General features: G+C 42.6%; 1 protein-coding gene across 1 annotated transcript; it reads right to left on the minus strand.

The window, feature by feature from the left end:
• Positions 1 to 49036: 49036 nt before the first annotated feature.
• On the minus strand, positions 49037 to 110082 carry TGFB2 (transforming growth factor beta 2). The gene is made up of 7 exons (XM_010393585.2): positions 109164 to 110082; positions 72149 to 72312; positions 57293 to 57425; positions 57064 to 57174; positions 55115 to 55289; positions 54404 to 54557; positions 49037 to 52573 (listed from the first exon to the last, which is right to left on the minus strand). The coding sequence occupies exons 1-7, from the start codon at positions 109504 to 109506 to the stop codon at positions 52415 to 52417; spliced, it is 1239 nt and encodes a 412-aa protein (XP_010391887.1). The 5' UTR covers positions 109507 to 110082; the 3' UTR covers positions 49037 to 52414.
• Between the last annotated feature and the right edge of the window lie 5160 nt (positions 110083 to 115242).

Here is a 115242-nt window from a genome sequence, read left to right on the forward strand (position 1 = left end):
CCTGTGGAGGAGGTGATACACCTCCTCAGCCTCAAAGCAGACAGAGCCTGGGCTGCATGATGGCTGTTTTACTGGGTGTGCACATCAAACCTCCCCCAATGATACTTTGTTCCTTGGTAACATGGTTAGGCTGGCCTTTCGGTGTTGACATTTATCAGGTTTTGCATCTCCTCAGCTCAGGGAAAGGTTGTTTTATCTAAGAACTGTGCTGATTTTGAATCAGGTCACTTAGTTTTATGCCAAGATGAAAAGACGAGGAGACTGTCTAGCAAATGCAAGGAATGTTGCTCATACCATTCTGTGGTGTTACGCATATTGGTGAGGCAGTTTCTGTTTTACACAGTCATAGAGCAGGAGTGAGGGGGAAAATGAAGAAGCAGAGCTGTAGGCCAAAAAAAACTTTAATACTCTTCAACATATATGATCTGAAATACGTCATCATCATCTGTGTCATTAAGTGCTTGTGGGAGATTGCAAATCTTCAGGCAAGTGCTAAATGCTGTTTTCTATTTTCCTCTAAGTCAGTTATAAGTATTCTCCAAAGTGTGGGAAATATAAATCTCATTTACGTATGGTAGGAAAATTTGTATTGGCTTCTGTTTCACAGAGCCATGGAATCGCTGGGGCTGGAAGAAACCTCCGAGGTCATCTAACTCATCCCCAGCTCCAGCAGGGTCAGCTGGAACAGGTGGCCCATGCACACATCCACTCAGGTTTTGAGTATCTCCATGGAGATACTCATTTAAATAGGCTCAGCTATAAAATAAAACAAGCTTAGAGCAGTGGAAAGCAAGACACCTGGCAGGAAATAGGGTGAACCAACAAAAGAGGGAAAACTACTGTGTGCAGAAAAAACACATATCCTATTGTTGTCTGCAAGGACAAGGGCAGGCAAGTGCCTGAGAACTGCATCTGTTTCTGTGTGGAAAATCTGCCAGAGAAATATCCTTGGTCTCTGAGGTGCTTTTGAGATCCTCATGGAATGGAGTACGGCATTTGAATGTAAGCCCCAGACAGAAAGCCTGGAAATGCCCAAGATCGTAGAGAAGGCAGGAATGCTCTCATTGGTGTTTCTCATTAGGATGGCACATTGCTCTCAAGAGCACTTGTGCCGTGTCTGCCCTCTCCCCAAAGATGTTTCCTTTTGCTTATCTTGGGCCACCAGCATGGACCTCTCACAAGCACAGAGCAGGGCAGTTGGCAGAACAGGGGACTGCAGCTGAGCAGAAGATAGGGTGGTGTTGACAAGGTCTGCAAGGTCTGTGCTGCAGCACGAGATTGGGACATTGTCCATTGCTCCCTGCATGAGGATTTGGCTATGCAGCAGCCTAGCTCTGGAAATGTGCATCCCTGCAATGTCCTTTGTAAGCAGCAATCACAGAAATCCCACTGTGCCCTGAACAGGTCCTTCAAACAGGAGTAACCCTGTATTTGAGAGTTTTGGAGGGTTTTTTTTGATCTAAATGCTAAGACCTTTTAGAAGTAATTCTATGTGAAGGGCCTGTTCTTAGGAGAAAATTCTTCCTGTATTTTACTAGAATAGAAATCATCTAAAAGTACATTATTCCATATTTCTGCAGAAATAGAATCTAATGTTACAAATAACTTTATGGAAGCAAGACTTTTGAGAGCAAAGTCTGCATGAGGACACGCAAAGCGCTACGAGGACGGATCCTGAGACACGAGTGAATAGGTTGTGACATTTGACTGTAAAAATGTCAGCTGACTAAATACCTAAATACTTTCATTGATTAAAGTCAATAAAATTATTGACTTTCAAATTGTACAGGCTGGCAGTTGACATTTAAGGGCAATCCCAGGATCCCATTATGTCTGAAGAATATCTTCCAGCTGGAGAGGTGGCATCCATGATGCGATGCTTTCTAACTGAAAGAAAAGAAAGAATTATGAAAGGGGAAATAGAAAGGTCCTTTCTGTCAAAGTCATGAAAGAAGGGCAGTGTTTCAATGGAAAATAATATCAAAATGGTTAAAAAAGCACTAATTTTTTTCCATCACACAGATTTCAGTAATCATGAATCATACTATTGTGCAAACACACATCTGGCATTATTTCTTTCAGTACTGAGTGCCCACATATGTTTGAGCATGACACTGTGCTTGTCAAAGGTCCTCAAAATTTTTCTAACACATCAGTTCAGTGACAGCACAATTGTCTAAAGAATAAGCATAATTAACACTGGCATGTTTAATATTGTTTTGTGATTGCCTTCTATTAAAATAAGATCTTAAGAAATCATGACAACATTAACAATCATAATTACCAGCTTAGCTGGACATACTACAATTGTTGGACCAGAAAGAGAGATCACTTCCAGGTGGGACAGGGGATTGCATTTCTTGCTGACTCTGGGTGAAGAAAATTGAGGTTGCATGTGTTTCAGAAACACTGCATACAAAACTATAGCGAATTTTCTGAAATAATGCTGAAACCCAAATGTCCTTGCAAGGCTATGTTTTTAACAAGTCCAGGAAGGCATCAGGGGTAATTTCTGCAAGTATATTGTGTTACTTACTCTCTACACAATGACACCATAAAAAGATGGAACAGCTCTACCCTCAGCAGAGGCAATATGCAATACTTCACTAAACTGGTTCCCTGGAATTGTTCCAGAAACTTCTTAATTATCGACAAGGACAAGGGTAACTAAAGGACTTACAGACCATTTGAAGGATAGTGCCCAGTTCCTATATGGTTTTACAGTTAGCACAAGACTTCTGGGAAAGTAGGACTGAGGGGAAAATATAAACCTCATGGCCACAAGTCATAGCAAGTAAAATTAGATTAGAGGGTGAAGGAGCAGGATAGAAATTATGAAGTCCTTTTCATAATATTTTTTATAAATGTATGTCTATCAAATACAAATTATGAGACCAGTAAGGATGACTGGAGGCTTCTCAGTGCATGAAGACATTTGGATTTTTGTTGGTGGCCCAGGCAGGAGATGGAAGGGAGTGAGGATACAGGAGAGACCTGTTCACAGAAGCACGTGGGGATGGGGTTGTGGGAGAGCTCTCTTTTTCTCAGATTTTCTCTTTTTTCTCCTTTTATCTGGAGCACAGGCCTTTCAGTCTCGGCCTTCCACTGTGCAGGGCCCCTTCCTTATCTTGTGGCCTACCACCATCCCTGCCATACTGTCCTTTCCTGCATGTTACCTTCTGCCTGGGCTGCTATCCAGCCCAGAGGGCAAAGAGACAAACAGGAAAAGGAGGAGAAATGGTGCTGTACTATCATGATGACTGAACACCATTTGGATGGAGGAAAGGTGAAGGAGTGTGGGTACAAAGAAAAGGGGAAAGAGGAGGCAGCAGAACCAACCATTGGGGGTAGAAGTGACAAGCCACCCTCCCTGTCCTATTGCAGCAGCCGCTGCTGTCCTCCACCCCTGTCCATGCCCCTCCTCGTGTGCAGAAGCAGCAGAATTCGAAGGAAACACACACACAGACACACGGGTTCAGCATAACCCTGTCTTCTTGGGCAGGCTACATCATGGTGCCACCCTTGGCAGCCACTTCCTTCTGTGCTACACAACAGCATCACCTGGTGAGTTCGTGCTGCCTGGGAGTCCTTCAGGAGTGTTGCACCGTCCTGTACCCAAAGAGCAGCAATCCAAAAATCGTGTTCCTTTACCTGTCAAGGAGTATGGATATGAGCTGTAGATTGTTTGCAGGGCAAGACCCTTTTATCTTCTGTTTCTTGTCTTGGTTTTCTTCTGCCAAGTCTATTCAGATTGCTGTGCTTCTGAGTCAGGGGCTGAGTGCTGGCTCGTTCAGGATTGGATAGCCTGGGAAGAAAAAGGCATTAGAGAGCCTGAATAAAATACAGACATAGCGTGAAAACCTGGTGGCCCCCTCCCTGTCACCAGTCAGAACAGGGGTCTGTCAGCTGGAGTTTAGCAGATGTAGGTAGGAGTTAGTCAGTCACTGAGATAACAGGCATTTAGCCCCTGTAAGAAGACGAAAAAGCCTCTTGAAGTGGATCCTGATTGCCACAGCAGGGCAATAATGGGGTGGGGAGAACAATTGTGTGTGATGAGTTCCCATCACAGGCTCTGCATCGACCCTCATGGCTGCATTTTGAAGGCAGGATTGATTGGGGGGGTGTATGTTACACATTAATTCAATACAAGAACAGTCTGTGCCGTGTTCCAATACCTCAGGAAATAAATGATTACTGCTGCCAGATAATCAGATAAAGCAGGATGCCTTAAGTCAGAAAAGTTAATTGTGAGGCAGTAAATCATGCATACACAAATCACTTAAAATTAGATACCCGTTAACAAGTGTATTTGGCATCAATTAGCCAATTTTATTGTTAAGATACAATGACAACTTTAATTTATATCCATAAAGTCTTACTTTCTTAACCACTATTTTTATGCTGTCTGAGGTTTACTGACTTGACCAAGGAGATGAACACATAAACTTGTGCCTGGTAAGCTACTGTGCATTGTCCCAAGAAAGTTTTAACCCCACTTCATTTTCTTTTTCTTATAGTCACAAATTGTGAAAACTCTGTACTGCTGGAAATTCCTCACTTGGAAAACTTTCAAAAGTACACCTATTCACACTGGAAATCCTTCTGGGCTGAGGAGGATGGATTTCCCTGGAGGCTACCAATGCTGGGCCAAAGTCTAATTCTAACAAAGAGAGGTCACATTAACACAAGTCTTTCAGACATTCTTAAATGAAGGAACATACCTGATGTGTTATGTTGCGAAATTTGCACTAAAAATAATTAAATTTGAAGACTTTTATAACTCTATAAAAAGAAATGTCCAAAGAGGAAATTATGGTGTTGCAGGAAGGGATATATTGTGCACCAGCTCCACTTTGCAGGACACAACCAGGAAAGCTCCAGACCCATATTGTCAGAGGTTCCTGAAAGTTCCCAGTTAGTGCTTTCATTTTTGGAGCAGAAGAATTCAAATTTTGTTGCTTATATTACCATGAAATGTCTCTTGTGTACAGTGCAGTAATAACACCCCCTGCAGAGCCACAGCTTTATTAATTGGCTGCAGAATTTTAGGTTTTATTTGTATGGTTTTTTAAATGTTTTTAATACACCTGGAGGTCTGATTCTCATTGCTGTAACAGCTCTGGTATTAAGCAACACAAGACATGTCTGTGTACCTGCTACAGAGCCAGGGGCAATGACCATGGCTACCCAGGTCTGAATTGTGGCCATGCTACTACACCAGTGCATGTATTCTGTCTACCTCTACCTCCACCTCTACCTCTATTTCTGTTGACTTTATATTTCTCTGGATCTCTGTATCTACCTATCTATGTCATCTGTATCTATATCTACTCTATCATATCTGTGAGTACACTACTATGGTAATGGTAAAAAACTGGTTTGCAAAAACAAATGTGACTGTGCCACTGCAGTGCTGAGCTCAGGTCTGTTAGGCGTCAGGAAAGGTCTGGACAAAGAGGTCAAGCAAAAATGTGTAATTCCAACAGCTCCTTAGACATCTCTATCCCTGAATGTTGTTTCACAGGCCAAAGAAGTGGTTTTGGACAGGCTAATTTTAGATAGACAAATGTAAACACATGAAACGTAGCACAGCCAGGCCACTTATTTTCCCCCAAAAAAGCAAGGGGTATGTATGAATGGTTACTGCTCAGGATCCAGTTTTCCACACCGTGAGCATGAGTCCCTAACCCTGTTCTGGGTGCCCTAATGCCACTCTGGCACTGGTTCTCTGGGAGGTGAATGCCAAGGGCTGAGTCACCAGCAGACAGGGCTTCCTCCTGTACCTTCCCTGCAGCCTCCCAGCCCTGCCCTGACCCAGCTGCTCCACCCCAGCTCCCCAGCTGCTCTGGCTGCCTGCCACCCCCTTCCCTGCAAAATGCAGGTTTGTTTTACGGGAGGTAGACAGCTGTCAGTCACTTCACAACTTTAAATAGCCTCTTTAATACCTTAAACATGGTATAAATGCAAAATAATTGGAGGACACCAAACTTTATGACAAACTATGCATACATTACCTTGTAGAGGAACCTATATGAACCATTAGCCTACATAGTTTAAACAACCAATGTATAAAGGGTTAAAAGAACAAGGCATTTGCAAATTCTTTTCTCTTCATCAAGAATTCCAATTCTTCAGTTGCTTGGCAGAGACCAGACAGAGTTCCTTGTATATATTGTTTTGTATTACAAATTAACTGTTAGGTGTTTAGAACTTGCAAAGCAATCTATTTGCATGAGAGTCTGGCAATGTGAAATAAGATTGGAGGGGGGGAGTGGGAAGTTATGAATATTATGTTTTTAAACTGGAATCTTGCTGGCTTTTCTTTGAAGTCAGATAGTCATAAATGACTTGACTGAAAGGATAAATAATATTTGTACTGCACATTTGGATTCAGAATGCCACCCACAGATCAAAGATGCACTCACACACTTTGGCAAGCCTAAATATTAACCGATATTATGGTCTGAGAAGACATTCTACTCACATATGTGTTGTCCATATTTTGTAGGTATCTAACATCAGATAGGAAATTTTTTGATGAAACCTTAAAAAAAAAAGCTAAAACTCTGTGACTGCAATGAGTAGCGATGCTGAGTTCTGGTCATTGTTCAGGGACAGGACATTGCAAGAACTTGAAACTACAGGACAAAAGAGTCCCTGTGCTGGGAGAGGTTTTGCCTCTGGCAAGCTTTGAGTGTATGAGCAGATCCTGCGTTCAACAAGCGGGACGCAACTGAGCTGGAAATAAAGACGGGATGACAGCTTGCTATGCAGCCCTTAATAATCAGAGGCGGATAAAATTTAGCCTTCCATATTATTCACAAATTAGTTGAAATGCATTTGTACTGAATGTTGAATTCTCACCACATATTCTTCCAGTGTGGAAACATGTAAGTGCCAGTGGTTCATGAAACCTAGAGATACACAAACACCAAAAGTAAAAAGGGTTGATGTCCCAAAGACTGTGCAGGGATGTCTGAGAAAAGAAAAAAAACAACCCGAGGATATGGGATTCCCTTTCACATACAGTATGGATTCTTGAAGTGCTCCCAAGCTGTCCAACTGGCTGAAGATTAAAGAAGGCTGGGTGGAAGCTCAGTCTCTGCAGACTTTGCCTTGGGTATTGTTTACTTCTATCTGTGGGAGCTAAAGCCACAGCAGACACAGACACAACAGTGTCCAGTTCACTGGCGCCCATCAGATGGAATGTAATATGAAGGTGCGTACTACTGCTTGTCAGTTTGAGATTTGGATAAACCACATGATGTGTGATGGCAGCAGGGAGTCTGTGTATATTTAACATATATATATATTTAGAGCATTGCAACCAGAACCAAGACTCCTTCTGAAACTCCTTCTGGAACTGGCACAAGAATAGTATAAGATGATTCGCCCAAAACTCAAAAATCACTGATTTTTTTTTTTTTTTGCAACACTACCCAAAACTAGAGGAGATTTTTTTCCAGTAATTTGAATCTTTTCTTTTGTAAATAAAACCCTAAAAACATTCAATAATTCTTAATATAGATGAACCCCCAATATTTCTTGGACTTGCAAAATTAAGGTGGAATTTTCTTAAGAACAGTAAGGAAGTTGGCTTTTCTTATGAAATTTCAGTAACTGTTCAATAGGACTGTTAACCCCAGCTAGAAACAGAGTTAGATGCTTCAGAATAGAATGATAAATGGTTTCAGGGAAAAGTGTTCAATCATGCTTTAAATTTCTTGGAGGATAAAGGTGGGACATATTAATACAGGATAAGAGTGATCTATGTGGTCTTCCATAATATCTATGCATTAAAAATCAGTGCAAGAGTCTGCTGAGGGGCTGCATTGTGGCACTGCATAGCCAACATCATTGCTGTGCATATCTATTTACCTACACTAAACACAAACTTGCTTCCACTCAAAAAGTAAAGTATGAGGATATTTAGTGCATAGTGGAAAAATTGCCATGCTTTTCTAACCATGGTATTTACCACTTACTTGATTTTTTTACATCCTTTTATTTATCCAGCATGAAAAAAATCATCTTCAGTCTCTTTCTTGTGAGCTACTATCTCTTTACCTATTACTCTTGCAAAGGTTTGCACCACAACCAAGTCACTGTACCTGCCAGGTATTGTTCTGCTTTTTTTTTTCCCTTTATCTTTTGGCTCTTGGGCAAAAATCATGATCCAGCCATAAGCCATTCAAATAACAATTTTAATTTATTTTCAACAGAGCTAGCTGCTTCCCCATATAGCTCCTAGGTTTCTTCACTCATAATAAGAGCCTGATTAAGTCTCATTTTTTCATGGAGGTGGGAGCTGGAACATAAAGGGTTGGAGTTCCTGAAAAGTTGCTCAGTTGAAAAGGACCAGGGGTGTTGGTTGACAGCTGACTGAACATGAGCCGGTGTGTGCCCAGGGGGCCGAGAAGGCCAGTGGCATCCTGGCCTGTATCAGCAATAGTGTGGCCAGCAGGACCAGGGCAGGGATTATCCCTCTGTACTGGGCACTGGTGAGGCCACCCCTTGAATCCTGTGTCCAGTTCTGGGCCCCTCACTGCAAGAAAGGCATTGAGAGGCTGGAGCAAGTTCGGAGAAGGGCAGCAGAGCTGGGGAAAGGTCTGGAGCACAAGTCTGATGAGGAGCAGCTGAGGGAGCTGGGGTATTTAGCCTGGAGAAAAGGAGGCTCAGGGGAGGAGACCTTATCACTCTCTACAACTGCCTGAAAGGAGGGTGCAGCCAGGTGGGGATTAGTCTCTTCTCACAGGCAACAAGTGACAGGATGAAAGGAAATGGTCTTAAGGTGTTCCAGGGGAGGTTCAGATTAGATATTAGGAAAAATTTCTTCACTGGAAGAGAGGAGGCATTGGAACAGGCTGCCCATGGAAGTGGTGGAGTCACTATCCCTGGAAGCATTCAAAAAAGTGTGTTGAAGTGACACTTGCTGATATGGTTTAGTGATGAACATGGCAGTGTGGGGTTAATTGTTGGACTCAATCTTAGACCTTAATGATTCTATGATTCTATATTAGGCATAATGATGAGAAAACCCAACATTCCAGCTTTTGTTTTGGAGACACACAAGGTCTAAACAAGAGGAGGAGGCTGAGCAGAGACCTCATTGCAGTCTTCAACATGCTCATGAGAGGAAGCGGAGGGGCAAGTACGGATCTCTTCACTCTCATGACCAGTGACAGGACCCAAGAGAATGGCCTGGAGCTCAGTCAGGGGAGGTTTATGCTGGATTTCAGGAAAAGGCTTTTCACCCAAAGGGTGGCTGGGCACTGGAACAGGCTCCCAGGGCAGTGGTCACAACGCCAGGCAGCCTGACAGAGTTCAAGAAGCACTTGGACAACACTCTCAGGCACATGGTGTGACTCTTGCGTACTGTGCAGAGCTGGGAGCTAAACTCGATGATCCTTGTGGGCCCTTCTAACTCAGCTTATTCTATGATTCTATGATAAGTTATGTTCCATGAACCTAAAAAAACCCCTAATTTCTTTTGTTGTGTGGCCTTTCCAAATTCTACCCAAGAGTAAGCACAAGCCAGCATGGAGCTATTTCCAAATTACTTAATTGAGTAATTGCACAGTGCTTTCCTTTTTGAGTACTTATTTCTTAATTACTGGATCCAGAACAGCCTGGGAAAAAAGCCACCAATACATGGAGTAACATGGAATTGTGCTTACTTCTCTTGGGTCTGAGTTTAGCTCGCACACAGCAACAATAAGGAGTTCAAAATTTTGCTTATATGTTACCAAAAGATAACACATCAATGAATAGTAAAATACACTATCCCATCAATATGGGCACGTGAAAATAAGTAGAGAATGAGGAAGGCAATGTTTTATGAGTACAGCAAATTCCAGAATTTTAAATACATATTGTATGAGCAGCAGAAAAGCTGAGACCTAAACATTTTCCTTGTTGTTACTAAGAGATGGAAATTAGACTGTGCATAGCCAAATAAATAAATAAATAAATATCTTTTCACTGTGGTTCCTGACAAAATTAATGGCTCCTCCTATGTGCTCTGACAATCTGGTGCAGTGCCTCTAATGAGTCACTGGTATTAGCCCCACATTTGGAGAGTATCCCCACTGTCTGCACCAAGGGACCTGCTCTGCACATCTGGGAAGCGTAGCGTGCCTCCCATTAGCATGGTTTTAATTGGCAATTGAAAGCACACAGCTCCTCGCAGAACCAGACCCGAACAAGTGTTCATAATATAAAACATGGGAAAGCAATTTGCCTCCAAAGCACTAGTATGAATTGCTAAGTAATCTATTACAGCAAAAAACACAGAACATTAGCACATGTTGGGAGGAGCAAGCCAAGCACACCGTACCTTTTAAATCAAAGCGATAGGTTCCCGAGGAATGGTGTGCACATGCAACAAGGCTCATCACTTAGACCTGTCATCTCCCCAGACACATGGCTGTCCATGGAATGCATGGTTCAGGCTGTAACTTGTTATATAGTAGTATTTTTTGTGACTGCCTTTTTTTTTTTTCCAGGTTACTGGACATGCTAAGCCACTGGGGTGAAGCTGTAATGCAATAAGGGGTAAAAAGTTTGAGGGAAAATATGGTGTTCATAAACTGCTGACAGGCACTACAGATAGACCAGTCCATTTTTTGTGGTTGTTGTTATTGCTGCTTCTAACCATCAGCAAGGAATCAAAGTAGTGTTGGTCTAACACTGGCATGTGTTTGATGGGCTGGTGGCATTACTCCATCCCTGCTCCAGTCATGACCCTGAAGAAGAAAGGCTCAAATGTAAGGCCGGTCCTGGTCAAATTGTTAATGAGCAGTTCATACTTTCACTAGCTCCTCTTTCTCTCTTTTCTGGTCTGTATTTGAAAGCTTGGTACTGTATTCAGTGTATTGGATTTGTTTTTGTACAAGCCCCCAGGGGAGAAAATGTCAGGGTACATAATGAAAGAATATATACTGTCTGCTTTAAAAAACCTGAAAATTATGAGTCAAGCCCAAAAAAATCATGAGATCAGTGTGGAAATTACAAGGGCTTTTGTCAGTATGTCAATAATATGTTTGGGCTCATTGCTTGTGATACCTTATTTTTGACATTTTAAAATTACTTTTTCAGACAATTTCTCTCCCCATGCCTCCAACAAATGCTCAGCTCAACATGTTTTTCTGTCTCATTACATTCATGAAGCAGAGCTCCAAATGACAAGTATGTTGGTGAGGGGAAAAGGCTATTCTTGCAGTAAATCTTAACTGAAGCAGGCTGCTCCAGCGTGCACTCCAGCACAGCAGCCTCTGCTTCCCACCCACGGATCCTGCAGCACTATTGCTGGAGATCAGACACCCATTGCACACAATTCTCCCCGGCAGGTACTGAGTTTGCTAGAATGCTGGGAAGTGGGATTTCAAAGCATGGATGAAAAGACAGATTCCTGTCTGCTTCAGCAGCTGGACAAGTGTTTAGAAGAGCTCCCAAAGAAGATGAGAGAAACTGAGGCTTATTCTACAAATGTTTATGTTGCAAGAGATGCTTCTAAAAGCCTGCCCTTGAGATACTTCATGTTTGTGATCCACACCCTCATTCAATGGCACAGTTCCTGGTACAGGCTATTCAAATGAATATGGCAAAGTGCTTGAAATGAAAGCAAAGGTCCTCACAATTCCTCCATGATTCCAGAACCTGGAATGAGAGTCAGTATCATGAGACTCCAAAAAAACAAACCTGAGAGTAGGACACAAAGCAATACAGGTGGGGATTGATCTTCATCAATATTCAGACGGGGACAGAACAAGTCCTTTAGCACTACATCGTGACAGCTAAGACTGCAGCAATTGTGTTCTGCAGTCCCTAGGGATGAATGCAAAGGGTTTCTCTGAGGTGCCACAGGCATGTGCTCTTCTTTTCCTTCCCTCTAAGGGTGACCCTTTAAAATCAACATATACTGGTAGTTCTTGACCTTTCTAGGATTGGCCATGATGGCCAGAGGCTGGGAGGGGGCCAAGCCTACACCCATACCCTGAACCTTGCACATCTGCTGTAAGGAGACGTCCTCTCCCAGCAATCAGTGTCCAAGGACTGTTTAGCACACACAGTGTAATAAGGACATTTCCTGATTTTTCTTACTCCTGCAGTCTTTCAATCCAAGTCACAATCGAGTCCCAAGAGTTATGTTATTAGAAACCTGAACTTATTACTGGCATTCCTTTCATTTTAAAAGTTTAATTCATATAGTCTCCTCTACAAAAGGTAGGTTTTCTCCCTTCAGTGTAAAAATGATATGATGTGCTGCAGAACAAATTTCACTAAATTAAACATAAGCAAAGACTCAACCATGTGACTTCTGCATAATCCTGTACATCAGCATCTCCTGATAAGCTAAACTGTGATCTCAGGTTTTAAACCCATTCATTTTAAAGAGTAAGCATTTTATTCCTTCTCACTGAGCTCTGTGAAGAGATAACTGACATCAGTTTTCTTTGCATCTTTGCAGTTGCTGCAACCTCATTATTCTTTGAATTATCTTGGCATTTAGTCATTTTTTAGGTTTAGTTGGTGCCATCTCGTCTGTGGAGTACTACTGTGGGAAGTACAACACAAAGAAAAGTCACAGCATAAAAGCAAGTCAGTCTCCTTTTTCTAGCATTTGTAGGACTCCTTTTATTTCATAATTATTCATTTTCAACTACTTGCTTTTGTTCCTTGGCAGTTGCATGATTTCATCCTGCCCATGCAGCTCATGTGAATGTCCTGTGAATGCTAGAAAAGTCCCCTTTCTTCCTTCATGCTGCCTGTTTTTACCATTTCTGCTGGAGTTCTGTAATTGGGGTGAGGTAACCCACCCTCATGACTTAAAACAGCTAATCTCCAAAAGCACAATAACCAAGAAGCCTAGCATACATTGCCTTGTCTCTAGAAGCTGATATTCAGCAATGAACTATGAGAGGATTTAAGTAAAAGATTTTGCCCTCCTCCCCCCACCCTGTCTTCCTTTAGAAAATAAATGTCTGATTCATGCAAAAATAATGTATGAACCATTTGCACTGCATTAAAAAAAATCTGCTTGTTATTCTGAGACAATTCTGCCTTCTTCTGCCTGGAATCACACTGCTCTGCTTCAGATAACTCAGGGGTGAGCCAAAAATACATGGTGGTATTTGCCAAAATGTAGAAGCTAAAATTACACGAATGTCAGGATAAAAATGGGAAAACGCAGTTTCTAACAGGCTTTAGAGCAACTGCAAGAGCAGGAGCAACATTCCTGCAACAACTGCTTCCCAGTGGCCAGTAGCACCTCTATACATGCACTAATTGTCATTAAACGCTACGCCAGCACTTGCCAGCAGCGTCTGCCGAGCGGTATCAGCGTGACCGCAGCATTCCACTGCACTTAAAATAGAAATCAGCAGCGGTGGGTTCATTCTTATGGCCTGAGGGTGGGTAACAATTGCTGGCCATTGCAAGGTCATTGGACGTGAGATGGCTCCTTCGTTCCGTGTCCGCTGGAGCCGGAAAGAGGTGGCTGCACTTGGGCTCTTCTCGGAGATTTGCACCCCACTTGTCCTGTCCAAGCTCTGAGTCCTGTCGGATGGAAACTGCATTGGTTGGCCACCAATATTTGTGAAAAGCCTTTTTCTCATGAGATACAAGGATCTCCAGAAATATAAAGCATTAGTAATGCAAACTACTGAGTGGACATGCTTGACCTCCTCTTGTTTTCTGTGTTTAATTTCCAGTTGAATTCAGTGGGTTTCCAACACGTGCTTAAAGTTCAACAGGCTTAAAGGCCATTTCTGAATTGTGATGCATTCTAAATTAGGAGCCCCATTAACTGCTCATCTTGTAGAATGAAATTTAATTTATTTGGCATATTCTAAATCACTTTCCAGGAACAAGTTAAATTCTGATTACATGCATTCCCAACTTCTATAAAACTCTTTTAGCACAGATTGCTTTCTTCTTTGTAAACCCATACTGGATTAATGAGCTCTTATTTCATTTCACTTCTCTTCATATATTTTTAAGCCTAAGTTCACTTCTGAAGTCAAACGGGTGAAATGCTGTTGACTTTCTGGCAATTCTGAAAGTGACAATTTTCTCTATCACATAAATTACCATATTTCCTGTTATTTATTTTATGATACTGGTATTTCACTCACATAATTTTTTCTGTACCCATAAAATTTTGCAGCTGGGATATAATTTTCTAATCCTTCTGTAAGCCCATGTATTTTGTTTCACCTCTTAAAGAAATTTAATATCGTCAATCTGCTGTATTCTCTCTTGGAGACAGATGATCTAAAGTTTTCTTCTTGGTAAAGAAATCATTGGCATACAAGCCATTTGCACACATAACACCTGAGAATGAGGAAGGTGCTATGGTTTAAGTTATTTTCATATGAAATCATCATGTGTGAACTTCTTGTGGTTGAAAATAGAGTCTTCTTTTCCATGCAAGAAAGGAAAGTGTGGGTATCTCCAGGGCTCTTCTGCAGGGCTAGGAACAGAAGCCAGTCATGGTCTCACTGAGTGAAAAAAAAAAAAAAGTCAAGAATTTTATTTTCTAATAGCTGAGAAAGTACAAAGCGCTTTTCCCCCCCATTTTTTCCCAGGGGAGCAGTGAAGTATATATAGTCAGAGGCCATGCAAGAACAAAACCAGAGGCATCATGTGGATAAGGTTACATGCTGATAGTAATTCATGTGATGCTATTTTACTATTGGCAGATCAAATGAGAATCATTTCTCTTTGCTAGGTCAGTATTTCTCATGGCTTTATGATATAGGCCTTATTTGTTCATGAAACAACTTTGCAGTCCAATTTGTTCTGCATGGGGTAGGAGTTTATCTGAAATATTAATACTTTTTTCCACTAAGAAGAAATTCCTTAAATTCCTAAATTAATTTATCTTTATTTTTGCCTCAGAAAATACTAGCTATTTTGTCACTCATCCTCAAGGCTTTTATATAATCCTGAGAAAAGCTGGTTTGGAAAAGTCTCTTAGTTGTGGCAAACTTATTAGCCTGATACTATAAAATTATTTGAGAGCATTCAGCTAAAAATGATCCAAACATGTTCCTGGTCAAGGCTACAACTCACTCAAATTGCTGAGGCAATGGAGAGGGAAGGCAGGGAGAGTCAGGATTACAGATGCTCTATTTTCTTGAAAGGGCTGCCTACCTCCGCTGCCTCCTGGCATATTATAATAGGGAGCTGTGACCGAAGCGCCAAGTGCTCCAGCAGGGATATATTTGCATTTCACCAAATAATATTAGATACATATGGTGCCCTTCCCTTTGAGACTTTACCCAAATGTTTCAGAAACCTTGGGACAGGTTTTTTTTTTCTCCCTCAGAGAAGACACTTCACACTAGTTTTACTGTATTAATTCAGGGGAAGAATCTCCGATTGTTCCAGGAGTAAGAGAAGAGGATTAGGTCTCAGCTTGCTCCTCAAATAATTTTGCTTGATGGATTATAGAGATACTCAAGGCTGCTTTAAATGAATTATTTCAGGTACCAGAAGCAATCTAGCCAGAACAACATGCAGTACAATACAGGCTAATTTACATTTGCAAGAAGCAAAAGTTATTCATTTTTCTTTAGCATTTTGTATCTAGCACTGTAGAACATTTTGCAATTCCAATTAAATGTAGCAGTTTAAGATTATAATAAACATTTTGTTCACTTAGAACCTTGAAAATGTGTTCCAGCTTTCAGCAGCTTATCTCAAGGCAGCAGTGTGCAAAACGTAAAGGTAATAAAATATTCCGTTTCAGGGGATTGAAAATTCCCTTCAAGTTCATGTCCCTGTTGGTAAAAAATTTTAACAAAATAAACTGGGAGTGGAATTTTAAAGAAACAAAAACCACTTAATTCTGGATTGTTTTCTACTGATTATTTATTTATTTGTTTATCTATTTATGATTCATGTGTCTGATCATTGACTGGGCCGCTGAATTTCAAGCTACATAAAGTATTTCCAATGGACTGAAAACACATTTCTTTGTCTTATTTTTGTGTGCGATTCACACATCATCAAAATACATCATCAGTAACACCGAGCTGCTATCGCGGAGCCGCCCAGCTCAATCCAAAGCCTCTCTCACCTCCAGCAGCTCCTTGAAGCCAAAAAAAGACTCAGAGGGATTTTACGGGAGCGTGGGAGGGAAGCTTGTGGGACAGCACAGGGTAGAGGTTTTGGAAGAGGAAGGTCAGGAAAAGCAGGACAGGGAGGGTGTTTCACCAGATGGAAATGGGGACCATCCTGCTGCTCTCACTAATTCCTTAACAGAAGTGCTACGTACACAGTACTGAACATAACAAATGAATAACCACAGACACTGCTCTCTTCAACGCCTCAGAAGAGTCACTGGGTCAGTGCCATGGCTTAGCATAGTTTGGGTTTTTAGTTAAAGAGGGCTCCATCAGCCACGGAAGTGGTTCTTTTGCAAAGAGATGCTTACAGCTTCCTCAAGACCTGACAGAACCAATCAACTGGCTAGTTTGAATATTGGCAACTTTTTTAAGCCACTTAAGAAGCTTGACACGCCTCTGTGATCCACATTTAAGAGTGAACAAACCCCAGGAAAGCTCTCTTGTTTCTGGCTTTTGGACATGTACCTGGGGGCTGCAGCGTGGCCCAGCGTGGCCGGGCCAGGCCCTGCTCGGTGCAGCCCGGCCGGGTTGGCCATGGTGTGGCTTGGCTGAGATCTCAGCCGCTTCTGCTGGCTGGACACCTGGCCCAGCCCCTCAGTGCAGCCTGGGCTGGCCAGGAGACAGCCATGCCAGAGCCATGTGGCCCTGTTCCATCCATGGCCCTGCTCCGTGTGGGCAGCCCCACGGCTCGGCCAGCCCCTCCCAGTGCGGCTGCTGACATAAAATGCTGCACCAAAACGAGCTCCGGCCGCCACCCGGCAGAAATTAGGGGACCAACAGCAAACGGCGAATTCCAACTGCAAGGCCTGGGTGAGATTAACTCTCTTAGTGCTGTAAGTTTCCTCCAGAACAGATGATGCCTGCAGACATCAATCCTCTCCCGAGTCAGAGGAAGAGGAAAGGTGAAGGCGCGTGAAGAAAACACCATGAAGACACCAAAGTCAGCGAAGAAGGGAGAGCTGAAACCCCAAGAGAGGAGAAAGAGGAGATGCTTCAAACCTAGAAGCTGAAATTCTGTTGTAAGGCTATGGTGATAGACTATGATACATCAGAGTACCCGCTGTAATTTCATGAAAGCATGGGGGGTGGAGCGTTCAAATTGTAGTTGTGAGCAAAAGTATCTGTGCTGAAATGAGCAATTGCTGAAGTAGCTGTGATCTGGTGAGAAGCTCGAACAGAGAGAGACAAAAGTGATTAAGACCCTTTGCTCCCAGGGAAGAAGACCTATGTTCCTAGAGATGAAGATGCTCCCAGAGATAGGTGAAGAGAACCTTTGTTTCTGAACAGCTCATCCTTAAAATGGTACCCCATTAGGTCAAGATTGAACCCTTGAAAGCAGTTGTGGGAGAAGCTGTAAGTCAAGGACGGAACTTTCACATGTGAGCAGAGAAGCAACCCAGCTGGCTGTCTTGCCATGAAGCCATGGCAAGACATTCAAGACATTGAAGCCATGAGAGAACTGTTTCTTGTCTCCATAGAGGGACATATGGAGATGTCTCCATAGCATGAGCAAGAGAGACTCCTCTCCCTAAGTGAACTGAAAAAGAGATTATTATAGAGGTGGTAAACTGACTGAAAATCTCAAGGGTTGTCTTTTATGTTGTCAGTGGGAGAAGGGAGAAAGGTGGGGGGAAGAGAAGTGTTCTGAAGGTTTAGTCTGATTTTTTTTTCTTTCTTTTAGGTCTGTTAATAAACTTCTTTATATTCTTTTAAGTTTTGTGCCTGCTTTGCTTTTTCCTAATTCTTATCTCACAGAAGGAAAATAAGTAAGTAATGAATATTTTGAACCAAGCCACTACAGTCCGTTCAGCTGAGAAATGAAAAAAGCCTTCTGAACCTGCAGCAAAGAAGCTAAATTCAGGAAATCTTCCCAAAATCTGTCCTTTATGGCATGACTGTAGAAATATACATTTTCTCCTCTGAGGCATTAAATTGTCCTCTGAAGAATACTGTTCACAGAAGGAAATCATCTGTTAAATGCCTTGTAACAAAGCAGTATTTGGCTTGTGCAGTATTCTCAAAGACATGTAGACTTTTTATTGTAGTCAGAATATTAATATATGAAATTGTAATAATGATTTATTAATTAACTCAGACTGTCATCACAATTTTCTGTAGCTAATTTAAATAGCAACCACACTGGAGTCTGTTTTGTCTCATGTTATCCCTTTCAGTAAAATCAAGCAGAGACACTTTGTTGGCCATCTGAGATACTTTTATCTTTGCCTTCAAGGGCCCTGGGGGAATGGAAGCAGGGAAAGAATATGGAAAGAGGATTTGTACCTCATGACTTTGAGACTTTCCTTCAAGCCCTGCATTTTTTCCCCCTCCCTTTTCCTGTTCAATAAGACATCAAGAGAGAAAGTGAGCAAGAGGGTGGAAGGGAGAGAGAGAGAGCATTGATTTAGACATTTTCCAGTATCCAAAGACTCAAAATAATTATCTTCTAAGAGTTTCTGAGCCAGAATTAGAGATGGATTTTTCAAACTATAAAATTAAGAAAGTGACTCAGGTTTTCATGCATTTATATCAATCATCTCCAATCAGTAATTAAAGTAAAACAGGGGGAGAAAGAAACTTCAGTACACAGGGAAGCAGTGTCCTTAAAAACATCCAACTGTATAGCAAAAAGTATTTGCAGAAACAGATGCTAAGTCAATTAATTCAATTTCCTTCAAAATACTTATCGTGCTTGCCAAGGCAGAAAACAAGGAGAGAACTTACAATGTCACAGTTCATACCTAAAATATATTCTTAAAATTTTCAAAGTTTTCCTTGGAGACCCAATAGTGACTCTTGCTCTTTAAAAGTTACTGAAGATATATAGAGGCAATGAATGTTGAATTATCAAATAGGATCTACTGGTCTTTATAGTCTTCATTTAAGTCCAAGTTCTTCTTTAATTTAACTCTGATAAGGTTTAGCAGAGACCTGGAGAATGAAGCAGGTAGATGAGAGTAGATGAGTGGGCTGAGCAGGGAAAACACACATACACTCATGAGTTGCACCCATAGGCTCCTGCCTGCAAAGAAAGCAGCAGCTGGGCTACTGGAGCTTGTTTTCAGTGCTTCATCTAACCAAGGAGCAGAAAAGTCAAATATTCATTTTGGAAGAAGGTACCCAGTGTATTTTTCCCCACAACATTCAAAGATATGTTTACTTAGGATTAAAATGAGAAACTCCACACAGTAAATGAGCTAACCAAAAGCATTCTTAAATATGTGTATAGTTACTTTGCATTAATGAAATATCCTGAAGTGTCAGGGAATTAATGGCACTGCACCATTCCATCTTTCCCCTTTAGGAGCTATGGTGCTCAAGATTGTCTCTTTTCTATTACATGGTCTAACAAACAAAATCATAGATGGTTAAAGCATCCCATAGATTTGTACTTTGTCCATAACCTCTTCCCACATTGTAACAATTTGTTACTCGAGTGTAAATCTGATACTTTTGGCTTGAAAACAAAGTGTTAGGCAATCTGCAAACATGAGCTCATTACTTTGGGCAAGGTGAAAAGGGTCTCTGATGTGGTATACTCATTGTTGGCCCCCAGATATTAGTCAAAACTCTGAGAGGAAACCAGTGTTTAACATGGTTTCTATTTTCCTTTTTGTTAGCCTTTTTTCTATCTCTGACTCTTTCACACTTTGGTATGTGCCACTTTTTTTTTTTTTTTTTTTTTTGTGTGTGTGTGTGTGTCTTATGATTCAGACTTCTAGCAAATTTGAGTGAGGAGGGGTTCTATTTCACCATTTCCCATACTCTACCCTTGCCTTCCCCTATCTTGAGTAGTCTCCTCTAGGAGCAAACATTTACAGACACAATTCAAAAACCCAAAAACAACCAATGGGTAGAAGTGGGAAGAAGGTGGGCTGTACTGAATATCCTACACCTGTATGGAGGCAGGCTGAGAGCGCAGGGCACTCCTAGTCCTTGTGGCTGTCAAGTGCAGCTCTGGAGGCGATAGGAAGACAACCCACAGTCCTTTTGTTTTTCAGGCTTTCCCTTTGGCAGGCACAAAATCTTAGCTCTTCATTATCCGTGTAGTCTGTGCAGCTCCTGCTCTCCGTATGGCTCCCATCAGTTAGCACAGAGCTCGCTGCCACTGGCAGGAGGGAGGGAGCTGCTATTTCAGTGCTTTGCTTTTGCTCTGCACGTTTTAACTCTGAAACAGTGGTGTTACTCACCAACAAACTTTTTCCTGAAAAAGGATGAAAAACTCACCAAAGCTAAAATTCATACCAGCTGCGAGAAAAATAACATTTCCTGAACACAAAAGTATTGGTGAAGCCTGTTCAAATTCTCCTCAGGTCACCTACTAGCACTCAAGGGGTTTTTTACATATCAGACAATGCAAAGCACAATATATTTTGAGGCACAGGCAGAGGTTGCCCAGAGAATTTGTGGATACCCCATCCCTGGCAGTGTTCAAGGCCAGTCTGGATGGGGCATTGAGAAACCTGGTCTAGTGGAAGGTGTCCCTGCCCATGGCACGGGGTTGGAACCAGATGATCTTGAAAGTGTCTTTCAATACAAAGCATTCTATGATTCATTCTATGATTCTATATTCCACCTCCAAATATAAATAGCACAAACTTTCTTAAATCCTCCCAAGGATACACACAGAGACACAAAATTCATGCATCCAGATTTAGCTTGAGGATATTGATCAAACTCCTGGAGCAAAGAAGTCTCTTCTTTATTCATGGTTTCACTTGGCTCTCAGTTCTGGTTTGGAGGTTTTTTGTTTGTGTTGTTGTTGTTTTAAGAAACAAGCATGCAAACTAATGAAACCTTGACATGAACGTTGAGTTTATTTTTTTGAAGTTTAACTCATCTATTTAATTTTTCCCCTCCCTTGTAACTTTTTGCAACCAAGTCTAAAAACTAAGACACCTGAGGATATTCTTTTTTCCTCACAATATAAATGGGAGAACAAAGTCTAAACTCATTACTGGAATCCTGCTAAGCAGGACTACTGCCTCTGCAGACTTGTTACACACAGGTTCTTTCTCACGGGATCCCAGGGTTATCAGATAGTGAGGACAGCTGGCCAGCCTTAGGTAAGCCAGTTAGCAAGACATCTTTTTGACTGACCTCCAAGTTCTTCAAGCTCAGAATGAAGTCATCATTCTGGCAAACTGGGAGAGAGAGGACCCCAGTGTCAAAATCGCTCAACTCTTACTATGATTGGAAAAGTCTGAGATGAACTGAAAGTCAGCAAAGCCTCAGATGTCTTCCATGGAGACCGCTCAGTGAGGGAGATTTCTGAGACAGAACTACTGCATGAGACATGACTTTTCCTAAACGGTTAACTGAGAGTCAGTGAACTTGGATCAGATGCTGGCAGTAGACACCCTCATACATTAATCATTTTCCAGCACCTTGAAGTACAAAAGCATGTCACTAATAGCACACATGCCCAATGTTTAGAATATTAAAAATAGGAAACACCTGTGGTAACTCTGTGGGACTTGGCTCCTGGATGTGGACTGCTGCAACCAAGAGCGTTGCAAGAGTATAGGGGCTCTTTTTGAAGCCTGTGGGTTCCAGAGGCCTGCCATCTCTCCTCTGACTATCTCCTGCTTAAAAGTGTATAGTCCTGGCGAGGATGGAAGGGTAAGATAAAAGAGGTAGGAGGACAGGAGCTTGAACTCTACAGCCCCCTATTAGAGGAGTATTAAATAAATGGCCTTTGCTCTGGTAAAGGAGTGTCTGAGATACAGTGCAGACTATGACGAGTGGGAGTATTTCAAATCCAAGAACAGCTTCAAGAAGAGTGTGGAGACTCTGTGGCTATACAGGTAGGAAATGGCCCAAGAGTTCAGGCTAGAAAGAGATTTGGAGAGAGGTCATTTCTGTCAGTCTCGGGTTCCAGATTGGGAATAGTTTGGACTCCTAAATACTGGGGAAACAAAGAGAAAAACAGAGTTTAAATGAAGGTCTAGACACAGGGAAAATACGGCAAATTATAGAAAGGAATAATCAAAGAAAGGGTATTTTTTTTTTCTCCCAGTGAGACCTTTATGAAAGCACATTGTTTTACAGCTGCTGAATCTGCAGAGGAGCTGAGGGATGGTCGCAGTGCAGCACCACACCACAAGATGGCAAGAATCAGAAGCTGACCTCAAAACGGAATTCAGATAGAAAAATGCAATTACATTTAAACTTGAGGATCCAAGCTACCAAAAATGTAATGTTAATGAAACTTGGGGTTGCTACAGAAGTTGAGTGTTTCAGGTTTTTCTTTGCTCTTTGGCCTGTGGTTCTTCAGATGAAATCTCACCCTTATGACACCTCATACACAGAAGTGACAAATACCTCCTGCAGTACAATCCCCTCTGTCCTCCTAATCATCTCTTCTTGTTTGAAGAAACATGAGGAAAATCGTTTTTCTGTCACTACTTGCCATCTTAGTTTCTTTCACTTACGATTTTCCTCTTTCTTTGTTTGTTTGTTTTCTTGTCATACCTTTTCTAGCACTCACCAGAAATACAAATTTAATAAATTCTCATCTTTTTTAACAGCCTTCTCAAGTCCCTGAACTTATTTACTTGCTCTGTCCCAACACCTTCCTTTTTCTCTCCAAACCCAAGTGAAAGACTCCTCCTTTGGTCTTTAGGGGGATGCTGAGTCCAAGCTAAGAGCAATCACTTGTCAGATTGATACCTGAGCTATGAAAGTTCCAGGGGATTTTATAAACATCCACAGCACATGGTTTCAGTTTAGGTCTTTGGGGACAAATGCCTACACTGCAAACACAGCAAGCCCACACAGCATTGAGATTCTTCGTCCTGCCTCCATACAGCAGTTGCATTAGATCATCTCTTGCAGTCTTCTTCCAGTGGTACAGTCGGTCCTCTGGTGATTAGCAACTGTGCTGACAGAGTCCACACAGAGCCCAAACCACAGGGGAGCTGCTCTCCTCCCCAAGGGTTGGACTAGGGCTGAAATGAATTGACAGGTCCGTGTTAAACAGTTTGCACAGTTGTATGCGTTCTACAGTAAACAAAGACAGGAGATACTATGCAGCCAGCAGGTTTTGCCAGCCCCACATTTACATGCAAAATACTTTTCTTAATGAGGTTGGACTATATGGCCTTCCCAGGTGTTTTCCAGCCCCATTTATTCTATAAGTCTATGACAATTACATTAAAATTACATTAATAAAAACAAGGATTCCATAGACAGTTTTCATTTCATCCACACTACTTGATTTCTTCTTAATTACCTCACTGGGGAATTTCTGAAAACATTGGGAGCGAAACTTTCCCCACCTCTGCTTCCACAGGTGTCAACAACCCTCGAGTAGGACCAGGCTCCAGCAGTCCCTGAGCCTGACTTTGCAACCCTGAGCTCACGCTGGGCAGCGCAGGCTCCGCGGAGGCGTCCCGTGGGATGCAGCGCCAGTCCAAGGAACACTGCCCACGCTGCGGGTCGGGGCTGCGCGCTGTGTGTAAGGGCTGAGGAATCCGGCGCTCGGCGCACTCCGGCCGCCCCACGGCCGGTCCCCAGCCCAAAACAAATACAATTGGTGCACTTCAAACACCTCGCCCCCTTTGTCAGCATCGAGCGACTGCAGGCTTTATTTGTGTGCCAGCCTTTTCACATCGCCTGAAAGTTTCAAACAACTTCACAGCCGTGGGAGTGCTAATTAAAACATTCAGCAGTTTTACTGTCTGAGCAGTGTAAATATGATGTAAAAAGAAAATTAAAGAGCATTTACACAGATGCATACTTGTTCATTGTAGCTATAAAATCTAGCTGCAGGGACCTGGCAAGAGCAGGAGTTTCTTATTCTTCAAAACAAGTTATTCAGCAAAAAATTAGACACCAGGCTTTAGCTTGGAAGAGTTATTCTTTGTTAGCTTCATTTTTTATTCATTCCACCAAAGCCACACTTCCCTACTTTTTTCTTGGTTTATAATACTGGTCACCCAATTTGCTGCTGAAATGGGTTAAGGAATGATTGGAAACAAAATATTTGTTTCACACTCCTGAGGTCACAATCCACACACAAAACTTTTTTCCCTTCTACTCATGCAACAGCCACTTTTAGACAGTGAATCCCAGTCAAAGGGAATAAAATCCCCTGAAACATCAGCCACAGGTTATGCCTAGGATAGGGAAGGCATTCTGGGGAATCTTATTTTCCAGCTTTGGTTGATGTTTCAGTCTGGGATTTCAAAAACACCGACTACAGTTGTTTACACTGCAAAGAAAGGAGCTTTTTGATCAGGGGAAGCTGAGTCACAACTCCCTGTTAGTTTTATCATTTTGCAGAGAGCGAGAGCTGATGCCTGATCTTTCTCTGACCTTTTATTCAAACTTTCTTTTCTACATTCCCAGGCTGTTATATTCTGTTTAATCATGTCTCTTTGATTTTCAGAAGAATCAGATACTTTTTCGTTTGGTGTTACATGATGTCATAGACAAAAGCAGCATTAATCCCATGAGGTTACCCTCCGGTCAGAAGGGTTCACTGAGAGGATGAAACTCAGTCCTAGAGCTTTTTTCTGGGTCCTGAGCTATTTTCAGGACTGGGGAGAGGGAAGGAGGGAGCAACTGGTTTTTGTTTTGTTTTGTTTTGTTTTCCCACAGACATCATAAGACAAACAGACCATGGGTCAGGTAATGTAAGCAACAGACTGCAAAACCATTGCCAAAAATTGTAACCACCCAATCATCTCTGAAGGAAAAAAATGCATTTAAGTGACACATGTTAATAGTATTGCATTCAAAACACTTGCTCTGACATCCAGATGTTGTAAAGTGCCATATCCTGATTAACAAAAATATTTTCTGGTCTTTCAGATCTTCCTTCCTTATTTTGATCACAAATCAAGTTTTGGAGAAAATTTTTCCCACTACTGTCCACTGATCACATCACTGAAGTATTTCAAAATTTTAGCTTGCTTCCTATAAGGAAAAAATGGGAAGCTTAACCACAAATATTTATGTTAGTGTCAGTGCTTATTATTGGAAGCCTAGTCCAGTCTTCTGCAGTGCCACTGTGAGAACATACCATCAGATATGGCATCCAGCTCCGCCAGGCGCTTCAGAACAACATCAGCACACACAATCTTTATAACCTGGAAAAGGCAGAGTATCCCAAAAGGGAAGGTGTGGGCGACATGCAGAAATGTCCCCACTTGCAATTGCTTCTGATGTGAAAGCCTTGGAAAGGCATGGCAGTATTAGCAACAGGCATGAGCTGGCTCTGGAGCACCTTGCTCATGGAAAAAATGAGAGCCCCAGATTTTGGTGTTAATTCCTTTGGAGCAGGCACTGCCACCACTGATGCTGTGCAGCATCTAGGTGTTTGCTTAACTGTCTGCTGTCTGATACTGTACCAGGACCCAGAATTTTCCTGTAAGATGGTGGGGAGGGAGAGGGCAATTTCAGGGAGAAGGGATTTAGGCCACCATACCATAAAGCCTGTTTGGCTTCCACTACTTTCTAAGGATAGAAGGGGCAGGTGGTGAAATTACCAAGTGTATAAAATTTTATTAACTGATAAGATGAGGGCTCTCTTTTTGGGGGGAAGGAGTCCACAGTAATCATGATACCAGTGCAGAGCTCCCTTTCCATTGCAGGCAACCTGTGTTTCCCTAGCTGAGTTCTGTGTGCTCTTCTTGTGGTTGTCCTTCCCTGTGGGGCTCACATTTCTCATAATAGTGATAAGAAATGAAAGGGTGCAACACTACTAAGTTCTACTAATAGATAGTAGATAATAATAATAGTTAGTACTAATGGGAAATGAAATTATCTAAGAGAAATAGGTTTGGGATAGAAGGCTCAGTAATGTTTCCACTAGCCTGCCCACTTTTTTCCTTTAAATATGTCAGCCTAGATCCTGATGCTATTTCTGTGACAAAAGATCCTCATTATAACTTTACTGCTGTCATTGTAGTCCCACTGCTAACTGTATTTAATAAATAAAGCCTTACAACAATAGCGAGGGTTTATTCACTGTCACAGGCTGCTTTATAACAAAGACACCCAGTATACAGGAAAGCCTCCCATTTCTCCTGCCCAGGTGGATAACCTCTTCTCAGCAGGGAAAATAAAAGCCCTTCTATTGTAAAAGTTCTTGAATTTAACAACAAAGGGAGCTAACTACCACAAAATTATTGAAATATACGGGCAATAACAACAACAAAGACAGACAGCGTCACAGCCTAATCAAAAAGCCAAGTGAGTCTGAGGTGTGGTCAAGAAGAGAATTCAAGCCCTCCCCATTCCCAGATGAGAGCTGTAACCACAACTATATTCAAATTCCTTGTTTATTGTATTTTGCTACATTTTCACCTATCAATGAAGCAGCTTCATTTTCTGGAATTTTAAGGTTTATGACGCATTTCAGTTTCTTCCTTTATGGGAAAGACACATTGCAAACATTGGGCAACGTCTTGCAAAGTCTTGTCCTAACCTAACACGACTGAGCAGTGTGGGAGGAGGAAGTAATGACTTCCCCCTGACCTGAGTAGCTGACATGAAGTCTGCCAAGAATCACAGCCTCTTTGCTCCAGGGAACACAGGAGCAACTCTTCAGAGAGGAGGCAGGGAAGGGGGGGGGACAAAAAGGGGGCTCAGAATGATATCTCTGCCCCCTCCTGTGCTCCATGTGGCAGAAGAGAGTGGCTACAACACTTAAAAAGAAGTAATAAATTCCTCCCCACCTTTTTCCCCCACCAGGAGTTTGCTTGAGAAGGGTTGGGCAGTGCAGCCTTCTCGGGTTAGTACCTTTTTGCAGTGCCCACAATGTGGGGTAGCATATAAAATGCAGAGTCCAGCCCATTTGGAAAAGAAAATGGGTTTCCTGTGTGGACAGAAAGACAGAGCTGTAAGGATGGAATTTCACAACAGAACAAAAATAAAGCATAGCACTGTTCCAGAATTTCTCGATTCTTATTCTAAACAGCAATAAACCCACCTCCCAAACCCCAGTCCGGACAAAATATTAGCATTCCCTCCACTCTGGTTACAGCTCACATCCCTCTTAATACCTCTTGCTCTGCCATGAACTATTTGTATAAGAAAGGCTTATGTTTGAACTGGAATTGGCACAAATAATTACCCATTGGATATTCCTTTTCTGCAGAAATCTGATCTCTTTCAGTGCTTCACAAATCACAGAATCCACCGAGGACAGAAGCCTGTGTTTTCTTCTTCTCCAAAGAGAATAAAAAATCGGCAGCAACCCTGACAGCTTCCTGTAGTGTGGCTCTCATAGCTTATTCCAGATGAGTTGAACATTAAACTTGCCATAAAAATGTTATGATGGGAGGATGTGTCTCCCACAGCACTCAGAAATTATGTAGTGAGTTTTACCATCATCACCCCCAGGTTGTAACCATTTCCCAGCTCTTCTGAAATGTGAAAACACTAAGAACAAACTTAAAAAACCCAGACCATAACGACGACAAGTAATAGCAATAATTATCATAGGCAGCCTAAATGACCTAAGCAGAGGCCAGAAACGGGCACTGCTTCTGTGTGCTTGGTGAACGACTTGACCTCAGGCACTGGGGCGCGGGGCAGCCGCGGCCAGCGGGTTGCAGGCACTCCGCGGAGCCCGTGCGCCGGCCGGCAGGACGGAGCGGCGGCGGGGAGGCTGGCCCTGGGCTGCCCGCAGGAGGGAGGATGTGTGTGTGTTATCCCTGCCTGCACCACACGCTGCCTGTGCTGTGGGATCCCGGTGAGTCAGCTGGCCCCGAGCTCCTCTCCGCGTAAGGGGAGGTGCGCTCCCTCTGCCCGCTCCCGGTTCGCTTTGCAGCGGCGGGGACACAATGCCCAGCAGAAAAACCAGCCTTCACAGCCTTTATTGATCGCTGGGAACACTCAGCTGCTGACATCTGTCAGGCTGCCTCTAATTTCGCCAGCCATTGCCAGCAGAGGATCTGCCCCCTACGGTTTTCTTCTCACTGAGCAGCTGCTGCTCCTTTATAGTCGATTTGGTTATGTCATCATTAGCTTTTTAAATACGGGTAAGGAACCTTAAAAATGCTTTATGCTCTCAAGAGATCTGGAATTTCTCAAAAAAAGAAAAAAAAGATCTGATGTTTCTCAAGCCTCCCTCCCTTTCCCCTTCTGAAAAGGCTTAAAAATGTGGAATGTTGTGGGAAATTACTCAGAATGTAATAAAAAATGTACATGTAAAAAAAAAAAAAAAATCTAACTCACAGCTTCCTTGGCTGGAATGATGTCCCAGGGCTGGATCCAGCTCAGCAATGCTCTTTGGCCTTTCCCTAGTTTTCTCTTTCCAGGACCACATCCCTCATTTAGTTTCTGCTTCCAGGACCCTCTCTCTCACCCACACACACCACATAAATACACAGACACATACAGCTCTGACACACATTTCTTCCTATGGCACAGGATACCCCCAAAGCTTCTTTTCCCTTTTACAAAGTTCAAGCAGTCCCTGTGCAGAGCACCTCCCTTCTCTGCTCTTTGGTCTCCAGCGAGATACAAACAGTCCAAAACAGGGTTTATTTACTGGGTCTGCTTTTTTAGCCATTTGGACACTGCAACACTAATTTTTCCTCCAAGCATATCTTACAAAAAGTAACAAAAACACTTCTGGAAAGTACCTGCTGTTCAGGTTGTTTTGTATTTTACGATGTTATTTTATTACTGCTCATTTTGAGTACACATGCTTATAGCTCACCACAATTTTTCTGACAGACAACAATTGAAAATAACTTTACAAAAGGTCTTGCTGAGGATTTAAAAACATTAAAATATATAAAAGGGAGTTACTTCAAAGGTTTTCAATATAACACCGGCCCTGAATTTTATTGTTTTGGTAACAATTTTAACTTTCCTATCCAGAAGTCACTTTGAAAATTATGGTGCTCAGAGCTATACATACATGAGTCATTCCCTCCATCTCTTTTATACCCCTAAATATTTCTGCTGTTAATATTCACCAAACTGCATGCTGTTTACACCTTTCCATTAAAAAAGCAGAATATTTTTATAATTGAAAGGTCTATAGAAGATGATAATCACTATTCATATGAATATTACAGACTTAAGCTTGCTGACTTGAGGCTCGGGCTGTATTGAATGACTCACATGCGATTCAGCGGTGCAGAGATGGGCTTTTCAAAGCCAGTTAAAAGCATGAATTGAGGAATGCATTTGATTACGAGACTCAATGCTGGCCATGTAATAGGAAGTTGATTAGAGTGCTTGCATGCTTAAATACAGGCTTTAGTACCTTGCTTGATCATGCCATAAACGAGTATAGCTTAGATACATAAACAGTTTAGAAAACACTCTGTGCTTAAAATAACGTTTTACCCTTTAAGCGTTCTTGTCCATTTTCAAATTTTCCATCTCAGATGGTATTGCCATTGAAGGACACAGAGCTGAGAACATTCTGTCCCTGGGCTGCCCAGCTGGGTCACTTCAGCTCCCGCAGTAACTCACCTCAAACCGGCCACTGTGCCCCTTCCCACCACGGCACATGGCCTGGGCTCGCTCTTGATGAGCCAGACTTTCACGCTGCTAAATTTCCACTCATCTGTGCTCTGGGTGATTTCAGGGCTGGTGAAGAGGGACCTCTGCAAAGATGGTTTGACCCACCATGTGCTTCTATTCTGCCATGGCTGCTGCAAAGGCCATCTTACTGTCCCACATGGCCTGAAGCCTGGGAAAGGGGCCACAGCCGAACACAGCAGGAAAGGCAGAAGTCTTGTAACTCTTATTTTTGCATCGTTTATCCAAATTTTGAAGGTACTTCTTTAGATAACACACACACTTCTGGATGCCCCCATAAGGCTTCACAAGCTGATAGGAATCCTGAAAAAGGATTGCAGTTTCTCTGTACTGAACTGTCTTTTCTGCGTCAATATCCTGGCACCATCCTGTTTTCCTGCATAGATGTTCAGATAAACATCTCCCCAGCAATGCTATGAAAAGAGTGGCAAGGAGAAAAAGCTACAGTATATCTCTGCTGTTCTATCTCTTTTTGCAATGGTATCTTTACAAAAGTATGGTGCTAGACACAAGCCCAAACTGCTATAGACATGCTACCAGCTTGGAATGAATTATCTGCACACAAAAGGGAGCCAGCACCTCCATGGCATGGTTTTGGCAGAAACCCTCTCCTTGACACATGGGAGCTGTGTGCAGTCCAGAGCCAGGGACAGCTTGGGGATGAGGTGATCCAGGGTGTCACGCTGTCAGTTCTGCATACAGAAGTACATGCCAGAGTTTAAAAGAGAGGGATGTAAATGGTATTTTCCAGTCCCCACTTCTTGAACCACCCTTCACAAACCTTGATCTGGGTAACTGCTGCAGCAGTAGAGGTCACCAAGGTAATTAGAAACCCTCTATTTTTGCACTTTCTTTCAAAAAATTCCTCCAGGAGAGGTGATCTTCCCAGAACCAGAGCCATATAGGCTATAGTAGAGGTAGAAAAAGCAAGAGAAAATCACAAAACCAGGTGTCCCAATATCAGAGGAGTCATTTCAGATCTACCCATACATCTGATAACAGAGTTTCACCCATGGCTTCCTGACTAAAAATACTTCCATCATCTCCTGGAAAGCTGCAGTTCCCTTAAAAGTTCCAGCCACAAAAGTCCTTTGCTCATTCTTGCTGCCAGAGCATTTGCAAAACACGTTTTAGGCACCCAGCTCCTACTGGCCTCTAGGGACCCTTGGAAGCCAAACTCCCTGAGATATTTCTTCTCTAAGACACCGAAGAGTTTCAATATTGAGTAGGAGTGGATCAAACTCCGACATCTCTGCTTGTTGTTGCAAGAGCCCCCTCCTGAGTGCTGATGGGCACTCTGACTTCTGGAGTACCAAACTACCAGTGTCATCTTCTAGGAAGGTGTCTTTTCTAAGAACTCTCCCTGAAGCTCCTTGCAGGCTGAGAATATTCACTAGGGCCTCATCTGCACCAGAAGCAGTTGGCTGGTTATGCATATTAAAAATATAGGCTATTTCTGCCCCAAAACAGTTATGGTCTGAGTTGCTTACAAAACCTGTTTGCACTGATCAGCTTTTGTATTTGTGCAGCAAAATGATTCTCCAGGAAATTGTGTCAGGTTTGACTGCACCTGATGGTTTAAATTTAATTTAAATAATATTTGCAGATGAGAACACATGAAAGTATGCAAAGAGGTACCAACAGTCTGCTACAGAGAGTTCTCAGAGCAGTGGCCCAAACCTATCTTGGTATGCTGGCAACACCAAGCACAGTTTTGTACTGCAAGTCTAAAAAGGATATTGATGGGCATTATTCATCTGCCACAGCTTGTCACAACCATGATACACTTAAATCAAAACAACAGCTCTGTATTAGCATCCAAAAATCTCAGTGCTTTCTACAAATACCAGCTACATCTCAGCTATATAAAATCCTCAAGGTCTCCCTGAGAAGAGCCAGGAGTGGAGGGCAGCTGTGCTTGCCTTTTTCAACATTCCAAGTTTGGGTTTTGGAGTTCATCTGAAGGAATGACAGTAAGCAATCAAAGAAAAAGATGGGTAATTCTATAGCTGATTGTACTGGAATGTCTTGGAAAAAGAGACTCGTGGAATCCCTGAAATGTCATTTTAGCGCCAGTGCGAAAATTACATCCAGATTACTCCGCTTCAACATTAATGACACTGGAGAGACAGGCAACATTAATTGCAGTTTGTGCTGTAACCTAAGAAATTAGTGATTGCACCTGCCTTTCATAAATGGCAGCACTCTGCCTGCTATGAAATTGCCGCTAAAACAAACACAGACAAAATTTACTGAGGCTGCTTGCATGTCAGAGAGAGCTGCTCCACATGGAGCAGAGAATTGAGCAGCACAGGGTGGCTAAATACTGCAGCATTTGAACTTTATAGTGGATGGCAGACAATCTAATGGGTAATTAAGCAAAGGGCTGTTCTACTACTCAGCTTTAACGAGAACCGTATTTCCAAAGTATGGAAAAGTATTTAGGTACGATTTGCTGAAAGAATTACAAGGAATCTCAGTGCACACATGAGGACTGTGCTGAGATGGAAGAATAGCTGACCATTCCGTCTGAGTAAACTATTACATAACAGCTAAGCTATAATAAAACCCCGATTCCAAATCAAATAAGTCTCCCAGACTGCTTAAAATGAGTCACCAACAGCTTTATAAACATACAAAATACTTGACAAGGAAGTCTCTGATAATTTTTTAGTAATTATGTCTGTGAATTGTTCTCTGTTGACATCACTATTAGAAATGGTTTCCCATAAGCTTGCACTGCCTGTTAACATCTGCTCATTAATCACTGAAGCTTTGAATATTTCTTTCATTACAATTTTATTAGAGGGTTTACACCATTTGTTCAAAGAGATGTTTAATTAGCACACAAACAATAGCTGAAGACAATACAGTTTTGTTTTGTATGGAATTTCATGGTTTCAAAACACTCTTAACAAGACATGATTTCACAAGATGATCACAGATGAAGAAATACCTGTGCATCTCAGAAATTTGCAAGGAATAGAAAATCATTTTTCAAGGGCCAAAAGGACACTTTCAAACCCTGTCTGTCATCTGAAGAAAACACTGAAGTATGATTTGGAAGCAAATGCAGAGCCAAGCAATATTTAAGACAGTACTGCAGGGCTGATACAGTGAACAGACAAAATTGGCCCAAAAATGACCATGAAAAAGGAAGGATATAATCAGGTCCCAAGGAAAGAAAATCATCCCCAGGAATATGATTTTTGATGAGAGAGGAGAGTCTGACAGTTACAATACAGTGTTTTGGAGGCAGGAAGGTCCTAAGTTCAGTGGCAGCTAAAGTATCACCACAGGCAGTTCTCTTGACCTCTGTGGTACCTCAGTCAGCTAAGCTGTAAGACTGGCTTCCATGGAAATCCAGATGTTGCCTCTGAATTAAACTGTCCTGAGTAAATAAGTTACCAGAAGAACTGCATATCTGAAAAATGCCTCAGCCAGAGGTTACTAAAGGGTATTACTAATGACAGACAAATGAGGAACATCAGAGAATGCCGTATTTGTAGATACTTTAGCCAGGGGTGTTTTCTATGTAACACTTTGAGGAAAATAAATAATGAGTTTTTTACACTTTTAAGAATGAAAAAAAAAGTCACAGTACAAATACAGATGCTACTGTTTAATGAAAGCTAAAATGCTTTCAGGAGGAGCAAACCTACAGCAACAACTCTCAGTCATTTTAATAGGTTACTAAAGTACAAATGAAATCCCATGCAGTCTATCCTGCAAGACACAAACCTAGGGACACTCATGGGCAATGTTTATGGAAAAAAAAAAAATTCAGATGGCCAGTAAAATCTTGTTCTGCCCGGGGTGGGTGCCAGACTGCTCTCACACAGACAGAGAAAAGGAATCAGTGGAAGAGCCTGTGAGGGGCAGACTGGATACGGTGGTGGCTGTCCAAGGCCCTGACCCCAGCCTAGTGCAGCCAGGACAGGCTGTGTGGAGATCACCCCATTCAGTTTGCCTTTCATAGCCCACCTAGCATTTCAGCCTAGAAATTATTGGATGGCAGCAGCTATCTTTTGTCCAGTCCTGCAGAAAAACACATAGAAGGTTTCAAGCAAGCAGGAAATTGATGCTCTGTTTTCCTTCCTTACCTGTAACCTGCTGGGCGGAACCAAACATAGATTATGGCACAGGGGATGCACTGCTCTCCTCATTAGCACAAATACCAAGCTGAAATAGATTCCTAAATAAACATAAGAAACACAAGCTGCAGGACAGCAATGAGGGCTGTCAGCAGGAAATGTTCCTAGTGGTGAGTTCTTTGTCCTGATGTGGACAAACTTGTTTGTGGCTCTGGTAATGGAATGGGGAAGGGGGCTACCTGCTGATTTGCTTCCTCTGAAGAACAGTTTTGGGGGAAAGAGTGGCAGTAGAGGGGAAGAGGTGATGCAAGGAATAACTGCTATGACAGTCACATTTATCCGCAGCTGAGCACTCTATGTAATGTCATAGCACGGCCATATATGAGACCTGCATCCTGGACCAAACCACAGAAGGAAGAAACACAGTTCATGGTGATCATAATCTTTGGTTTCAAAGATCACTATGTTTTTCAAGTCCTCCTTCTTGCACAATTTTTATTCTCATTTTTACATTTTTTTTCTTCTTGTATCTCCTTCCTTCAAAAATCAGAGCGGCAAGAGCTTCACCTAGGATGGGTTGCTATACTGAAGTGGGATGGACTTTGGTCTTTACTCTTTTCTTTGATACAAGCAGCTTTGGTTTGAAAATAGTGTCTAGAAATGAACAGGGATTTTGCCATTTTTTTATTATGTGCAAAATGCTTGGAATGTTTAAAAGTAACAGTAACCAAAGTAACAGGGAATAGGAAATAGGAGAGACATTTATCCCCTTAGAAACAGCTTTATTCCCCTTGCATTTCTACAGGAGCATAGACGTTTTCTGTCTGCTTTGGCACCAAAAGCAACTTTTTCAAACATCAGGAATTTTTCTGTCTTTTACAAGGGCTGCATATACTGGATGTGAGAGTAAGAAAATGGACTTCAATTTTAAAACACTTTATCACTGCTACCAGCAGGACAGTGTAACAAATACAACGTTCTCCTGAACAAGACAGGCTGTTGAAGAAACCTATGATTTCACAGCAGTACAAAGTGATTTTTTAATTTTGTTTTGCAACTAGTTCCTGCTTGGTCAATCCACTCATAAAAGCAGCCGAAAAATGTGGAGTAAGTTAAGATGAATATATGTGTCACTTGTACTCCCCTGGCTGGAAGATAAGTACAGTTCAGCATGAGAAAAGAGGCCTTTTTATTGCAACAGCGATCCAGCAAAATCAGTCACAAAGGACCTGATCTAAAGTCCATTAACATCCAGTTTTTCCACTGATTTAATAGGCTTTTAATCCGACCTACTGCCTCTTCTACAATATCCATCTCCTCTGATCTTAGAGAAGATTAGTACAAAGCAAAAGATACGCACGCTGCCATGAAGGTCATGCGCACTGATCAGCTAAAGCATATGCCATAGGCAGGATTTCATGTACCTCGAGCTGACATCAGGAGCAATTTAGAGTTAGAGAAGAGTATTGAATAACAGCCTTTTAAATACAGTAATTATAAGGTCTTTGAAACAAATACTGGCGTTGTGATTTGGGGAGCCTGAGGAATTTAATCAGCCATTCTTGATCTAATTGCCAGTGTGATTTTCACTCTATCAGATGTGAGTTGTAATTGGTTTTGAAAAGTTTGACATATGATAGGCTTCTGTGTTCTCCTTACTTAAATGCTTTATTTATTTTATCAAACAACTTTCTAAGCAGAATATGTACCCTGGTCTGAAACTCTCACCCTTTTTTCTAGGACACAGAGAAGTAGATGCTGAAATGCCTGGAAGAATAGCTCTGGAAAGCTATCACAGCTAGTAAGGTCTGAGGTTTTGATGTTTAAAAAGAGCCAGAAACCACTTTCTGCTAGCATCCAGTATTTTAATTTTAATGGAAAGAAAAATGAATCTTTGTCTTAAATCCCACAGTAGAAAGACAACTTCAGGAAAATGAAAGGAAATGCTTCTTCCCAGAGTGGAATTCATTGCTGCAGGAAACACTGGAGTCAAATACTATGTCTGGATTTCTGCAGAACTGCAGTGGCACTACTAATAACAACTGTAATTTCACTTTATGAGCTCAATCCTGTACCAGTCGAGTCCTTGCAGGATCTGGGCTTAGGTCTGCAGATTTGCTGAAGCAGGAACCTGTGTTCAGAATTATGTGCAGACAGTGAAAAGAGAAAAGGAGGGCTGAGCTGCCACAGGTGTTGTGGGAGGCTCCAGCAAAAGCTGGTGCCCTCCATTGAAATATCAATGGGTTTTGATACCTGTCTCATGTAAAAGTACTCCTTTTTGAGGTTCAGAAATTGCAAACAAAATTTTGATTCAGGGGTAATGCATCTTACGGTCTTCCTCCTAAATTCAGCATGCTGCAGGGACTCTGGAAAGAGCAGCAAGCTGGTCCCATTATTTAGGTCTTATTATGGGGCTGAGCCTCTTCCTATATGGCAGAAAAAGGGCAAGTGCTTTCTGTCAACAGAGGAGTGCAGAGAGGGGAACGTAAGGAGGCTGTAAAGAAATGTGATGCAACACGACCTGGGCCTGATCCAGAGCTCAGCAGAGCCAATGGAAAGACTCGTAATGAGTCCTGGATCCCGCTCCAGAGGGATTGTAACAGTGCTCTGCCGAGAGCCCAGGACCCACCTTCACCAGCTGCACAGCAGGCCCTTGTCTTCACGCCAGGCAGAGCCGAACCCTGTCGAAAGGTTGTTTGTTATTGTTATTGTTATTGTTGTTGTTATTATTGAAAGAAGTATTTTCACAGCAGTGAAGGTCAGCTACAAATGATGACTCACTTGCACCGCAGATCTACACAAATAGCATGTGCTAAGATTACCATCTGGTATAACAATCTACATCACAAGACACCACATTTCCTGTTACCCAGGGTAAGTAAATTTCAAGCATGAGGGAAAATTTTAGCAAGTTTCCCCAAGTACCTTTGCAGAAAGAATAATGTGGCTTATACAGAGGGGGAAGAGAAAAGGAAATTATGAGGTAAATGCTATTCCCCTCCCTCCTGCCCCCTCATCTCCCAAGAAGAAAAACATATTAAGTTTGCAGTTCTCATTTCTATCGTATTTAAAAAGTCAAATCTATGTAATGAATACCTGTCTGGAGGGAGTCCAGCGGGATGCTGACAGCCAGGCTTTCTGGACACTGTGTGAAATGGAGGGTATACGTTTCACTCTCTCTCGCTCCCTGTCTCTCTTTTTTTACTATTTATTTAATGTCAGGACAGTGCTGTGTGTGCAGCCGCAATGAAGGGCTTTGGGTCTCGGCGGTTCTGACGATGCCCTTCCCCTCACCCTGAGGCTCTGAGCCTGTGATGGGAGCACAGCTGGGCCTGAGCCGCCCCAGAAAGGGAGGAAGGGTCAGCTCCTTCCCCAGTGCAGTCTGACTGCCGGGCGTGTGCCAGCCATCAGCCCCTTTCCTTGGAGATGCCAGTTGGGCCCTTCCCAAGCAAGTCACAGGTGAAAATACAAAGATGAACCAAACTGGTGTGTTTCCATGGGTGACAGTGGCCTGGCTGTGACTGGCCTGGCCTGGCCTTGCCCGCTGGGAAGGGCGAAAGAGGCTTTCTGTGGCAGTGCTAAGCCTACACAGCCCAGGTGCTAAGGGCCATATTCATAGCTTGGCAAACTTTGCCGGTGCCACTGAGCATCGCTTTTCCTCCTCTCTCCACCCTATTTGCCTTTCCCTGTGTGAGAGGGGGCTGTGTCCCTATTGGAAGCCCAGCCCAGGGCTAAAGCCAATCCCAGGGTGGTACTTCAGCCCCACAGCCTTTGCAGGTTGCCAAACACCACATCTCCTACCTGACACCTCTCCCTCCTGTTGTGGCACCACATCCCTCTCCTCGCAGGTCCTGGTCACCTCCCAGGAGCTGGCTGCTGGCCAGCCTAATAAGGGACGAGGGATGGCGCCTCCTCCAAAGAGGCTTGCAAAACACGTGGCCCTTGGATTTGGCAGGAGCTGAAAGAAAGACCTGAGCCACGGGAAGAGAAACAGATTAGTCTTTTCCAGACAAAACAGAAGTGAATAAAACAAATAAATAAATAAATCTGGGCAAGCCACTGGATGCCAGAGGCGCTGCACATGAGTGAGGTGGCTGGGAATCCCCTTTGTGATGCTGGCAAGTGTTTCTTTGGCTTCAGGGAGTTCAGGATGTCTTTTGCTGTGACTCAGTGCTGTTCAAAATCAGCTGCAGAGACAGGCCTCAGCAAGGATGAGGGAGATTTCATCTCCTGCACCTCCTGCTCACATTTCAGACAAAATCCAGGCACTTGGGAGGAGGCATCTTTCTTTCTGACTGTTTGTTTGCATGCTAAGGGCTGCAGCCTGTGCTGTGGTGGAAATACCAGGAGACAGGCAGACAACAGAGAAAAAAACCACAGAGATAAAGTGCCCATAAGTGCCCTTTTCTCCCAGCCATGGGCACCCTTCCTGCCTGCCCTGCCCTTCCCTTCCCTGCCCTACCCCAGCACATCCTTTCCAAATTTCCCATCCAAAACTCTTCTTTCTGTGACTCACACGTGTTTTAAGCCATCTCTGGGGTAGAGCTGATGCTTAGCCATGAGCACACCTCCAGACAGCAGAAACTGGTGCTGCTCTGTCAAAGAAGCCTGAGACCATAGTCATTTGGGAAGAAAATCCTTTAGAGTGATAAGATTTGTCTTGGTTTTCTCCACAGCTTTAGCTATCTATCCTCCAGTGAAAGGGCAAAGGTCAGGTCTTCCTCTTGCTCCGTGTAGGTCTAGGCCTGCTATCAATGCTGGCAATACAACTGCTGCTGTCTGAAATAAAAAAGCGGTAAGTAATGCAAAGATCGTAAGCTGAGACCTGCACATCCAGCTAGCTCACCATTTTAATCATCAGCATAACTCTGACAAAATTGGGATCTATATATATGATGTAAACTGGCAGACCTTTGTGTAGTATACCACCTTCCGAATCTCCATGAAAACTGCTGCCCAGTGGTTCCAAAAGGAGAGATCTTCCATTCTGCACTGGCCACGTCATCTAAACAGCCTGAAAATGGAGGGACTGCACCTCAAACCATGTAAGAAATCAGCCAGCAAACCTGAGAAAAGATTCAACTGTTATAGCTGGATTAGAACAGGCCATGTTTTTTCCACCCTGTGATCTAAGGAACTTTTAGAGAAATTTCAGACCAAAATACTCTCATGAGCTGATAGAATACATAAAGCACAGTAGTGTTCCCTGTGATATGCAGCATCTATTGAATACACAATGAAATACTCTGGTGCCCCAAACCTACAACCAGCCAAAGTCAGGCCAACAGCACTTTTGCTTCTCTTTCTGTTTTATCAAGGCATGTGCTGACATAAATCAGACCTCCCTTGAAATCACTGGACTGAACTAATGCAGCAAATGGAGACCCAGCATGAAAGCTCAGTGTGCATCAGGACAGCTTGAGATGTGACACAGTTGTGTGCAATTTCACATCTTAGTGAAACAAAAGCTCTACAACCCCAATTAGTTTTGTAATGTCTCTTTAAAGGATGTTGCACTGGACACCACAAATGGGGAAAATTTTAAATCAGGACAACTGCAGGTTACATTTGCCATGAGGCCAAAAACTGGGGGTGGAGGCTGCATTTTTAAAGGTATTTTCTTAGTTTGTAAAAACTTTGCTTGAACCCATCTCTAATACCTCAGCACCAAGAGTACAGATTCCATTAGTAACCCTGCAAGGATAAAACTGTGACTTCAGCATTTCTGAGTTATCCTTAACATATGAGCCATTTTCTGGAGAATCCAAACCTTTGATCAACTTTATGAGAAATACCTGTGACAGAAAGAAAACATTTAATGAGCCAGAGATGTCAATTATAAGCTTTCAAGCAATTTTATACCCTATATAATGCATATAAACCAATACAGTTTAAAGTGTATTTATCATTCTATAAATGTCCTAAACTATCCCTTTTAATGTTTCAACTTTTTTTTTTCATTTATTTGTTTCAAAGCATGAAAGATAAACCCTTTTCACATGTTCACAGTCTTTCATGGGATAAGGCAAAACAAACTGGGAACAAACCAGCAGAACAGCACAGAGATTGTAAATTTCAAACAAATGAAACACTTCTGCATTTTTTGTTTTAATCAAAATTTGTTCAGATGGATAAGTGGCTGATGTTGATTTTCTGGTTTTTATGATTTGCTTCTTTTTTAATACTCTCCTTTACTGACCATTATGTTCCAGGACCTGACCCTGAATCACCAATATTAAGGAGGAACTTACCTCTGACTTTAGAAAAAACATGTTTCTTTGCCAACATCTTTGAGAGATTTTAGACATCTTTATTGATTGTTGCTATCTGTTTTTAGGTGTCTTACAGTGCCTTGGTTTTTTTAAAGAACGCTGAATTTCAGTCTCCTGAACTGCACAACCATTATGTGACTCGAAGACAGACTTTCCAAATATCTGTTTGCTTTGGTAAATCTTGATCCTTAGACCTTGAGTTTTGCAAAACTGTTCCATCAGAATGCTAAGAATCTCTGATTATCAGTATAATAAGGAGTGGTAAAATAATGCTACTTTAGCCATTCAAAGCTCATGTAGACCAAATTCTACTTTTTATCATTATCAGTACACTTTGACTGAGAAAGAACAGGATGTTTCCCTTATGCAACTAGACAAATGTCCTGGACAGACAAAATGTTACAACTTCCAATTTAACTTAGGTACTCAAGCAGCAGACAGGCTAAATCCAGCTGCTTTAAAAGGGCTTTCATTCCTTTGCAGTCTCTGGGCCTATCTGTAATACCTTATGCTTCCATTTTGTGAGGTTTCTTGCAAAACATATTAGCCTCAGTAAGAAATCTTCAATTCCCACGGAGAATTACATTTCAAAATGATGCTCCGTGCTAGTAAGTAATATTTTTCCTGGGCTTCCACATATGGCAATATTTATCTTCAAAGTTTTCCTCTTTGGCTCGTAGGCTGGTTTGCAAACCAGATGGTCTTGTGTGGCCTAATTGTAAGATGATTTGTTGTGTGATTCAGTAGCATTGTTTATTTGTACAGTGGTTTGATGGAATTTGTAAACTGCATAATATTGTTTTACTGTGTTTTCTTTTATGACAGAGCCACATCTTGCTCTGGCATTTGTGGCAGTGATTATAATTAAATGTAGTTCTCAAGATACTTTGATCTCTGCTTGCTTGCTGCATTAAACCAGTAACATAAAAACACAGTATTTCTCATTTAAGCAGTTAAATAATGCTGGATTTGAAGGCTGAGTGAATGCACCAAATTTCATCTTGAACCCCCCAAAAATACACTAATCAAACAAATAAAATGTTAATTGAATGCTGGAAATCCAGAGGCTATTCAGCAGTGTCAGCTTCATGATTTACTGGGAGCTAATCATAGAATCACAAAATGGCTTGGCTTGGCAGGAACCTTAAAGATTGTTGAACTCCAACCTCCCCACCATGGGCAGGGATGCCACCCACTAGATCAAGTTGCCTTGGGCCCATCGAGCCTGGCCTTGAACACCTCTAGGGACATCCCCATTTTAACCAGCCCTTTTCACTATGGGTTCTGCAGAGAAGTCTCCTTTGCTTTTTTGAGACAAGAAGAATTTGGCTGTACTTGATCATTGCATATGGTTAGTTGTACTCATGTAACTATTCCTTATTTAGGAATATATTTAGAATTCCAAGCCTACAAACAGATTTAAAGAGCTTTCTGGCCTTCCTGTTCTGTTTCGATCATGAAAGGTACCTTCAGTGGTCTGTTTAGTTTCTGGAAGCAGACTTGCAGAGGGATGACTGTGATCCCAAAAAACACTTCGGAGTACTGGCTCCAAGATTAGAAATTTGGGAGGTTTCTTTCTCTTTTCACTTCAAGCCAACCCATTTTACTCAGTCCCATGTGTGTCTCCTAGCTATCAATGGTCTGTGTGGCAAACTGATGGACAAACTTCAATATCATACACTTTTTCAAGAGATGTCAACATCAGATACAAGAAAATCAACACCATGAGCTCATGGCATAGATACAGAGAAACTTCAGGACTCAGGCTGCAGAATGAAGAGACAGAAGAAACAGATTTGTCCTTTAGCCTCTGGAAGCAGTTGCCTTAAAGCAAATTGAAAATTTTTGGTATGGATTAAGAATTATTTTAGTACAAAGATGCTCAGCATGTAATCTCTAGTCAGTAATTTACAACAGATTTGGAATAAATCAAAAGAAGCACAGTGTTCTAAACAAATCTCCTAATTATTCCAGCAGGAAGTATGGGTGTAATGATGATTCACATAAAGAGTGTCTGATTGACCTTTATTTTTCATGTGAATATTTGCTACTTTCATCCCTTTATACAAACACATTCTGTGGCAGATTACCCTTGAAAGGATTTCAAAGGAATAAATCAAGATTCAGAGACAGACACATACCACCAAACAACCCAAGTGCATGAGGAAGCTGAAACTAGACTGTGATGAAGCTACTCCCACGCAGTGCCTGGCCAGCCTAGGGATGTGTCATCATTTTTTGCAGTGCCTTGAGAGAAGGAGTCACTGCTCTCCCACTTTCCTAAGCAGGTCTTTGGTATAAAACCTTCTCCTTCTGCCTGTTTGTCTCCGGAGATGCAGCGTGTGATTCTGGTTCTTTGTGGTCATTTTTTGCTAAATGAGATTCCTTCACGCTTACATTTTCTCTTAGGTCAGACAGTGGTTGAACATCAAGACGTGTCTGAACACAGTTTGTCTTCTCTGCATCTACCTTATTTCAAAGGGCCATCACAGCTTTATTCTCTTGTCAATTGCCACTACTCAGCAGTGAATCAAGGCCCAACTGCAAGAGAGAAGTGCAACTAAAAGCAGTTTTAAGAGGGATCTGTCATCCCTTTCCATTAGCTGGTGGAGAGTATTGGCACTGAGGTGTTTGCCCTCTTCATACAGATAGGAATGGGCAGGGCTCTTTCTGGAGAGGCTTCTCATTAGGACACTTACACAGGTGGACCAATTCATGCTGCAAATTCTTTTATTTTTTTTTCTGGAAAGAATATTGTCAAAGCTGAAAACAGTTTAGATGATTAGCTATTTCTTTTGCCTCATTTTTTTTTTCTCAACAAGAACCTGAAAGACATTTTCATTCTTGAATTCCAAAGAAAAAAGATGACAACTGTTTCACTTGTGAGATGTTGTTCCTGTATGCCAGAGGCATGGGGGAAAGAGTATTACTCTGAAAAGAGCATATTCTCCATTGAAAAGCTACAAAGAGCAAAACTTCACTCCGTGGTCTGCTTTGGTTATTCTGCAGACTCAAGTAGATGTTGCTGTCTTAATTCAACACAGCTCGTGGTTTCATGTATTTCTTTACAGTCAGGAACACTGGAAACCTGCTTTCATGTTTGAAATGAAGGCTGATATACTAATCTGACTGTGACCCCAACAAACTACAGTTCAAATGGCTGAATTCTGCTCTCAAGCTGAGCTGTGTGTTCATAGCCTTTCTGATCGAAAAGAGTAAGGCAAATATACTTACCTGTTCTCTCAGAAGTCAAAGATATCTCAGCAAAGTCTGATAAAACTGTGTAGACAAATTTATCTCTGGGCTGGATTCCAATATCAAAAGGTCAGCCTGAAAACTATTTGAGAGCACTATAAGCCACTGAAAAGGATAGTTTTCCCCAGGCTATAGTTATATATTACACCCATGCAATAAATACAGCCCAAGAATTGATTCCAGCATTAGAGAATGTTATTTTCAATACTGTTGGATGAGATAAAAACCTTGCAACACCTTGCAAAATATACCAATTAAAATGATAATAAGATCAATTTCCTTCTCTAGGATAGTGCCACGTTCATCATCTTTCTAGATTTCAAATATAAGCTCAAATGTGCAATAGAAATGCCTTCTTGCAGGCTACTGTGGCAATCGTTGTTCAAACACTTCACAAACACACGTGTTTTGTGAGAAGGCTCTAGTAAAGTAGCAAACTGAGCTTGACATTCTTAGAAAAATTATTTTAAGCCTGTTTTGTCCCCTGTTGAAATAGTTGTGCTGTAGTAAAGTTGGAGTAAGAGAGCTGGGAATAAGACCAGTCAGTTCAACTCTGTTGCCTCCAAAAGTAATTTCCTGAATCCAGCAATGCAAGTTACAAACCCAAACTGCTATCATGGAGTAACCCAGAAGAGAATCAGTCTCTGAAATTTCCTTTTTTTCCTCCCTGGGGCCATACAGTAAGACTGCTGAGAATACATGTAGTGAAACTGTCCAGAAAGTGCAAAGTTACTTAGCAAATAGAGGGAGAGGCTTATGAATACAGGAAAAAAAAATATAAACATTGCAACCCAATGTAAATTTTAAAGAGGTCTTTAAATTTATATTCACCACTTTAAACTATGTATCCACAGAAATGGATCAAGCATGACTTGATTCTTTCCTTTTTCTCTGTGTACATTCTTGCTAGCAAGTGTGTGGATGGGTGTTGTGGGTGTAAACCCAGCTGGAGATGAGGGACCACACGACTGCTCGCTCAACCCCCCTCGCCCTGGTGGAATGGGGAGGAGAATCCAAGTGACACTTGTATGTTGAGATGAGAACAGTTTAATGATTGAAAATAGAGTAAAATACAGTAATAATGGCAAATAATAATGCTGGCAATAAAAAGGGGAAAAAAGTGATGCATGATGCAATTGCTCATGACCTGCTGACCGGTGCCAGAACCCCTTCCCAAACCCAGACTGGCAACTCCTCCCAGTTTATATACTGGGAATTATGTTCTGTGGTGTGGAATATCCCTTTGGTCAGTTCAGGTTACCCGTCGCAGCTGTGCTCCCTCCTAGTTTCTTTCCTCACCTCCTCACTGGCAGAGCATGAGACAAGGGGGGAAAAGTCCTTGCCCTAGGATAAACACGACTTGTCAAAAAGCCCAAAGCATCAGTGAGTTATTAACACCATTCTCATTCTGAATCCAAAACACAGCACTGTAACAGCTACTGAGAAGAAATTTACTGTAGCTAAAACCCACGACAAGGGGGTTTTCCTCTCTGAAATCCATGACACATATTTTTGCATACACATATTAATCATCTCCTGAGGATAAATTTCCCCTGGCATGGGTGAGACTCACCAATTCCTCCTACACTGCTTACAGGGGGGGAGGAGGTCTGATCAGTGAGAGAGCAGTTTGAATGAGTCTGTGTGTATCTTGTGGAGATCAAAACAGAGTATTTTTGCATTTACATGGATAGCCTAGTGTTGAGAGAGCATTTGAGGTCCTGCTTTATGCACAGCCTGCAGATCATCTGGTGTGCTACAGCACTGCTTCAAGGGACCAGGAGCTAGAGAAACCCAGGAGTTTAATGCTTGAGATCTCCTCCTCACTCCTTGGGATACTTGCTGAGATTTCAACTATTTGATAGACACCATCTGTTACCACAAAGCTATGGAGGAACTTTAACACTAAAATAAGAGATAGGGGCCAGGAGAACAGCTAGGGGTGCTTAGCTACAGGAAAAGTTAACTAGGTCTTGTTAACAGTTCATTTAAATTATTTCTCCTGACTGATAATGATCTCAAAATTTATCTTTCTGTTATTCCTAGGTAAATTCCTACCTCCCTAAAGACGCCCCTTTTCTTAAAGCATGAGAAATGGGAATGGCCTGTTGTGCTGTGGAAGCAGTCCAAAGCAAAAAGTACAACAAAAACTAGTCCAGTTTTCCTGTGGAGTTATGTAGGGCCTATACTTATGCTGACAAAAACCTTCTGTTGCGTTCATCTTTCCTGCTCCTCTTTCTGTGACCCAACTTTGTGTACATCAGTTGGCTGTATCTGACACTCGGGATCTGCAGTGATTCACCTTCTGTGTTATACATCATAGCTGGGTAGCACAGTGAAAATGTCAGTTCATTTGCTTATTTGCAGTCTTCTGGCTTTTTTTTGCTCCTTTTTTTTTTTTTTTTTCTTTGTAATTGAGGGTTTCGTAGAAGAAGAAGAGGAAACAATATATTTCAGAGTATCTCCAAATGCAGCTTTCCCTCCCAAATGTTCACAAATTGATCCAGACCACCTCTTTGAGAACAGGTTACACACTGCAGAGGAATGCATAACTTGCCCATGAACTGCTGCATATTTTGTCTTGTATTTACATTTTTCCAAAGGGGGAAAAAAAAAAAAAGACCTTTTTTTCCAGATAAAGATATTTTCTGCTTTTGATGGATGAAATTAGTCTGCATATCCTTGGAGACTGCCAACAAGTTTACACTAGGAACTGGAATGAAGCCATCAATTCATTTCATGTGGGTTCCATCAGATGGCAAAAAACCATCACACAGTCCCATCATGTTGGTCCTTAAATCCCTGAAGAATGAGGTGACCCATAACACTCTGGGCTCTCTGGGAAACACCTTGATGCACAGGGACATTCTGACTGTTTCCAACTGTCATTCTTATGAGTGGCAATTATATTTATGTGCCTTTGTGCTCGGGAGAAAAAACAGAAGACTTGGCTGTGAGAATTGCATCTGGCACGCTCAGAGCAGCTCAGGTGCAAGAACTTTGGACATATTAAACTCAAAGCCTTACAAGCCCCAGCAACAGCTTGGGTGATTAAGGTTTGGTTACAAACCAGTTGCAGAGATTGAACCTAACTGAATTTCATAAATTGGTTCAGGTTTGAACACTACTTCAGAGTCCCAACCACTTGATTTTTGACTTTAGTAAAATGTGTACTCTCATGTTAACATTTTGGTTGCATCCATCTCTAATTAGCTGGATCAAATGGTATGTGAGAGCTCCTGGTGCACTTCACTGAACACAAAGAGACTCTGGTCCCCATTTGCCATTTTTGTCTTCCTTGTTCCCTTTCTTGTAGCAAATATTTCTGGAATGAGTTTGTGAATCAAAACCTGCCTATAGTATGCAAATATATGTGCATATATATAGTATGCCTATAGTATGTGCAAACAAGTGCTGAGACCCAAAGATCAATGATCACTGACCCTTCCTCCTGCCATCATCTTGGTTTGGCACTAAAACACACCATTTATAGGAAATATTTGTTTCTTGGACCACCATATGGTTGGAGAAAGGTTTATACCCCAGGGGTTGTGTATTAGATTCCAGCAAGTTACTTCATTAAATGAGCATATCAAATTTGATTGGAAGTTCTCATCAGCTTTCTGTTCCATTTAATTTTATTTTTATACAGATGAAGAAATTACTGTTACACCCATACCCACTGACAAGCCAACTACATTACTTCACATCTACTTTATAACCACATATAATTACATAACCTCTTGGTTTATTTTCTTCCAGAACTCATGGCTCCTCATAGAATCTGTTCTGTCTGAACTAAGAGGCAGATTTTGGCCTAAAAAATGGTTTTCAAGACATTTACATGGTTTGGGTTTTTTCCTATATTGAATATTCCACATTTATTAACCACAGTTTGATTCAAGCAGAGCAAGGGCTTCACTGATACAGTCTGGAGAGGCTGTGTTAACAAAAGGAAGACAAGACCAGCAGCAAAATACTCTGCATAAATCTCATTATCATGGGAGATCTTCCATCTTTTCAGCCCCATGCTATAAAATGTCTTTTAGCACACTGTGTTCCCTCCACTTTGTTCCTCTTTAGTTACAGACACCATGACCACTTTCTCATCTAGAATGTCCAATCAGCATTCCCCCTCAAACCCTCCTGTTCTTCAGTGATTTCATGAATACAGCAGACAGGGCTGCAAAGTATTCTCACCTCAAGGCAGTGTGAGGTCTTCTTTGGGTAAGAAGGAGGCTGGCAGATTACATTCATGTCAAAGAACATAGCTGGGTAGCTAAAAATAGATAGAATAAAAATTGGCATCTGGAAAATTTTGAAGGGCCATAGTTTTAAGCCTGTATAAGCTCACTGAAATCAATTAAGGCTGGAGCATAACTGTGGTGAAATCGCCCCTAAGACTGTTTTTAATGCTCATCCCAACTTACATTCTTAAACATATTGACAGACCACAGAGTCCATTTGTTATTATTTATCACAATAACCCTAAACAATCTGGCATAAACATGCTCTTTCATTCATGCCAAGAAATGCTATGCACTCCTTAGATGCCAGAGAAGGCACCAGGAAGAGCAGTCCCCAGTCTCCTCATCAGTCCCTGGTCTGGAAGCATTTTCATATATAATTTTATCAACTTTAAAAGGAATGATTCAATCCTGTAGTCCTTTCTCCCATCAGTTTTATTTATTTAAGAGCCTGATAAAGAAAAGCTGCAATTCCAAGCTCCTTAATTCTTATTTGCTTAGATAATGCAATTGCATATTGCAGAGTGCATAGAAATAGACAACAAACTAGGGAATCCTATTTTCTGTCGAAAAAAACGTTTCCATGTACCACATGGCTGCTCCTGGTAAACTGATACAACTGAGGCAGTTGAGCACCAGTGCTTCTTGAGCTCCTTTAGCCCATGACAAAAACAGTGGTTGTGTTGGACCACAACTGTTTGTAGATACATGGGGGTGGGCAGGGGTCTATGAGGTCTCCAGCCCAACCTCCTGCTCAGAGCAGGCACAGTCGGAGGAGCAGGCTGCAACCTTGCCCAGTTTCAAGCATCTCCAAGGATAGAGATGTCATGGCCTCTCTGGACAACCCATTCCATGGCTTAGCCACCTCTACTGCAAAAATATTTTCCTTTTATGAAGCCAGAATTTGCCATGTTCCAACTTGTGTTCATTGCCTCTCACCCATCTCATCTCATTGCGGGCTGCTTTGTACAACACACAGACCCAACAGTCTCACTGTGCTCTCCTGGGATGAGGTGGTGTGGGATCACAGTGTACAGGCATCAGAAAACACATCACACAGAACACCTTCTCACCTCCCACAGCACTACAGAAATGAGGAAGAAACTAATTTGAGATCCTCGACCAGAGAGGAAAGCCCCAAAAACTGGTGCCAGCAGTAACCAGCCTGACAGGATGGTTCTAGTGAAGGACAGAGCTCCTGCCCGGGGCAGTCCCTGTCCTGCACACACAGGGGACAGCGCTGCTGCCCAGAGCAGGTAACCAGAAGCTCCTTCTTGTCTACAGACCAAGACATCCACTACAGTGGCTGAGGAGAGAGCAATTCCCACAACAGATGTGATCCACCCTCACCCTGGATGGATGTTCTTCACCTCAGCCTGTGCTGGACCACATCAAGGTCACACATGCCAAAATCCCACACCAAATCAGGCTTCACAGGAATTAAACTGCAAAGACTTTAACATTCCAGAGCTGAGGAATTGCCTGTGCCAGAACAACACTGTCATATGAAAGCAACACCAGCATATAATTGAAATAATTTATTTACCACTAGAGCACCACAAAAACAGACATACAATGTGTTAAAATACAGAGTAATCAATCACCAAAGTACAACACAGCTGTCCTTTAAGTTCTTTTTTTTTCTCCTTTAAACCATGCCAACCATACAGTTGTATTAATGCTAAACACATAAGAAGTGCTGTCCTACCCCACCCAGCTAAGTGCTGTGATTCCCCCTCAGCCCCAGTCAGCCCCTTGGGTCTGATCTTTCAAGATGCTGAACATTTCCCATCAGTTCTCAGGTACTTTGCTCAGACAGTGGCAATCACCTCGCCAAAGTAAGGCCCTGTAGCACAAAGCACTTGACCTGTTGCAGACCCATCTAAAGATCATTTGAGGGGTTCTTACATCAGACCTGAGCGGTGCTTAGGACTCACTTTACCCCACTCTGTAGAGGGGAATTTCACCCATGAGTTCTGCATATTGTAGGATCTGGCCTAATACCCTTGGTAGTTGAAGGGAAATACATGCCTAATGAACAAGAAAAAAAAAATTGTAGGAGCGTTATAATAGAGAATTTAAAATATTATCAGTGCATTTTGAGGAACACTAGAAGTTTGCAAAAAAAAAATCAATCTTGGGGCATGATTTACAGAAGTAGTGTTTTATGCTTAGAGAAAAACTCCAAATCCAAGTCCAAATTTTCAGCTGCATCCAGGGCACAGTGAGTATAGTTGGACAACTATGCTGTCTCCTATTCCACTTTTTCAAAACTGGTTTTGAGCTGCATTCCTATATCAGAGAACTGCAAAAACATTTTTAAGTTTTGTAAAATGTGCTCACCCTTGTCTTCTCTCCCATCCAACAAAAATACAGCTCTCATACTGAGCCTGATAAAACTAATTTCGCTGTCATTATACAGCAAAATCCAGAGTATGTATTACCCTGAGGAGTTTCGCTGAGTTCAGTGCATCTTCTCACTGGAGTTAAGTCTGGCTCAAGCAAGTGTTAGCAGGACAGATTTTTCACCTGGTCCCCTCAGCTCACTAAATACATCAGAAGTCTAACATACCTCCTCCTCTGAGCTGAGCCAGTGGGTGGGATTAGATCATCTCTAGGGCTATGCTCCCATCTAGGCAGTAAGCACAGGCTCCACAGAAGCCCTGAGAAGCTGCAGGTGCGAGCCACCACGGCACCTCAGTTTTGCGTCAGCGTTCTGCTGAAGCCAAAGAAACTGCACTTCTTAAAACTGGAGCTGACAACACCAAGCTCAGGAGTGTTCTCCCAACACCGCTCAGGACAATGGCAGAAAATGTCCTTCTCATCCAAGCAGAATGCTTGTATTGCAGGTTTCCAGCTTTGCTCTGCAGAAGCATCCATCATGTGAAAAGAAATGATTGTTGCTTCTTCATGATTTTTTTTTTTTTAATTTAGGTTGGGGCTTTTTTTTAAATGAAGTATGTGATGTGATTTTTTTCTTTTTACTCCCTCTATAATATGAAAACGTATAACAACAGCAACAAAACTTTAGGACCCCCATGTTCCTTGTTTTTTTAAAAGAAGCTTTAACATGAACTCAATTGAGAAAAGAATTGGTAAACTTGCAAAAACTCAAGGGTCTGATCCTGCCAATCCTTACACACACCCCAACAGCCTAAAGGGGCCTGCTGAGCCACTGCAGAAGTCAAAGGCAAACCTCTGTGAGCTGCAGCAGGAGCAGCCCCACAGAGGAGCTGCAGGACCGGGTTCCCGCGTGCCAGGCCGACACATCCGAGTGCGCTCCGATCCCGCTCCTGCCCCGTGCGGGGCATGGCGCGGCAGACGCTCCCTACAGCCTCCTGCACAGTGGTGAATGTCATTCTCTTCAAGGGTTTGCCTTGCCTCAGCCAGGCTGGGACATCTCTTCACTCAACACCTTGCTCCCTGCCCATCTGTTTGAATGTCTACAGCCGAAAAGAAAATCGGAAGGCCCAGAAATCCGAACCGCATCGCGATCCAAGTGATATAAATGGGGACAACTGGAGAAGGAGGGGATGGGGGGGGGAGGGAGAGATTGCTTTAATCCATCCCTTTTTATAAAACAGAAAAACAAATGGAGTCAGGTAGCTTATGTCATAATGATGAACAATATACAAAGCACATGTATAGCAATTATTATAAAACATGTATTTGTAGTGCAAGTCAAAATATAGGGACTCTACTCATACTGGCCAGCTAGAGGGAAACACATGATTCTGAGTGATCAAAAAGAGCCCCAAATTCAAATTCAAAGTCATGAGAGCTGACAGTATTACAGAGTACAAAAATATGGTGAAAATTTACACATTACACATAAAGTACGTAATTTTTTAATAGTTTACAAATAGAGATCTACAGATATGTTTCCAATTAAGCTGGCTTCTACTACCCACCTATTGTAATGCTCTAGGTATGGTTACATATACCAAAAGAACAAAAAAATCCCATAGCATAGCTATACAGCAACATATTAAGGTCTGAAGATTAGACCAGTACATGTTAAATATTTCACTGGTTTACTAAACTGAAATTTTAAATCATTTACAGTAAAAAAAAAAAAAATCTTATAGACTTGTCTTTGAGACTGAAACAGAGTGTCCTTTATTAGTAAATTATTCAGTATTTAAAACAAGGGTTTGAGACCTTACAAGAAGTCTCTCTAGGCAGCTGGCATGAAAAATAAGGTATTTTAAAGGCAGAGTTTGTCAATAATGTAATAACTGATTTCTATTTTAATCGAACTAAACTAACCATTACTTTTCTGATTCTTTTGAGCTTGTGTTCCTTTAGGCTTTATATGTATTTCTGGCAGCTTATTTGGTCTCCACTTTGTCCACATTGGCTTTCGTTTTCGTTTTTCCAATGGCGATACAGAAATGTTCATTTGATAGTTTTTACACACAAATAAATAACGCACTGTTAACTCTACAGCTAAGAGGAATGGGTAGGATGCTTATTGCGTAACAATACAGAGAGATCAAGTAAGGCATGGGACACATACAGCAACTCCACTTCATGGGATTTTCCTGTTTTTTTCCTTTCACATAGTAACACTAACAAATTTCTTCCAGTGTTTATTTTTTAAAAGGTTTCTTTTTTCTTTAACTTTGCTTCTTGTCTATCTCACACTATGTGTAGGTGAAATGTAGGAAAAAGCCTTCAATGTTTTGCTTCAGATGCCAGTTTAAAAAGAAAAAACAAAACAAACTTTCAAACAGTTCAGACTAGTACCGCTTTTTTTTTCTTCTTTTTTTTTTCTTTTAACACTGATGAACCTGGGTTTTTATTTTTCTTTCTTTCCTTCCCGCTCTCTCTTTCTTTTTTTCCTTGGTTATTTTTGTTTTTTTTAATAAACACACGTCATGCTGTTTCAGGGATATCCTCTAGCTGCACTTGCAAGACTTTACAATCATGTTGGACAGCTGTTCGATTTTGGGTGTTTTTCCAATGTAATAGAGGATGGTGAGGGGTTCCAAATCCTGGGACACACAGCATGGAGAGGCAGAAGCTTCTGGATTTATGGTGTTATACAAGCTGAGTACCTAGGAGGAGAAACAAAAATAGACAGATTAAAGCAGCTACCTCTAACAAACAAACTGCTTTCTGCATCACTTCCTCCCACAGCACCTGAGAGAATGCCCATTGAAAGCAGTATGAAGATTCCTGGATTTTAGGGGTTTTTTATGCTTTTCCTCTTCAGTCTGGCATTCACAATATGCCTGAATTTCCTAAGGTTTTGTCTATACAGTCTTAAACCTCAAAGCTGGTACATACCTGGAATCTGCCTCTAAACTGTTGCCATTTGAATCAACAGGCACATTTTATTTATGAATACAGAGCAAATGGAAAGCTTTTTATCTGTTTCTTCAGGTTGTCATTTCCTGTTTACAGGATTTTGGATTTACAAGGGACCAAAGAGAAAAGGGACCTCTTCAGAATAGGCACTCCCCTTCTTTTACGCTCTGGCTATGTTAATTAAGTCCATTAATGCCACCCTGCGAGCACCAGGACTCAAGGTGCAGGTACTCCTGGTGAGAACCAGCTGCAGAGAAGTTATCACCAATGCCACCTTGGATTCCTATGCATGGTTCCCTGCAAGGGAAGCATGTAGGGTTAGCCACTGATGATGCATAGGTGCTCCTGCGGATGCCATTAATGCCTTAGCCAAACACCAAGTGACCTTTTCCTAGAACTTCCACACAACATTTGCAGCTTAGAGAGACAGAAGATCTGTTCAGGACAGCAACACTAACTACTTTATTAGGCAACTTCTGGCTCCTTGGGCATTTATCCAAACCACATATTTGTGACCATGACAGTTACTCTTCCTCTTTCCTTTAAAAACAAGTGCTGTTCCAAAACGCGTACACTGTTACTCCACACCAGCACAGAAACATACTCACCTTATTTATACCTCTGCCTGCTGACATTGCTAACAGTACAATGTCACAGCCAGTGACAGCTACAAAGGGGTCTGTAAGCTCAGGAAGAACATGGTATCATGGTTTCACCAACCAAAAGGAACTCAAGCTGTCCCTTGGACACAGAAGAGTTTTCCCTGCTGGCTGACATTGATCTGGTATTTTAAGGGAGGCTTGAAAAAGGGGAGACATCATTCTTAATATGGACCTGAGGGTGAAATTCTTACTTTATGACAACTATGATGCAAATGTCTGTCTCTTGCATTTACTGTCTAGACATCCTTATTGATAGTTGAGAGGAAATTAGCACTTCACAGCAGAATACTACTCATCCTAAGGCAGTTGGCTAAAATACCACATGTAATCCCTAAAATAAGAAGTCCCATCTCAGACAACTATGACTTGGTTCTTCAACGTCCCAGACACAAAGTCCCTCCTTCACATATAAATTTTCAAAGTGTAAGAATATATCTTTTGAAGTAAAAAAAGGACATCTATCAGTATATTTCCATGAAGTTCAGCATGGCAGGTGCTAACCTTGAAATGGCAGGTCATAAAAGTAGGTGATGACCAGGTGGTACCACACAGCCCTTTTGTTACTCTGAAAGTGCCTCCCTCAGTGCCTTTGCTGACCAAACTCATTGTGCCATCTTCCCCTCATGCTCTACAATGAAAGCCTTTTCCAGGCCACTTCCAAAAGCTACATGCTCACAAAAAGAATTCAATCCAACCATGTGTTCATATCAATGAACACACAAAAAAAAGGGAAATCTCTGGGGTCAGTACATTTCTCCTGCTTCAATACTAGCCTGAGGCCATGTGTGACTTCCTCTATAGGCCCACATTTCATCCTTAAGAGTTTGAGACTGACTTTGGGCATTGGTGCTGATATCAGTCCCAGAAACATAGCTCAACCTGCAGTTGCTGAAAATGAGTGAATCCATTACTTACTCTGCTGTGCTGAGTATCTGAGCTCCATAAATAGGGGCAGGCTCCTGCACAGAAATTAGCATGGTATCCTTTAGGTTCATGAATCCATTTCCAGCCAAGATCCCTCTTGAAGTCAATATAAAGTGGACGCAGACAGCAATTATCCTGCACATTCCTGGGAAACAAAATACAAACACATCGGTCATAACAAAGACAACATAGGGAATAAAGATAATCCAGTTGCTTGCTCCCTGAATGATCCTTTACAGGCAGGCAAGTCTGAGTCACAAAAGTTCTCAACTAAATCCAATAAATTGTAGCTTGTGCTGTAACTGAAACTGGATGCTTAGACATGGCAGGACTTGCTCATACAAAGCTAACGGCTTCCCTGGAGGATTAGTCAAGTGTTTTTCTCCAGGTCCTACAGAGGAGACTCTGAGTAGGTGAGCAAAGTGAAGGTGTTAATTTGGCTCTAACTATGGGGCTAATGCATCTGGGAATCATCCCAGATGGAACTGAGCTTCTGCTGTCGAAGGTCACAGCAATCTGTCCCTGTCTCTGTGGGATTGGAGACCGCCAGGCAGAGACCTGCTGCACACAGACCCCCTGGGTCTGAGAATGAGGGTCTGTGTTCTGTATAAATGCCAACTGTAAAGAAACATGATAAACAACTGCATGACACCTCAGGCTGGCAGGACTGTGTAAGAGTATTGGATGTGGAGGCATAGTTACCTAAAACAATAGGCAGCATCTAGAGCACGCTTCTTCCGCCGACTGGGCTGTTGCGACTCAAGTCTGTAGGAGGGTAACAACATTAGCAGAAGATGTGGGGTCTTCCCACTGTATTTTTTCCTATTGGACTTTAAAGCTTTCACATCACCACTGGAATATGTGTAGTCATCAATACCTTCAAAAAATACATTTTGGTGATAAACATTGTGTTGCTTTTTCTTCACAAATTAAATAAACCATCTCTTAAAAAAAATCTCTCAGAAACTGGGCCATGATGGTATCAGCTGGGCATGTTTACTGGGGAAGTGGGGGCAAATTTCAACCCAACATGCCTAAGACATTCACAGTTCTCATGTTATCTATTCTATCAGCCCTCCCACATTCACAGCTGTTTAATGGCATTTCAGCACATTCACTAGAAACGTTTAAATTAGTAACAGAAAGGTAATTTCAGTCACTGCATCTGCACTGCTTAGTTTCCAATGCCCTAAGCAGTGATTCTTTTGCTGCTTCAGTTAGAGCAGTTTTCCCAACTTTTAACAGCTACCTACCGTTTAAAACCTCTTAACACACTTAAAGCTGCTCTGGATACTTCATCTTCATCTCCCACTCTTATTTCTATCCCATTAGTTTTCTCCATCATAGTCACTCTTTTCTAACACTTGTAAATTCTCTTTCATTGCCAGTTTATTTAAATCTCCTAATTTTCCCCAGAAAATCAGCTATTCTAGCCTCTTCCTTTATATGGGCATGGCAAAGACACTGATCAAAGTATTTCTTCTTGAAATGTCAATCCATGGCCTCACATTTTGTATTCTCTTTGAACACTAACTGCCTTACTAGCTTCTTATCTTGGCAATAGCACAGGCAAGAAACTCAAGACACTGGCCTTTTATAGGAGTTGTGTTATGCCTTTTGTTAGGACCCTTTAGAAAATCACCCTCCCCAACCTGATACAACTATCTAAACAGTAAAAGATACACTATTCTTTTTTTAACATATGCAATTACAGTGATCAAACATCATACTAACAGTTTTTTTTAAATGCACACAATGGCTTTAATCATATGTACAGTACATGTATTTACTTACAGGAAAAAATTCCAAAGCAGTGAAACAATGGTTAGAAAAACTTAATGCTTGACAAGGAATATAGCCAAATACTCGAACCACAAGTGAACCAAATCATGATACACTTCAATAAATGAGAACTTCATTAGCAGAATTTAGGTTAAAATTGTATATAATACATATAATAATATAGTTATAGATTCATATGTACTGGTGGATGGTAACTATAGTACAGCCAATTAAATATAATTTCCCTTTGTAAAACTGGAAGTTTAATGACTTAAAAACACAAGAGAACTTATATGTCCTTGATATATTTACTCCATATCACCTTGCCTGATGTCCATAAAGAACACATATATCCATAACCCTCACTAGTTTTTTAGTGAGTTAGGTAAAAAACCCTGAATAGTTTTTTATTTTTTAATGCCCACTCATTCCAATCTTTCCTAATAAGTCTGACTCATTACAGTACTATGATGGAGAACAAAGGGTTTATTTTGAAACTACTGAGCTATTGTCTCACTACTATCCAGTAGTGGACGGCAAACTGTGCAACAGTCTTCACTAAATCCAAAATTGTGTGTATATCCTGTGTGCATGCTGCAAACTGTAACAGAGACTCTTAAAGAATCGAAGCTGCATGCGTGGAATGAGACAGCTTATTCATGACATCTGATTATAGAATTGGTCAGGTGATATAGTTCTACCCTTTGTGTCTCTAGTACCATTTCCTATCAGCTGAGAATCATGATTCTCAAATGAGCAAGTTTTCATCAGCTGAACGCCTTTTAGGAGGCAGAAACAGATTTTGTTTCCTTCCTCAATTAGTGGGTGCCACAACGTTTTTAAAAGTTGGGGTTTTTTTCTATTATTACCTGCAAATCTTGCTTCAAGCTCCTCACTTTTATTTGGGATGATATAATTATTGGAAGGCACGAAGGTACAGCACGGACAATGTAAGCTTATCTTAAATCCAAGATTCCTGTCTGCAAAACATAAAAGTGAGTGGAGTTGGTTTTTACATGTGGAATGACTCCGAAATACTCCTGAGTTAATGGAGGAGCAAGTGGGGCAGGAGGGAAGGCAAAGAGCACTTTTTGTCACCTCTGTGATGGAGCCACTCGTGTACAGCCTCAGTGACATCAAAAGACAGCCATTCTCCTTCAGCTCTTGTTTTAACTACTTTGCTGTCAATATAGCGCTGTCCTGGTGATGATAATTCTTTAGATTTTAAAACCTGCAAGAAACAACAAATAAGATTGCCTACAGGTTAATATTTACCTGGTTGCTTTTAAAATGGACCACTAACATTACAAAATAGCACAAAAAACTATTACAGCTGAAACCTCTGTGCAGCAGATGAACATTCATGCACATTTTCAGAAAGAAACTTCTTAAGGTGTGTAAGGAGAAGAACCATATACAAACACCCTAATGAAATCAGCTTGTGCTCCGAGTCAAAACACACCGTCACATATTCCTTCATGAGGGAAACCACACAAAAAGAACTGCCCTGAAAACTTATCCTGTAATACAAGGGGTCAAGACATCACAGTAATCATCAGAAGCAGCTATTTGACCTTCTTCAGTAATACTTACACTGGCTAAAGCATAAGATGCCAAAGTCCAGGCTGTACAGTGTAGTCTGTACACCGAAGATACCACACTGCTCCCCTATAACTAACCTGTATGGTATTGCCTTATTCCCGCTTCCAGCCTTCCCTCTCACTACAGGTGCTAATCACACATTAAACTGATGGCCACACACAGATTTGTACAACAGGTGAGGCTGCTTCCATCCAGACTTTGATGCCAGCTGTATTTGTATTTGTGTTGAACGCTTCAGCAAAGCTTCTACTGACCAAGCAATAAAAAATACCTGTAGAAAAGAAACCCAGGCCCTGCATGACTAGAATTTCAAGTGCCCACAGTCTTCCTCCCAGGCAAACAATTCAGTGAGTGCCATCCCACATACAAGCATAGCCTGCTATTATTTAGCCTAACTCTAGGACAAAAAAAAATTGGGACTTTTGGCTGTTAACAGGTGTCTGGTTTTCTGGTTATTACTCTGCTGATAGTTTTGTGATGCAGGGATCTGGAATGCCATGCAACATTAAGTCAACTCCAATCAAGATACCACACAATAACATCACTTTGTAACTTTTGGCATGCCAGCTGTGCAACTTCATATATTGTTTTGGGTTTTTCCTTTCTTTAAGCATCCAAGTCCATCTCCAAATGAGTAACTGACAACACCTCATTGTTTCCTCCTATTTTCTCAGCCCAGAACAACCTGACATCTAGCAAGCACTGCTGTAATAAAATCATGAAAACGCATAATACATGTAAAGAAAAATATTTCAAAAGAGGTGTGAAACTATGTCATCATGATAAAATCAGGCTTTTTGTAATTAAACAGGCTTGGAAAGCTCAGATTCTGTCCAGCATGTGGAGTCAGCATGTAGATTCTCCCTATTTATTGCAAGGCAATTCTGGATCTCTCAAAGGCCAACACCGTGTCTCCTACAGTAACATTTGTCATATGAAAAGAACAGCAACACGACAAGCTCCTTGTCTTCTTTCTGATCAACACATTTAGCAAAAAGCTGTGAGAAGATGCTGGTTCAAGTCCAGAAGATTACTAAGGGCCCCTAGTAGGCGATGCTGAGTTCCCCAGTAGAAACTAAGGGCACTCAAACAGTGAACATTGGGACTCCTTTTTATGAGGTAACCTTCAAACAAAGTGTCTGAACAACTGTTTACAGAGAGTCTGGCAGCAGCAAGGGGACTACCATTGCTCAGAAGTGCCAGAGGGATGAGAGAATCGGTAATCAATGCTGGGAAAGTCCCAGAGAAGTACAAATATAACTTTGCCTTCCCTTTGGTCTTTATCAGGTCAAGTGTTTCTGAGGATGTAATGCAGCTGTCATTCTGCAAAGATGTGTTAGGGCTGGGGGGGGGGGATGTGTGAGGCAAATGGGACACAAGAACTTGGCTCATTTGTCTTCCTTTCTGCACAGTCATATCTTTCCAAAGACTCCAGAAACTGCATACCTCAGTTTTGGCAGTGATGTAAGGACTAAAAGTAAGTGATGTGCCAAAAGCAATCTCCTGATGTTAACTATAATTGGTCTTAGACATATTCTGAATTCACAGCAGCGCCTTGGTATCAAAAATAACATGTATTTATCCCAGTCTTTACCCCATTTGCTACCAAAAGACACAGTCAAGGGCTGGCAGCATGTACCTGGAATGAAAGGCATTTGTAAAAGTACCAGAAATCATCACTGCACATATCCAACGGTACAAGGAAAATCCATCCTCACTGTTGAGCTGAACGACAAGGAAAGTGTTGGCAGGTTTCAGAACTGTATGGCACTATGGGACAGGATGGATGCTGTGGATTGAAAGAGCTGGATATCATCCATCCTGTGGTACCTACAATATCTGAAAGTAAAGTTTCTCTCTATGTTGTTTATGCAGCATGTTCAGGAAGAAAATTATGAATAATGAGGTAAAAAGTCACAAACTAAGTATGAGAGAATTTCCACAATTGACATCATGGGTTAAACAGGCACTGGCAGTTCTTAAGCAAAAGGCTGTTAAGTGAGATGAGTGTCACATTTAGTGAAATTAACTTCAATCTCCTTCTCTTGGGTTAAGTATCTTTATAGTGTGAGGGTGATGAATGATCTCAACAACCTGAGTACTTGTAAGCAAGAATGATCTTCTAGCCTCACCATTTCCATCTTCCCTGCTTTTTCTCTTACATTGTTGCAAGTGTGGAAAGCTAATGGAAGAGAAAATCTTAGGCTGGATCCTCAGAGTCCATTTTCTTCCACAAAATAATCTGATTTTTTTTCCTACACTGCATTCTATTTCCATCCACACTGAAGCAATTGCACTCTATACAGTGGTAAACAAAGCGGCCTTTTTGTAGGAATCTCTCAGAAATTTTTACAGCTACAATATATTCTTCAAATGAGTCTTCCAGAAATTACTACATGAAATAAGCATTTTAGGTTCTCTCTGCCATTTCCCCCCTTTGGTTTGCTTCTTTTTACTTTGCCCTACATTTCTGGTTTTAACCTTTCCCATCAGCAACAAACCTTTTACTTCCAATACACCCTCAAGCCTGTATCCTCAATGCAAAGCTTCTCTTTCAGTGTTTCCAGTCCTTTCTTCCTACTAGATCAACTAATTTAGTTTCAAAAAAGAATAAAAGCCTTTTCTGTGCCTTGCAGCTTTTGTGCTTGAGCTTGTCTACTTCTTCCAACCACACTGATTGGTCTTAGAAGAGGTACTACCTTCACCTATAAACATTGCCTTGCCTTACCTATAAACACCACCTCACCTTCATGCTTGGCCCATCACAACCACATCAAACACTGCTATCAGAACTGCTGCTGCACAGCTTGTACCTGCAGGAGCTAAAAGAAAGCCTTTGTGCACAAGTTTTCAGTGCACTAAAAATATTAACAGAAGGCAAGGGGGGGAAAAGAAAATCCACAGAAGAGAAAGTCAACTGAGTTAAACTTCCCCTTTAATCCTTTCTTATTTCCTTCTGGCAGCTTACCCAAACACTCCCTCATAAAGAGGTAGAAGGAGTTTGGTCTGACTACAGGCCATGACGTGGAAGGCTAGGGTTTTCCGGTGGGGGAATCCTGTGCATCACCCACTGCATGCAGAGACACACATCCCATCATTTGCATGAGCAGGAGACAGAGTTTCCACACAGGCAGCCCCACCTCCCTCACTGAGGAGCGACACATCCCAACACCTGCACGCACAAGCAGCTGCTGATGCACGACGGCTGCGCTCGTGCGGGTGTGAGCATGCACACCTTCACATGTGCCCCAGAGAGAGCTCAAAGCCAACAAACCCAGGTTCTGGATGTGGGGATGCCTGCCCAGGGATAGCTGCTTACTTGGTCTTGCTTCCCTCAGAGTGATAATGTAGCGCTGCTGTTTCAGTAAGTGATTACACAGGGAACAAATGCATATGACCACATGCCATCGGGATGAGCTGAACAGGGAGAAGTGTTACCAAAAGGTGATCCACCAAACTTCTAGACCAGTATGCAGAGTCATTTTCATTCAGTAGCAATGCTCTAAATTCTAAGAACAATTTCAGGTTTTTTCTACCCCGTTTTTGTACCTGATTCCTCCCTTCCACAGGAAAACAAACAACCAAAAATCTTGTTAATCTTCCCTCGACCAAGTGTCTCGCACACTGCCTTCTACCTACCATTTTCTATGCCTACTCCTAACCTACCCCTCATATACCTTTTTTCAATTCTGAAGCTTCTTGAAAACACCTGGGGAAAAAAAGTATCTTACAAATACCCATGAAGGGTCTCTAGATATCACATACATGCAGTTACTGCCAGCAGATCAAGGTGAAACAAACACATGAACAAATGAATAATGCAGTTAATTGCAGGAAATGGCTCATGAAGAAGCCAGATGCAAACAAAGCATTGCTCTTGTTTGTACAGCTCCATATGTTTAGGAAGCCCAGCTGGGGATCTTGGTGATGACAGCACTCACATGCCACCCTCATCAGGCCTGCCAGATTTCTGGTATTTTACAAATCCTGTTGAAATCTACTCTTTGTTCTGCTCAGTCTTCTGGGGGAGAACCTCTGCTTGGCCAGCAGGGACTTGTCTCTGCTCCTCTTCATCCATTAGAGGAGGCTGACCCATGATGTTATCTTGAAAGCATATCCCAAATCACCATGACCAGGGCATTCAGCAGTGAAAAATTTTAGTTTTGTCACAAACTGGTTTCAGAAGAATGAGGAGTTTCCAGAAAATACTGATTTCTAAATTACTTCTGTCACTTGCTATGCTTATTTTTCAGACTAACTGGAAAGCATTAACAGATATATTTTTAAAAAATTTAAGTATCAAGTAGCTGAAATCTTCATTAAAATACTGGAGGATGAAACTGTTTATTTATAGGCACAGATGTTTATACCCTCAAGAAACTATCACACAGTTCTGAGTGTAAAAATAAGGATAAGGATTATCCTCGTCTGTATTTTATAAACTGTAAAGCACACTGAGAACACTACATAATTCATGATAACAAACAAAGCACAATGTTTGAAAAATTAGCAGAAACATGACTTCTTTAAGGAATGGGGCATATCAGAAGCTGACATGAGCAGAGCAGCAGCACTCAGCATCAGTGTAACTGAACTGGTTCAAAAATAAAACCAAGAAAACTCCTAACCCCAAGACTCTGTTAAAAGAAACATAATTATTTTGCTCAAAGTTTCCTTCACCTACTCCCCCGCTCATATATTTAGGCAGCTAAAGCAGGGGATAACTGAATCAACACATTAGTGTATGTATTCTAGACAATAACCACTGACACCAGACGCCAGAACAGCCTGTCTTCATGACTCATTACAGGGCTAAAAGGAAAAAATTTGACATGAAGATACACTGGTTCTTTCAAGTAACTACAGCTCCAGAACAGCAACTTGCTTAGTTCATTTAAGATTTGGTGTACCAGCCAATAACTACTTCTAGTCTTCTACTGCCACCACAATCAGATGCAGAAGAATAGGAAAATTACAATTAAGTATAATTTACAGTGGAATAGTTTTGGCTAATAAATTCACCACCTCCTCAGCAAGCAAACAAAAAAAAGCCCTGAATGTGGTTCAGCAGTGATGATACACAGGCTGATGCATCAATGACATACATCTGCTGCAGCCAAGAAAACCCTGGGCACCCATCAGAGGCCAAGCTTCAGCAGCAAGAGGAGCATTTGATAGCTGGGTTTGAGAATTATGGTCACCAGCTCTCTGGAAATATTTTTGGTGACTTACAGTTTCTTTAAACAAGTTGATGAACTTTCCAAACATAGTCATATGGCCGTTTAAAAAATATCTATCCTGTCTCCTGCATTGCCCTGGAACTTGAAATGGGCACTGCTGTCAGTATGGGCTCTGCAGTCACTGAATAGCAGTAAATATGGCATTATCTTGTGAAAACCTGCTATTAATCTGTTTTTCCTCTCCATTCATTCTGGACTGTCTGATCTCCTACCTCCAGATGCTGTTGGCCCCCTGATAACTTCCTTCCTTCCCTTCCCTTCTCTGTCATTTCAGACTCATGTGATGTTCTTCTGTATTACAACATCTTGGCAGGCTCACTGCTCTTTCTCTTACTTATCAGTCATTATCCATGATTTCCACTGGAACTTCAGGGCCCTTTTACAAATAATGGAAATAACCTGACTTGTACTTGTAAGCTCAAAGTAAATAAGCCTGAACAATGAGATCCAGGGGTAAATTATGTGCTTATGCTGGTTAATATGAGAGCAGAGATAAGTTGAGCTATGCACACCATGGCTGAAAACTGTCATTTAGGATAACTTTTTCTGAACTAGAAGGAACTGCAGGGAACTCCAGCCTAACTCTCTACACTGGAATGATCAGATTCCCAAGGTCTGCATAGGCAGCTGCTTGTTGTTTCCAAATTCTTACATACTATTCACCCTACTGAAAGATTCACTCACTGTCTGGCTCCAGATTTCAAAGGTCTCCTCGAACAGCCCTCAGGGACTTCAGCCAGCTCTTTCTGAAACTTAAAAAATGACCATGCTAATTATCAATCCTTTCTCATTCCCTGGTTAAATCTGAGGCCTTTGATCCTATCTTGGACACAGGAAAAGCAAATCCTTGACTCTGTTGCGAACCTCTCCAGTTTCTTACTCATTATATGTGAAAACATATGGTGTAAAGTGCAAAGCTTCCATGTAGTACCTTTTGCCAGATAATTGGGAATCTACTGGCTATCAAAATCCTAGCTCCTTCTAAGTGCAAGAGACCAGCTGTGTATTTTTTAAAAAAATTGTCAGTGTGAGTTTTCAAGCTCTTCTTGTAGCCACTTGTGCAAGGGAGTGATTCAGACTCTGCCTTCAGTGCTATGGAGTTAAAAGGCCTTTACAGTCCCCCTGCATATCAATGAAGTCCTTCCATTACTTGCAGCGGTCTCCGAATCAGGCTCAAACTGAGGGCAGAATCTTCAAGAGACTAGTATATGAGATGCAGAGTTCCTGCCAAAATACAAAGAAAGGTATGGAGTACTTGCCAAAGTTTGTAAAAAACCCATAGCTCTGATCCATCTGCTCAGAACTTGCCAGACACGTTCTTCATGCAAACTTGCAAATAAAAAGAACATATTGCACACATAACCCAACCTCTTTTATATCTGGATGGGCTACAGCTGCAGAAGGATTCTCTTACAGTGTTGGCTGCTGCTCACTTAAAGGTAAAAGAAGGTGAAGTGTGAGGGGGGTAAAGAGATAAGCACTTAAGCAGGTCAGAAAGGGAGGGGAAGTCAAGTATGTCATGGAATCACTGTGACTGACTCATTGCATCACCCTGCGGTAAGGGGATGATCTCTGGGAAGAGAATGGATCCTGGGAAGGGATTTCCTCTTCATTTGTTCCCCAAGCAGGGCCTTCCTCCTGGTACTGAAGATACATGTGCAGTGTAAGTTGGGGACAGGGCCCCGAGGCCATCCAGCCTGATTTATGTTTAAGCAGGCAGGAAGACTGCATTGTATAAGCAATAAACAAGAACGGAGGGTCTGGGGTCCTTCTCCTGGAAGATTCTGAAATATTGAGGGCAATTTCCTGCCATTTGGGAGATTTTAAGATAGCTCCAAAGAAAGATTTTATATAAAATGAAGCAAAACAAAAAAATCCCGTAAACTTATCTAGCATTTAGCTTTAACTTGCCAAAGGCACGTTATGTTTTATTAAAATATCAACAAAGAGGAGCCAAAGTCAACAGAAACAGAGTGGGTTCTCCTGTCCTCTAGCCAAATCTCCTGGATCCTGCAGGGTACTCATGTGTTCATCTCCCCTTAATACACAGGTCTCCTAAGCCCGTTTCTCTTCCTCTGTCCTGTCCCTGACAGTCACATCTCATCTTCACGTGCATTTTACTACAACATTTTGGCATGCAGCTTTCTTGGCTAAATGAATATTTGGACATACTACTTCTTCCAAGATGTTGTCTTCTTCTGCAAGTCCCTCCTCTTTCTTCCCTTCCTCTTGCCTGCATTGCTCCCCATAACTCACAATTCTCATTGTGGTTTTCTCTTCCCACCACCTACAGGCTTCCACCCAAACCACTCCCATCCTCCTCCATTTTCTCCCATCATCTATTCTTCTTCACGTAGGCTTCTCTTCAACAAAGCTTCACATTGTTTCCTACACCTGCCCACAACAGGAACACCACCCTTCCCTCTCCAACAGGCTCCCTAGCACACGGCCATCAAGCCAACCTGATGTTCCTCAGCCCAGTAACTACCACGCTGAGCTGCTTGGTTCAAACTTGCTCGTGTCCCAGCATAACGTAGGCTTGGCTATCCCAACAAACCCTAGCCCAAAGAGCAGGAACCCAACCCTAGCAGTTGTTTTCTAACCCATGGCCTACACTGCCACGCCTCTGACTATGTACATACACCACAAATGGCAATACATCCATCCATGGCCCACATTTCTACATGTGGCAGAGTCCAGCTGGGAAGCACACACTGGCCCTTGCCAGGAGCTGATGGGGATATTATATATTTCTTCAAGTCATCTTCAGTAACTGCTCTGTTCCTGGCAAGAGGTGGCTGCATCCAAGATAGGGTCTCAAATTGCAGTGAAGGTGATGCAGCCATAAATACTTCCCCCTCATGCTCACAGAGTATTTTCTGAAGGTACTCTATACATGGTCTCCAATGTACTGACATCTTTTTGCAGGGCATACAGTATTTGGAACCGGAAAAAGGAATTCTGAAACAAGGAGAAAACAGCAATTCAACTGAAATGTACTGCAAATTAACTTCCTCTGACCCTGAGCAGTTTTCCCCCTTTGCTGAGGGAAAGAGAAGGAGGTTGGTAAAGTAGAAAGTTATTACGTCCACGCTTTATACTGAGTTTGGCACTTCAAAGAACACCGTATATTTGCCATTCAACAAAACCTGGTAACCTTTCAGAATGCAGGAGAATGGTTTCAGGACAGCAATACATAAACTGTGAGATCCAAATGCCCTACTTTAGATGCGGGTCACAGTGATGGCAGGCAATTATAACCAAATGCCCCAGGTGACATCTGTAATACAGACATGCTGCGCCAGCTCACAGCCACAAATCCTGCTTCATGGTATTTTCTTCCATGGCATTAGAGACAGCACTTTTTGGCAAGAAAAGAGAGCAAGGCCCCTCTGCTCCTGATTATACGGAGATCAGCCTGAAGGATCTTTGTTGCAGTCAGTGTAAATTGCCTCAGATTTGCACCACAGAGATTTGGCCCAAATCTATAGTAGCTCACTCTAAACGTATTCCCCAACTGAAAAACAAGACAAAACACTGTCTGAATTGAAAGTATTTGAACAACCGACTGTGGTTTAAATTTAAATCTGACTCATAATGGGGTAATATGTTCCACAGCATCTTCCTCCTCATACCTCCAAGCAGGGAGAGAGGCCCTGGAATAAGCAGGGGTTACCACTGCCTAGACCACAGACAGTTCTTTCTAGACCCCGAGCAAGCTCCACAGGAGCTCTTGACATGAACTGGAATCTCCATAACATGGAATGACCAAAGGTCTGCTCCTGTTTGCTTCAAATTCTTCACTGCAATCTGATGTGTCCCCCCCAGCTTTAACCTGGCACTGTTCATTTGCCCCAACCCTGTGCTCTGATACATCCTGTGGGACATCCCTCCCATCCAGTGTCTCTCAGGTACCCCCACCCAGAGCAGCCTCAGATAACAATGACAATAAAACACAGCACTTCAGCTGCATTTTTTGTGATGCTTTATGATGTGTTAACAAAACATGGCACTGCTTCCATAGGAAGTAATTATTACTTGTTATTGTTTGACTTCCTGTACGTAATAAAAATACCTTAAACCCAATACCACAATACTCTCTGAAGGGTGTCTTTTCACCCTGTAAGGGTGTCCACTAGTTCTGCTTTGCAGTGCTGCCTATTTATTTTTTGGAATGCTTATTCATAAAAGACAAGGGTTTTTTTTGAAGGGTGCAGGGACTTTATTCATAAATACAGAAGCACCTTAATAAAAGAAAGATGTGATGAAGTCTTCAAAGCAGGCAAGAAAACTGATGAACAAAGACATTCCCATAACAACTGAGCTTTATCTGATCAAATTCCAATAAAGCCTGCATTTGGCATAAATCTTTAAAAACATAGCAAGGGCCACCGGAGGATGCTTAAACTTGTTTATTTAATATTATTCCTCCTCCTTTCCCCAAAAGCACTTTATCCTCTTAATATTTTCTGAAGTCTTGGTGCACGTTGGGAAGCACATTGAGCGAGCATGGCGCAGTGGAAGGACGGGAGAAGCGCGGCTTGTCTGAGGTCACGCCGCTTCCTTCCTTCCCTCCGGCTTCCCACTCGCCAACGTGCTGATGATCAGCAGTATAACCATCAGATTAAGCCTCCCTTTCAGGCAGAAGAAACAACAGAAAAGATAGTGCCTTTAAAGAACTTAATTCTCTGCAGCTTCACTTAACCAGAGCCAAGAAGAGACAGGAGCTTTTATACCAGCCTTATAAAAGTAACTTAATTCCTACTTCGGTGAGTTTTATTATTTTCCATCCTAAGACTACTTAGTATGTGCACTGCACTTCCCATCTGTGCAGGAACACACAGATGTGGCTGACTAATCCTTAAATACCAAGAGAAGCATTCTGGGTGAAAACAGACTTTTTCTGCGCACAGGGATTACTACTTGCCCACTGGCTTTGTGGATGCATCCAGAGCACCTCCATGAGAATTAGTCTCTAGGACTCACTGCCTGGAGAAATCCAGATGGCAGAAAACCTGGCAAACAGATTCACAACCACTCACTCCCAGCATAAATACGATGGGGTGCTCTCTGCTCCAGCTCAGCCTGCGAGGTGGAACAGGGTCCTGCTGCTGCTGCTGTGCTAGGGGCCGGGAACAAGGGGCCACAGCCCTGGCTCACCATGCCAAGCAGCCCCAGACTGCCTTCCTGGAGTCAGTGCAAACAAGGGCTGTAGGAAAACACAAAGTCCCTTTCTGATGTGGTTTGGAAAAGGGAGCCAAGTACAGCCTGAGGAAAGCTTAGCTGAAAAGGTGAAGTTTTGCATTTCTTCTTTCATTTTTAAGGGGTAGATCTGTAAGGTCAGAGGACCACACAAAGAAAGAATCAGGCAGAGAAACAAAATATTTATATTCTGCTTGCTTATTTTTTCAATTTACCCTGCACATCTGTCTCTAGCTGTTCCTAAAATAGTCCTTTAGAGTACTGTTGTCCCTTCTGCTCCAGTGGTATATATGCTACTACTAAACTGCTGCTGGACTACATCAGAAAGCTCTCGGAGGGTAGTTAGGAGATGTGCACATGTTCAGGGACAGCTACCACCTCAGTGAACTGCAAGAGAGCTCCAATACTCTCCAGAAGACTTCTTCCCCTCTCCTCCTACTTGACTGAGAAAGACAAGGGGACAAAGGAATAACCATTCCTTGAAACTGCAGGTATGAGAGGAATTTCAAAAACCCGCATTAAGAAGAACTCCACAACAAAGCAAAAGACTAGGCAACCTGAAACTTGGTTGGAGGAGAAAAAAACCCCTAATAATTAAATGTTGCTTATGCAAGATGAAAAACCATACTGTTCCTTCTGGGCACAACAGCCCTGGCAAGCCCAGCATGTATGTCACAAGACAGGAAGCAAAGCTCATGCACAGAGGAGGAGCGGCAGCTGCTCATGCCAACTCCACTAGCAATCTCCTCTGCAAGGCTCACTCTCCGTGCATGGCTTTTCATGCTGGAGTCAGATATCTGTCTAAATCTTCAGTCCTTACAGAACATATTTGCCTCCCTCACTGAAAGGAGGATCTTCCTCTCCCCTTTTACCTCCCCTGTTCGTACCTTCATTCACCGCTAGACAACTCTATCTGCGTTTTCAATACATCAATACACAACTCTGAAGCTCCTCCAGCACCACTGGGGCACCAATGCCTCCCCCTCCCATCCTTCTTCACCTTCATCTGCATAGATTTTCATCTTTCTAATCTCCAGAATTCATATGTTAAGTTTTAGGATGCTTTCTATAGCACTGTTTTACAATACACCATAGAATCACAGAATCTCTCAAGCTGGAAGGGACCCAAAGCCTCTTCGGTCCCTTCTCTCCAGTTTTTCCCTGCTTTTGCTTTTCCTGTTAAACACTGCATCCTAACCTCACGTGCTGTGATGGAGATCAGTTGCAGCAACATCTGGGGACTCTCATGCTCCTGCAGAAGAGCTGCTGCCAAGCAACCCATGCAGTTCAGACTGCCCACCACAGAGCTGTAATACCCCCGTACAAGGTTTTAGGTTCTTGCATACAAGATTGCAAGAAATAAACATGACCAAAGGGAAATGATCCAGAGACAGCTTGCCTCTCTACAAGCAAAGGAGCAAAGTAACATGCCTAAAATATACCTGGCACAAACACACAGGGCATGCTGCCTCTGGCTTGCCTCTTACTTGGTGGAGAAAAGATCTAATCCTACAATAACCTGCACTCACTACTCACCTAACACTTCACTTCGTATGCTCCACCCAGCCTAAAAAAGAAACTGCCTTACTCACCAGCCATATATTTATCCAGGGTCCCAAGTACCTGCCCTGGATGCAGGTGTCAGTCATTTCCATGGGCACAGGCTTGCTGGAGTCAGGCTCTTTCAAGTAAACCCCAAGCTGTTTCTCATCACAAGGCAAAATCCCAGCCAAGCAAAGGCCCTTTCTTCCCTACCTCTGCTGAACCCTTTATGCCCCATGTTCCTCAAACACGGAAAGGCAATGAACTGAGCTCAGGCAATCACAGCCATACTCTTTTCAGGTGGCTGACTAACAGCTCTCAAAAGTAGAACAACAGAAAGCCCAGAGATGCCATCAACTCCTTTTAGGATGTCTGAACAGTGAGGTCAAGCCAGAACATACAATTGTTTCCAGCAGGCTGCTGTGGCAGCATCACTGGGACTCACAGTGTATTTCTCTGGGATGGCTGTTCTATACAGGCAACACCAGTGATTCTCAACAGACATTCCTAGCTTTCCCTTTTAACAAATAACACGTTATTTACTCAACTTTTCTGCCATCCTGTTCTTGGAAAGGAAGGCAGTCAGGTCGCAGCCCCCAGTGACCACCTGTGGACCTGAACCACATTCAAATGGGAATTAAGCTTTCCCTATGTTTAAACAACATCTAAACAGACCAATGCACTTTTCCTGCTATCAGCCTCCATGACTGGCTTTTACTGTCACTTCAGCAAGCACGTGAACCCAAACTGCCCCCTCTCTCTGCAGCACATTTGGCTTCCACTGGGCCAGTCCAGGCAGGAAAATGGTGAACATTCAACGTGAGGGAGAAATTTGCACCCACGCAAATTTGCACCCACTGGATCTGAGCAGGACTCTACAGTGCTGCAAGCCCAGGACAGTGCCCAAGCACAGCTAACACAGGCAGCAAGGACAGAGCTAAAGAGGGGCTCCATACCCTTTTACAAGGTGGTATCCTATCCATCAGGGTTTTCAGCAGAGCATGTCACAGGTTGCTGGAACAACCACGAGTTTTACTCAGTATAAAACCGCTAATAGCTGGGCCCCTTTTAGTTGCTGTGTTTCTCAGTGAACTGAACGATGCTTTAGATGAAATATGCTCTAGACAGTATTTGCACAAATGCACAGACTCTGTGTTAAGTGAGGTTAAAGGCTCTAAAATACTTAAAGATTAAATGATATAAATCTTGTCAACACTCAAGAGTGAAAGAGTCATGGGGCATTTTCTTACTCACTCCACAATCCCTGAATTGTCCACTCCCTTGCCTCAACCCCTGGACTACTATACAGAAGCCAGGTTTGAAACTGCTAAGCTTTAAGTTATAATGTCATTGCTACAAGGAAAGCTACAAAAGCTTCTCCTGAACACGGGCGAGAGAGAGGAATTTGACTTCCATGTAAACTACAGTTCAGATCAGGTGTTGGGAGACAGACATCCTGGGGACAACTTTTTTGATGTCCTGTTCTCTCACAGTTTTTTTATATGCTGAAACATAAAATCACAGAATCACAGAATCACTAAGGTTGGAAAAGACCTCCAAGATCACGGAGTCCAACCCTTGACCAAACACCACCATGTCAACTGATCCAGGGCACCAAGTGCCAGGTCCAGTCATTTCTTGAACTCTTCCAGGGGTGGTGACTCTACCACTTCCCTGGGCAGCCTGTTCCGACACTTGACAATCCTTTCAGTGAAGGAATTCTTCCTGATGTCCAACCTGAACCTCCCATGGTGCAGCTTGAGACCATTTCCTCTTGTCCTGTTGCTGGTTGCACAGGAGGAGAGGCCAATCCCCACCCAGCTGCACCCTTCTTTCAGGCAGTTGTAGAGAGCGAAAGGTCTGCCCTGAGCCTCCTTTTCTCCAGGTTAAACATCCCCAGCTCCCCCAGCTGCCCCTCATAGGACTCTCTCTCTAAACCCTTGCCCAGCTTTGCTGCCCTTCTCTGGACATGCTCCAGCACCTCAACTTTTTCCTTGCAGTGAGGGACTGGAATGGACTGAAAAACTGGACACAGGATTTGAGATGTGACCTCACCAGGGCTGAGTAGAGAGGGAAAATTACTGCCCTGGTCCTGCTGGCCACACTATTGCTGATACAAGCCAGCATGCCAGTGGCCCTCTTGGCCACCTGGGCACCGTACTGGCTCAAAACCCTGGAGTCCTGAGGCTCAACTGCAAGAGAAAGTTTGCACATTTCAGCTTCGTATGACTTTGAGTGAAGTCCTTTCTAGGGAAAGGCTGCTTTGGAGAGAGGGGACTCAGCTGCTTCTCCCCACCGTTTGTGCTGCCTGCTGGATGGGTTGGCAGCAGACAGGTGGGCAGCTGACAGGTCTGAGGTGCCGCCGTACCTGGTACAGCTCTATCCGCTGCTCCGAGACGCGCGCCTTGGAGTTCTGCAGGCGGAAGACCCTGAACTCAGCCTTCACCAAGTTGGAGGCGTTCTTCTCCATCGCTGAGACGTCAAATCTGACGATCCGGAAGTAAAGGCTGTAATAGCTCGGCGGGATGGCGTCTGCAAGAAATCAGGGTGGTTTTATCACTTGTTTTGATGATAAAATGATGTTGTTCCTTCAAACATTTTAATACAAGGCAGCCTCAATCAGGAAAATATCTGAACCATGATTCAGTTTCCAGTGGTCAATTTAGTACTATTAACAATTTAATAAAAATTCAAAAAAATCAACCCCATGTGTTTTTTGTAAGACTGCCATATTAATAGAGATTAACAACTACTTTCAACTCTATTTCAGGTCATGCATTTAAACCTCCCCTCTTTTAGCCAACTGGTAGAAAATCATGAATATTTATGAACTGAGAGAAAAATATAGCAGTTGGTATAAGGTAAATGCCTTCAGGCTTGCAGAGAGTTCACAGGGATCTGCTAAGACAACACATAACAGCAGCTCATCTGATCTATATGTTCTCTGAAACCCACTTCCCCCAGAATATGGAGCATGAATTAGCCAGCTTCAGATTTTGTTCCATACCTAGTTATTAAAGGATATTTTTGGAACAAAATAGGCATTCTGATTATAGTGATGAGGGCTGGAAGAGAAGAGGAAGGAAAAACAAAGGGAAAAGGCAAGCAGACAGTAGACATTATAAACAGGATTATATGAATTTTGACCATTTGGAAGCAGTAAAAGCCATAAACATAACCACCCCTTACTATATATTGGGGAAAAGCAGAAAAAAACCAGAAAAATGCACTCAAGTCTTCAATAGCAGTGTTAGATATCTCAGTTTAGGTTTCAAAACAATGTTTCTCCTTCTCGGCGGTAAACCCTGACTAAGCGTAAGCAGCAAGGCACTTTTACACAACCCAGGCAACCCTAAGGGCTTCAGTCATCACCTAAGGCCCTTCCACACTGTCCAGAGCAGCAGCACCAGGAGAAATTTGCCTGCAGCACCCCTGCCTGACACCCAAACTCCTCGGAGAGGAGATGAAATTACTTTAAGGCCTCATAAAAATCTTTGTTCAAACCAAGGGAATGGTTTCTTCTCTTACCATGTGAAAACTGAAGTGGATAAATTAAAAAAAAAAAAAGAGGAAAATTGTATTTGGGGGTTTGGGGAGGCATTTTCAGCTGAGGAAGCACAGGGGTTCTCACATTTACATATTTAATAACCCACCTGTAGCTCTTTGAGTAAGTTAAAACTGACTACTTAATAAAAATGAGAAAATCTTTGATGATAAAGAAATAATATCGGCCTCAACTGCAGAGGCATTGTAAGTGAGAGATGACAAGTTCTCAAAACACTTCAAAAAATCCTCTGAAAGAGTACTTCCCAAAGCAGACCCTCAGTATGATCAAACAGGTACAACTATGAACAGGAAGCCCCAGACTTCCTTATGATTCCTTTTAATTAAGAAAACGAAAAAAAAGGTTCTCAGATTTTCACATCTGCAGCGCTTGAAAATAACCCCCCAGGCATCATCATCACCATTCTTGGCTAACATGCTTATTGACAGGAAACAGCTACAATCTCACAGTGAGAACTCAAAGGCAAACAGATGCAAATTACTCCTACACCAAAGCTCCTCCTCTCTCCCATCAGCAACACATCAGTGCTAGAGTCTCTCAAAATACCAAATGAAGGGCTTCTGAGAGACGCTTTACTGTATAGCAACTATGAGCTTGATACATTCTGCAAATTCTTATAAAAGCTACTTGGTTCAGAGATTATATCCTCCTCTAAGAGAGAAACAGTATCTTCAATTTATTTTTCCTGCTGTAGGAAACTCCGAGACTACTACTTGTTCTGCAGCCAAACCTAATCCTACTAGGAATATAATTTGGCATCATAATATGTATATATAAGATTGATGCTTCCAGGATGAGTTGTAAGTTGTCCTTCCCTGTCATTTGTTTGAGGCATCAACCTACCATTTTGTTCACTGTGGACAAGCCAAACCAGCAGCATTCACTTGCCCTGGCACAAACAAACCCTGTCCATCCTGACTTTATTTTAGATTGAAAAGTCCTATTTAACTGTCAGTTTGTTTTATATTTAGCTTCTTATTCCTAGAACTTTCTTGTGCTATATTTGTAGGCCTTCTCTCCAGTTTCTTTATTTTAGATACTGTATATTACAAATCTCTGCTTATGTATCTGAGTGGATATTCCCAAGCCATTCCTGCATTTACATTTTTTCTCTCTTTCATATATAAGGAAGACAGAGAATGAATACTCTTTCAGTGTGCCCATTTTTGTCTTTGCATATGTGTATTTGCACACACTGTAAACAAGTATTAGTTTTCTACTGGAAGGCAGGGATGGGACACCCTCTATCTATGAGTAAGAAGAAATTCTTGTCTTACAGAAGCTTCGTCTCTCTTGTAAGATAGTTTTACATCTTTATATGCAAAAACCCACATAAGAAATTTGATTTCTTTACTCTATCATTCATGACAGTATCCACAGGAAGTCAACTGAGGAAAAGGCATTATTCATGGACAGATGAAAAAAAGAAGGAATGGCTGACTGCAGAATTGGGGTTTATGTGAAAATTAATCAACATTAAGACTGAGAAATGAGACTTGCAAGTCTCTTTAAAGGAATGGTAAGAACCCTATGGAGTCTACAAGGTTTTGGATCAGCCTTTAAGTGATCTCAGATGCTGCAATTCATCTTTCTTTGTGACTCCACCTTAACCTGACAGTTGTATCAATTCAGACTCAGCTGGATACCTCTGCACTTCCCTCTGGTTTTGGCCCCATGACTCCAGCAGACGCCAGGATGACTCTGACCAAGCTAGTCTGCAAACACAGTTACCCTGCTGCAGACTAGACTCCTGAAGTATTCTTTGAACTATTATCATTAATGAGTGGAATTAAATCAGTATGTTTCCTGGAGCTAGGAAAACACAGGTTTCTTTTGTTTTGGTGGGAGAGAGAATAGTAAATGCAATGAAAGGTTCCATTTTTATCATTTTTAAATTACTCATTAAATCAACCCTCCAAAAAAACCTGAAGACTTCCAGCTGTAATAATCACAATCACAATCATCACAGCTGAGACAAGAGTTACACAACACAGTTGGAGAAGGTGAAGGCAGCATCCATCCTCCTCCTCCCTTAAGGCTGCTAAACACTGAGCATCACAAGTTTACCCTTTTTTTTTTTTTTCTGCCTTGAACAAGCTGAAACTTCATCAGCTGCTTACACGGGGCAGTCTGAGCTGCCAGGTTCAAATGTACTCTGGTATGTGAGTGATTAAGTGCATAAGGACACTGTGGTTTCTGTGCCTCCTACTGACTTTGTTCGATGTCCAGCATCCTCCAGGCTTCTGTGCCAGCAATCTGGACAGAAAGCAGCCCTGCTCTGACAAACCAGAAAAGCACCAATGGGAGTGGTGCAGGAGACCTATCCCACCACAGTCTTCAGCATTGCTCCAGGCTGGAACACTGTCAACGGGAGAGACTGAACATATTCTCTGACCAAGCATCCAAAACAGCACGCAGGCCCCTAGGAGCATCGGGGAGGAGAGCAAGATGTAGTCAAGCACCCTGAAACTGAAAGGGGGATAGAAAGTTTGTTTCATGCTGAAGATATTCCCCAAATTGGGAACAACCTGCATAGAAGGATGACACTTCTGCCTTGTGCAGTTGTGTTTGATGAACTAAGCCCTGCATTTCCACAGCTTTCCTCCCAAGTACTGCATGTACTGACATTTCAGAAGAAACAAAACACTCTGTTTGACACAGCTCTTCTGAGAGTTGTGCTTTCGTTCTGGCGAGGAAAAAGACTTAAATTCAATTGTATCCAAATGAGGCTTTTTTTCTCCTCTGAATTTTCATTTCTGCTATTGAAACAAAAAGAAATCAATTACATGCACAGCCCAAGTTAGGAAATGTAAACAACTTTTCTTTTCTCATTGGAAGAGGCCAGACAGGCCGCCTTCACACATACACCCACACTGGAAAGGCTGAGAGCTTCAATCTAATCCTTCCATCAAGGGCTTGTAATAAATGCTCCAAAGATTTATTTTTATTCCCTTTTGTGTTTATTAAACTTTGGAGGGTTTCTTTTCCTTTTTCTTTTCTTTCTGGTGCTTTGCCCATTCTTTATTATGGCAGCTACAAAACACGGAGTGCCCTTTTCTTCTCGCTCTCTTTTATTTTTTCCCTCCTCATCTTTCTAACTGCAGTACATGAATGACCGTGTAGTAGGCTTTGAAGCAGCACATGCAAATATTTATAAGAGTAGCTTGATTGTTATTAAATGCAGTTGTTATGATTTCCACGCTCTGGCAAGCTTCCCTAACCTCTCTAACTATTAGGACCATTTAGGCTGTTTAGATTTCAGCTCACTGATAGCAAATTCTATGGGTTTTTTTCTAACAAGCAGCATAATGTGACATCGTTTCTCCCTCTGTGTGAATTTCTCTCCCTGCTCGGCTTTGGGGTCCCTGCCAGGAGCTGGGTCAGGCTGCCTCCAAGGACATGCAGACACGGTAAGTGAAGCAGCATGCGCTGGAAGGATGAACAGCTTGTCAGCTGTGACAGCACATCTTTCCAGCAGGATCCCATCCTTCCTGTCAGGCGCACTTGGGCCACAAATCCTCTCCTCTTTTCCAGGGAAAGTCTCTCCAATAAATTAAAAGCTTGTTTAATGCATCTGGGCTCCCAAAGCCCATAATAATCACTCTGCTCACCCCTCCTGACCCTGATGTGACTGCAAAATCCTGCTGGAAACAGCCTCTCTGCAATCAAAGGAGACCAAATAATGGAAGCCACAGGTCATATCCAGGAATTGGGACTGCCCCCTCAAGGATAAATCAGTCATACATCAGCTTGCCATTAGCTCTGAAACTCTGTCCACTATGACACTAAGCTATGAGCACAACCACTAGCTGCTCAGTGCTCTTGGACACAACACTTGTGCCGTTCTTCCCTCAGGCATCGCTTCCAGGCTCTTGCAGCAAGGCTTCAAAGTCAGACAGTGCAAAATTAGTGTAAGGGACTATACTCCAGTTTTTATCTACAAAGCTGCCTCTGAGGTATTACCTTTTATCTGTCATCAACCATTTGTTACTGAGGAGGGACAGTGCACTGAAAGCCAGAAAAAACCCAGTGGGAACACAGTGGGTTTAGAAAACAGTAACTACCTAATTAACAGATTTTGTGACATGTTTTCCACTGTGGAACGACTTGCTATTCCTCTTCTGAAACACACTTAAGATGTATGACAATATATGAAAAGTAAACAACCCCAGGACACTCCAGATTGAAAAGACAGGCACAGTGAGGCAAAGAGGGAATTTTCAGAAGCCACGTTTGTGAAAGTATGTGTTCCTTACTTAAAATCTGACAAGAGCGTTCTGGTTCTGCTGCTACTTCCTCACTGCTTCACCAAGCCTGAATCAAAAGATGACTAGCCAAAGCAATGACCTCAACAGCAAAGTGATGTGGTAGTCTGGTTTCCAGTTACCCAAATAATTCATTCCCTCAAGGTATTCCTATTGCTCTGGAGTTTGAAGGACTCTGACAACACTCTTACATAATTGTCTTTTGTACTTTCAAATTCTGTAATGGTGAAAAACATCCTGCAGTCATCTTTGGGTCAAAATGCAGCTGGCACAGTAAGGATTCTGAGACACTGTAATTATCCCCTGGAGAATCACAGGATTAAGTTTAAATTTAAGTTTAGGTTTAAAGTTCTCAAAGACAAGTAGTAAAATAAAACTCAAGTAATTGTTAGCAGGGTAGCAAAGCTGCTGCATAGGACTCTTGTACAAAACAGGTTTAAGTCCTGGCTTTGTGGGTCACCACAGAGATGCAAAGAGAAGGGCATCTTACTACATGCCCCTAATTAGTGTCACTTCATCCCTATTGGCACATTGGAGCACATTGGAGCTGGATGTGAGTCTTACAGAGGGCAACAAACCTTGCCTAGAAGAGGTACCATTGCTGTTTTCAGGCTGTAACAATACAACTCATTTTAATCTCTTTTTTTTTTTTTTTTTTTTTTTTTTTTTGTAGTTGTCCTCCCTGGGCTGGGTGAAATCATGTTGCAAGTTTAATCTCAAGTGTGTTTAAACGCTGCAGCTGAAACTGACTGCTTTAGATGTTAATTTGGTATGCAGACCATTGTAAGAAGGGCTGTAATTTTCCTGTATCACTGAATTGTCTGATTTAAGTGTTTCTTATCAGCCAGAAAGGCCTTATTGAGATCCTTTATTCCACTGGACTTTCTCTCTCTACCACCCTTTCACGATTATTTTCAAGCTACTAGTTTTTGTACACTCAGTCCAAAACAACATTTAGCATGAAAAAATCCATACTACTCACAGCAACCAGAAAGAAAGAAGAGAAAATATCTATCCTGAACAATCAGTGATGGCTTCTTCTCTCCTCCCTCTCTTACACGAAAATAAAAACCAGGCCAACATCACGTATGTTTGTTCACCTCCTATGAGGTGCAACACCAAGAGTCTGAGCAGATGCCCAAAATGAACCCCTTTTGAAAAAGGTTCCCAGCTATTCCATCACCCAAAAGGCAAATGAGAGTCAAATTTATTACCAAAGAGAAAAGCTGCAGGAGCATTCTGCTTTATCTGAGAAGATGACCAAAAGCATCGAAGTCCCCAGGATCATTCTCCTGCGAATGACAGGGAGGCACTGCTGCCTCACACACTCCTGCTGCAAGGGGATGGAGATGTATGGTGAGGTAAATCAGCACAGAGACTGCAAAAACTTTTAACTACTTTACCACCACAGGGCAGACATGAGGCAACTCTGAGACACAATCCTGGTCCTTTACAAATTCCCCTGTTCTGAGAGTGTGTTCTGTTGAGTGAAAGTGCACTTTAGGAAAGTGCACTTTTCTTCTGCAACTCTGAAGAAAGCAAAGGCTGCCCAGAAGACCACTTCTGCTATAAAACAAACTGAACATTAATGTATAGAAGAACCTGGCTAAACACTGAGCCTCAAATAAACTGCCTGAATCCAAACTTCTGAAGCTGGAGGAGAATCACAAGCCTGTTGAAATCACTGAAACCTCTGGCTAAGACGAAAGGGGAAACTGCCCAGCCCCTTTCAAGAACACAAGACCAGACCTCCAACCCAGGCATACTTGGTGTCACCACTGCCAAATACTGTTTCTTTAAAAGGAGCACAGCGTCCCTGCCCTGGACAGACCCTCTAGAGACAAAGTAGCACACACAGTACTGCCCCACACCTGGTATTTCCTTTCCCTATTTGCAAAAGCTGGAGTAGATGGAAACAGGGGTAAACCTCACATGACAATGCCTGCTCAACAGACACTTTCTGCCCCCGCCTTTATGACTGCTTGAATGTGAACTTCCTGAGGAAAAGTTCCACCATGTGAACTCACCAGACCCTCCTCCCTCTGCCTGCCTTCAAAGCTTTCCAGGCTGTTGGCTTGCTTTCCCGCGTCCACGCTGAAACACGGGCTGGGTAATGCGAACAGCACTGACGCATCACATGAGAGCTGGTCTCAGGTCTAAATTTTGAGCCATTTGAGCAATGCTTAATTGGGGTAACTTAATTATTTGGGATTATTCTGGAGAACAGCAAATGATGAATTTTCCCTTCCAGACCATCTTTCACATACACAAATCTCCGGGCATTTTAGGAAGTCTGAAAGGTCTGACCTCAATTCTCCTCTTCTCAAAGTCCTCTTTGAACATCACCTGTCATGCAGGGGAGCCAGAGAGGGAATGTAAACACAAACCCTATTGCTATCTTTGTTTCTCAACAAAGAAGTCTTAATCTTGTGGCAAGTTAAAACATATGGGGTAAAGGAACAGCACAACTGCTTGCTCTCTCACACATAAACCCCCTCTAATCTCACTGCCACATATACAACACTGCAATTTTAATAGTGAGAGAGAAAAACACATCTTCAGATGTGTCCCTCACTTCTGCACTGGATGCCATCACAGCAAGCCCATGACCGTGCATTCCCAAGAGAAGCTGACTGATCCTTTTCTGCAAGGAAGGTGTACGACAAGCTAACAGGAAAGCTGCTGTGTCTGTCAACAGGCATTAGAACAAGTTACAAAGATATCAAAGCCTCTCCAAAACCTGAGTAAAGTTTTGGTCCCACTGAAGCCACCGACCAAACATTCCCAACATTTTCAAAAGGGCCAGGAATTTACCCCCACAATTGCAAGCACAGAGGGGATTTTCAGCACAGGGAAACTGTCTCCAGCCTCTCTGTGAATTTATCTGCCAACAAAAGGCCCTTCAGCTTTCAGCAGTTATTTTGTGAACATTCAGGGAAGAAGAACTCCTTTCAAATCCCCATCAGGATCCTTTGAATGAAATCCCAGGTTATCATGTATCACCACTGAAATCAAATATGTAAATAGATGTGTGTTGTGTTTGGAAACGTCTCAGGTATGTACTTCGCTATTCTACTTACACTGGAATGTAAGAAAAATACTCCTAGTGTCTTTCATCTCTCTCCATGAAAGGCTGCTCCTCTTTCGGCTAGCAATCATAAGGAAGAATTGCAAGTACAATTGCCTATCTCATCATAAAAAAAAAAAAAAAAAGGCAAAAAGAAAAAGAAAGGTGGGGCAAAAGAAAAAGCTCACCAGGGAACACAAACCTTTCTCACAGGCAAAGTAAGACTTGACTTGCTGGCACAGTTCAGCTGAGGTTTTATGGCTGCAATGACCTCAGCGAGTGAACACAGAGCAAACCAACCTTCTGCCGTTCACAGGACTGACCAACAGTCTTCCCTGTAACAAAGACCTTTTTTCTCTCCCATTTCCCAATCTCCTTCTGCTTGGATGCCACTGAAGTGATACCTCCAGAAGCAACCTGTACCAAGAGACTTCTCTGCTGGCAGGCTGAAGAGACAGACGCGATCACAAGCCCAGCTGCACTGCTGTGCATCCCCCTGCTTTACACAGACACGGGGATGCTGACTGCAGTGCCCGAAACCCCCTACACAGCTATCAATACTCCACCCTTCCCCCAAACCCAAGTCACCTTGAATAATTTTTATCTAAGAAAAACATTTTATCTTCTCAACAGCAGATTAGGTGTAAGGTTAGATTTATGTATGTGTTTGAGACAGTCTATATATGTTTATTATTTTTTTTAAATCCTTCCTCTTCCTGGCACCTTTCTGATGAATTTCACTTGCACTCACGGCCCAGCCAGCGGGATTAAAGCTGGCTTCACAGTGTTATCACAGTGCCATTTTACTAATGAACTATATTTAAAAAATATGTTTTGTTTAGACATACTTTTATTGAATCCCTCAGATTCACACGAAAAATTACTTCTGTTATAAATCTATCTTCCCCGTCAGTCTACAAGAGGAGCTTGGCATGCCTGCACGCAGCTCTGCATGCTCTGCATCTCTCCCTCCTCCCAGCTCCAGGGTTTCCACAGGCACGAGGCCAAGGCAGCAGCATCCTGCTGCCCTGGGGGGACCTGCCATCCATGGTAAGGTAAGAAAGCTGCACTCCCACAGCAGTGCCCAAGGCAGAGAGGTCAACCAGCCCACAGGGTCAGGCTGCTGGCAAGAGCCACAGGACACTGGTCCTGCATGGCCAGCCCAGTCAGGCCCCCAGACCTGGGGACCAGGGTGGTCTTTTGGGGACCCCTGAAAGCAGCTCCAGTGAGGAGGGTTGTGGTTAAGCCTGATGCTTGGACAGAAGCACAGGCATATACTCTCAGTGCTAGAAACCAGGGTTTCCCAGACTAACCTCTCCAAGGAGATGGATTCAGTACTTCCTTTAAGGAGAGCTGTGGTTACCCAGTGTCTGTCTCTGTCTGTAAAATCAGGCTGCTGCACTCTGACAGCAAACACGCTCCTCACAGGCTCTGACCTGTGCCTTTAGTGCTGGATGACTTGAGCTGCCTTTTAAGCCTGTGAATGCCATCTCCATTTTAATCTTCAGTGTAGAAGGGCTTCTAATCAAACAAGCATTGTTACGAAATCCATGAGGATGGCTGGAAATCCCTTGGATATGTCCTAAGGATTATATTATGCCAGGGCAATGCAGCTATACAAAAATCTACTTTACAAAAAATGTACTGCTGCAGAACAAAGCTGCACTGGAGAGAAAAAAAACAGAACTGGAAAATATTCTGAATTATTTAAAGAACTAAGAAAACTTTCCCCAAATCCAATTTTCTCCAACAGTGTCACAACAACCACAAAGCCGTCATACATGACAAACTCAGTGGTGTTGAAATCAAGGAAATGGCAGCAAAAAGATATTCTCAGGCTATTTCACAATTCAGTTTAAGCTGCTGTGTTTATGTGCCTCTCTACCTTAGCACAGAATAATCCAAATATTGCTTCTCTTGTTCTCAAGTCCAGTGTTTTATTTGTCCTCATACATCTGTAGGGTGATTCAATCAGCTGGAATTGAATGTATGTGATAGAAGTGGTAAAACCAGTCTGAGTATTTAGCAGAGTAACAGGGCAAGAAGCCTACCACTCTGCTTCAGAGAAAGTACATAGGCATTGGCTTCCCTTTAAACACAGTCCTGTCAAAGTCATCCTATGAATTTTTCACGCAGCCATGTGCTTAAAGGATTTCCTGCCTCAGAGCCCATAGCAGTGAGGGAGCACAGGGTGAACCCAATCCTCGTGATGTTCTTCAGACTGAGGAGAGCCTACAGGACCAAATCCTCCATGCTGCTCACACCTGGAATGTGACTTTTGTTACTGCTTTCCCAACGTACCCAACCTGCATTTTGGAAAGGCCTTCCCTCAGCAGGAGCAGGACCAGGAGTAGGTGATAGCTTTCCTGCCTATGCTGTGGGTGGCCTTGCATTTCACACTCCTGGTGAGAGAGATGAAAATGAGTGTCAACCTTCTGCAGAGATTGCTCATTCCACTCTTCTCAAGATGGCCTGTGGACAGTCACCTCCTGCTAACACTCTCCAGGCCTCTCTAGCCTGGGTTACATTCCAGGCTAGATAGTCATCCAGTCTCCCCACATTTTTTTTTGTTTTCTCATGGGAAGAGAGTACAGTTTCAACTGACAGAAGTTGGTCAAGGCAGAGATTGAATTGCACGGAGATTAAGTTAAACAGTGCATCCCACAGAACCCAGCAGGGCAGCAGTCTTTGCTCCATCATGGATGACTACTGAGTAAGAATACACCATAAACCAAGCTGTCCTAAGCTGCTTTTCCTTTTAAGATGGACCTTGGAAGAGCAGTGTCCTACTGCCAAAGGTCTGGAGCACCCAGTCCTGCCTGCTACCTATGGCTGCAGGTTACTGCACGTAACGCAATGTACGTGCATTTGAACTTTGAACTGCTGTCTCCTGAACAAACTGTGAACTCTCCTTTTCCTCCTTCTATCCATGTATTTATGCAGCCCCACAACCACAGTTTTTAGGTGCACATCTGTCATTCATCACAACTGGTGGTAGTTTTTACTTCTGCTGCCTCATCTCACTTGGAGCTCTCCCACCATTTCATTCCTTTAAACCACTCAAGCATTTGCCCTCTTCAATTAGTCCCTTAAAACTTTCCTTCCTCTTTAATCTTCTGATTATTCTCTCATTAGTGCATTTTGGGGTGCTCTCAAAGGAGAGCAAAATGAAATAAACCTCTTTCTCTCCACAATTACACTGTCATGTTCTGGACAACTTGTAAGAAACCAAGCCAAGGCACAGACTCATAATGAAGGTAACACCATCAGGTTTCACCCTCTTCTAAAAGGGGAAGAGAGTAAAACTGAATATACAGCCATAAACCATAGGAAATTAAATAGGTCTCTGCAAATGAAAGTTGTCTGTGAAAAATAGTTTCCAGGTTTATGGTTTTAATTACTACATAAATGAATGGAAAACAGGATTAAGGAATTTGCACAATTGTTACACATCATATTTGGAATCACAGCCTTTTACTTCAGCTACAATACCATGAAGGCATAATCCAATAAAGTCCAAGTGAACTAGATCCAAGTTCTCCTTGATACTTAATTTGGTAGACAAAAATCTGAACTCATTCTCCAGCAGCACTCCCATGGGACTGAAACATGCAATATCAGGGTGATTTTGCAAAGCTTCCTCGCTTAGGCTTTGGATTTTATGATTTGCAGCCATTAAAAAAGTCTATGACTTTCAGTTTTTAAGCTTTGCTCATTCACTAACTCTGTTTGTAAACAAGATTTCAGGCACCAAGTGAACCATGGACCATGATCTCCTCTACAGGAGAAGTGCTCTGAGTTGATAAAGCCATCTAAGAATCAATCAAAGCGTGCAGAGGAGCAGAAGTGTTGGGACCACTCTTGTGCCCTTTCAAGAATCCATTCATGCTTGCAAACACAAAAGCTTGGTGCTTTTCATTCACAGCTAGAGTAAGCCTTTCTTTTTTCCCCTCCTTCTTTTTCTCGTTTTCCTCTTACTGCAATGCATGTTGATTTTAGCCTCAGCAAACTGCCCATGAGTGACTGTTCTTTACATGCCTTCATGTAAGTCAATTATGCAGGTAGAATTTAGCCTGCTGTACCAGCTCAGTCAAGCTCTTCTTCTGCAAGCTTAAAATTCCCCTGACTCCCTTCTCCTTCACAGGCTTGCTCTTCATCTCCAGCTGAAATGATATTCAGTAAATATTACACTTGCAAGGTAACAGGGCTGGAATGTGAAGCATCTAGAGCTCACTAGAGTCTCTTCTTGGCATCTCCTATGTACCCTGTTGCCTAGTGCCAAACAGTATTTGACTGGCTTTATTCAATTCAAATAAAGATACTGAATCCCAGGACTGTACAAACCTCTTAAAAATCAAAACCATAGTTAAGAGAAATGCATTCTAAAAAAATGCCTTCTAAGAAGTGCCACTAAGAGAAGATACAAGTGCTACACTCCCTTTTAGAGTCCCCAAAAAGAGCAGCATCTCAAATAGACCTTTCAGTCCGGACTACACACTTACATTTTTGTTATCATCCTTCACAAATTAAAGCCAAGAGAAAGAATATAATGGATGGTTTCTCATGCTTTGTCCTGTTATAGGATCCTTGCCTGTCACATTAGGAACTGCACGACAGCAAGGACCAACACGGGCAAACTTCTGTTCATCTATGCTCAGAATAGCACTGAGAGCCAGCTGATATTGAAGAATAAGAACAGTCATAAAGCAACAACTAAGTTCAAATTCTCTTTATAATCAAGCATTATTGATTGGCACCATGCAGCATAGCTTGGCAAGGATAAACTCCAAGCATTTCTCACCTTCTAACCTAGGGCTGTGTCCATACAGGCTCAGTCTTGACTAATGCTAACTTCCAAGTGCTCTGTTCAGAACTGCAAGAAGCCCTAAGGCTGGACAAGCTCTTCTGAATTTAACATTTGCTTCTACTAATTAACTGTATGGATTAGATGCTTTGTGTCAGCACAACAAGTCAGAAAGAGCATTCCCAGCTTCTCTCCCATGGGGATGCAATGGCTGGCCAACCCAAGAGGTACAAGCTCTGAAAGGTGTAACTTCACTGATTTACATGCAGGCTACAGGTCTGTTTGACCTTGGGACAGAAAGTTATGCCTTGACAACCTAATCCTCAGAAGCCTTGGACCAAAATGCAGATTCTACCTGTCAAAATTCAAAGTAGAAGCAAGCAAAATGCCTTTGAATCTGAAAAGGCACCAATACTCATCACAGACCTTTATCCAAGAACCTCTTGCTAGTAGCAAGGTGTGGGAAGACCATGGATTCTCAGACCCTGTTGCTCCAACTTGAACTTTTCTTTTAATCCAGTGCTGGAAATGTTCTAGATACTTATGACTAAAAATGTTTTATTTCAACAGTCTACTTTTTACTCAAAACCACCTTTTTCCAGTCTGATCTAAACTGTGGCCTCCAGTCTTTACTGGTCCAAGCACAGTAAGAGTGAGTAAACACTGGCCATTCTGAGCAAGCGAGAGCCTCCCCAGATCACACCAGAACAGTGATACAATTTAAAAAATTCTAAAAAATTAAGAATAATTATTGCCATAAAAACCTAGTCAAGAGTTTGAGCCTTTTGAGTTGTTGTATTTCTTGCTGCTATTACAAAAATTTGCTATTTCCAATGCACTTAAAAAAAAAAGAGAAAGAAAGGAGAAGGAAGAAAGAAGGAAGAAGAAGCAGAAAGAAGAAGCGAAAGAAGAAAACAAAGAGAAAAAAAGAAAAAAAGAAGGAAAAACAAGAAAAGAAATAAAAAAGAAGGAAAAATAAGGAGAAAAAAAAGAGATTGATTTTCTGAATAATTTCAAGTTAACATAGTAAGATGTCCTAGATGGTTTTCTGAGTCTTAAAACCATCCCATTTCAAATGTTGGTTTATGTAAATCTGGAAAGTTGCCTTGTCTGGAGTAAAATCATATACAGACTGAAAAAGGATTACGTTTTTTTTGTTACAATATATGCACTTTTTGTATTTTAACCTTCTAGTGTCTCAGGCAGAAGAGAATTGGGAGAGTTGGGAATAAGGAGAATGGGGAAGGCTCCGGTTCACTGCAAGGGCTGCTGCAGGTACGGACTCTCTTTTTGCATTGCACAAGGCAACTCGGGGCACTAGAGACACGAAAACGTCATTTTATAGCGCGGCCCCTCCTTGTGACAGGTTAACACATGAGGACATGGCAGAAGTTCGTATCATAGTGGGCACTCAGTTCTCCTCTGTGCTATTCATAGCTGAGTGTTCAGGTTTACAAGGCTAGACTAGCTTTCCTGTGTCCAAATAAAATAGCTGGATTGACCCAGTTGGATTTTCCAAGGGGAAGATCAACATCTTTCCCCAAAATACTACAAATATCAATCACTCTGCGTGCTGCCACCTGCCTGAGATTCATCTGCAGGGAACTGGCTTTTAGACAGACATCACCAAGACTGAGTTCCTGATTCCTTTTTCCTTGGTGAGCTTTATCACACTGCCGAGGAGACACCGTGATAACAGAACTGTGGTGCAGGACAGTTGTGCACCAGAGGTACCTGAGTGACAGGTGTGTGCACACACACCTCGAGCAGGTCCGTGGTATCACCAGGACAATGGAACTACACCCCAGCTCAACAAGAGATTGCTTATTGCCTCCTATTTTAATGGCAGGTTTTGCTCAGTTCATTTCAACTCTTTGCCTCCACCTGAAGTTTCACCTATTTTGCTTTAAATTTTACAGTAATACCCCCCAAAATTGGTTTTATATTGGCAAGCAACTTTACTTTCTGCTTTTTTAGGCACGCATAAATGTTTGAGACAAAATTCTCTAGGAAAAGAAGCGTGCATACAAACAGACGCACTTATATGCACATGAAGAAACAAAAAATATAAAAGAATATGTTTCAGACTAACAAAATGACATCCAACTAAATATTAGAAAAAGATGTTCTGACCATTTATGATTCAGAAGAATCCAAAACTAACGCAGACTCCAGACAGAGATCACATTCAGTGAAAGAGCTCCACAAATTGCATCATACAACACCATGACTCCGATAATGAATATGGATAGCAATTACAGGGTCAATGTCTGCATTTCTTAAAGATCAAAACAGACTAGGAATGCCTCAGCAGCTTCTTGGAATAAGCTAAAGAATGATTTGAAAACATGTTAGTTCAAAGGAGCATGAAAACCACGGTGGCTCTTCACGGCAAGTTTTAAGTTTTCTGCTCTACATGCATTATTAGTCATACTTCCTACTGGTGCGGCTCTGCAGGTATTCAGCTGTCCTGTGCCTGCAGAAGCAGGGCTCCAGGAACATCTTCACTGCTCCAGTCATATGACACTGACACGAATTACACAGGATACTTAAGCTTAAGGACCATTTTCAGAGGAAACATGGTGGTGGAAAGCGGCTGTGAAACAGGGAACTGTGCAAAAAGTTTGTTGCTGAGTTGGGTGTTTTGTTTGAAGTACTGGTTGCATACCCTGGAGGCAGAGTCCTCCTCCACAGTGATACAACAGAACAGGTGACAGTGAAATATCACACCTATTTATACAAAGCATAGAATGCTTCAGGACTATTCAAGCTCTCCTCAACCCAAGGCTGACCCTCCACCAAAAGGAAAAGCTCCACATTTCAGAGGTGAAACTTCAGAACGAATTTGTCTTCAAAATGCACACGTGAATTACATCAGTAATGAGGGGACATCTTTGTCCTGGCTCTGTATCCCTGACACACAGGTACTACCAGCACCTCAGGATCACAGACACAAATGATAAGTATGGGACATCAGCTAACCACCCTACAGTCATACCAAATAACAAAGAACAGTTTTTTGCCATTTTCAAATTTACACAACAATAGGTTATTTTATATACACAAAAGTATTACTAGAAGGCACAAAACCATAGGAAGAAGTATTCATAAATATTAAAATTACTGTGAAAAATAATTTTAAGAAATGATTCAACTGCAAGGACACAGCAAGACAAGGGTTGATGGTATATAGCAGATAAATGAATTTGAGCCACTGAGACTTGAAGCAAAAAAGAAAACAGGAAACGTAAAAAAAGGATAAGCTCATGGGCAAAGTAACATAATCCATGGCATCAAATACAGGCCACTGGAAAAAAATAACGCTTGGAAGTCTCTAACAATCAGAGGAGATGAAACACCACTGTCCTGGAGACCTGGGCAGGGTACTGTGCTAGCATGAAACTTGAGCAGTCCCCATCCAAAGAACAAAAGCCCAAAGAATGTAGAAAATTATGTTTCTCATAAAGATTAATTGTATGCTCTGGGATAGCAAACCTAGCCAACATTGTACACTCAGTCAGAAAGATGATACAGCTTTATTTTGATTTCTTGAAAAGAGTATGGAAAAGTTAGTTCTTAATTCATTCAGATATTTCAAAAGAGGCCTGAGAGAAAATGCTTAGAAGTTATTTTCTCCATTCTTTTCATAGCTTCCATTTTTTTGAAAGGGCATCAAATCTGAATTCCATCTGAAAAAGGAACCAAAATAATAATGAGAGAGTCACAGCTGAGCTTTGTTCTTCTCAACTGATAGCCTGCTGTAGGGAGTTGAGTAAAAGATACTACAGAGTACTACTGTACATACTACAGGTACTACTCATCATTCCTCAGATTGATTTTGAAAACAAAAAAAGGTATGATCATGACACTGCTTAAATTTGACAAGTGACTTTAAGATACAACCAGCAACTCAGTTGGCTGTTTGCAATATATTTCAGTAGGATTCCCAAACTTTGTCCCACTTCTCCGAGTACAGAGCAAGCTACAAACCAATTAAAAAATCCAGCTGGTGAACCAGGGCCACAGCACAGTGTGTAAAAACCCCAGACACAGACCACGATCAGAGGCAGAGATCCAGGCACAGTCTCTCTGATGCAGACCTTCAATCCCTCCTTCTTCTACCTTTCTTATACAAGCAGTGCAGCTCTCGTGCACGGCCTTGCGTGCAAGGGACTATGGACACCTGCACATTTTTCTACAGTTACCTAACCTTCTGAAAATACCTGCCACAAATTAATGCACTACTCTTACAATTAAGAAAAGATAATTTTAATTACAGTGTCAAGCACTAGAAGATTGGAATGAAGCAATCTATGCTATCTATTAAAAAAATAAAATAAAAGGGGAGGTGAGGGAAATAAGGGGTAGCGAGAGATAAAAAGACGGAACGAGAGTGGAAAAATATTCAAACAAACAATTTTTTAGCACCTGGAAGAAAACAAGGAGTTGAGTAACTGCTCACATGGCCTTGTCAGCAGCAATTAGTGTCCAAACAACCTGAAGTGCCTTCAGGACTGGATAACAAACTTTACAAATAGAGGAGAAACCACAGATGACATTTATCTTGACTTCAGTAAGTTTGGACACCGACAAGCCCGTTAGCAAATGAGAGAAATGGGATCTAGACAAAAACAGACAGTGGGTAGGCTGCAAGACTGGAAATTGCCCTGAGCCAGCAAGTATCAGTGGTTCCTAGTTAAAACAGAAGCTCTACCCACCTAGGTGCTGCAGGGGAATGAGATTACTACTGAGCTATCGAACACAGACTAATAAATTGGGTTGCTCAGCCAAAAAGAGACTACTGAGGGTGTTATGTAAAAACAACCCCCAGGTATCTAAACAGCTGCCACAGAAAGCAGGGGAATGATCCATTTTCCACATCCATGAGGGATAAATCCTGAGTAGCTCTGAGCTGCGGCAAGAAAGGTTTATTCTAGGCATCATCAAAACCTTTAGACAACATGATGCATAAGGCTGCACAGGGAAGCTGTGGTGGCAACTGGAAGCCTTTGAGGGAAAGGTTACACAAATACCTATCTGGAGTATCATGGCTACAGTCTACATCCTCTAGTAATGCAGGACCAGTGGAGCAGCCTCTTCAAGTCCCTCCAGCTCTTTGTTTCTCCTGTGATAACTGTTGGCTGAGATAAGAGCTGGCAAACAGCTCACGTTCTGGAACAAGCTTTAGGAATACACCTGCTGATACCTCCATGTGTCAGACATACTTATGCAAAGTAATTCCAGAATGTATGTCATCAGATCAGGCCCCAGAGGGTGCAAATCAACACAGGAACTCTACTGACCAACACACTCCTCTCCAGCTGTGCCCAGTATGCTACAAGGTAAGAACAGCTGGGAGCACCGGGCTGCAGCCACCATGCACAGAAAGCTCCCACTGCAGTCAGAGTGAGTGCCAGGTTTCTAAGACCCTTCCTGCGGGAATGATTTTTACAAGATACTAATTACACACATACAGACCAGATAAGTTAAAAATTTAACAATGTTTCTTCGAAGCATTCTGTTTCCTGGGTAATGCACTTGGAAGTCTACTGCAACTATCCTGGAAATAACCGATAAATCATAACAGCTCCTTAAGTTAAAGAGATAAGCCTTGTGCTAAAGGAATTTATACCAGGATACTTGACATGTATAATAAAGCAAGTATAATGAGTAAATTCTCTGTGGTATTAAAACCGAGTTAGTGCTTAAAACAATGCAGTAAATAATTATAACTGATACTCCGATCCCTGGTTGCGAATTCCCCAAACTAGGACACTGTGCTGTATGACACTTTCCTCCACTAGTGATTCATTGTCTTGGGATTGCTTGTTATATTGCTTGAAAAGTTATATTCAGTGTGAAGAGTGATGGCAAATTTTTGTAAAATTACTATGATATGCTTTTTTTTCCCCTTAGTCTTTGGCATTATTTCATGCTAAACTTTGAACTTGCTCCTTTCATTGATGTGCATTTGAAGTTTAAGGCAAAACAGTCCAATAGCTGAAGCCAAAAGTTTGACCTCCATTATAACTGCTGTAATCTTCTGGGAAAATATCCTCTTGACTCTAATTTCTCTTTTCAGACTCACCATGCTGCTGATGAGAAATAATAGTTATTGGGGCTGTAAGGCCAAGATTAATGTCTGGCCCTGAATAAAAAAACCAACCCCAAACCAAAACAAAAAACCGACCAGTAGCACTGAATGAACACATGAAGTTTCTCCATTTCTCATGTACGATCACTTCCTAGATAAGCAATCTGGATGAGATGATGAACACTCTCACATGAAGAAATATTTAAGATCACATGAAAATCTCTGGTTTCAAGCACACATGCCTTTTGCAGTGTAACTGATAATACCACAGAGCATCATTATCTGACTTGTCAGCTTAAATGGGAAGGTCTGTAGGTCTGGGAAAAGTACTATGAGATCAACAGTGCCTCACGCACCAGGGCCCTGATCTCTCACTGGGACTTCAGCAACTACTGTAATACAAGTATTACAGCATTCTCCGCTTTGCCTCAGTTGGATAGTGTTGTTAGATGGATGCAGCATGTTTCTATCAAGAAATACTTGGCTGCGCTTCTAGAGGAGTGAAATGATCCCTGTAAATACATGGACAAATTGTGGTTGGCCCTTGGCTCCACACATCAGAAAACCTCTCTGTCAGCAGCTGCAATATGGGGTGAAAGTTGGCTGATGCACTAGAAGGACCAGAATGGGAGCAAAGAAAAGGATCTCTGTTACAGGAGCTGTGGAGAGCCCTGACTCACTAAACATGGGCAGTTACAGCCTCCCCAGCTGGACTGTTCCTACCCATAGATGTTTTACTTAGCACCTCTCAATAACACGAAAGGGGGAAAAAAAAGTAATATCCATAGCGAACTTCTTTCTCTATTTTTCACTTTTTCCGGCATAGAAGAACAAGACTGCTTTCACACAGATTTTTTTCATTTGGTGGCTTCAATAAAAGTTTAAAGCTCCTTGTCAAAAGCAATGAAAAGGTTACAAACAACATAGAATAGATGCTAATGCCCTTGAACTAAGAGTGCTCATGCCCACCTGCTTAGCTGTCAGTACCCAAAAACACTACCACTGCTTCATAATGCTGAAAGTAAGATGGGTATTTTTGTATGTACTTGAGGTTAACAAAATCTCTAAGGCAGAAGGATCCCAGGCTCTCATTGCATTTCCAAATTCCAGTCAGGGACAGAAATTTTTACCAGAAAGATTTTGGCAGAGCAAATGCCATTTGCGCAGCACACAAGATGTATTTGCTCTTGATGGCATTGGCTGCTTTTTGTCAAGTCAGCCATCAGCAGTTTCTGCATCCAACTGCAGGATCATGAACTGCAACAATCCAAACTAGAAGTTTGTAAAGCTCATCTCACCACACCTAGACTTTCACAAAAGTGGATAAAACAAAGCCTCAGACAAATTGTTTCTTCCACCTTTGAAAACAGGTGGGAGCATGAGCAAAGTTTCCTCATGACACTGGGGCTTTGTACAGATTTGAGATTTCCCATCACTGTTGGTGCAAGTGCAGGAATCAGCTCCTCAGGTGAGGAGCTTTGTCACCAGTGGTAAGTCAGTCATGACTTCAAGCCGAGCCATGAACCTCTTACCATTTGCTGACTTCACTTAAGGATCATAGTAACCAGTACAGATACAGAGGAATGTATCACTTAAAAAGGTGGCATGAGAACCCCATGGCATCTCCAGGTATCACTGAAGTGCCTTAGGAAGAAGGCAAGCAACAGTTACAGATTTAGGCAAGTCAGACTTGGAGGCAAATAAAAGAAAGGCTTCTCCACAGGAGTAATTTTCACACTGGGACCTCTTCTGAAACATGTCAGTGATGAAACCATAAAAGGGGATAGATACTTCCAAACTTTTTCCCAGAGGTTGAAAAGAGAAGCCTTCTCTCTTGTATATTTCTGATAAAGGCCCCAGCAATGAAGACCAAGGAATTAAGTTTAATTAGATTTTACCAAGAAACTTGCAACATTTCACTTCAGAGAATACTCCAAGAAGTAAAGCATTTGCAGTGTTGCTGACAGCAACTTGTCTGCAGGAGCCCAAAGCCAGAATGCAATGCACTCCTCCTGCCCAATACTTAATCTCTGCAACAGGGCTCAGGTGCTGTGCAACACTCCAAACATACCAAGAAAGTTGGGGGGGAAAAAAAAAAGGAATCAGAACATTCCAGCACATCCAAACCTAAATATGCTAAATAAAATGGAATAGGATAAACCATAGACTTAGACCCTATTTTTAACAGAAGAAACATATGTGGATGATTATACAAAAAGGACACTCACACCAGGTGAATAGTGATGGTGACCAGACACATGGGAGCACCCATCTTGCCTTACTGGGTATTCAAAATTGCACACAGAAACTTGTGCTGGGGTGCCCAGCACAGATTAGTATTTTTAACCTATTGCTGTTTATAAGAGCAAGCTGCATTTTCTGCCTTTATAGCTTTTTTTCTATACAAGTGGGCCTCACTAGTTAGCTATTCTAACTGGAAGACCTAGCAGTGGTCAGGAAATTTCAGGACTGCCTTGCAGAGAGTGGAGGAGATGAAAGCAAGTCCCACGGCACAGGCTCCATTCCTCTCGCCCCACCTCTGCCAGGAAGCGCTCCTGTTCCCCTGGCAAGCAGCACAGCTGGCTGCCTGCTCCTGCTCAGCCAAGGGTCCAGGGAACAGCCTTTCCAAACTATTCCCTGGCTGAAGGAGGAAATGAAAGCAAGTTATTTTCAAGAAAAGCGGATTGGATTGTCCAACCCTTTCACTCTGGGGAGAAAAAATAAAGAAGAAAAAAGAATTATACAAGAAGTAAAAGTGTAATGAAGAAGGAAAAGCAGAAGAAAACTACATTGCTTTTTCAAGATTCACAGACTCAAAGCACAGGCAACACCATCTTTAAATGATTAAGATAAAGACAGCGGACAACAGATGAATGCAAGAGAGAGAGGGAAGTGAAAGTTTTAAACCACATTAAAATTGTTCAATCTTTCTTGTTTTGTAGCAGTAATTACAATTAAAATGATTTACACCCTGGTGCAGTGCAAATCAGGAACAGAGAAGCACAGAGATTTTAAGCCTCTCTTAGAAAATCTCTGCAGCCATTAGAAGTGCCACTAGCTGCCTGCATGCAGGGAACACACACCTGCCTAGGCGCCCATGTAAAGGTGCTCAGCTTTCAACTCCTGCCTCTACTTTTCACTGCAGCTAGCCCAGGAAGCTCCCAGGCCACTTCTGAAGATCCCTAAAATGCTTTGTGTACTCCTTGGGAAACATGTCTGCTAGCTGAGCCCAGAAACTACTATAGAGATGGACGTGGAAGGATTAGAAGGTGCAGCACAGACAGGACAGGACAGTACAACAAAACCTGGAGAAGCTCATCTGCATGTCTTCATGTACAGGTAGCCACAAATCCTCCTATCATGGAATCATGAGAGCATAGAGAGGATTAATGCAGAGTATCTGGTCATTCTCTTTTAGACGTTAACTTGTCAAAAAAAAAAACCCAGATTGCTCCATGAAGACACTTGCTAGAGTTAGCTCCAATTTAGTGCTAAGAAGATGGATTCAATGAGAGTATCAACTCTTGTTATTTAAGTACAGATAACCCTAATGCCCACGTCCTTTTACCGAGTCACAATTACTAGGATGACTTACGATCATTGTGTCCTCTACACTACTTTTAGCACAGGTGAAATTTCTTAAGGGCTAGTGAAATTTCTTAAGGTTAAGGGCTCAGACCTCTGGGTGGGGTAGAAGAACACATCCACTAACTACTTTGCACATGGAGTCACCAACTGAGTCAGTGACTTGGAGGTCTCCCATGTCTTGTGCTATTGAACATGGAAAAGAAACCCAAAAATATTATTTGCCTTCCAAAATTATGGTTTCTGGCAAGAGAACTAACTTCACAGCTGGAGTGTCTGGCCCTTTGCTTCTCCGAGGGAAGAGATGCCAATGGTGCAAGGCCCAGATAACCCATCACCACCCACTCTGCAGTCTGGAGCAGTGGGTGGCACTGCTTTTGCCAGCACGAGGGCCACCACACTCTGCCAGGCCACATCTTTACATCTGGTTCCTGAGGAGATATGGTGACTCTCTGATGAGCTGGTTTCTACAGAACCCTGGTTTTAGGTTGCTGGCACTTCAACAGCTAGGCAACTTCAAAGGGCCAGATATAAGTACTGATTTATTTTTAAGACAGAAGTGAGGTGCTTGACACGCAAGATCCAAAGCTTAGGTAGAAGTGATCACCTCGTGGTGATCACTTCAGGAATCAGGAAGTCCCAAAGAACTGAATACATATGGGTTTAGTATTATGCAGGAGACACTCATACAAAGACGATACAATGATGAGCTGAATCAACTGAACAGAAGTGTTCACAGAGAAAAATGGACAGGATAATGGACTGACACTTAGCTTGCTGGACAAGTAGAAAGATACACAATCAACAGATGAGACCACGCAGGTTAGAAAACTGCCTGTGAACCATAATGAAACCATAAGAATGCCCTAACGTAAAAAAATGCAACTATATATTACCAAAAAAAAGTAAAACTAAAACTAACAGCTGCTGAGAACTACTATAACATCAGAAAATAAAAACTGCAGATAACAGATGAGAAAAAACAAACAGGCGCACCAGTTACATGGCCAAGATACTTAGAGATGAGATTTACTTAAGTGTCTGCAAGGAAGCTTAACAGTGATATTCCTCCATTACATAAAAACTGTTGAAATAGTAGTACAGAAATATGAAACATATTTCTGTAGATAAAAAGCCAGGCAAGTACAAGATGAACAGATTTTTTCTTTTTTTTTATTCCAGCAGCAACTCATAAGGTCTTAAAATAACATTGTAAAATAAGTAAGACTGGATAACTTGCATAAGAACTTTTTAAAGAGCTGTCCAAGGAAGAATGTAAATTATTAAAACTAGCTTTCAATAAATCCTAAACAGTGAAAAATACCATAAAGATTTGAAGCAGAATATAACTGTTCATACACAAACCTAAACAGGCAATCTGTGATATTGTACTTACAGAGTCACCCTTGTACTGATCTCAGAAAAAATATGTGAAGTGTGGGAATGAGAATGAGCTCAGAGGAACTAAGGGAGTATAACCCACACCCACTCCAGGAAAACAGATCCCACTGGTCTGTACCTTAGTGAGTGACATGGGTAGGTAAGAAAACTGTTTTAATATCATGTACTTGGGTAGCTGCAAGACACTTAAGCTGGTGCTACATTATGGCTTCATTAGGAAACAGAACAACAGGATAACAACGGGGCCAGGCAGTAAATGAATCAAAGCCTTACATTTTCATGAGACTTAAAATACAATGGTAGACAGCAAACCATTATTGAGAGGAAAGCATCCACAAAGGTCCCATTTTACTGTACTCTACTATCTAATATTTTTATCCATTATCTGGAAAGAAACTAAATCATTACTAACCAAGTGCAGATTTAATAATGATATGGATGTGCCAAATAATGAAGAAGATGCACCAAAAATACAGTGACTTGAATCCTGCATTACCAAGATGTAAATGTTTTTCAGTATGGAAATGCAGCCGTAGGACAGAGGAACTGGACTATACTTACAAAGTAAGTGGCTCCATCCTGATAGTCAACACCTCTGAAAAGAACTTGGGAGACACCCTGGTGGATAATTACCCAAGCATGAATTTTAACTTCTCCTTGTAGAGCTCCTGGCAAAGTTACTGCCCAAGTTAGCTGCATAAACTGTGTAGTATTGAATTAAAGGAGAGTTTGCAACATGCATGGAGCTTGATAATGACACAGCCACTCTTGAAATACTGTGTCCAATACTGTTGTCCACAGTCTCAGCAGAACATGAATAAAGCAGAGGAGTTTCAGAGGAGAACCATGAGAATAACTGAAAAGGCTAGGAAGTTATCTCGTGGAGCACAGCACACTTAACTTTAAAGAGATGTGGCTTGATCACAGTCTACAGATCTGAAAGACACTTGAGATTGGATAAAGCAGACCATGCAAAGCTCCTGGCTGCTAATTGCAGGGTCTTCCAGCAGCCACACCAGCTTACTCTTAGTCAGATCAGCTCCCCTCTCCAAAACTTCCATTTCCTGTAGGTACCTACAGAAAGCCCACAGATCTGACACTGGGTCTTCAAAATAGCAAGTGAAAGTTTAATAAACAAGATTCAAATCCTAGAACTTGAATCTAAACAACTTAAACCACAAAGATACCCATTTCTCGTCCGTGTAATTAATCACTGGAATAATTTACCAAGCCTGCTGTGAACTCCCTTTCAAAAAGCAATTAATTCAAAACACAATGGCCTGGAATATGCAGGTAGAGAGACCAGAAGACCATAATGAGGGCTTCCATCTTTTTTAACCTGTCCATTCTACCACAACTCAAAGCTTCCTAGAGCAAAATCAGTCTCATCCTTTCTAAAGCATGACATCAACTATTGATTAGCCATGAGTGTGAACAAACCGGGAACGTTATACCCTGAGAAGAACACCTCGCCCTTGCTGAGATGAGCACCTCCTCCAGTTGCCAGGCAACATACAAGCTCAATAAGAAAGCTGCCTGCAGGTTTGGCTGTCCTTACATTAAGGCACTTTATATCCTGTGACATTAAAATATTGCCTTATATTAAACAAGAACCAAACCGTTTGGTTTCATACCCTGAATCAAATGAAATCTCACCCCACCAGGACACAGGAAGTACCACATAGATAGAATACAAACCAAGCTTTTTTCTTTGCTTTAAAAACAAACACACAAAATTCCAACAACGTGTGGTGGATGTTGAGTCCTTTCAGGCTTTGAGAAGTATACGATAGTAGTACAAACATGATACAAAACAGCATTCAGGACATTTCTTATCAGCAAAGCAGATTTAACTGGCTCAGTCTTCATCTGAACAAAAGGCTGGGATTCTCAAAGGCTACAAAGGAACCACTCCTTTAGGTGCTGCTTAAAATCCTGGCCACAATGACTCTTCTGCTTGCCTAAACAATGGCTGCACAGAATCCAGGTTCAACACCGCAGGAAAAAATCTGGAGTGACTTTACTGACTCAAATTCAATTGCCCCAGCTCTTCATCCATGCAAAAAAAAAAGTATCTCAAAAGTTAACTCATTATTTTGTGAGCCACTTAGAGACACATCAAGTCAGAGAGGCTTTATGTAAAACCACATGCACCTTCATGCTATAAGCACGGCTCCTGTTCCCAAAATACTTGGCTTTCCAGCTTGTAAACTCAGCATATATCATGTAGCAAACTGACTTTCAGAATGGTCCTCTCCTGGCTCCAGCTCTATGCAGAACTGACTTTTAAGATTTTATTGATAACATAAAAACACCTTGTTGGCTTAGCCCTGATGTTTCTTTACAGTCCACTGCACAGAGATTTGCCACATTCTTATTCAAAGCCTTTAGATTCTTCCCTGCTCTGGGCGCTGAGGTCTGATTTTGCACATGTTTGTAAGAAGCCTCTGGATGAGGAGCGATGAACTTCTAGACAAAAACTTGCTGTAGGGATGATAAAGATATATTATGGCATGTTTATTTGCCAAGACCTTTGCAGTCAGATGGTCATTTATTTTAGACAGGGGAAGATGTGGAATACCTAAGAATTACAGGACTTTAACTCATTCCTCCTTCTCTGCATTCTGCAGTTCTTGCCATATTGCCACCATATGCTGATCCCAGATGACATCTGCCAACAAACGATTCCATCAATAAAGCAAACTAAGGTGTTTATTTTCAAACGTGGTCTTTGTTTTTCAGGGCCTTATGCAGAAGAATGTCTCCAGTGGCAACTCAATAAAGGGGAAAGCACCACATTATGGTAATACACCCCAATATGTCTTGGAGATGTGGCCATTCCCTGAACCAAAGGAATGACACTTAATACCTGACCAAGACTTCTGCAGCCAGTGGAAAGACTTCCAGCATTTTCAGCAGGTTTTGGACCAGGGCCATTAATCTGGGGAACGTACTCTCAAAAGGCAGAAAAATGGAAAGGTTTGACTGTATCACATGTATAGCTGGCCCAGTGGCAAGTGTGCATGAGGCAGATTCCTTTCCAGACTCTACCTCAACAAATACACTTCCAGCCAGAGAAAATTAGGTCTCCCAATAAAGTGGGTAAATAATGGGACTGCAGCTTGGAAGGCGGCAAGTTCCTTCAGACACATGATATTGTTGTAACTCAGACTATGGCCACCTTCATAAAGATCTCTTTTTCTAGATTCTTTTGGGGCTCTTTTCTTCCCTGATTAGCAATGGGAATGTGAAACTTCCAAATACATGGCTCCTAGCACCAGGGAGAAATGCAAGCTGGAATGGGGGAATCCAGATTCAAAGAGGGAGAGAAAGGTCCGGCCCCCAACAATCTGTTCTGAGTCCATCCAAACCGGGCCAAAGCTGCTCACTTAGCTCCCTTGCTCTGCAAACTGTGTATCCTGGCAGGGAGCCTCTCAGTTCCTATCACACCACCAGATCAGAACAGCAGATTGATTTTCAAGAAAGCTGGAACTTGTTCCCCACTCACAGACCTAGAGATGTGTGTCTGCCATTGTAGGCTGGATAAACACGCAACGAGCACAACAAGCGAGACATACAGACATCTTTCAGCAAACCTCAATGTTGAAATGGGGCTACTTCACTTCCAAAGCCTGCATCAAGAAAAATCTGAGCATAAAGCAGTGATTGGCACAATACATACACAGCCCTTACTCTGCCAGGGAGGCCTGGAGCCAGCTGCAACAGCCAAGAAAACTGGGTTGGATCTCTTGGAGATTGGGCGCGAATGAGAACATCAAGGACCTGCATAGATCCAACATTATCTCCAGACAGTTTACAATGTCCTATCATGTTGGAAAATGCAATGTATCATTTATCCTTCCCTGAAGGCAAATATCCCTCATACCCCCTGCAGGCATTTGAAGGAAGAAATGAACTGCACGTGTCAGTGGACCTGAACCTTGGCATCCATAAATCTTGCTTACTAGGCATTCATTAAGTGCTCTGTTTAACTTTCTCCAGTCAGCTGGATCAATTCCTGCACCAAAGCCTCAAAGCACAAAGTCCAGGAACTGTGATGCAAAGGGCAGAGCTGCCCCTCCATAGCCAGGGAGAGCAGAGATGCCTCTCAGCTTTGCTAGTCTGGGCCACCCATGAGACCAAGCAGGGGTGGGACAAGGAGCAGCAGCCTGTCCCAGGCTCTGGTGAACACCAGGCTCTGATGGCCACTTGTGCCACTGTTTCACACCACTGCTGCATCTGAAGAGCCTGAATTTGCAGCATTATTTTTACATGCCATCTGGAAGATGAAAAGTTTTGCAGGTGGTCTATTTCCAAGTGTACATCCTGGCAGTCCTAGAGATCTTTATGACTGTTTGCCCAAAGCCTGAAAGAAGTCATCTTATTCATACTGGACAATGCCCACTCAAATAAGCAAGGACCACTCTCTCAGTTCAGGGTACCAGAGATCAGCTGTAAACACAACAGCAGGCTCAGGATTAGTAAGTATTATTGTACAGAAGCCTTCATCAAATATGTGATTGTGAGGTGCTCTCTGACCACTTCAAAAGAATCAGTGCTGCTAACACCTATTAGTTTTTCAGCCTTCTGAGTACAAAGTTCATGCACAGGGTTGGGGGATTTTGTGGATTGTTTTTTTTTCCACCCCAAGGAATGAAAACCAACATGTTCTGATTCCTATCTTTCAATCATCACTATGGTAAAGATATATTACCGTCACTATTTCAGCTGAGCTAGCTGCTGAATTTCAAATGCTGTAAGTAAACAAAAACAAGTAAGAGAAGGAACTTCAACAGGCTTAGCTTGCCTTTTAAAATTCAAAGCAGGGGTTTAAAAGAGATGAAGCCAGGGAAAACACTGTATATTAACACCAGCCAAACAGGGAAAAATAACGAAGTTGTAAGCCTGAAAAACTGAAATGGAAAGAATGACAGATTTACTGCTGCATTTGTTGCACATAACCACTGATAGACTCTCCCCAGGAAGTGTTGAAATTACCATCACTGAAATGAATCCAGAAGCTAAAAATTAAATTATCTTTCCCAGAACATTCCAATTTGGGCTTTGGCAACAACAGCTGTTTCAATACTCTGAAATGTATGCACGCGCGTGTGTGCACGCATGCACACATGCAACACACCCTCAAGTACAGTATCCTCTTTCACACAAGACCTCCCTCTTCGTTTTCACAAAGTCAGACTGAACTCACGGTCATTCTACAAAGTCTTTGCTTCAAAGTCCCTGCTCAAATGCACAACTGTCAGATTAAGCAACCCATAAGGAGTCTTACAGCAGCTCCAAGTTATGAATGAATGGTTATTTGTGAACTTGCCTGTCAAGACAGATACGGTATTTGTCAGTGCAGTGTGGGTTAGATACGATGGGAAGGAGCCAGACAAGCAAAGTGAAAGGTCAGTATCACAACATTTTCCTTCTCTGCCCCTCCTCAGTTTGCCTAAAACTATGCCACAGCTTTTGCTGAAGTCCAATACAGTAGCCTATTTTCATGCAACTTACCATGCTTATTTGAAAAGCAACATTCAAGCTAGAAAAGCAAAATAAAACCGTGTGCAGAGGGAAAGAAGAACAGGAACATTTTGATGCAAGAAAGCTACAGCAGAGGGACAAATCCAAGACTGGCAGAAGACAGCACATCTTTAGAAATGTGGTGATACTTGAATCAAGACCACCCTGTAGAAGCTGAAATACAATGCATTATTTTCCTTGCATTAAAATGTAGTATTGCAAGGATTACAGGGTAAATCATGTTGGAAGTCTAACCTCCAGCTCAAAGCAGGGTCAGCTTTAAAACTTATATTTTATAATTTATACAGTTATTTTTAATAACCTGAAATTAGCATCACACTGTACTAAGTATTATGTAACAACAAAAAGAGGTTTCCTCCCTAAGAGGGATTCAGAGGGGAAAAGCTCAGTTCTACAAAGAAGATCCTGAATATGTCAATGAGCATCACACATGGAATGAGAAGCACTCCTCACTCGTTGTCCAAATTAAAACCTGAACAAGGGAGAGATGTTCTGAAGAATCCTCTCCACACTCTCTGCCACAAATCTGCTGCAGGGATGCCTGTGAGGTCCAGCATCTCGTGGAAACAGAATGTGGATGCCAGAGAGCCCAAACAACACCACAAGATGTATTTCAGTGGAGCCTGTCTCTTCACAATGAGCGAGCAGTCTCTCTGCACAGCTGCCTAAACTCATCCAACACAACCTCCAACACAAGGAGCCAGAAGCTCTCCAAGTGGCATGAACTGCCATGTTCCCTTTGGAAAACCAGGTTGTTTTAAAGAATGCTATTTTACCCAAAGAAGCAACTTCTCTACTGTGGATCAACTTGCAGAGCACCAAAAACATGTAAAAATCTATAAAGACCAGACAGGTGTAACAAAGCCAGGTCTGGCACTTCATTTCTGCAAAGCCAATCCTGTGCCATTTGAGTGAAGGGAACCACAGCACTGAACTGCCTCACGAGTCATCCATAAATTCAAACACAACTGGTCACACTGGAAGGAGATAAAACACAACCCTTGACACTAAGGGTTTTTTTCCAACATTTTATTGTCTTGTTACAGACAGATCTTTGAGTTTGTCTTGTAACAGACAAATCTTTGAGTTTCTCCTCTATACCTTGCAGCCATATGTCCTGTACAGTCGGGTGCCCAGCTGCAATCACTTAACACAGCACAGACAGCAAGGACAAGCACGGGGGAGATGTTTTAAGAAGAAACATTGCTGCTTCAGATTGACTACTACAGGAAGCCAGCTGATAGTGATGCTGGAGCTAGGCACCAACTATCCACAGCACAGACTGAAGGGGAAGCAAGCAACAGCCTGTGGTGGAAGGCAGGGTGCAAGCTTTCCCTAAACAAATGACCAAACCAATCCTTTTTATCTAAACAAATCAGCAGAAACATCCGTAACACATTATTACATTAAATAATACCTGGGGAGCATATCATCCTCAAGCTAAAAACTGCTTGCTTGAAAATGTGCTGCATGTGGTTTCACAACAGGAATGGAAACATTTGTGTGTCTTCACTCATGACTCGTTCTGTCACCACACCCTGGGGTTCCTCTCTTTATCTGTAATACAGGAGCAGTCTAGCCTATCAGTGCAAAGGCAAAAGAAGCCAGCTGCCCAACAGGGTCAGCCTTCTTCAGGATCACTGAAGAGTTTCTTCTTTCCTCTCTAAAACATGCTGTAAAGCATTTCCTTTTCACTGGGCTCCCATGCCCAAATGACAGATTTCACCACAGTGAGAGGGATTTGAACTGTCTGGCTTTGTTCATCCCTGCAAGTGCACCATAAACCGGGCCCCAACTCAGGAAGCTAATTAGGCATACACAGAGCCTTAATGCTAATGAGTCTGTTCATGTGTGTGAAGCTCTGTGCATGTTTCAGGGCTGTGCTGAAGAAGTTCACTGAGAATGACAGCCAGTTCTCTCATTCACCCTTTTGCTCAGCTCTGGTGCAGGCAGGAATCTCAAGCTGACAGTGAAATGCTGGAAGTAGTAACTTCAAAGTAATCCAGCCTTCCTACAGTTCTCATGCAGAGCACCAAAGAGGAGCAAGGCTAAAACCAGTATCTAATGAAGATGATGCTCTGCTTTCTTCACTCAATCACCTATTCACACTAGACCTGCAAGTAGAGCCAGCAAGAGCAGCACAAGCTCCGGGCACTCCCTGCACATCTCCAGCCACGAGCAAAAGACAAGGGCACAATTCCAGAAAGGTCTCTGGGACTATAAAACAGTCACACTGTCAGTGGCTAGAGGGTGGGGAGCAGCAGGGGCACTGCTGCATATTCACCAAAAGGGCTTTCAAGCACTGGAACAGGCTGCCCAGGGAAGTGGTTGAGTCACCATCCCTGGAGGTACTTAGAAGTATAGATGTGGCACTTAGGGACAAGGCTTAGTGGTGAACTTCACAGTGCTAGGTTAACAGTTGTACTCAGATGATGTTAAAAGTCTTTTCCAACCTAAATGATTCCATGATTCTGTCAAACCTACTCAGTCACCAAACTACAGTGAGAAATGCCTCTTTAAAACAGACACAAGAGAGAAATTCCAGGAGGGCTATGGAAAGGACTTGGGAATATAGCCCTGTATTTCTGTCTTTTAGCTCATCTGACCTTGCAGTGTTAAAGACGGGGGGTCATGGGTATTTAGTTTTTCTGTAGGCTTCATCCTCTGGAAGAAACTCAAGGACCATGTATCATTCCATACTGGCTCTTGGACCTTCCCCCCTGCTTCCCAGCTTGGCACCCTGCTTACAGTAGAAGTGGCTGGTGATTCAGAAGCCAGGCAGGAAACACATGTGGTGCTGCCCTTCATTAGTGCACCAGAGCATGTTATTTTATTATCCCTCACAGTATGTAGAGGACTACTGTCTAGAAAATCACCCTGTGCTTTTCTAAAGCCATTTGCAATTTCCTGGGGTTTTCCACCTACAAAGATTGCATTAAGTGTCATTCATGAACAAGGAACAAAGAACTGTTCCCCCCATGCCTCTCCTCAGGAAAGCCTTCACACTGCTTCAGGTCCTCTCTGTACTGCAGAGAGTATGCCTGGCAAACACCTCCTCCTCCAAGAGGTGCTCCAGAGCACAACCATAGGTCCAGCATAGCTAGAAAGTTTTAAAATAACCTGTTCCTCCTGAGCCCGTTTCCATATCATTAATAACATGGGAAAACCTGACAGATTAAGCTCTGTGTTATGCTAAATGCAAACACACGTGAGCTGTTAACACTGTGGTAATGATGCAGTCAGTGCTGGGAGCCCCCGCAGGAGCTTCTGGTGCCCTGAAGACAAGGTACCCACATACCTGTAATTGCTGGTAAATTGAGTCCTTGTTGATAAAGTAGAAGCATGTCATTGTGCCCTGACAGCTTATAATGTTGTCTTTCATGGGGCAAATATTCAGCAGAACCATGGCCTATGTAAAGCAATATTCATGGGACAGAGTTCCTGAGAAGACTAATCCTAACAACCAGTGCAGGATGGAACCTCTGCAGGCTCCTTCACACTAAGCTTAAAACTCATGAAAAACCAGGCCCAAACCCAGAAGAACTGTGTTTTCTTAGGCTAATGAGTACTTATAAACCTATCTTCAAGAATGCAGAAAACGTAAAAGTTTACCTGCATTGGCCTTAAGCAATCATTACGAACCAGTTCACTGTCTGTGGTAAAAATGGCTTTGAATGAAGAAGATAGAATGGGCCCCTGCCTCCAGATACATGTGTTGCCTGTTTTTCTCAAGTATGCCAGGTATTCACCAGCATTACAATTTATAATCCTTAACTGTGTTGGCATTAAATTTCTGTTTACTCTCAGTGCAATGGCAATCATCACCTAGCTTAAGTATCAGGCCCTAGATATTCAAGGAAGAACTGGTAAGTAATAAGCTTTTATAAGCTTCTAATGTGATCCAGCATTCACAGTCACCAGTTTTAAGCATTTACTCAGGTAACTTTGCCTAGGTACAAAATTCCCAAGAACTCTCTGGTTTTGTGCTCAGAGAGCACCATACCCAACTTTCCTCTTTAGACTACTCTGAAAAACCTCTAATTTTGACTGCCACCTGGACTTCGGTGAGATTCAGGCTCATACAGATGCACACAGTCCTGAGTGCAAGGCATGCTTGACAGACAAAAGCTTTCTGTTTTCTCCAAACGTCTTTGTAGCATTCTTTTGTGCCATTTCTTTCACATCTGTTGCTTTTGGGTCAGGCAGTCCCTGACTTGCTGAATTTCCACCTATATCCCGATGTGTCTTTAACCTCAAGTGGACTCTCAAGCCAGATGCCCACTCACTTCCTCAGTGCAAACTATCAGTAAACCTTAGCACAACTTTAGTTTGAGCCTTAAACTAACAGCATGTGAAAAGATTAATATGAATAATTTCAAAACTAATCAGATCCCTTCTTTAAATGTTGACACAGTATTATTTATATCCCATAAATACCTTCTTGACTAAAATTCATCCCAGGAGATTGGCATCTTGCCAGTTCTGTTCATATTTACTGTATTTATACAGTACAGTTGGCCAAGGATAATATTTAAGACAAAATATGCCTTAGGGTATATACAATATCTCTTATAGTTTTCCTTTTAAATCTCCTCATTGCTAAAAATATTTAGTCTGAACTCTACAAAATGCCCCACGAAGACCTATCAGCGATCTGTAGTGATATATTGCTGACTATGAGTATAATTAGAGCATACTTGTAATACTTGGGTTGTAGTCAGTTACTGAACGCTAACAACTTGTGGTAAAAACTGAACCACTGATCTTTCCCATGCCTGCCGTCCAAGCAGCTTTTGACCTCCAGTGCATTCACACTGATCCCCTTCTCCCTCCTGCCTCTCTCCAACACAGCAGACACTGTAGAGTTAAAAAAATCCGCTCTGAAATCCCTAGGAGAAAGTGCCTGTGGCTGCTAGAGCTGCGCTTTCAATTTCTTCCTTTAAAATATGGTGGAGTGATTTCTTCCTTACTGTCTTTTTTGGAAAGGTTCGCTCCATCCAGCATAACTAGAGAGCAGTGGAAAAACAGTTAACCTACTTACTCTGATGTTAGCGACAGCCCTCGCACAGTAGTGCTGGATCTGCTGCTAGCTGGCCCTCGGATCCCAAACGTCTGATGCACTCTGTTGGTAGATACCTGCAATCTCCTTCGCTCTTCCAAAGCCTCTATCGATACTTCAGAACAAATCTGGCCCCTGACAGTGTTTCAAAAATAGATCCTCTTTTGTCAATACCATCCAAGTCACACACCACAGATATTTTAATTTTCTGGAAAGTATGCAGCTGCATTTTGGACTATTGGTTCTCTGTAGTTTGCTGAAGCAAGGAGAGAGGACAGATGTGCTCAGGACGGATGCGCTTTACAATTCTCAGAGACTCTCTATTACAGGGTCAGCTCTCCAAGCCAAGGCACTGCTATAGGTCTTCCCAGCCTTGGCCCAGAGGTGCTCCTCTGCCCTGGGTATGATCTAATAGGTCTCAAAAAGAAGTGCTGACTTCTACCAAAACCACCAGCAAAATAATACAGTACATCAACGTGGAAAACAAGCAGGACTTCTGTGTTCTTGCCACGGCTATGAATTGCACTGAACCACTCTGCTCATACCCACTTGGCTCCAAATATGTGGGTTTTTTAAAAAAAAAGAAAGTATTTCTTCCCCAAGGGTAACAAGGGTGGAGTGTATTTATCATGGCTATTAAGGATGGTGCCATAATTACAATAAAAAAATGGCTCTGACTGCCAGGATGTCCTGTACCTGATGTTGTCATTTAAGACTAAAGGAAGAAAGGGAGGCAGCTGCACAGAGCGTGGGGTTCAGCTACCTTGGCTGGCATCCTAGGACTATCACATGCAAGACAGAGCAAGCCCCAAAGCTACAACTTGCTAAACTAAAAATAAATAAGAGGAAAATGCAATTAGAAACTCTAGGATAAAGTTACCAAGATGGCTGAATTATCTATTTAAGCAAGAGCTATGTGCTTTTGAGAAACAGACAGCAAGTATATAGGGCATCAAGTGGTGGGGGAGGGAAGCGAGCTAAATGAAACGACTAGGGACTAGGGTTTGGTTATGTGAACGGTGAAGTTATTTTCTGCTTCTGGTATTTCACTTTCCTCGGTATGATGATGATCTAGATTCTTTTAAGGCAGTGCGGTGCTTTTTCTTTCTTTCTTTTTTTTTTTTTCCTATGCACATAAGCTTCTCTACCAAAACAAAAAGGCACGTCGTTATGATTATTAATCACTCTAAGTGGATTTGGTCAGCACAAAGCATTAGTACCCTTTCTTTTTTTTTGTGCAAAACGTGGCATGGATCACCAGAAGGTCGTTAAAAACAGCAAAAGGCAGACGGGCTGAGACAGGTTCCAAGAACCGAGGCTACCCAGAAGGGAAAAGTTTTTCTGTACCTGAAATGAAAAGTGCCCACGAACCGAAGGGGGAGGCTAGCTAAAGTGGGAAGAGGAGGGAGGAGGTCTCTGTCCTCTCTGAGCACCAATGTGCATAGCAGTCTGCGGGACAATGTTCTGCAGGGGCACAGACAAGACGAGCTGGCGACCTTTTTTTTTTTTTTTTAAAAGACCTCCTTTTCTTTTCAGTTATGGAGAGATGGAAACCTGCCCGTTCCAGACACTCCAAGGGAAACAAGAGCAGTGGAAAGATATTGGCTCTTTCTGGAGGCTGTACACGGGGCTGCCGGGGAGCTAAACCCGGTGCTGGGGAGGGAGTGGGATCCCGGGAGGAGGGAGCTCTGCTCAGGTACGTGGTGGTGGGCGCCAGAGGCACCCTGGGGGATTCCTGGGTGACTTCAAAGGGGTCTGGAAACCTCGCGAGTCTGGGGCAACAGGTGACCCCCCCAACAAGTCCCATCCAGTCTTATGCATACCCCGTCACCTAAATTAAACCCTAAGAGCCTCCACCTAAGCGATGCTGAGGATGACAAGCAAGCCAAGCAAAGAAGGCAGATTACGATGCTTGGGGGTGCTATTTAAAGGTGCTGAGCACCGCTACGCCTCGGGGGCGAAATTACGCACACATGCACAAACACAGAGGACTTACTTTCGGGGTAAAAAGGCTGCATGTCTATTTTGTAAACTTCTTTGGCATAATACTCCTCGTCGCTCCTCTCCCTCTCGCAAGTGGCGGCTCTGTGGTTGGCTTTCTCCTGCAGCAGGTCCCTGGTGCTGTTGTAGATGGAGATGACCTCCGGGGGCACCTCCTCGGGCTCGGGGTACTCGTCCGGGGGGCTGGTGAGCTTCAGTTTGCTCAAGATCTGCCCCCGGATTGCCTCGATCCTCTTGCGCATAAACTGATCCATGTCGAGGGTGCTGCAGGTAGACAGGCTGAGAGCCACGGTGGCCAGATCCACGGTGAGGAGCACGCTCAGGAGATAGCAGTGCATTTTAAGTGTTTAAATACAGCGCCCCCCCCTCCCGGAAAAAAAAAAAAAAAGTGACTTTAACAACGAACGACAACAAGGAAAAAATAATCAAAAAATAAAAGGGGGATCTGTGCAAACAAAGGGGAGATCTGCAGACAAAATGCTCTTAAAAACCGGGCTGCGAGGGCGGCTCTCAATCGGAAAACGCACGGGAGGCGCCAGTGAAAAAAACACCAGTAATAATAATAAGGGGAAAAAAAAAAAAAAAAAAAAAAAGCAGCAAGTTGCTACAACTAGATAAAATTCGGGGGGTGGAGTGAGCCGGACAGCAAAAAAGGAGGAGGAAAAAAGCACCCAAATAGATACAACAAACCTGCAGATCAGGTAAATGGCAGAGAGGCTGCTCTCAGCGTGCTGTAAAACAAAAATCTGAAGGGGGGAAAAAAAAAAGGGGGGGAAAAAAAAAAAAAAAAAGAAGGAGGGCGAGAAGGCGCAGTGATGGGTATCACAGGGCGCTGCCGCAGCCGGCAGAGAGAGGGTGCCGGCGCGGCGCTGAGCCCCGCCGTGCGCCCGCGGCGCCCGACGGCTCCCGGCGGGCAGCGGCACCGCCCCGCGCCCGGCGGCGCTCAGCCCCCGCGGCGGCGCGGGCACGGAGAGCCGCGCACGTGTGCGCCCCGCGGCGCCGAGCCCCGGCCCCCGCGCCCGGCCCGGGCGCAGCGGCAGCGGCAGGCGGCGGCCCCGGCCCCGCGGCGGCGCCCGGCGCCCGCGGCGAGCGGCGATCCCCCGTCCGGCCGCGTCCCGCAGGCTGCTGCGTGCGCCCCGCGCCGCATGCACCGACCCACCCCCGCCCGGGCCGCTGCGCGCCGCACAGCTCTTTCCAGCTCCCTCCTCTTCCTCCTCCTTCTGAAACGCCAACCCCGCGCCGCAGTCAGCGAGGCAGCGCCGCCGCGCCCCGGCAGTCTCCCGCGGGTCGCAGGCGCGGAGCCGGCCGCCCGGGGCTGGCCGCAGCGCAGCGCCGCTCTCCCCCCCCCGCCGGCCTCCCTCGCGGGGCTGGGGCTGGCCCCGTCCCCGGCGGCTCTAGCGCTCCGCCCGGCGCCCCCCGCCTGCCGCCCCCGGCCCCTCGGCTCTCCCTGCGCGGAGGGGACGGGTGCCAGCAGATAACATCACGGCCGCGCAGGGAGAGGGAGATTTATACGATCTCCCCGCCCCACGTGCTCGCCTCGCTGCGAAGTGACGTGGAGGGGCTGCGGGAGCGGAGGGCTCCGCGCCGCCGCCCGGCTATTTATTCCCCTCCGCGCCACCGGCGAGGGACTCGCCACAGCCCGGCCGCTGCCGAGGTGCCTCACCCCGGGGCGAGGAGAGGGGAGGCAGCCCGGAGCCGAGAAGAAAAACCAAGTCCTGTCAGGCTTTTGTTTTATTTCTTTTTTAAATAAAGGCTTTAGTGCTTCTTGCACCTATTATTAAAGTAATTGGGCCAAATAGCACTCTGGCGGTAGAGGAAGAATAACACGCCTCTTGGACACCGCTCAGACGCGTTCCTGTTCAAGGTTACGGGGCAGCTCTGCCCGCTGCTCTGGCACAGTACGCTCCTTGGCACTGCCCCTCAGTTTCACTTCAAGTGTGCTTTGGACAATTCTCGCTGCTCCCCGGACACCTTGGTAATCGGTACTACCGGCCAAGGAAGGAGAGACGACAGATGAGGAGGATTTGCTCCTTCGCCGAGGTCTCCTCTCCTGTCAGAAGCGTGCAAATACATCCTCATCTGCACTTGACAGAAACTCTCAAGCCCCAAATGCTTTGGCTATGCCTGTAATTCAATTTTTCCGCTGCCTCTTTTGGCCACAACAAACATCACAGGCTCCATCCATACCCTACTCTGCCCTAGGGAAATCACTCTACAGTCTACTAGGCATCCCTCAACCTAATGCCATAAAGCTTTTCCTTTACAGTTCATTTATCACCACTGTACATTAACTTTAAAAAGTGATCAAGTAGCCTTTTTCTTTACTCCCACCCATTTTAGCCCTACATTCCCTTCTGAATTAAATTATCACAGATTTTACTTGCCAGAAGTTTCCAATAACATCATCCTAAGTGGGGCAAGTGTTTTTGAAGAAACTCTAGTTTATTTTCAGAGATGAAGAAGGATGTAGAAGAGGTAGTCAAAGGACCATGGGTGTTCCCAAGAACACCTTGGCCATTGCCAGTGGTATTATGGGTAAACACCCACAAGAGAAAGGAGGTAGCATGACTGGGACCTGGAAGCACACAGAGAATCATGTAAGACACAAACCAGCCAAACACCACCAAAGACTTCCTCCAGCTAACCACACCTCAGGAGCCATCTTCTTTTTGCAAAATTTTCGACTGTTTTCCAAAGCTGGAGAATGCCAGTCCCCAAATTCAATGCGAGTTTTTCCTTCCCAGCAAGGAAAAGTGCTTCCTGTGACCAGCTGTGGCTGTGTGCTGGGGTGATGGAGGCACCCAGCAGCACAGAGCTGCCACATGCTGTTTGCCTTGGCAGGGTCTGCTGCAGGGGAATCTTGCACCAACACGGCCAGCTAACCTCGGACTGCTGTGGGTACCAGGAATGATGACGCTGTCCGAGAGATGGAGGAGCTAAGAAAACATATTTTTGACAGGTATGTGTACACACACAGACTCTGAAAGTAAACTTACTCTTCATTCTTTACCAGCATGTGGGTATGTACAGCCCTGCACACACAACCAAGATTGCATCCTCATGATGCAAGAGTTAATAGTGCTTTCCACTTAAATCCATGAATTCCTGCAAGGCCAGATTAAACGTCTCTGCCACAACATCACTCTTCTATGCCGTACATGTCAATGTCCTGCTCCTACTGACCTCAAAAACACAGCTGCAGTGTCAGGAATGGCAATGTTTCCAAAATTACTCAAATAAACAAGCAAGCTCAACATGTAGACTCAGCTGGTTTCACTTCTGCAGCACACCTGTACAAAACCAAGGGGACAGTTCCTCGAGCTGTTACATCTCACAGCTCCACTGCTAGCCAGCTGAGGAATCAGCTCTGTTACATGAGGTACCTCAACCACAAATACTTCTAAAGAAAAGGGTTATTAAATTATTTCCTCCAAGAGCTACAGCTGAAACCATGAAGAAATTCCTTATACAGCAACTACAGCCCTGTAACACTTGGCTCTGCATGCCACTCACCTCGAGGGTTTCAGAGCAGTGACTGGGACAGTGCTGGACACCCTCCTCATGCAGGGAACTTCCCACCATCTCTCAGGATATCCCTCTGCAGATACAACCCTCCAGGTTACAAAGTGTTTTGATCCTTGAAAGTTTATTATTGGTGGGGAAAAAAACCAAAAAACCAACCAACCCAAACTTTGCAGTGTCTTTCACAAACCCTGAAGCCTTAGGGATGCTCTGCTGGAGGCCATCAATCCCCATGTGTGCAGTGCTCAGCTGGCCAGGCTGCCCACAGATCTGCAGGAGGTCCAAGCTCCAGAGAAGCCCTCCATGTGAGCTGCCAGAGATCCAGCCAGGCTGACAGCAAACCAGTCCGATGAGATTTTGAAAGTTGCTGGGATTCCTTCCGATTTGGCAATGATTCCTCAGTGTCTTTTAGACCATCTAGGGAAAAAAAAAAAAAGAATTAAGATAAATCTTGGGTTTGTTCTCATCTGGGAAAAACCCTTTGCTTCTCTTCTGACCCTTTTAGTGTGGACATAGGGTGTCAGGCTTACCCAGGTGCATGTCTCCATTTTGCCTTAAGACTGCAGCAAAGCTGGATTCCCCTTAAACTTCCGGATGTCACCATGGTGATGTTTTTGCCATGCAGAACTTCCCAGGCATGCATACTCCATTCCAAAAGCCCTGGCCACTTGGGCTAAATCCCCAGCAGCTGCAGGAGCCCACCACACATGCCTGAGCTGCTCCAGTTTGCTCCAGGAAGGGACACCTACCTGCTAGCCACATCATTCAAATACACATCCATATTCATAAACATCAACTTTCCATTATGTAATCGAACCGGAAAATACCTGGAATATACACATCATGATAGACCTGATCTTATTTCTAAAATCTCCCCCCTGCACATTTAAGGAGGCTTTTTTTTGCCATAGAAATCCTGCAAACTAGACTCAAACAGGTGTCATCTTTACCTTGCTAAAGTGAGGAACACACACAAGAGGAAATCAAAAATTGTCAGAAATGACAGAACCAAACTGCAGGATAAAGTGTTATATCATCAGAATGCAATTATAGTATGACCTTCTACACAGCTTCTACATTCTACTGTTAATTTTTGTGACTGATGTATTATCCCAATTATGGCTCTGTATTTTATCTTGCAAAGCTTAATGGTTTTTATTCATTCCAAAATAGCTTTTATTGATGACTACCTGTTAGTTTCAAAAGCTGCTGGGATTATCACACTGAGGGTCAACTCACACTTATCTCTTCCCTGTGCCTCTATGAAATGGCCTTGTCCTGTGAGGCTGCTGTTAGTGGAGGCTTTGTAAGTCAAGAAGTGGGAGTAGGTCCTTAGCATGCATATGGGGAAGGAACAGAACTTATCTGTTTTGGAGCTTTTAATTCAATACAATACTGTCTTTTTTATATATTCATTTTTTCTAATAAACAGTAACTATTTATTAGAAAAACAGGGACACCTGGAAAGTTACTTCACTAAACGTAAAGGTTTCATGTTTCCTATTAAGTTAGAAATTACGTGGTCAGGATTTTACAATTTGTGGTTTCTTTTTAGATTGTTTTGGTTATACGCAAATGTGCTGTGCAAAATACAAAGGCAATAATCTTTCTGAAACTGCTGACGACCAGGTCATTAAGTAAGGTGGCTGGTCACATTTCATAAACTAAAGAACATTGTTGGAAGAGGAATAACTTTTAAAAGTTAAGAGGTGACTTTTGTAAATTCTCACACTGATGACGAGTGTAGGATGATTGCACAATTAATTCTTTGTGGCACGCAAAGAAATCTGCAGCCATAACTGCGGTCGTGTAGAATCTCAGTCATTCTGATGCAGGGTGCTCGGGAAAAAAACTTTTGAATTCTCCTTTTTATAAAAATACACGTATAAAGGTTCAACTCGGAGAGCCAAGGTGGCACCTAATAAAGGTGAGGCAAAGAGGAGATGACAAATAATGGAAAATTGTAATATATACTATAATAAAACCTTAGATTTTACTGTTTATTATCCTTAGCGAAGTAGAAGTCCGTACCTCTGTGCTGCACATTTCATTAGTGTGCGCTGTAACGCCTGGGTGAATTTGAGAGCAAACCCTGCTGACCTTACTAACACAAGCAGCCCCACTGCCCCAGGATTGCATTTCACACAACCACAGCCCATTCCTGCAGCACTCATGTTCCAGAAGATAAAGGCTACTTTATAGAACATGCTGTTTGACACGCAAGACTGCTACCCATATATACATATGTAACTACTTGTCAACTTGCAAACCAAAGGTATGTTTCTGATATATATAAAAGGAGAGAATTTATTTGTGTGAACCAGAACTTATTTTATATATATATAGAACAAATGTAAAATATATAACAGGAATAAGAACTTTTATTTTTATATGTATTTATAGACACACACATTTTTGTGTATTTATAAATATATGTATTCATACATACATATCTATATATATATAAAAAATCCTCATTCCTACAAATAGATTTAATAATTTCAGGGGAAACAGTCACAAGAGCAGTCAACAGAATCTGATCCAAAAAGCCA

This window comes from Corvus cornix, chromosome 3, assembly GCF_000738735.6.
Source record: "Corvus cornix cornix isolate S_Up_H32 chromosome 3, ASM73873v5, whole genome shotgun sequence".
NCBI classification, from domain to species: domain Eukaryota; kingdom Metazoa; phylum Chordata; class Aves; order Passeriformes; family Corvidae; genus Corvus; species Corvus cornix.

Bases quoted from the DNA above. Each gene is read 5' to 3' on its own strand.
- TGFB2 (XM_010393585.2), bottom strand. From the start codon at position 109,506: ATGCACTGCTATCTCCTGAGCGTGCTCCTCACCGTGGATCTGGCCACC. The intron at 57,175-57,292 runs GTGACAAAAAGT...TATGTTTTGCAG, and splicing joins CGAGTGGCTCCATCACAGAG to ACAGGAATCTTGGATTTAAG. The intron at 55,290-57,063 runs GTAATAATAGAA...TATTTTTTGAAG, and splicing joins GCTTGAAGCAAGATTTGCAG to GTATTGATGACTACACATAT.